Source organism: Phalacrocorax aristotelis, chromosome Z, assembly GCF_949628215.1.
Source record: "Phalacrocorax aristotelis chromosome Z, bGulAri2.1, whole genome shotgun sequence".
Classification (NCBI taxonomy): Eukaryota; Metazoa; Chordata; class Aves; order Suliformes; family Phalacrocoracidae; genus Phalacrocorax; species Phalacrocorax aristotelis.
The window spans coordinates 52197057-52341235 of record NC_134311.1 but is presented as its reverse complement, the minus strand read 5'-3'; the positions used below and the strand labels follow the sequence as shown (position 1 = coordinate 52341235).

Here is a 144179-nt window from a genome sequence, read left to right as displayed (position 1 = left end):
GATATTTTGGTAAAGCTCTAGCTTGGGGGGTGGGGGGACTCATGACTTTTTTTTTTTTTTGATAATCATGCTTTATGAAGAACTGATGTGTAGAGAGGCAGACAGAACAGAATTGTAATTCTACTACTACCGTGAGTCACCCCTCACTGTTTTAGCAGACACTGCAGCTAGTCAGTCTACCTTCAGCCCTGTTATGCTTTTTGAGTACCCTAATATTATGAACAGGACACTAATAATTATTACAGTATTAATAAACACCATTAGCAGTATTTTCCACATTGTCAACATAGCTTGAGAGGTCAGTGGAGGTTAACAAAAAAGTCTGCCTGGATCCTTTGAAACAAGTCCCCATGTAATTTCTCAGTGCATTTCCCTACAGATAGCTGAGCATGTTATTTCAAGTATCCAAAATGTTAAAGTAGTTTGAGCCACACTTTCTAGCACAAGGGCAGAATTACTGAGTGAAGTTCTAGGGTCATTGTTCAAGTAGGTCAGAATAGATGAACTTACAGGCCTTTTATGACCTTAAAAAAACTACAAATCTACGAACAGTTCCTCTAGTGAGGTAGGAATTAATCCACTGAGGCCTTACAGAGCCACATAAATTCTTTAAGATAATTTTAATTAAAAAGTTCTCTTTTTTTATTAACCAAGACAAAGCAATCATACTCTACTCTGAAGCTGATTTGCTCAGTGAAAAAACATTGCAGTTATACAGTCCCCTATCCTGGGAAAAGTCAGCACTACTTAAGATGAAGACTTGCAAGACTCTTTCATCTTCTCATGACCTTCTTCCATTTTAATTATAGTTTTCTTTTGTGAAAATTCTGTTCTAAAGAAGCAGGTAATCAGAACACTGTCTGGTTGATTGGACAGCATTCTCCACTGTTACTGACTGCCAGGTTTTAACATTTCTTCTTGTACCCACAGAATCATAGAATCATAGATCTCAGGTTGGAAGGGACCCATAAGGATCATCGAGTCCAACTCCTTGCTTCTCACTGGACTACCTAAAATTAAACCATATGACTAAGAACATCATCTAATTAAACCATATGACTAAGAGCAGACGTTCCTTGAACTCTGACAGGCTTGGTGCTGTGACCACTTCCCTCAGAAGCCTGTTCCAGTGACTGACTACCCTCTCAGTGAAGACTTTTCCTAATGCCCAATCTGAACTTCCCCTGACACAGCTTCATTCCATTTCCTCATGTCCTGTCGCTGGTCACCAGAGAGAGAAGAGCAGCACCTCCCCCTCCATTGTCCCCCCTTGAGGAAGTTGTAGACTGTGATGAGGTCACCCCTCAGTCTTCTCCAAGCTGAGCAGATCAAGTGACCTCAGCCATTCCTTGTAAGTCTTGCCCTTGAGCCAAGACTTCCACCATCTCAGTCACACTCCTCTGGACCCACATTAATAGTTTGATGTCTTTCTTATATTGAGGTGTCCAGAACTGCACATACTGCTTGAGGTGGGGACACAGCAGTGCAGTGTAGGGTGGGACAACCACCTCCCTCGACCAGCTGTCTATGCTGTGCTTGATGCACCCCAAGGCACAGTTGACGCTTTTGGCTGCCAGGGCACATTGTTGACTCATATTCAACTTGTCAACAACCCAAACCCACAGATGGCTTTCCATGGGGCTGCTCTCCAGCCTCTCATCCCCCAGTTTGTACATATAACCAGGATTACCCCATCCCAGGTGGAGAATCTGGCACTTGCTTTTGTTAAATTTCATATGGTTGGTGATTGCCCAGCTCTCTTGTCTATTCGGATCTCTCTGTAAGACCACTCTACCCTGGAGGGAGTCCACCACTCCTCGTAGTTTACTCTTATTGGCAAACACCCTTCATGTACATTTGATTCCTGCATCAGATCATTTATAAAAACATTGAAGAGCACTGGCCCTGAAATCAAGTCCTGGGGAACCCCACTAGTGACTGGCCACCAGCCTAGCTGTAACCCCATTTACTATACCTCTTTGAGCCCAACCCATCAGCCAATTGCTCACCCACAGTATTATGGACTTGTCTAGCTGTGTGCTTGATATTATGTCCATTTTACCAGTGATGAGTGGTGTCCCCCAGGGGTCTGTACTGGGACCAGTGCTGTTTAGCATTTTCATCAATGACTTAGACAGCAGGACCGTGTCCATCCTTAGCAAGTTTGCAGATGACACCAAGCTGAATGGTGCAGTTGACACACCAGAGGGATGGGGTGTTATCCGAAGAGACCTGGACAAACTGGAGAGGTGGGCCTGTGAGAACCTCATGAGGTTCAACAAGGCCAAGTGTAAGGTCCTGCACCAGGGGTGGGACAACCCCTGATATCAATACAGGCTAGAAGGGATTGAGAACAGCACTGCAGAGAAGGACTTGGGGGTACTGGTGGATGAAAAGCTGGACATGAGCCAACAATGTGCGCTCACAGCCCAGAAGGCCAACCATATCCTGGGCTGCATAAAAAGAAGCGTGGCCAGCAGGTCGACAGAGGTGATTCTGCCCCTCTACTCTGCTCTGGTGAGATCCCACTTGCAGTGCTGCGTCCAGCTCTGGGGCCCTCAGCACAAGAAGGACATGGAACTGTTGGAGTGGGTCCAGAGGAGGGCCACAAAAATGCTCTGAGGGCTGGCACACCTCTCCTATGAGGAAAGGCTGAGAGAGTTGGGGTTGTTCAACCTGGAGAAGAGAAGGCTGTGGGGGAGCCCTTATTGCAGCATTTCAGTACTTAAAGGGGGACTATAGGAAGGATGGGGGCAATCTCTTCGGCAGGCCCTGTTGTGACAGGACAAGGGGTGATGGTTTTAAACTAAAGGAGGGTAGGTTTATACTGGATATAAGGAAAAAAATTTTTACAGTGAGGGTGGTGAAGCACTGGAACAGGTTGCCCAGAGAGGTTGTTGAGGGCCCACCCCTAGAGACATTCAAGGTCAGAATGGATGGGGCTCTGAGAAACCTGACCTAGTTAAGGATGTCCTTGCCCATGGCAGGGAGTTTGTACCAGATAATCTCTAAAGGTCTCTTCCAACCCAAACCATTCTATGACTCTGTGATTCTATGAATCTAAGGATATTGTGAGAGATAGTATCAAAAGCTTTGCTAAAATAATAAAAAAACCCATATCTAATGTCTTCCCTTGGTCAACTAGATGAGTGGCCTTGTCATAAAAAGGAAATTAAGCTGGTTAAACAGGACTTTACCCTTGTAAACCTGTGCTGGCTATGACCAATGGCTGCATTGTTTCTCAAGTGTTTTTCAATAACTCTTAGAATAACCTTGTCCATAATTTTACCAGGCACTGAAGTGAGACCAACAGGCCTGTAATTACCAGGGTCATCCTTCTTACCTTTCTTAAAAATTGGGACAACATTTGCCAGCTTCCTGTCAACAGGAACCTCTCCAGACTCCCAAGACTCTTGAGTCCCATGATGACGTCTACCAGCTCTTTCAGTACCCTGGGATGAATCCCATTGGGCCCCATAGACTTAGGTGCATCCAGTTGGAGCAGCAAGTCTTGAAGAAGTTCAGAGTTGGCTGGGAGTTTATCATTCCCCCAGTCATAGTCTTCCAACAGAGGACTCCAGGGGCCCCGGGGCCCATCATCAGTGTTGAAGACAGAGGTGAAGAAGGCATTAAACTTCTCTGCTTTGTCTATGTTCCTATTTGTGAGGTGACCAACTTCATCAAGTGATGGTCCAACGTTATACCTGATCCTCCTTGTGATGTTAACATATTTTAAAAAGCCCTTTTTGTTGTCCTTCACAGTGCTGGCCAGCTTGAATTCTAACAGAGCTTTGGCTACATTAATTTTCTCCCTACAGTGGTGATCATTATCTCTGCAGTCCTCCCGTGTCACCTGTTCTTGCTTCCAGTATCTGTACACTCTCCTTTTATGCCTAAATTCTAGAATAAGATCCCTGCTCAGCAAGCCAGCCTTCTGCCCCACTTGCTTGACTTCTGACACTTGGAATTGCCTGCTCCTGCACTCTTAAGAGATGGCTCTTAAAAAGTGACCAGCATTCATGGAGCCCAATACCTTCAAAAGAAGGTTGCCTGGGAACCTTACTAACTAGCTCCTTCAGCAGCTTAGAGTCTGCACTTCCCCAAACAAGATGTTATGCAATTCTTATTAATGACACTTCTGAAGAAAAGCAGCACATCAAATAAGGTAGCTAAGGAAAAAAAATTAGGGGAAAAAGGTATTTTCTGGTCACTTCATTTTCTTATCTATCTAGGCTGAGTCTAGCAGCTCAGAACGAATTCTCACCCCAAAGTACAGAACATAAATAAAGCTATTTTTTTTAACCATTTTGTTAGTTAAAGGCAAGTTTGAGCAGTGTACCAGGCACCTGAGAGCTATGTTCCCAAGAATATCTAGGTCAAAGCATTTAGTCTGAGCAGAAATGAAGCTAGTGATCTTTCATGCTTTGCTTAGTAGTGACGTCCAAGATCTTAGTCCAGGTACATGCGAGTCATTAATTTTACCCTATAGAAGCACCTGCTACCGCAGTATGGTATGACAAAGGATCTCTCGAGTAGTAAGCAATAAGCCTCACTGGATCGTTCTCAGAAATGAGACCAGGAAGCCTGACAAAAACCAAAGTCAACGGCTACAGTAGAGACTGACAAGAGGAATATGGTTATAGCCTAGTCTGAATCTTGATTAAGGAAAAGTCAAGAATTTTCAGTAATAAAATGATGGCATTGAAGGCTACTTTTTTTCCTATGTCTGAATTAGTTTGCTTAGGAGAAAGAAACAGCCTTGAAATTGGACATCAATTTGCATTAAGGTTGCTAACAAAGGATTCATCATAACATGGTTTAATGTTCAAAGCAAACTGCAAAGCAGATTGGTATCTGTAATAAGGCATGAATAATCACTCTTAATAGGGGTCTTGTCTTTTTTGCATCAAGAAAGAGAATGGGCAGTGGAGACAAATTCATGAAGCAAAACACTTTCAAGTGCAGCTAAATATGAATTGCCAATAATCCAGGCCTTAAACAGTGTGACCTGAATAAACCTTCAGTTTCAGTTAGTTCAGAAACTATTCAGTGGGATGCACCCAGCAGGATGCAGCCTGGGAACGAAAGTACTGCAAAATGCTCAGCTATGATGTCTTCCTGTTTTTCAAGAGATAGTAAGTATAAAAGCTACAACTGGGGTTGGGGAAAAGGGGAAAAAGAAGAGGTTATTCTCTCAGCAACAGCAACCGCTTCACATGGGACACCACCAAAACAACAGTGTTGGGGTTTGCAAGTGCAAGACCATCAGAATAATGACACAAGAACAGGAGCTAGAGGACAACAAAGAAAAATACTGCTTCAGGGGCTGTAGGATACCCTGTCCCAGCAGCTGGTGTGAAAGGGTAGAGAGCTGTGAGTGGAAGGCAGGCTACAGGACTGCAGATGAAGGCCTTCCAGACCAGCGAGGGTGTTGCCAAAGCTAGCAGTTTTCTAGTGCTTTGTCCCTTCCTGCACCAGCCTGGGTACAGGTGGAATAATGAGCTGGTGTTAAGCTGTAACTCAGGGACTAAGAGCATGCCAAAGGAGCCATCCCTCAGTTGTGTGTATCCTCTGCTTTACAGGAGCTCTAGCTCAGCTGAAGGGCTCCCTGTGACAATGGGAAGTAACCTGGCTTTCAGTATGCTCATTTTTACTGGAGATGCTTGCACCAGCTCAACCAGAGCTGAGGATGAAACCTCCATCAAAACAAAGAGAAAGCATCTCTTCTGTCCTGCTAGGTACACAGTGCAGCCTTATGCTGTTAAATATTCTCTGCAAGAGAAACAAGAGGGACTTTATTCTGTTTCTCAGCAGCTCATGAAGAGTTTGAAGTGGTGTGCTGGAAACCCCTGTGCACCCCGACCTTCACTTCCACTGTGTCCAGAGTAGCATGAGACCTGCATTTCCAGAGCACAACCAAAGCTTCAGACACAGACTGTGACTTTCCTTAGCCCTTAACCAGATGGAGGTATTCTAACTACAAATAATAAGGGACGACTTTTATTTGCTTACATTTGGAAAACATTTTAAGAGCTACTGTAGTGAATTCCTACCCATTATCTGCATATCAATTATTCATTGTTTTCATTAAGGAAAACCAAGACATGTTATACTCATGTAGATGAAAGAAATTTGTAACGTTCTTTCTCTCTCCCGCCCCCCTCCTCCCTCTGCCCCTCATACATTTTCATTTTGAGATTATTCTTAATCCATATATACTTGAATTAGGAAAATGTATGTTTTGTATTAGCAGTAAAACTTTAGGGTTTTTTTCCCCTACTGATTTTTCATAGATTTATGGATCCATAATCATTCACGTCACAGCCTGAGGGAGATGAGGCTGGAACAGGATAATAGCCCTTAAATCCCCTTCTCTAAGCGCTCAGATCTTTCCTGTCAGCAAGATAAAAACGGTCAACAGCAGTCTTCATATGCCTATATCCCACACGGAGCTTTCACAACAACTGAAGTGGTGGCTGGCAGAGAGAAAAATGCAGAAACTTTGCTGTGTGTGATACTACCGGGGTAAAGAGAGAAGAAAACAGGATTGTCAGCCTTTGTAGTGTCGGAAAGGACTGGTGTTAATTCCTTGATCAGGTGAATGCAAAGGGAGAAGACTAAGGAAAAATAGTATGTTGCAGTTTAACATGCAGCAACAGTTTCCTTTCCTAAAACAAAAAGCCAGAGAGAGGGGAGCACCAAATGTCCTCCCGCAGACTGAAAAGAGGAAGGATACTGAAGGCATCCATGTAGACAAGCAGAGTGGCTTTTCTGCTACCACTCCATTGAACTCCCAGCCCCTACTGTTCCTGGGACCTGAGGGGAACTACAACTACTATGTGGACGATGAAGATGAAGAAGAGGAAGAGAAAGAACTAGGAAAATGGCAAAGTGGAGACACGTTTGAGGGAGAAAAAAAGCTGTTGTCGTCCATTCCTTGCTCCCCTGCCCTTTCCTCTGGAGTCCCAGCCACAGCTTCCACTTCGTCTGTGCTGAACATCAATGTTGGTGGCCAAAGCTACCGCCTCACCTACCAGGCAGTGGCCATCTATCCCAAGACCCGCCTGGGCCGCCTGGCTACCTCCACTGACCGTCGCTGCCAGCTGGGCCTGTGCGATGACTATGCTGCCCAGGTAGATGAGTATTTCTTTGACCGGGACCCAGCTGTCTTCCAGCTGGTGTACAACTTCTATGCCTCAGGGGTGCTACGTGTGCGGGACGAGCTGTGCCCCCGTAGCTTCCTCGAGGAGCTGAGCTACTGGGGCGTGCGGCTCAAATATACACCTCGCTGTTGCCGCATCTGCTTCGAGGAGCGCCGTGATGAGCTCAGTGAGCAGCTGAAAGTCCAGCGTGAGCTGCGCTCCCAGGCAGAGGCTCAGGAGAACGAGCAGCTCTTTCACCACATGCGATACTATGGTCCCCAGCGCTGGCGCCTCTGGAACCTCATGGAGAAGCCCTTCTCTTCTGTCACTGCCAAGGTGATGGCAGTGGCCTCCAGCTTCTTTGTGCTCATCTCAGTGGTGGCCCTGGCACTCAACACAGTGGAAGAGATGCAGCAGGTAGACCGGAAAAGTGGGGAGAGCCGGCCTGTCTTGGAGCACATAGAGACCCTGTGCATCGCGTTCTTCACACTGGAGTACCTGCTGCGCTTGGTCTCTACCCCAGACTTGCGCCGCTTTGCCAGCAGCGCCCTCAATGCAGTAGACCTCATCGCCATCCTGCCCCTCTACCTGCAGCTGCTGCTCGAATGCTTTGCGGATGATGACCAGCCCCGAGGCCGCGGCTCTCAGCATGAGCATGATATCGAGAAGGTGGGACGGGTGGGCAAGGTGGGACAAGTGCTTCGCATCATGCGCCTCATGCGCATCTTCCGCATCCTCAAGCTGGCCCGCCACTCCACAGGGCTGCGTGCCTTCGGCTTTACCTTGCGCCAGTGCTACCAGCAGGTGGGCTGCCTTTTGCTCTTCATTGCCATGGGCATCTTCGCCTTCTCTGCCATGGTCTACACAGTGGAGCACGATGTCTCCAGTACCAACTTCACCAGCATCCCCCATGCTTGGTGGTGGGCTGCCGTAAGTAAACACATCTCATCCTGCTGGGTGGCCAGAGACCCTTCCTCCCTTCCCCTCCCTTTCCTTGCTAGAGTCACTGACAGTCTTGAAAACAGCAGGCTCGGATCAGTGAACATCTGCTCTGAATTCTAAGCTTACAGGACATATGCAGTCACTCACGCACACGTACACATGCAGTCATTCACCTCTGTTGTAGGCTTGAATCAAGGTTTACTCAGGCAGTATCTGTTGAAATTCCTGTCTGACCAAACATAGACAGTACATGCACTTCCAAAGAAGAAGTGGGCAAAGAGACAGGAAAGAAAAGCATTTCCCCCATTTAGCCCCATTATCAGTGTTGCCAAAAAAGAAAAGGGGGGGGGGGGGAAGCTTGCATCACGCTAGCTGGTTGCAGGTGATTTTCATTCGCAGGATTTTCATTCTTTTTCTTTTTGAAGAGTTACTGTGACCTGTCATACAACTGCAAGTTCATAACACATAGTTTATTAGCTATAGTCTGGTCACTCAAACTTGCAAAGTCAAAGCTGTCCCAGAGCTCTGATCATTAAAAATGCATTAGGACCAACAGTTGTTTTACACAAGAGATTGTGTTGTTTGTTAGGTAGCACATCTAAGGGGCATGCCTGCACACACACAAAACATTGGCAGTTATGTATACCATGCCAGACTTGCAGAGGAATAAACACAAACCAAGCAGAATGGCTCAAGGGGTTGATAATGGGATAAACTGCCTTACACATCCAGGTCACTGGTTTGAAACCCACACCAGTCAGCACTGAGAGCTGGTTAATGTCACCTTGAATCTTCTTTTCAACCTCTGCCAGAAAGTGTGATTTTAGTCCCATCCTAAGCATTTGGAATGAGGGTAACTGGCTGAGTGTCAGGTGACAAGCCTCAGAAATGGAGACAGAATGACCATATTTCTAGACACGGCCACTGTATTAGTGCAGTGGATAGGCATTTGGGCACATGTCCTTGAGAGGTCTGAACTCTCACTGACCTGTACTATACTGTATTATGTAGAAGGGTGTTTCTGAGGCAACATTTTCCAGGCTGTTGGGTTCACATCTTCCAGGGGCATGAAGGTTTAGCCAGGAACGCACAGCTGTGAGGGTTTAAAGTCCTTCACCTTGCTTAAATGCCTCCTGGCTCTGGCAAAGTCCTGGCAGAACTGTTCCAGCATCCCAAACTCAGAATTCACTTCTAAAGGATTCACAAAGCAGTTCAACTCCAGACTGGGATTGCATTAACACCCAAGGACATATATACCTTCACTTATAGAAGGCTAACCAATACTTCTCAAACTATTGTGAGGTCAAAATGATAGTTACATCCTTCAAAGTCAGCTATGAAGACAAAAGAAACACTTCAGATTTATCAAGACTAGCAGACAATGGAGAGGGAGCTGCAGGCTGTAAATATGTGTTTAACAGATAATCATGCGCAAGTATGGCAGTGACACAATTACAATTTTTAAAGCAATGTTTTAGCAGGGAGTGGGGTGGTTTTATCGAGGGCACTGGGGAGAAGGGGAAGTTGATCCCTGCCTGTGCTGCTGCCTGCAGCATTTCAGAGCTGGAGAACAAGAGCTCTGTTATGCTCCAGAAGATGTGCGTATCTACAGCAGCCTGGATCAAATCAGAGGGTAGTTAGACCTTGCAGGTGCTGAGAGAAGGCAAAGGGCCCATATCTTCTGTGTCCATAACTCTAAGGCTTGTTCTAGTCTGTCATCACGTACATTTTGTTTTGCAGCAGCTGATGCTGGCCTCCATAGTCCGTGTTTAAGGCAGGGCCCCGGGAGCACTTCTGACCCCTGGGCCTCACTATGGGGCTGGCTATGTCTCAGTCTCCTCCCTGGGGAAGGAAGTCCAGGCAAATGGACTGGAAAAGAGTCAGAAGATCTTCTCATGGTGGTTGTTCAGTATAGGCACTGGGTACCCTAGCTGCTTATGGGGCCCGCAGGATAGCAACCCCAGCCCGTCCAAGGTCACTTCTCCTTGCCAGCAGCCCAGGCAGCCCATGGCTTGCAATTCTGGTTCAGTGATGGCTGATGAGATGGGGTGGTTTGCCCTACATATGTTTGTAGTGATTCAGCACATGGCAGAAAAACTGGCCCCACAGGCACACATAGGCATTTATATACGTACATGCATATGTACATGTGCTGAACACCCTTTAAGCTGGGGTGTGGGAAGGAGGGAAAAAAATCCATGAATAAAGGGTGCCTTAGTGTGACATTCAGAGGTGATCTTTAAGTGATACACAGAGGTTATGAAAAAATTTGTGCTTCATACATTACTAGAATAAGGACATTAGCCTTATATTTTATTTTATGAACATGCTGAATATATGCAAACTCTATAGGACTAATTTCTGCAAGCCGGTGACACCATAATCATTTAAATACTCCTAAGAAACCTGTATGACTATGACCGTGAAAAAGATCAATTTAGCTGAGCAAGTGTCTCCAAAAGAGGAGCTGTAGCATGCACTTTGCAATTCCAAGGCATAAAACTCTTTTTAAAGCCTATCTATTCCTTAGGAGTGAAAATTAAGATATTCAGTCACTTAAATTTCATTAAAATCCAGTACTGTTCACAGTCTCACACACACAGGAGGAGAAGTATCCCCCCCAAACTGTCACAGGCAATGTAGAAGACTGTGCCAGTGGAACAGAACCTTATCACAGGATAATGGTTTTGTCCTGGCTGGTAGAGATAAACATCTTGCCATCATCTCAGTATTTATTTTTGGAGATATTTATCCTGTATTATCATTCAAATCCAGTGACTTAATTTCCATTAAACCAAGTGACTAATCCTTTTTATTCCACAGGAAGCACCAGGTGTATCCTACAAATGTGCTTACCCACTGCTGTCTCATGTACCCTAATGCTTTCTTCATCTGAAATAACATTTTATTTAGCATGTTAGAGGATGGCAGGCTGCACACCATGACCTTCCAAAGACTTAATTTCAGTGCTAAACCCACAAGGGCATTATAGCGAAAGACCTAGTGCTTGTGGCATATTTCTGCCAAAGTTTTAGGTTACTGATTCACAAATAAATACAGTGTGTTGAGATACTGTGAAAAAAAAAAAAGAAATAAAGTTAATTGGCTGAAAAAAATCCTTTCACAGACTAGGATGTACCAGATGGCAAAAGCCTGCAAGATTTACCCGCCAGAGAAAAATAAGTTATGGTTACTAAATGTAAAAATTATGAACAATCAAGATGTGTGCAGTGGAAGTATATAAATCACATGTAGCTTCCCCATAAAAAAACATCCATGAATTTCTGAAACTAAGTTTTACAATCAAAATATTGCAATACTTGGTATAGTATCCGGTCCATATAAAACACAGTTCCTTCATATATCCACAGGATAAAAAGAGAAAATATTGATGATTGAGAACAAAAGAAGTCTGTGAAACCAGACAGACAATGTGTTGGCAAAATGTACATATTTGTATAAAATGAATAGACTAAATGCCACCATTCCCACAAAACAAACAAACAAAACAAACCAAAAAACACCCCACCTTTTAAACAACCCCAAACCCTTCCTCAAAGGGGAATTCAGCAAAAAATCCACACCTGTGCTCCTTTCAGCTAAAACAAACAAGAATATTCCCTACTGAAGACACACATACACCTTCCTTTTGTAACCTCTGATACACAACTGAGCAGGAAGATAAAAACATTTAGCACTATAAATATATATGTTGCAAGCATACACTGTGAGCAAAAACTTGCAGACAACAGAGAAAGATCTTTATTTTTTCCACAGCTCCTTGTAGATATGTAGCCATTAAAGAGGATTTTATCTAGAAACTTCTAAGTCCTGGGTCACTTCTTCCTATAGCACAAACATTATAAAAATATATTTCACAATTAGCTGAAGCTTTTAATGTGTTTTTCATTAGTTCCTAAAACATATATGACAAATGAAGGTAATACTCAAAATACAACCCACAGAATAAGTCCCAGAACACCAGGTTCTATAAGCACACTGGATTTAGAGACAGGGCATCTGTTCCAAGGGGCCCAAGGAGGGAGCAGGGCTGCAGTTATCACTGGATTTGTGCAGTCAGGGAGCAATCTCTATCCTCTCACCGCAAACAAACAAACCCGCCTTCTGGACAGGCTGGTGTGGAAATTGCTTGGAAATTCCCTCTGCAGGACAAAGCTTTTAGAAATCCTCCTGAATGGTGTCAAACTGTGCTGTTGCTTTTCTTTACTGCATGAGAGGAATTTTTTTAAATTAGGGATTTTTGCATAAGATGGACAGTACAGAAGAAAAGGCAGCGGAGAGTACTTCAGATTTATGATGCAAAGTGCAAAAACACTACCTTTAAAATTGCTCCTGATCCCTGAACATATATTTGCATGTTTCCTCTCAGCTAATAAGCTGAATGTTGGTTTGCCTGTAGGTCAGCATCTCTACGGTGGGATATGGAGACATGTGTCCAGAAACTCACCTTGGCCGCCTGTTTGCTTTCCTCTGCATTGCATTTGGAATAATCCTGAACGGCATGCCCATCTCCATTCTCTACAACAAATTCTCAGACTATTACAGCAAGCTGAAGGCCTACGAGTACACGGCTCTCAAGAAAGAAAGGGGGAAGGTGGACTTCACGCGGAGAGCCATGAAGAAAATATCTGAATGCTGTGGAGAAGGTGCAACCCACTCCTTGTCACAGCAGTGATACAGTTTCTGCTTTGATTATTGGGAGGGAACTGAGAAACTGAAGGAGAAAGAAGAAAAACAGATCAGCCAAGCTAACTGAAGATAAACTGAAAAGGCCAAAAGTAGAGGGTGAAATTTGTTTTGAAGAGGATTGCTTTCAAAAGAAAAAAGGCTTGGATTACAACAACAGAGTTTTTTTGTTGGGTTTTTTTTTTTTTTTCTTTGCTAGGCTGTGAGCAGCACTTAAGGGCTCATCAACTATCTGGAATAACGTTCTTTAGATTAACCACCCAGAAACTCTGAATTAGACCCACATGAAGGTGTAAACACCTGCTGCTGATTAGACCCACAATAAAGACCCACCATAATCAAACCAAAGGAAAACAAATTGCTTGCGTTAAGTGTGAGCCACCTCACTGCTGTCAGGGCAGTCTCAAAAATTAAACAAACAGAATACCCAATATACTGACTGCATTGCTGAAATTGGTTTTGTACCAGCTTTCAAAATCATGAAAACAGCCTAGAGCGTTTAACTGAATATTAGCAGCATCTATACTCCTTAAGCTTTCAGCTTCTCTTTCAACTGTCAGCTATATTTCACTGTTCCAGTTTTATTTTTCAAACGCAGCCCTGCAAATGATTCCCATTTCATACCTAGGCAAGCAACACACTGCTTTTAGTATTCTGCCCCCTGCCCCCCTCCATAATCATCTTTCATTATGCCAAGAACTAGTGAAGAAGTCTGGAGTCTGAATTGGTAAATGTCATAGATCAATTTTGAAAACATTTCCAAAACAAAATCTTCCTTAGGTATAGGATTAAGTGATCAACCACATTTATTTTAGAGCATTTAATGCATCTACTGATTGAATTGTTAGAATAATAATAGGCCTGTCAAGGGACATAAGTGTTAAAGCAGCATTTAAAAAAAAATAGTTAAATGAAACATGTAATGGATAATATCTCATAAAAACGTCTCATACAAAAGATCTTACCAGCACTTATCTGTAACCAATTTTAAGTATAATTTGAAGTCAAGGTACTTTGTCTTGTATATATGGCCATGAAGGATGCAATTCTGACACCTTAGGTCTCCCCAAGTAGTACCTTACTTCCTATGATTACTGGGCCTTCTACCCAGCTGGATGCAATTGCTTATATGTTAGAAACTCACCTCAAAATCTATGCAACAAATAACAATAATGAATAAATGGAATTAGTTTCATGTATTAGTTCGCAGCATATCAGGACTATTCTTTTTACGTAAAAGCAGTCATACCAGTTTAGAAATAGTAACCCGAATAACAGATCTGAAAGAATAGTTATTTTATTGATACTCAGATACAAATACCTTAAAAAAAAGGGGGGTAACAAAAAGAAGTGACAGTCACAGATATGACCCACAGCTTTTTCTCAGCAGCACTTGCTGCAAAACAGCCTGATGGCAGAGACGCGTTTTAAAATTCTTAAACTCCCACGTTGCTTCTGCGCTGCCCTGCTGAATGCAAATAGCTGCATTCAAATCTCAGAGCCACACTGGAGACAATCGTGTGAAGCTCACTCCTGGAACAGCTGAGGGTGAAAAAGTTCATTAACTTTGCCACATCCATGGAAATTGTGTCAGGCATAGGGACATTTCTCCTTTCAATGGTGAGAAGGTAATTAGTAACCAAGTTGCTCTTCTCATTCTTTACCTCCAGACAAACGTATCATAAACCCATCTGTCATTTTGTTCTTTAGGAATGACAGTCAGCACACTGTGTACTATCAGCTCTGTTAAAAGCTAAACCATGTCTTCAAGGCACAGCTGAGCCCTGGGAGTTGAATGTGATAGATGTTTGCTGTTCTGGACAGCACACAATGCAGCAGGCACAATCCTGGCACTCACTGAGAAGAATAGCTCCTTTACTTTGGCTCTAGGGATGGTATGAATTTGCATGGCCATTCTGCATGGCAACAACAGGACAAGGAGCTTCCTGAAACCACAAGTCTCTTAGACCCCACTGCAGTTCAGTGAGGCAGCAGGTTACAAGCATGCAAACACAAAACTGTGTTTTATTTTCAACATGCAGCTTGGGTTAGATCCATTAAAAGGACTTAAATGTTGTTGATTACCCAACTTTCCAAGACATGGGACACCCTAAATCAATTTCCTTCTCTGAAGGAATCAGTACTTGCATGTACCATGCAGATGGGATGTAAGTGCTCAGCCTTGCATGGCAAGATCAGCAGCTTCTTGCCACCTAGAGAAATCTAGAGCCTGAGGACTTACTCTGCCTAGGCTGGACTTCCTCATAGCCTCAGACTTGACACAAGTCACCAGCCTCATTTTCCACCCCACTTCCCTCACATGCAGGACCCATTCAAGTAGATGTTATTCAAGACATGTACAGGAACAGGCTTTCCACACAAAACATGAGCAGGAGAAAAAGGACTGTTCTCTCTTTTAATGAGGAGTCAGAATTCTTTGTTCCTGACAAGTGCTTTCTTATCTGTCCAACAAGATTTTAATGCACAAGTCCTATAGTACTGCTCTAACCTTTCAAATACGGCTTGGAATGGGTCTCCCTCACCCCTCTAGCTGAAGCTGTTCCACTTTTCACCAAGTAAATGATGACCCACCAGGTGACAGTAGGCGAAAGACTGTACAGCTTGGTGTTTGCAGTACTCTGCTTCATGGAAAACTGTGATTCATAGTCCATGCTCCAACAGAAAGCTATGAAAGTACCCTGACCAAGCAGCAAAATCCTTCCAGACACTCACTCCTCTCTGGCCCAAGCGATCTTTTGTTGAAGCATTTAGTCTGGAAGGACTCCATGGTCAGTTGCCACACACTGCAGCCACATGAAGGCAAAACTCTTAGAGTACCGTACATGCTAATGGCTATGGGCCAAAACCCTTCCCAACACAGAGAAGAGCAATTTTTGTCCCCTCAGGAGAAGACATTGTAACCAGTGCCACCAGGTCCCATCTGGGTCCTCTGAACACCAGGGCTATCACACCTCTGGCAGCTCAGCTTACTTAGCAGCTGCCTCACTCTCTTCTTTCTCAATGCTCTTTGCCCCCTCAACCCTACACCACCAAGTCCCACCACCTCACTGGTGGCAGCTTTGGTACCTTTTTGATTCGCCTATGCACTGACTCAACACACAAGTTGTTGGAGCAGGGTTAGGTTCTTGATTGGTTCATTACCTAGCTCAATTTAGAGAGCTCTGATGAATGCTAGAGCAAGACACATGGTAGAAGCATGCAGTCTGGAGGACAGATGTCTGGCAACTGCCACCTGAAATATTAAGCAGAAGACTACACAAAGTTGTTGGTTTTCTTTTTTGTAATACCTGGCTCACTTGCCCTGGTACATTCAGTAGGTGAATGGGTCCTTAGCAGAGTAAGGTGTTTTCCAGCAAACTAGAAGTTAGTGTTTGGGGATTTTTCAATTAAAGACTCATAATTTTCCTCTCTGGATTACCTTATGCTGCTTTCTGCCTTGTGGCTTAACTAATCTTATTGTAGGGGTGGCAAGCATAAATCTGTGCCTTTCAATAGGCAAGAGTATGCCTGAAGTTGAGGTACTGCAGTACCCAGCAAGGAGTTGCCCTAAATGCCCAAAGCTCTGTCAGTACCAGCCTTTTCTGTGGATGGCTACTACTGAAGTCCTCCCACAAGGTCCTCTCCCCATGAGAGCCTGTCCGAGGCTTGTACCATACAAAGAGGACATCCAGCCAGCTCAGAGGAAGGAATGAGTTCATATTCCCACACAACAAACTTCTGACAACCTGAAGAAGGCTGTGCATACCTGTATCAGCTCATTTTGAAACAGGAGGCAGAGTTTTTGTTGACACAATGGCTCCATCTGAGAAGGACTCTCAGTTAACTTATTCTGCCACTAAGACTTTCAGTGGCATCTTCACTGTCCCTAGACTACTCAAGTGAAACATTCAAATGGTACACATGATGACACCCAAAAACAATGCTTGTCTTTATTGTCTTGGTTACTTGAATGCCACGGTGCGTCGACAATCAAAAAATTTCAAGATAACCACATCAAGGGGAAATATGTTTAAACACAACAAGGATGGGCAATACTATTAAAGCTAGAGTAGATAGGGTTTGTTTTATTAGATGTTAATTTGGCATAGCTAAGGTTTTGGGGAAATGGGGTGCAGGATTCTCAAACCATTGAGAAATTAGAAACCTCTCTGAATGCAGCCATGCTAAAGTCTTCTATTTTAACTAATTGCCCATATTAGTGAGCCCTAGAAAGGGATGGAATTAGATAGAATTGGATGGCCTGGCTTCATTTTAGGACAACTAAGTGTTTTTCCTTCTTCTCATTTTAGACCTGGGGATTATTGAAAAAAATGAAAAAGAAAAAAAAAAAAGAGGAAAAGAAAAAAAAGTAGGGGTGAGGGTGGTAGAAATCTAAAAAGTCTGTCTCTACATGAGACAGTGGAAAAGAATTCCAATTAGAATATGCTTTTGCACAAATCCTTGTCTTAGAACAACATCGCTTTTTCAATGCAGTTCAGCAGCTGTTTGCTTTTCTCATTCAGAAAGATAGCACTTAAAGGGGTACCTACAGTAAGCCTCAGATTAATAGTCATCTGGTGCTATTCCCAGGCTTCTACGGCAAATAGCAATGTTCAGTCTTTAAATATGTATAATTTAAAAGATTATAAACTAGGAATACTTCAAAGTTTTTGGAGCAAAATAGAGACTATCAATACGCCTAGGAAGGAAAAGTTGTCTCCTTGATTAAAAAATAGCTTCAACTATTTCGAATGTTCTGGTTTTATGTTATGTAAAATATTTGATTCATGCTTATCTGTTATTGACAAAACCTTTATTAACTTCTTTATTCAGTAGTAATGAAATTACATGGCATTTGACTCTAATCCAGCTCTTTATCTTGGATTGAAAAAGGGAAAGGTCAGAGGTACTAGCTTTTTATGTACTTAGGTAATTTAATGGAAATATGCTGAGAAAAATTGAAGCATTCTACAGGTAGCTCCTGAGATAGTTACCAAGGTTCTTGAATAAAACTTGTCAGAGTCTAATTCTACTCTATAAAATGACTCTGTATTGTCATTCAAAATTCTGAAGTAGATTTGTTCCATTTATAAGCAAAAGCATTTCCCCCTTATTAGTAACCAGGTAAACAAGTACTATACTTAAAAGTCAGTCTTTTGCTACCACTAATAACTGTTCCTCAGGCCACAACATACCCATGCAACCCTTTGCCAGTTCTGGCAGAGGAAACCGCCTGAGGAGCACTTCTACTACCAGCTGACAAAAAGAAGGCAGAACCTGCTTTGGCTGCAGAGCTAACATAGGTCTACATGGCTAAAACCAACTAGCACTGCCACTGAAAATGTCTGTCTGCAGAGGAACTTTTCAATACCCATAAAAGAACAGCCTTGCTCAGCAGGACACTTACACATCTTTTTTTTCTTACCAAAAATTACATATGGATATGAAGGTATGGACTGCAGATTAATGCAACAGCCCACATATAACAGAAAGGATGGGGTCTGAGGTGAAGTCTTTGTGATTAACCCCTGGCATAAGCCAGATCCACACTTCCATCAAAGGGATTCTGTGCTCCTCAAGTCTTCTCCAGCCAAACCTTGAGGGCCAGGCTGGTCCGACTTCTCAATATCTTAATGTCCAAATATTTCATTTGGGTAAACAAGCAGGAAAAAAACCAAACCAAACCTCAACAAGTTCTAGAAATTCAGGAAAATTGATGAAATCGCACACAGGTTGTGACAGCACATCCCACTGATGGGGGTTGCAACGCCCTTTAAGAAAGGGCAAGGTAGCTGGGATCTCCTCGTGGAAAGTACAGTCCCTCGCATGGAAAATTGTTCACTGCTGCCGCCCAGAGGTTACAGGCTGCCAGATTCTGCTCTCCCTTAAAAATACCTAGTGCCTGCTGTTACCTTAGCTAGCTCTGCAGCATCTTCTTCAGGTACAGAGTGTACCAAACGCCTGCAGTCCTGCCAGGAAGAACGTTTACAATGACATGAAATTTAATCTGTACTGCAAAATCTGTATTATCAACACTATGGACTAAATGGATCTTCAATCTAATGTTGCATTAATTATACTGGAGATTAATTTCCACATTCCTTTTGTTTCTAAAAGACAGCTCCAATGCCTAAAAAGTTCCCCAAAAGTCACTGGAAAAAAAGAGAAGTGATTCTCGGCAGATGGGGATGATGTCAGGATATATTTAATACCTGGTTTACATATTTCTAGAACAGTTTAAGCAAACAAAAATATCTCTTAACACCACAAAATTAGTCAGGGAACATGAAAGTTCAAGATAAAGTTACCTTAACTGTAGGTTGAGTGGATTGATTTAGATGAACAGGGAGTATTGTCCAGGCTTCTATTGACAGGATTTAATATAAGCAATGAAACACAGATCTCCACCGTCATTCCACTTTGAAGCATGACAGGTTTAAAATAATGCTGATTTTCTGGTTGTGTTTTTCCATGCAGTACAATGTATGTTCCTCCAAATCTCCATACACTGAAGAAAGAACAGTGCCATTTCATAAACAAATTTGAAACACAGGTTTGGTCATGCAGCTCAGACAACTTAAAAGATCAGTTTGATCCCCTACAACGCGGAGGTCTGCTCCTCAGCAGACTGAGCTGCTCAGAGGTCCTCAGCTCCTCTGACATCATCTGGCTGATGTCAGACTTCTCACTGCCTTACCATGCAAAGCTGCTGCTTAGCTTGGCTCTGGTATTCAGACGGGTTCCCTTTTGTTCAGCAAATCTTACCAGCTCACTAATAGAAATTAATTCAACACAGCCACACAAGAATCTCTAACTGGTTTGTGAACAGAATCAGCTTAGTGAATAGCCTGAAAATGCCAGAGCCACTGTAAGGAGGGATGCATCATCCTTTGTTCAGAGGCAGAAGGAAAACCACTACTCACTCATGTTGCAGCAGGCAAACTACTGGATTCAAAATCACATTTATTAGATCAACTCAGGGACTGGAAGAGAAGACAGACACACACGGCTTTAAGCACACTATCCTGCTTTACCTCTTTCAACAGGCCTACGCTACTCTTACAGTGCTGTAATACCGCTATTACACTTGCATCATCCCACTGCAATTCACTTTCGCATTGCTTTTCAAAGGTATCTTCCTTCTGCAACAAGTTTTTTTTCCTTCAATCCCTCCCATGAATACCTGCTTGCTTACAGCTTTGGTTTATTGGTATGGCACAGGAGACAACTTCCTGACAAGCCTGCCTTCTCCCTGCATTTCTCTCTGCACAGACTGTCACCTCCACTCTTTATTCAAAGTCTACCACAAAATTCACCTCTGACCAAGTCAGGTCCACTCTCTGTGAGAAAACTCACAGATGCAAATTTACTACATTAGTGTGTTGTCCTAAGGCACTTTGCATACCTGCCTGAAAACAAATTTTCATGGATTTCTCTTCATGGGTTTCTCTCCATGGTCAATCATGTAGAATCCCAAGTAAAACAGTGGTCAGTCCAGTGCTAGCAGAACACTTTCCCTTTGCGAAGATAAAATGGTTCGGGCTTCGTTCATTATTATACCTCTATTATCATCAAGAAAATATTCTAAAAGTAAGCTTGGTTTCATGAAACTCACATTGCTTATGTAATTTAATTTTAATGAAAAAAACTTCATATGGGAAACCATTTAAAACAAGTGCAACAAACAAAAGTTTCCTAGGTATTGTGACCCAGTGCAATACACTTGTCCGAAAGCATGAGCAACAGCAGACAGTCAAAGTGCACCTGAAGGAGGAGAAAACAGGCCATTTGAGATGCACTGTTATGGTACTTATTCCATTCGCTCTGTCAGTAACTGTTCATCTCAAGGGCTGTTCCAACGTGCGCTTCGTAACACCCAAGCGGCAATCTAAAGAGGCAAATGCTTAGAGAGTGCAAAGCTGAATCATCATCTGTGAAAGCAAAGGTCCTCCAACTTGGGCACGATGCTGTGTAGAATAGGAAATATTATGTTTGGCATCTGTCATTGATGAAGACGTTTTAAAGGGAAATCACTGGAGCTGCTTGGAGACTGGTGAGCAGCAGTGATTCTGGAAGGCAAGCCCCATTAGATAGTAAGGTAATAAAATACAATGAAATTCCACATGTAAAACTGCAAGATCAACCTTTTAGATTCTTTTGAAGATAAATCATTCCCCCATTTCTCAAACATGTCTTTTAATTGGTCCTGCCTGTTCCTTTCACTGCCCACTGTTGAAAGACTTGGAATTTGAAACGGGCTCTAAGCATTTTATTTCCTCAGATAAACAGAGAAAAAAACAGAAAAAAAATGTTGAAGTGGAAAAACTGGTGGCACCAATTTGTAAAACAGCCTTGAAAGCACTTGAACCGTAAGAATTTTTTTGACTGCCATCAAAACTGGTGCTATCACCATGCTGCGAAGACGACTTAAAGCAGGTGTTGTGGCACCCGATCTTCATCTGACCACTCACTGCGAGCAGAAACTAACCAATACAACATATTGAACCAATTCTCGTATTCCCTTATTACCTTTTTCCATTAAAAAAATATTTTATTAGGAACACTTATAAATCAGTACATCTTTAAAATGAAAAGCCCTGGTATTTTTTTGCCCCACAAGTATCTTGTTTGCATCTGTTTTACAAAACCTTCTGGAGACTTGTTAGATCAATGCTTCCATCACCTGTATACCCAGAGCTCCTATTGGCTACCTCCCATATGCATTTTATGACTGTCCCACTCTTCTAATAAAAGATATAATCCATGTAGACATACTCTAGTTAGCACAGACTGACAAGCTACAGCAATGACAGGCAGCTGTGGGGAAGACAGGGCAAATCAGAGAATCTGTAAGATTTTTGTATTTTGTATAGCAGAAGTGTACTTGTAAGACACATTCTGACCGAAAGAGCATAAAAATCCAACAATTAAAACCACCTTCCATGACAGCAGATGCCAAGATGACTAACCCCACTTCAACTAGTATAGCCCCCACGAAAACTTCAAATACATGACTACTGCAAGAGTAAATCACAGATACATGTAACATTAATTTGGGCATATGTAAGGAATTACTGCTGATATCTGAGTTTATCTGGTATATTTTCCACTTTTCCAGCCACAAGTGGCTTCCCCTTCCCTCAGTCCCTTCCCCTAGTACAACTTCTAAACAGATATTCTACTTGCTACTTCAGATGCTATAGCATAGCGGGTTAGGGCCTTTGCATAAACTTAAAAAAATCATGTCAACGAAAGCTTGCACTGCTGAGATCTGCAGTTGCAGGGATTGGAGAAAAGGTGGAGAACACAGTACTATAGTTTCTTAGGTAGCAATCTTTCCCAGTAATGCCTGTTTCTCTTTGCTGGATGATTAGTACAATAGCATCTACCATTAGCAGATCTTGGAAAAGGTTATGTATCCTAAAAGTAGGGTCTCAAAGCAAGACACAAAACAAAACAAGGGCTTTAAACAACCACAAAAAAACCTGTTAACAGTGAAAGAAAGTGCCACTTACAGAATGAAGCAGGTAAGGGAGCAACCTGATAGAAGAGCTTTAAACCCCAAGCAGAAAACAGGGGGAAAGTGCTGGAAGAATAATACGGTAATGAACTAAAAGTAAATGAACTCTTGCATTTTCACAAAGCAGCTGAGGAATGCTGTGCACACTAGTAAAGCAAAATTGATGGGTTTTGTCAATGATCTTGAACTTGATAATGCAAACTGCCTAACGGACACTACAGATTTCTTCCAAGTCAGAAGGAAATATGCCTTGATTAATGCACATGAATTACATGAATCTGTTCTAAAGATGTAAGAAAAAAACCCCTACTTTTAATAATTGACTTGCACCTATTTTTTTTTTTAAATACCACAGGAACAGTGAGAACACTTATGTAGAAACTCTCAAGTACCAAGTGCTATGCATATGGGGATATGTCCTTGTGTCCATTCTGTCTACAAATCTACAACCCAATGAAACAAGAGATGGATAGGACTAAGAAAATCTTACAGCTTATGGGTCACGGTCTGCCTGCAATGAGTATATTGTCCCAAAACATTATCTTTTTTTTTCTAGCTACTTCAATTATTCTATGTTTTCTGCTGACCCCACTTTGTCCTCCGTTCTGCACTCATAAACAAATTCAGTCAACTGTGTATATTTTCTACTTTTGAAGAAAAGTTGGTGGGGAGTCAGTGGAGAAGCAAAACACTGCTTGTTCTTGGTAGCTCTGCTGTAAGCAGCAAACTACCTTTTGTACCTTAAATGCAAGCGATATTAAGTTGTACTAGTACCTATCTATATACCCCTATTTCCAAGGTAATAGGAAATACACTATTACATACTAACATACACTTTTACCAAGGTAATGGGCCCTCTGTCTTCTAAGAATGAGAAATAAAATAATCATCACCACCTTGTCTGTCCTAGACTGTCCTAGAATTCACAACGATTAAACATTGGCTGTTTACCCTCCAACTTCTGCTACATAAAGCAAAAGAGAGGCGTTGGCTCTGGATCGCCAAGGGCACAGTCACCTCACCTCTGGACAACAACTTTAAAGCAACACCCCATAATTTCTGGAACGGCCTGTCTTCTGCGCGAGTAGCATAGACAAAGACACTTACTTGCTGCACATGCACGTCCACTGTCTTCTTAGCAATAAAAAAAAATATACTGCTAGCTATATTAAGATGCTGGCAATAATGTGAGCAGTTCAGATAATCAAAAGCAGGCAGAAGTCCCTGCCAAATACATTTCAAACAAAAGAAAAAGGACACACTGAAAAAATACTTTTGCTTCAGAGTCTTTCAAGCAATTTCTCCCTCAGCTTTCACGGTCAAAGAGAGATCCACTGCAGACTGGGACAGAAATGGCACTAAATCCAACTAACTTTTTCAGCAGGAAAAATAAGTCCACTCTGTGCAGTACCTTATGCCACTGAAACAGCCTTTAGTACCACCCATAACCTCCTTTTCCTCTCCTTCCATTAGGCTATTTCAGAATTTGGTTTCAACTGGCATTAAAGATGTACCTTGACAGTAAAATTTATGTTCTGTCCCTGTAAGGAAAATAGAGTAATCTTTAGCATAACTTTAACTGATGTGTACTTAATCAAGAGTGGCATTTTTCAAATTGTGGTAAAGAAAATTAGTAGTCAAGTCACTCCAAATTACTACACATAATTTAAAATAAATCATATACACAGTTTCAAAAATGCACATAAACTGCCTGGTAGACAATTCCAGTTGAAGCAACTGGAATTAAAGCACATAATCAAAGCATCAAATCAGATTCACATAAGCAGACATTCTTACACAGCTTTTTGCTATTCAGTTTATTAATATCTATTTTTAGCTATGACTTACTTTCACTGCCCCCTTTAATTCTCCTGATTGGAAATATGTCTGTGCCAGATTCTAAGCATTAGTTTATTCCCTGCAATAACCTGAAAATTGAGACGGGCGGTATCAGATTTTTTTCCCCACTGTTTTACTCTACCACTAATTATCCAAGTCACAAGTCTGTTGCATATTTTGTTGAGGTTGGGTTTTTTGGCAGTAACTGAGACTTCTTTAGAAAGAGTTCACTAGAGTTTAAATTCATTATCTGTTGCTAATTAAAATGATCCATTTTATTGTCACAAAAGAAAATCCTGTTACAGAAACTAATGAGCTGCAACCTTCAGTAACTGACAGGATGTGTTTACAAGCATAAACACTTAATGCCAGTCCCAGTCAGGTCTAATTGGGATTAACCTTTAAGTATTTACTACTACTCATAAGCCTAGGTGAAATTAGAGGGAAGCACAGTCAGCGAAGTATCAGTAAATCAACAAACAGAAACAATGTTAGAAACACTTCTCCCAACTATAATGATTGTGTAGTGCTTAAATTAATCTAGTAAACAGTTACAACTGAGTTTATGATTTTTTAAAAAAATTTGCCTATTCAGGTATCTTGCCATTTTTTTATAAAAAAAAAAATTCCCCAAGACAGGACCAGTGAGAAGCAAGAGATTACTTATTAAGATAAAATATATTTCACTGCTTTGGATAACCTATTTATACCTATTTATATTTACACATGCACATCTAGAAAATGTACTTAACAATTCCAGCACCTGTATACACACATGCTAAGCACGCAAGTCTGAGTCTCAGGCTGGGTAATCTGATTTTCATGGGTGCTGAGCACTGCTCTTCCTGACAGGCTGTAGGAGTAGCTGTGGATCATCAAGACCTCTGATAATAAACTCAGTAATTTAGGAGACTGATTTCAAGTATGTAAAATACAGAAACTTAGGCCAGTTTACTTAACCACTGGCAACTTCCAGTTAGTTGCATTGTACTTTATTTTGAGGAAGCTGTATCTTAGAAGAAATAATGGCTAACTATCTGCTATTACAAATGGAGCCACATCCTATCTACAACAAAATATGGTACAGTAGAAATCAATAGGACGCTTGATATCATGGAAAAGTAAATTCATCCCTCCCCTGTGACAAGGAACACACCAAAAAAACCCCAAATGCCTCTGGCTTATCAGGGCTTAAAAGTCTGCACTTTTCTGAAGAGTTAAAAAAGCCCCCACCAAAATCAAACTGTGGTCCATTAAAATAGCCTTTCTTTCAGGACCTTCTTTGAAAAAAGTCAGAAAGACTATTTTCAATCTATTTCTGTTAGTTCCTGAAGGACGAGAGCCTCCATCATTCTTTCACAGGGTAAGAATGAGACTTGAGTTGTATTTCTGCCTTTTTTTTTTTTTTTGAGGAAACCAGGAGGGAAGGGAATTAAGAATAAGTGTATTTGTCCAGTACACAAGAATATCTCCAGAACAGATGTTTCTGTTTCTACAGTAACTATGACAACACACACAAATATTAACAAGACTCAAAATATTTTTGTGCAAGTTATCAGGAAAGATTTAACTTCTTGATTACATGTTCAGAAATTTCCACTAGTTCTTAACACTTGAGATTTCAACCTCTGAGAACGACCGTTTACTGCACACAACAGAATGAGTACAACAGACTTGTTTCAGAAATTATTTAATTTACAGGTGCATACACTGCTTCTTAAAACAACCATAGTATAAAACCTTACCAACCCTGGGTTGCATTGATGTAAAGTGTCTTTTTAGATTAATTTACACTAAGAAGTCAATTTCTCCAGTAAGGCTTCTATCCCTTTGACATTTTTATTCAGCTTCAGCTTTGGGACAAGCTTTTTCAGTCCTTTTTTGACTGTATTTGCCACTTTTTCATCAGTGCTCCGGAGAAGGCTACAAGAAACAGGAAAAAAACCAAGGATGTCAAAGGTCAGCATGTAGGTCATAGGAAAAGAAGCTGTCCGTGTAGGAAAACAATAACTACTTAGCAATAATATAGTTCAGGGCAGATTCTATCACCTCCTATTAGAAAAAGATGTAAAACTTTCCAGAAAGCTTGAAACATCAGGTGAGAACACAACCAACACAGGATAAGTCAGACTGGAAGGCACTGCAGATCCCTGCTCAAAGCAGGTTCAGACATTGGGTCAAATCAGGCTGCTCAGGGCTTCACCCAGTCCAGGCTTGAAATCCTGCAAATGCAGGAGACAGGCCAACCTCCCTGGGCCCCATCCCTACCAAGAGGCTGTCCTCATGGGGAAAAGCTTCTCCTTATCTCCAGTCTGAGCCTCTCATGTTGTGCTGCTGCCTCTCGCCCTCCAGTCATGCATGCACTGCTGTGAAGAGCAGAGCTCTCCTCCATGCCCTCGGGTGCTTGTGCTGGGCATACTGTTGAGTGCCCACAAAGCTGTCCCTTCTTCCAGCTGAACCAGCCCCTGTCCCACAGCCTCTCCTCCCAGGCCAAGGGATCCAGCCCATGACTATGTTGGTCACCCTCCATTAAACCAGTTGTTACCTTTCTTGTAATGGGGCTTCTAAAACTGCATGCAGTAAAGTACATCTAACACACATAAAGCACTTTCACTATTGTACATCCGTGCTTCATTTAGCACAGGACTACAGAGCCTTACCAGTCTGTTCTTTTTTATATATTATTTTGGAAAACAAACTAGATTTCCCAGATAACTTTTCTTCCCCAGAAACAAGGGAATTCATTGTAAGCTACAAAATACTATCAGTAAAGAAAAAGCTTCTGCTCTATCTAGATCAACCTGGGCAGTGATTGTCCTTTCCCTTCCTTTGGGAACAGTGAAACGTTATTGGATACAAAATCAGTAGAAGTAACGGCACACCTAATTTGCTACTTTGAAATGATGAGTGAACACTGCCTAAAAAACTTAATGTTTTCTATGGTTATTGTGGGCAATCTAGAACAGAATTACAAGTTGCACTGGCATACAAATAAACTAAGACTGGAAACAAACTGTAACAGCCACATACTGGTACCAAGCAGGCTGCATGATGCTACAAGTCTTTACAATCCCTACGATCCTTCCAAAAGGCTCCCAGATTTGCAGCTACCTAAAAAGCTTGTTTCTCGCCTACTTTTTAAACAAGGATTAGACATAGCAAGCTGACCTGAGTAAGGCAGAAAACGAATTAATGTAGATTAGGTGAGATTTAAATTTGGTCTCCTTAGGACTCCAAATCCTGTGCAGGATGGCAACATTATAGGCAGTAAGGTTGGGATGCCCATCTGACAACAACACTGTTTTCAGCTACTTTATTCCAGATTTATTTGTATGACTAACAACTTCTAGCAGCAACTTCTGTTAGATTTTTAGCTATGACAGTACCATTTAATCAAGAGGCCTTCTTTAACACTCACCTGTGTTGAATTCAGTTTTATACTTTTTCAGCTTTTCTGTGAGTCATGTACCCCTGATAACAGCAAGAAAGTCAAGAGCACTGACACAAGATGTCCTGAGCACATTGGTACTTAACATGGAGAGATTCACATGGTTCATCTTCAGGGACAAAGAGCATATACAAAGAAGCAAGGCACTCTGGACTGCATTTTATATATTTCTAAAAATGAATTTCGTTTGCCAACAGCTATACATGTAAAGCTGCTTTCAAACTCCTGATACCCACAGATATTTCAAAACATTGTATTTTTAATATATCATCTACATGTCTGATAATACAGCCAAAAGACCAACACAGTTTGGGTTTGTTTTTTTTTAATTATTATTCTGAGAGTTCTAAGAACTGGTAAGCAGGCACCTATGCAGTTTGTGGATCTAAAATACAACTTTTACAGTTACAGAAATGACATATGGAAACCAATCAGTCATTTCATTAAGTATATCTTTATCCATTTTCTACCCTGATGTCACATCACTGACAAATCAAAAAGTACTGAGGTCAGACACAGTTCCACTAAGCTGGACTGTAATGTCTGAAGTGCCTTCTCATTACCTTAGGACTCGTTACGCTTGTACTAGGTCACAACCAGGCCCCAGATTCTCTTTTATAAAAAGTCAAATTAGAAGCAAGTAGGACCATGAAAGCAGAGGGTCTAGAGGGTACCAGGTAACTAACCAATTAAGCACATGCCATGAAGTGCTCATAATTGGTGAATAAGCTTAAATGACTAGAGCGCCAAAAAACTTCAAATGGACTGACTGGGCAATTCAGACTTTCAGACCTGTGCATAAGTGGCAGATGGCTTCTGAAACCCAACAACAAAACAAAAATCAATCATAGCTTCAGGGAGAACTGCTACCGTCTGAAAGTTACCTTTGTCTGACGGACCCGAGCTCCTTTACAGCACAAAAGTGTCTGAATATTTTTTTAAGTGAGAATGTTTTCTAGAACTCAACAATTATTTGATATGAAAAATGTTGCTGTTATTATCTATACCAGACTAAATTAAATGTATCATTGCTATATGATTCAGGTAACCTCTCAACATCAGTGCATGCAGTTAAACAAAGATGAGATTGATTACTAGGTGTTAGTGAGGTAAGTAGGTGTCACATGAAATGGAACAAAAGCAGCTAGTTATGTTCATGTGTTCTCAGCTGCCTACACAAACGGGCATCATGCCTAAAGAGTCATTAAGAGAAGTTCAAACTACAAAGGATTCAGATTTAATCAAACTTAAAAAATAAAAAAACCAACCCCAAATTCCTGCAAACACACGTACACACTCCTTCCCCATATTTTTATCTTTCTTTCCTGTTAGGTGAGTTTCAATATTGGTGGAAAATGTTTGATTGGCAGTCTGGGAGATAAGCTCCCCCGCTCGGTGACAAAGAACATTTGTCGAAGCCCCACCCTGTCATGCTACGAGTAATAGCAGAGAAGGAAAGACTGACATCCCTCACAGGCTTTTCCATAAAATATACCAGTCCTGTACTGGTTTTTACTAATAAGCAATTACTAGTTTCCTGGTTTTTCTATAAATCTTCAAAACCTATTAAGAGACTGTTGTCACAGTGACAGCCAAACAGTTATTGAAGTGTTATACATGGAAAAAATTCCACTAATTTACTGTGCAACTTACTTGGACAATCAAAATAGCTTAGTACATAAACCAGCAACACCACATTAAATGAATCTCCTCAGCTTTGGGTTAGGGGAAAAAGTCCAATCTTAAATACACTGTCAGCTAACCAGCCATTATAACAAATCTCTAGTGAACATCTGTGCACAGGGTCATATAACTTAAAGGCATTAGATGCATTTATTGCATTCGAAAGGCCTGTTATGAGCAGCAAAGAAAGTGTTATCATTTTAGCAGCTGAACAATCTTAACAGCCAGATCCATATGACTATTATGATGTCGTGTAACTGATTTCATATCCGGATTGCAACTATCCTTCCACTACCAATTCTTCCAACTAGTCCTCTGAATGATAATGACTAAAACAACGCTAGAATTAAACTCAGATTAACTAACAGAAATCCTATTAGTGAAAACAGCTTTTGATTCACCTTGCAAAAGAGCATAAAAGTCAAAGTAGTCTCACTCTAAAGTCATAAAGAGCAGAGATGGAAAGCACACAGCAAGGAGTCTGAAGACACTTTAGGAGAAGTGGGGCAAAAAAAAAAAGGGGAGAAATAGTTTTTGTTTTCCAAAACACTGTTGTTTGAATTGTTTGCTGATTTTGCCTCAGTGCAAGTCTTTATGAGGAGCCAGCAGTGCAACACTGACCCAGCAGTTCCAGAACACAGACCACACACACATTGGGCTAAACACAAAACCTTGGGTTTCTATGACCTGACACTGACAGGTAGTTGCAAAGTGAAAACAGCAATAATTAATATAGCTGTTTGTATTTGATAATGTTAGTCCGATTCCTGTGAGGTCTTTTTGATCTCACTGGTTGCACAGTTCACTGCTTCGAAGCGGTGAGCCAGCTAGCTTACCATAAGTCTTTGCATGGTCTATTTTTTTGTATAGTCTATTCCAAACTTGTTTCTACTTCAGTATGACACATCCTTAGGCCCCATAATTAAGGCATCAACACAAAGCAATAAGCTACACAAAGAAAAAAAAAATCTGGATTCTTGTATGCTGATGCCATTCACAGGTATTTCAGAGTTAATTAATGTATTTGTGGAGTGCTCTTTTAAGACTTTTGTGCTTGCAAAACAAGACATGATATGAAATTTTTTTTTTTTAATTTTATTTTTCATCCTAAGATTTTCCAATATCGAGCTACTTCCTGGTCCTACAAAACCCTGAGCTCAAGGAACAACCTATGGCAACTCTGGTTTGAATTTTTCCAGTACCCTGTTCAATTGCAGGCTTCCCACTGGCATGAAAGACAGTACACATTGAGCAAAAAATAAAAAAATGGCATTTTGCTGGTAGAAATTTCAACTGATATTCTCTCAGCTGTTCAAGAAATTAACACCAGAACCTAATCAGAAATAGCCATATGCCTTACATACCAACAAAGAATAATGGCACCTCTATTTACTTCTGCCCAGGTCTTCATATTCTCAATACCAACACGTTCTACCAATGTTCTTCCAAAGCAAACTGTAAAATGTGGAAAAGGGGTAGGGAGAAGAAAAAAGTTAGACAATATCTTCACACGAAGAAGCCTGTTAAAAGTTCTCTGCAGTTGTGATTTAATCAAATACTTTTTAGCCACCAAGTATTCACAAATTTTTGCTCTCAAAATAATTGACTGTTCAATGCAATGAGTATCTTTATAGAAGTCTGACTACTTCCAAGTGTTGCTTAAACTTAGTTAGACAATAGCAGCACTGTGTGACAGTTTACCAGTATAAAGCAGGCAAACTTCCTGTTTCTTTTCTAAAAGGGTGTCAAAGGCTATTCACATCTTAAAGAAGGCATTCACTCCAAAGAACTTTGTAAGAACGACACCAACAGAAGAGATAACTAATGCAATATACTAATACATACATCTCTAATGAAAAATGCCATGTTTTTAAGCATCTGACTACAACTGAAGGAACCGACTTTGCACACATCAAGTTACTTAGAACTCTAGAGCTAATCCTTTATCGATGCATGGAAAACATTAGGAACCTAGGATCCTTGTTTCTTTCAGCTGTACAGATGCTACAGGGGTCTATTTCTTCAGTAGCTTTCAAAGCTTAAGTTGACTTGCAGATTCATTACACCAATAGCATATGCAAAAGAAAGAACCAAGGCTGACCTCCAGTCCTCAGCTGAACTTGAAGAACTTAACTACAGGAAAACTGCTCTTACAACTTGTATGCTGAGCAAACTTACCAGCAAGCAAGCCAAAAGACCCCACCCAACCCCAACAAACCCCAGCCTCCAAACAAACACTGAAGATATTTTTCAATGTCACTTTGGATCAGAATTCCATCTGAAGAACAGGTCAGTTCTTATTCAACTTGTTCTCTACATGATAACAATTCGATTGTTTTTTAACGCCAGTTCTACAAACTCAGAGCAACAATTCTGAATGGCACACTCTTTGGAGGAAAACAAAGAAACCAAAGAGAACAGCTTGTGTTTAAAATAGGAATTGCACAATTTTAGCAGCAACAAATCCAGATAACTATCATGATCTCAGTTAGGCTAGTCTCTGAAAGACAGTCATATAAAGCTTCCCCTTTGCACATTTTCAATCATCGACTTGACAAGTAGCAAAGCAGCCTCCTTTCAGAAACATTTAATAAAGCCCAATTAACTCTTATTTTTAAAGGAAACAGCAGATACCTGAACGTATCAAGAAGAAAAAAAACCAAACCAAAAAATGTTTAACAAGGTCTGATAACTCTACAAAGAAAAAAAAGCCCCCTACACACTGAGAAGTTCCCTCCAGATTATACTACACCACCCCATTTCCCTTCATTTTTTGAGGTTTTGTATGAGAAAAAGTAATCTCTTTTGGGATATAGTGATTCACCCAATAAGATTTTCCAGTTATGTAATAAAATAAGTTTAAAAGCTAAATTAAGATGAGAACATCTGTGCCCAATCTCTGCCTTCTGGGATATAAAATAGCAAAGATGTCCTATTTTTGTCCATGAGTTATTGTAATAAAAGTTAAAGCACTAACCAGCAGCACTAATGAACACAGTAAAGAAATCAGTTTGGCTCACAAGCACTAATGAAACAAGTCCTCCTGTTAGAAATACTTTACTTTTTCTATTATTATTCCTTAAATTGCTGTGTAATTTAGCAAAGCTTTCAAGACATTTTACAGACAGAAATGAACCCTGTCCCAAAAAACAGAGTAAACCCCTGAGAAAAGAGACAGACCAGTACTTCCTTGGCAGAAAAAGCAAACATATCCTTGACATTCTGTTCATACAACAGCTCACAACAGCAAAAAGGTAGAAGCACTGATCTTAGAGGATATATTAAATTTTCCATATATTAGTATATTCAAAGAAATAAATGCAGCAATCTTATTTTAGGTCAGATAACTGATTACTCTTAAGTCATAATCTGATCCAATAAAGCTGAATTTCCGACATACCTTCTTTTCCACTCTCTCTCATTTTTTCATCTTGCTCTATTAACCATTTCAAAACTAGATGGCCTGCTGGATGCTCTGCAATGTGAAGCTTTAACAGGAAAAACAAACCAAACCAAAACAAAATTATTTAATGATGATGTTTCAAAATGAAGTTACGTGTCTGTCTATAAATACTCCTGCTTGATTTATCCACTCAGCCCTTGGACACCACATCACACTGATCCATTTAGTCAGTACCTATGCAAATATCAACAAGTGTGATTCAAGCATCTGAATCCTTATTTAACTGACCAGTTTATTTTTGATCACCTTCCCTATAGTATCTGACTTTCAGCAATATAAGCCATACCAACCCATGTTTCATCCACCCCTCCAAGGACTTCACGCTTCCTGAGCAAAATCTCTTGGTCTAGCTGCCTCTACAATAACTTCCAGACTTTCTACTTTTTCAGAGACCTGAAAATTCACTACTGTATGGTTCACAGAAAAATCACAGAATGCATGAGTCATTCATGCAAAAATCTGTAAAATGTGCATCTAAGGGGAAAGACAAAGCATATTCAGCACAACTATGAAAATCTGGAGCGCGTCTATCTTAAATACAGTGTACCCAGCATTTTTTGTTTTCTAGTCTACAGACACATATCTGAGCTTAACTCAAGAAAATAGGGAAGGGGCACACTTTGAAGAGAAGGCCATACTGTAAAGACAAACAGCTATTATCTAAGATCTTTCCTTGCATGGAGATATGCATACTTGAAAGCTAAGAGACCCTATCATTCTTAGTGTAAACCATCAAATGAATTATAAAAGTTTACTGCTTGATTGCATAGTGATAACATTAAAAGAGAGACCATGCAATATGTTTGCCAGCTACCTTCCCACAAAGTATTTAAAGCAGTTCTGGAGATTCAAGATCACGAAGTACCTTGCTCTACAACTGAGGTGAAACACTGGCTCAAGCCTTCATCACTCCAGATGCAATAATAACAGACTATGAAAGGAAAATGTCAGAAAACAGAGACCACATCTAATATAAGAGTGCTATCAGGGCAGTATGTTAACATCTTATGTAAAGGAAAAAGTGAGCAGACTTCATTGTAGGAATACAACATAAGCAATCGCTCTGCAAGATCTCAGCACCTTGTCCTCTGTTACATTACCTGCCCATCACGGCCACCAGGAACCAGCTCTTCTGCTGCTAAATTAGCAATTGCATCTAGTGCAGGCTGGATGTCACCAAGAGCTGTTCTTAAGATGTCAGCAACCAAGACAAAGGCAGCTTTGTCTATCACTACTTCTTCAGTATGTTCTTGCAAATATTCTAGCAAAGGTGGGGAAATGGCTTCCAGGAGTTCACGGCGGCGGAGTTCAGTACTCTTCTTACTAATGAAAGAGACAGCACATTACCGTAGAACACTTGCTCTGTATGCACATCACGCATCAGCAAATTCAGAACATAGATGCTATCTGAGACAGCTATAAGTTACTGGAAGATCAAAATAAAGCATTATTCTTCCTTATGTTTGACATACAATTAAACACACGTTGCACATACATTTTTAAGAACACATGGAACAAGAAAGTGTATAGTGTTTAAAGCTGACTGCCAGTAAACCCCAGAGTTTGTTAACAATAATTTAACCTTTGTTTATTTTCTATTCATTCTGTTATTTCTTAATGTATTTCTTAAACAGCTCACTAGTCATCTAAAATTGCTCCTTCTTCAAAAGCTAGTATCTATGTCAATAGCAGAGACAATTCAAATTAATAATTTCCATTTTTATAGCTCGACTTTGATGTCTACTTTTATGCTACTCAAAACACCAATAATGCATATTAAAAATTTTCTGTGACGCCAAATTTGATATATAAGTTTAAGCAACGAACACTTCACAATTTTTGTCCTTTACAAAGGGAGTAAACTGCCTATCACCAACACATTGCTGGTCAAAAACCATCATATATGAAGTTTAAACAAAAATGCAAAAATACGGTCGACGGGTAAATAATATAAGGTTTATTACATATATTCATCTATATTTACATTCCTTAGATATATCATGAAGAAAAGCTGAAATTATGTTGATCATGGCAAAGTTACTTGAACTCTTCTGTTCATTTTCATGACTCTAGGGAAAACAACTTAACCTTCATATCTGAATTACCTATAGGCATTTCCATCTCCCTGTTGCAGAAGCATGATGATTTCTGGAACAAAATGTGCAGGGTCTCTAGGACTTAGCAAATACAACAAGACCTTCTTTCCATATTTGTTGTTTATTATGTTAGGCAAAGAAGCATTTATTTCCTGGAAAAGTAAACAAACAGCAACAAAATATTGATGAAATAACAGTTTCAAGCCATCAGTATTTACTGATTACCTTTCAAAAGCAAAGCTTAGGAAAGGAAAACTATATACTATGAATAAGATTCATATCTGCTTGTGAAATTAAATACTCCGATCAGAATGAAAGTTTGGAGAAGCGAGAGAAATAAAAGAAATGTTAAGATTTAAAATGTGTTTGTCAGATGCATCAACATAACTGATTCCAGAGTACTACAAAAGGACAGATTTGTTTTCACTGATACATACCAGTACAAAGAACAACGCATATTCTGGTATGTCATACTCTGTACAAACATAACCTCAGCAGACCAAACATACAAAGGATCACGTATCACATCACCCAAGAGTAATCACCGATACCATGCTGACGTTCAACGGAGTGTACGTAAGTACCTACTCAGCAGTGACAGTCCATGGGAGGGAAAAAGTCTATTTTAAACTGATCACAGCACATTCACCAAGAAAAATTAACTTTCAGTAACACAATAAAGCTGACTTCTGCTGGAAGTATTATTTTCCGTTTATTTGAGCATTAACAGAAAACACTGGGCATTCCCCAGAGGTTCGTCATTGGCTAGGAGTAACCACTTTGTAAACCACAGAATGGGCACCTCGTATACTCATGCACTAACACAGCTCAGAAAGAAATGCATTAATATGCAGGGGAGTTTTCTGGCTTGTACAAGCATGCTGCTATATTCAGATAGAGGTGCCTATATATCTAAATATCATAGTAACTTCAGCTTCTCAACAAATGCCCTTTCATACAGCAATTTTATACAAGTTCTAAGTACCACTGGAGAATCCTGAATACCATCCAGACACTCTTGACCATTATGATAATCCATTCCTGGCAACTTTTAATATTCAAAGAAAATTTATGATTATCAAAGCAAAGGAGGGCTGTACAGAGCTCTGAACACTTTCAGCATATTTTGCAGGACATAGTCCTTAAAAACCCTTTCTTCCACCATGAAAATCCTTCTAGCAACAGCTAAAAAAAGATAAATAGAACAATTTAAACCTATGTCACCCTGTATTAGCATGGAGCCTGGCTGGTTGTCTTTGAGGGGAAAAGAAACACAGAAAGGTGGTTGGAAGCTGGCAGGAAATGGTAAGACAACATTCTTATTTCAAAAACATTGCTTAAATCTAGGTGAAAACGTTTTTTTGTTAAATGGAGATGAACATATGGGGGCAGGGGATTATTTTCTGACAAAAAAATGAAACCAAAACCATGTTCTGTCTTCTTAGCATGTATATTCAGATTCAGATGTATGTGAAGTTCATTTACCAATTAAATGGATAACAAAGGTGCTGCAATATTTGAAAACTTAAAACAGGCAAAGAACATACTCAGTTTAGTACAAATAAACACAAAATCATCTGCACTTTGAAATCAGCCTATAACACAGCCATTTTGCCTAAAAGATAAGACACATTTTTCTTTAAACCCTCCAAAAGTGTATTTCCCCCACCAATTACATGATTCCAATGAATTACAGAATTTTGTTACTTTCAGTACCAAAGTGGTGAGAAAGTACCAGAAGAAACTCTAAATGACACAGGCATGCTGTCTCTTGTTCATGATGTCTCCCTAGTACTGCCTGCTAGCCCTCATGAAAGAGAGGGATTTCATGCTAAAATCTGCGTGAATCCTGACATGTGCCAAACTCACAATGTACAGTTCCATCACATATGTCTGTTTAAAGCACCATACATATTCTTTGGTCCTGGATTAAGACTCTGTGGAGCTGACAGATAAGAAAAAAAGACTTTCCTTGAAGGATTTAAAGACCTTAAAATCTTCCCTTCCCTACAATTTCACAGCCTTTCTGCCAATCCACATAACTGATCAGTTCTATAATAATCCTAAAAAAACCCAAAAAAACAAACAAAAACCCAAACAAAGAAAAAACCCCAAAACCTAAACAAACAAAAAAACCCTCGCCCAAGCACTGCTTCTTCTCCCCTAGACAATCTTTATTATTTTCTTTACATTCCTTAAGCCACATTTCAGTATAGACAGAATGATAATCGATATAAGGGGTTTTAGAAGTCTAACTGCTCTTTAAGATTATTTTAAGGGTTAGATTCCTTTATAAAGTATGCTTCAATGGTTGATGCCTAGATGCTTCCACCTCATCTTCTGCTACTAGTTTTCATTCACCATCTGAAGAACTGTTTTTGATCTTATCTGATCTTTTTGTTCCCTCTTCCCTGACATCATTTCCCTGTTCCTGTCCTCAGATGAACCCAGGTGGGTCAATCCTGTATGTGTGAAGGCCATTCCTCCTTATTCTCCTTTCCTACTGTGTACAGATCGATGTGGTAAGATGAACAAACAGTAAATACTCCTTTATCTTTCATCTCTGATGGTGGAAAAATACAGATGATTCAGGAATTAAGTGACACCTTGGAAGCTCAGTTAAAGCCAAACACAGTATCTGAATTAATAAACCCTCCAGAAAGCAGAGTGCTCGTAACATAGTACACGCATGCCTCAATGATCACATACCAAGACAGCTCTGATCTGTCAGGGCTTATTTGCTTGGAACTTGCCTAGAAGTTGTTACATTGCAGACTGGACTCTGGAAACAAAACCAAGCTGTGATTACAGGTAATATACCCAACAAACAAAAGCCATCTCCACACTGAGATGCTTTCATCTCTCCAAATCCATCAGAGAGGCACAGACTTTGGGCCAAATCTCTATGCTTGGGTACAAAAAACCAATTCCTTCCCAATACGAAGTTGCTCAATGGAAGAACTGCTCGTATTTTTTAAAGCAAATGTCATCATAACCACCTTCTCATATTCCTTATCCACATCCAGAGTATTTGCCTCATCTTTACCTCCCTGCCACTGCCTCTCAACCTGTCAGTCCTAAAAGCTATATTGCCTGAGTACTACTATAAGCACTTTACAACCTATACATCAATGCTTGCATGAAAATTAATTGTTTACTATGAAGTCATTTATCAGTGTGAAAACATAACTTCAGAGTAATTTACATATTAAACATCTTAGAAGTTATAAAATTTGCATGTACACATAATCTTAAGTATAAACACTTTAAGAAACCCTGTTAAATAATTCTTAGAAGGAAGGCGGGGAAACCAGGGATTCCAAGAGGAAGCAGATGCAGACTAGATCATACTATCCTTACTCTTCATTCTGTAATTCCATGTAGGCAAAGCAAGACAGCTGGAGTGCTCTCATGTTTCAGGTATCTATCTGTATCCACTTTGGAAGCAAGATAAAAATACTACACTGATTTTATCTAGAAAGGTAGTTATCATTTAGTTATCAGCATATTAAGTAAAAATGTCAAGTTTTCAGAATTATGCAAATTAATAGTTTCAGTATCCAAAAGCTTCCAAGTACTTTTTCTTGTTTGAAGTCATGGTATACTATATGCAGGCCTGTTGCCATGTTCCTCAAAGTTTATTATAGTTTATCTTGAATTATCACTTTCCAAGATGCTATTTCTGCAAAAGAAAAGAGCTAAAATTGCTAAACAATCTTTTTTACAATAGTAAGATTGCACAATAAGGACATTCAAGGGATGCATATTCTTGATATTTTAGGTTTGCCTGTAAAATGTATAAGGTGACATCCTCAGTCTAAAGTTCTCCAACAGTTTAGTCTCTTGAAATAATAGCAGACCTCAGACTTCTGTGACAAAGATACTGAATTCCAGTCATCCATCAGCCAGAATGAATGAGTACAAAAAGGGTAATTTTCAGCAAGCACAGAATCTAGCTTGAAAAATAATTCAAATAAAAAAATAAAGAGAACATATGAAAACACTTGGGTCACCTGTGAAAAGAAAAAAATAATCATGATACACAAATCTAATGTAATAGAAAGGTGGAAAGGAATTGAATCGTTTGAAAAAAGCCAATGGATTCCTACTCTCATTCTCCTATACACTGATAAACACACTGACACTATACAGTACACTATTTTAGGAAAAATTCTATTACTTACAGATATAATTAACTGTTTTACAAGTTTAGTGTCATCGATGCAATCAAACGCTGCCAGCAGGACCAGATGAGAAAATTCACCCTGCAAAGATGAGGCATCAGAGAACACATGGAGTCAAGTTCTACGAATATACTACTTGACTTAGAATCAACATGGATGAGCGTTTTTCTCAAACATGACACAACATGAACCACAAGCAAATTCTGTCTACTGTCATACAATGACAGAAGCCCAACATTTAGGCTCTCCCTGAAAGCAAGGCTTGTTAGGGAAAGCACGTTCTTAAAACAAAGGTAGATTAAGTTCATCTGCCATTGTAAATCGATACACTTACCGCTTTATCACATCGAAGCTGTTAACCTAATCCTATTGTTTAATCAACATTCGAAATAATAGATTTGCCTTGCAGGAACATTACATACAGATCTTATTTCTATGGTGGATTTGCTTAAAACTGAGATAAATCACATATTGTATTTTTGGAGATCATGTCTCTGCGATAAGCCATACAGTCTCTACTACACTCCTGGAGAGCAAGTCTCCAGCATACTCAAAAGGGCACAACCCAATTCAATTGCTTATCAGCGAGACTCTGTATCAAAGTGAAACCAGACCTTCAGTGCTCCAGTGTTGTTTAAGCTATTTACCCACTGTCTCATATATTTTATAAAATATATACTACCCAGAAATAACTCATTTATTCTGGTATTAGAAAATTATGGAGAATCATTACATAGACCAGTGGCCTCCAAAGTGGGATGCACAAGACAATTCATTGTGGTGCAGGAAGAAAGTATTTTCTTATACCGTGAATAAATATATAAAAATAAACACTGGTTCTCTTTATCTCATCCTTTTAAAATTTCTATTTATGTTTTATAATGTATACGAGTACAGTAGTACACATACATAATTTATACATAAACATACATATACTGGGGATGCATGCTCAGAGTTGAGTGATCAAGAAAGTTTGGAAATCACTGACTGAGACCACATCAACTATTAGTAAACAGAACAATACAGCCACCAGGAGGGCAAGAATTTTAAAAAGCTTTTCTTCACAGTTGCAGTTTTGCCCAGCACTATGACATCTGGTAGCAACTGTTACTCTATTGGTGCTGCAGTCTCCAAACATATGTTCCTCAGACAAAAATTAAATACAGTCTTCTTCCACCGTGTGCCACTTCAGCATTAATACACTTTGAAGCTTCCTGACTTATATCTGAATTTTTATTTCCCTTCTGTATACAGGTTATTTTATTCCCAGCCAAGGAGAATTAATCAACAAGCCATATGAAGATGCAATATGAAGTTGGGCTCAGAAAAAAAACCTGTAGAATTTAGGACTTATCATTAACTCAGTTACTTTAAAACGGACAGCACTACATGTAGTGCCAACAATCAAGCTTCTCAATATGTCTCTAAATATTCCATAAAGTTCAATATATTTCATGTTATCTAGTACATCACCACTATTTTAAACCTACTTTTATTAATATCTAAGTTATTTCCAGTACCAACCACATTCAAATCAGCTATCAAATCACTTGTTTTTCAGAGACTATGAAATAAATGGTTAATGAACACTCACCGTTGCTATTTTATTGATGTACGTCTTCATAGTTTTCACAATGACTTTTCTGTCCTATCCAAAAGGAAACAAGAAATTCAAATGAGCCTATAATGGCAGTGATTCTGAATAACTAGACTGTTATTATACCTTCAAAAAGATAACCTTCAATTTGCTTACTAAAGCAAAGGCTATTTACCAAAGTCTATCTGTACTATTAGTCAACACCTAGATACAGTGTGAAGGGTTAAACCTGAACTGTGAAAGACTCACTCCCCAGGAGGTTCTGTGATACATTTACATGTCTAGCCCACCAATGGGAGATGCCAGAAAGGACAACCTGGAAAAAAAAAAAACAGAGAAAACCCCAAACAAAAAAAACCCACCACAGATGTTCACCTATATCCTGTTCATTACTTTCAGAGAAAGAATGCACTTCAACTCTTCATTTTGAAAGAAATGTATTCAACAGGACATGAAACTTTAAAGTAGCAAGGACACTAGGCTGTTGCAAAACCACTTTACTAGCAATATTTTATTGGCAGTTTCCCCAGTGCTTGTACTTCTGACTCCTGCAATCACTGCTCAGTCTTCTCTAGATCCATTACTACCCCCAGATCCTAGTAACTTCGTATTTTTTCTGTACTCTAACAAGCAGACTATTTTCGTTGTCTTTTTTTTTAAATCACAAAAAAACAGGGGGCATTACAATATTTCCAAGGGATCATGGCATACGTTACACAAAGTATTTCAGGATACTGCATCAGCAGAAGAAACTAAAACACAATTCCTATAATATTTTCTAAGTCTTGGCATTCCAAAGCCAAACACCATTCCACATTATGACTTCTTTACTGTCCTCTCCCTTACTGCCAATTGCACCTGCATTAAGAAATCTATGGGATGAATGAATGGCCAATAATCTTGAAACGGAAAAGCTTTGTGTCATCTCCAAAAACTCTGCTAAAAAGAAAAGAATATGCTTCCACAATAAAAGTTCTAATGAAAGCATTTGATTTGATGTATTTGCCAAAAGGTAAGGTCGGGTCACTTTTTAACCTTGCTCTAAAATACTTAACTTCACCAAAACATGCACTGGCAGAAGGCCCCATGTGAGCAATCATACTCAAAACTCAGACTAGACTGTTATTAAAGAGGACTGGCTAGGCAGAAACCAAACAATACCTTGGGAGTACCGTGCCATAAGCAGTGCATCGCTACTCGGGCTCCATCATGAGTGTGTGCCAGGTAGATGACAGCCTCTCTGATAGCTTCTATCATTTCCTGAGAAAACATGATAAAGGAAAAACAGGTGAAAAAAGGCCTGAGAAATCTCAAGGCTGGTGGGTGAGGGCATGAAAGGATTTTTTGTTTGCCCACAACACTGTAGAGCATCGCTGCCTCAATATAACCACTCTCAGTGCCTTGAAAACAGTCCAAACCAGACTCAAAAGGAGCCCAAAAGACTAAATGACGTAGGCTCTCCCTTCAAAACCACACTGTTAGTCATATTCATCCTATGGAATCAGAACTGTATCGAAGCTTGCCAGTTGTCCTACTACAGACAATTCAAGGAAGGGTGCTCAGAACTGAGACTAAAATTAGAGGAGGCAAAGACAACCATTCATTTAGGACAAAAATCTTAGAAAGTTATGCAATATATTTATACATATAGGGTATTAGCCAGAAAGCAAGAAAAACTAAGAGGTCATTTAAGCAGCAGGTGATGTTATAAATCGGGTATGACAAAAATTAGCCTTCATGTCAAAGGAATGGGGTTCTGAAGCCATCTGACAAATAACACACCTGCCAAAAAAGGAAAACCAAACCAAAAAACTCCCTCTCAGGTTCCTAGATACTACTTCTGTTATTGTCTGATACATTTCTCTGACACGAAGCTCCCACCTCTCTCCCTTTCTACCCCTAGCTGCTTCTCACCCCCTAGTCAAAGGTTTCAAGCATTTTACCATTTATTTAGAAACTGCTCAGTCACATGACTGGTGTCACTAGCTACATGCACAGGCAAGAACAGATCTACAAAAAGGGTTTCCAAACCTCTGAGAGAATATCCCTATGCTACAACATCTGCCCAAAAAGCCAAGCAAGGAGGAAGAGATATGCCCTTACTCCCCTGCTTCACACAAGGCTATGAATCCAGACACATTCTCTGGCAAAGCATTACAAAAAACCATGCACAGGAACCTTTAATTAGGTAAGACCTGGACTCAGAATAAGCCACAAATAGTCCACCTCACTACCTTAGCTTTTGGTTTGTTAACAGTAACGAAGAGTTCAGGAGTCCAGACCAGCAGAAGTTGGTATGAGACAGCAAGTCTAGAAGACTCCACCTGTCCTGGAGTGAGATGGCGCTGAACTGCAGAACCAGGGCAAGCCTGATGGATGCAGTTTGAAGACAGGTGAAGTCAAGCAGGATACCAGCTTATACAATGTCACATCATGCAGATGGATTCAGGCCTAGTTTTTGCAAGCATGGCTGGGGTAAGTTTAAAACTGGAATTTAATACAGATATAGTGATACCAGCCATATGCTTGGTTCAGGAGGCAGAAGACAAAGTTTTGGCTGCCAACAAAAGGGCCCAATTTGATTGTATTTTGTTCAAGAGTTTTTTGGACAATGACTAGAAGTGGTTACGAAACTGCACCCTGGAAATCTGAACTACTGGAAGCAATGTCCCTAGCATTAATTATTCTCCAGCTATTGAAAAGGACCATTTAGCATGGAGACAAAAAACATCAAAGTCCCTCCATTAGAATTTTTATTCTAATTCAAATATCACAAACTATTTCTTTAGTGTGAAAGTTCACTGTGATGGTGAATCTCCATACAACTCTATCCCCCAGTCATCTATCTGGAATTGACAGATGTGTAAAACTCTACAAATGTAAGACGTATATTTTGTCTAGTCTTACAACACTTCCATGACAAGACTAAAAACATTCCACCGAAAGGCAAAAGACCACAAAAACCAAAACAAAACATACTTACAGATCTGTGTTTCGGAAGAGCATAAGTGAAAAAGTCCAAAAATACTTTATGTACCAACGAGTGCTTTATCACAGCCTCTCTGTATTTGGGAAGAGGAAAATAAGCAAAAAGTCCCCCACAATGAATGGTTTTAACAGAACCTAGCAATAAATCATTTGTATTAAAAAAAAAAAAGCAAGGCAGTGTGGTGTGCAGAAAACACATAGTTGTTCTGGATTAGACATTTAGCATTTACAATATGTGGAGAATTCTACCAGAACTTACAAATTCTAGAACCTAGCAAAATATTTTCTCCTAAACACCACTGGAGAAGCTTATTCAAAAATGCATTATGGAAGCACACCACTCTGGTATTTCTACTGACTGTTTCACTGGGGCACAGACCACTTTAGTTTATAGAAGTGGAGTTCAAAGATAAGTTGCTCATTATGACACTTCAGACAAAACCATAGTTACTTACTATACAACACAGCAATGTTACAGCTTGAAAGACTATTAGCAACACTGTCACATGAGCTTAAAAGAGTATCAGTATCACTGACTGTCAAAACCAAACCAGTTCATGCTAGATTGACACACCTTAGATCAATTTCTGTCCTTACTTTTGTGCCATTGGTGTAAGAATCTGTTTCATTTCATCCAAGATGGCCTCTCTCTTTTCAGGCTGAGCTTCTAGCACTTTATCCAGCGTTGGGACCACTGGTGTCTGAAACAAATGCACAATTATTCCCGCTAAGTACCCGAGTTCATAGAAAATTATAATCTTTCATCCCTTTTCAATCAAAATTCATGAACAATATCATAAACAAATTAATTTTTCTGCAAAACGAAGTTTTTTCAATCTTAAAATTAAAAAGCTTATCTACTTGGAGTATTTCAGAAGCTGTATACTTAAGTTTCCACATATTGAATATCCGTCATTAGCAAATAAAAGCTACTTCTATGGTCTGAACTGTTTTTTGCCAATTATGGTCAGCTCTTCATGAGACTGTCAGATACATGGTAAAATACACAACATTGGCATTGTGTTAAGGGACTCCTGAGCTAAGCGGAAATCCTGCATGACAGTACACACATATCAAGGTGCAACAGAGCAACAAGTCAATGAGCTGAGAAGTTAACCAAGGCCCAGCAAATTCTAGTTCAAGAACAGCACAGAGAAGGAATATACACAATATGCCTTAAATGCAGAACTACTTCCTCATCTGCATGCTACCTCATCTACACAATTACACTAGTATCTCTCGTAAAAGAATCTGTTGCTAGAAGAAGAGTCTGACTAAACAGAAAATTAGAAGAAATGTATTTCTAACCGGCCCTGCTGGGGGTCAAGTGGGAGTGGAGAGTTGGAGGCAGGAGGGGGAAAAGTGAACCACACATTTCAAAACTCCAAGGAATTCGAGGTCTTGTTAAGGACTACACCGTAATTTCTTATAAACCCACATTCCCTGGAGCCTTGGGTTTGTACCGCAATGTAAGACTACTTGAAGGACTCTTGCCAAGGATGTTAAAATGATGGAAGCTAACACTGCACTTAAGAAGCTGATTTACTCCCAGTACAAAGTGCAGTCCACAAACACGGCAAACATGCCTTTCTATTACAGTGTTGCAGAATGCTTTAGTAAAACTTGGAATAACCTGCAAAGAAAAATAGCAATACAGTTCAGGAATGAGCTCTTAGTTTCTTACACAATTTTAACAGAAATCTTGGGGAACAGCATGCTGTGCGGTACACCGAGGTGCAAAAGTTACTCCAGTCTGGTTAATAATTGCATAAACCAGTTTTGTACTTTGTAGCAAATAAAACTATTTGTGCCTCTAATGGAAACAAACCAACTTTCCAAGTCAGCAAGAAAAAAAGGCAAAACAGAAGTCAAAAGAAAGGAAGTTGTACTTTTTAAAAAGGTTCCCACTGCCTGGTGAGGATCTACATCTAAACGGTTTCAAGACAGCTTGGATGCAAGTCCTGCAGTCTCCATGGGAAAAGAAAACCAAACCAAAAATGAAGCCTAAATGGCATACAGTATATACACACAGGCACGTTCTGCCCACACTCAGTTCTCACAAGACACAAGGCAGGTTCTGACACAATAGCCATCTACAGCATTCATGGGGAATTAAGCCTAAATCTTATCTCGGCAAGGATGACAACTTGAGGCTAGGCACTATGACGCTATGATAACTGCAGCTATATGATAATAGAACGTCTTTGATGACCAGAGCAAGCTCATACATGAACATAATATATTCTAGTGTAGTTCAAACTGGAAACACACAACAATTTAATCTATAATGGAAATGTGCAAGTAATCATAACATTTAAACATGCTAAACTAGACTACATGTGGGCAGCTACCAGGAAGAAATTTAATCAAAAGAAATAGTAAGTAAGATAGGTAAGCTATTACTAACACAACACCTTAGATGCTAAAACACCTTAGACTAGAATGTATTGAAACATCACCTTGTAAACCTGGAAAGTGTTCCCATATAGTTCTTCTGTCAGCATATTCCTCTGTTCCAGAATGGCTTTGTCATTATACGCATATTCCACTACAGCAGATGCTTCGGCATGACGGAGCATTTTTTTCACATGGCCTTTAAAACTTTTTATTATTTCTGCAACTTGTGCTTTTGTCCTGTTTCACAGGGAAGGATAGATAGCAAAAGCTGTAACTTCAGGGATAAGCTGACCTATCAATAGTTTTATTTTTGGAAGCACATTTAGTTGGTAAGCTTTAGCACAGAAACCAGGACATATATGCATCTGGATCAGCCTTATGGCATTTATGACTATATGGCAAGAAAGCCAGGAATCTGAAGAAATCATAAGGCATTTTGACAGAAAGAAAAGAATCGAGTACGTATGTTCTACAGAATAAAGGATGCCTTGTGAAACGCTAAGCAGAGAAAGTTTTTAAAACCCAGGATTTTTGTATAAGGCAAAGATCAGCTTTGAGCATATATTTGTGCTTTTCTTCTGCACAGGTTTCCCTCAATGTGCAGTTTTAGCTTTATTTTTTCGCAAAAGAAAAACTGCTGTTAGCAATACCAGACCCTCTCCTGCCTCATCACTATTAATAAAGATGTTTCCAGAGACATATTTTTTATTCATGATCGACACAATATAGATTAAGAGCAGCATTCACACTGGAAAAGAAACAATGCAGCACAGCTAAGCAAATTCACTTCGTACTCACCCATACATAAGAAACTTCTTCACAATATTTCTGGAATATTTTGACTTGCTCAACTCTACTAGGCTATCTAGAAGAAGGGAAAAAACATTCAGCTGGTTTGATTTCTCACTACATTAACTCTACAAAACAAAATACCATTATTTAAATAATTTCTAAGAGTTCACTAGGAATATGCATCATTTCAGCAGGAAGTTAAAAACATTCAAGAGAAAATAATATATGCTTCTGCATTTTTAGGATCCATTAAAAAAGCCATAGGTAAAATGTAAATGGGACAAAAGTACCTTTCAATTCTTCAAATGTCTCTTGCCTTTGCTTCTCATTACCATACTGAATGAAGCACTGGATCACTCGAGTTGAATCATGTGCAAACGCCAGCTACAGGACAGAGATATTTCATTATCCTGGGCTGTTCAAATGGCATTATGGACCAAATGTATTTTAATGCACTTGCCCTCAGATATAGCTTTATACCACACATAGCATGTAATTCCAATTACAAAAGTAGTTACCTGTTCTTAACAAATTAAGTTTTAAGGTTTTTTACTGCTTTATAAGTACTCTATCAAACAAATTAGAGACAATACTTGCAGTTGCTGACAATTAAGGGCATGCATCAAGGTTTTAATACTGAAAGAAAAGCATTAAATGGTATCTCATTTTCTCTAATGTTCTTTGTAATTTCAGAGCATGTGATGATGTAGTTCCACTTTGGCATGGAATACTAAGAATCACTTTAAAATCTAATGTGTATTTCATTGCAAACGGATACATTTCCAAGTATTAAGTGGAAAGACTGTTTAGTGTAGTATCAGGACATTAACTTCTCTGGAAGGAAGCTGCAAAGCAACCATTGTAATTCATCAAAATTCTGACTGGCTGTTTCTGAACTTCAGTTAACACAGAATTTCACTGAACTAAAGCTGCTTGGCAACAGACAGCTTGTAATAGTCAACTGATAGACAAAGCATCCCAGGACTACTGTTCTGACATCCAGGTGCCAAGTGCAGCCTTTCAAACCTGTTTTTTCCTTTTTTTTAACTCACAGTTTAAAACATTCTCCATAGGATACAGAAGAACAGGTTAGTACTATATTATTAAAAGTTCATTTATATTTCACCATTCTTTAAAGAGGCTTTTGTGAATTTGTGCATTATGGCAATAGTTTTTCTTACACTTTTAATTTTTCCATGAAGAAGCTTCTGCAGTTCATTCATTAGCTTTTCTCGCTTCTCCTTATCACATTTCTTCCTACAAGAAAAAAAGTAAAAGAATCTTAATTCAGGAAGCAGCTTTTTTCATTTATAGATATAAACGAAGAAGCAAGACAGTCCTAAATACAATTAAGTCAGCTCCTGTTAATCCAAATTTACACTGTCATTCATTAAACTTGTAGATAGATGTAACTAAGCAGTTTCAGTTCCTAGAAACCAATCCACATTTCCACACTTCAAAATTATTATTTTCTGACTAACAGTATTATTAAAACAAACATAAGCTCAAATTTGCAGCCAGAGCTGTTTACAGATCCAAAGATCTGTAAGCATGGTACAGCCAAAACTGCAAAGCACAGACACACAGAGCAAGTAAAATTAACTCCTTCTGATGTGGGGCCCCAGTTTAGAATTACACCTGCCCAAAGAGAATATACAAACCTCCACAAAAAACTATGCAGTGATGCCAGTGCAAGATCAGGCTGAATCAGTACCTGCTCTGTGCTTCAGGATTCAAAAAATAAGACAACTCTTTATGCATTTACTCACAAATTCTACCCTAAAATACAGGTGAGTTCAATCCAGACATTTCTAGCACCATGAGTCACCACACTCTGCTTCAACCATCTACAGAATCGCATGTAATGTTATCATTCACACATTGAGTTTCACTGTGGAAGTACAGTTTCGTATAATTACAAGAGAAGAAAGAGTCTTCTTGCAACTTATGACTAAAAGCCAACTGAATGAAAGAAAAAAATTATTATTACCTTCTCACACTTTCCCATATTTGCTTTGATTTTACAATTATGTCATAATTACTTTTATCATTAAGTTGCCTGGTTTGCTTTAAGTCCTTCCTTTTCTTTTTGAAGTCATTCCACTTCGGCTTCTTACAATCCGACCCTGAAGACAAAAATAAACAGCATTTTCTATAGTCAATGAAAGAGGAGCAATGGCATCCTTTATCAGTATGAGCTGTGGCAGCTCTGTAACTTGAATTGCTAACAGTTCAGGAGCTTTGCCTGCAGTTACCCAGCTAGCTAATATGAAAGTGTAAATATTTAATAAGTATGCTAAGCTAATTTCCACTTCTAGAATACTGGAAGAGCAAGGCAAAAAAATATTTTTCCTCAAAGCTCTGTGTACTGGTTTTGTCTGGGGCAGAGTTAATTTTAAAGGATGCATCACAAACCTCTTAATAGCTTGAAAAACCACTCAGAATGCACCTAGCAGCCTACGACTGCCCCAGGTAATTCCCCTCATTAGTTCATCTTGTACTCACCTATACCTTTTGCCTCTCTCAAAAGAACAACCCTAACTCAAACATATGTACCTGAAATCTCAGAGAACGGAGAAAAATTAAAGCCTTTTTACATGCGTCATCTTTTTGTTCAGTCAAATTCCTTAAGCATGGGATTTTACTACACAACAGCTATACTCTGCCACACAACAGACTCAGTTAAGATAACTTTCTATAAAGTGCCACAAATGCGTTATGGAAAAACTTAAAAGTATTTGATTTTCGTTTTGTTCATACCTTGACAAAAACCCAACATCTTATATCACATGGTTTCACAGAAGCAAGTCATGCTATTACCTCCATATGGAATATTAAAGACCCAGCTTTGACTTTGTAGACTTTAAAGCACTGCTTGTTGGTACTTAGCGGCATGCACTTACCTGTCTTACCCACCCAAAACCCATGCTCTCTTTTTACAAAGCGTATTACTGATTTTTTTCTATCACTCCTCTAAAGTAACAGTGACAAGCAAACCCAGTAACACTTTGCTTTGAGAGCAGCACCACTGTGCAGTACACAGCAGCTTTCAGTTATTCTTGTAAACAACATTCAAAGGTTGTGATTGTGGTTTTTTTTAAAGCAACTTAATACGAATATTCTGTTGCTACTACATTTCCAAACATCTAGTGCACATTCCATGGGAAACCATTTTGCAAACACGCAACAACAGCAACAATAAAACACCCAACACCTATTGCCCATCAAACAATTAACATTCTTCTGCAAAACTTCAGAATCCCTAACGTAAGATTCCACTTCTCATTTTGCAGTACTGTTCTAATCATCACAGTAGTGTTTGGCATTATAGCACAGGAAGGAGCGACGTGAAGTTCTCATGTACCAGAAACAAAGTTAAAAAAGAAATCCATTTAAACCGTGATAAAACCAGACATTTATTTAGGCTCTCTGTATAAACACAAAAATAAGCTGTAAAATGTAAAAAGCAGGGATAACACTGATGATGTCTGTTTTTTTTAAAAGTGTCTAGATAGTTTGGATCACAGGAAAAATAATATAAGGGGTAATCGATTTTGTTTCATGAATTTTTGTGTTCCAAATTTTATAGCGAGTACTTTTAGAACAGAGGACTAAAATTCTAAAATGGTCCATGAAAAATTCTGTATTTTCCAAACTTGTGTGAAAACAGGCAGTTTCAAGCTAGCCACTTAATACTGTCCTTAAATTAATCACAGCTTTATGAAGACATACCAGTTATTTAAGTTTGCTACTGCATCTTTACTTCTGCCTTTCAAGAAAATTCATAACTCTTGATTCTCACGACTTTGGCCTCAAGCTTAGTCAAGTAAAGCAAATTTTTCCACAGCACAGATTAAACACGAAGTAAACCTGGGAGTCATTCAGGCAATTCTGAAAGGTGATAACAAGGCAGGAGGAAAGAGCAAGACCTAGATGAACAATGTGTTTCCCAAAACCTAGTTTCCACTGATATTCGGGCTTAAAAGTCTGCTCACCTCCCTGTTCACCATCCTGGAGCTTCCTTTTCTTCGCAGGCTTTTCTGATTGCTGTTTATTCTTGAATTGTTTGACACTAGCTCTTCCAGGTGTTAACTGTCCTTTCACGAGTTTCTTGGAAATGGATCTAGGCTTTCCCTCCTCATCTCCTTTGTTAAGAAGTTTCTTTGGTGGATCAGAATCTGTTCACCAACAAAACAGAAACGAAAATGTTATCCTAGAACTAATGCTCCTTCGAAATAACAAATTGTTACTGTAACAAGAACTAAACTGCTTTGTAATAACAATTACATACGTCATAATAATTCTTACGCGCTTCTCAAAGCTAGTGTTTTCATTGCAGTCCCTGGGCGTCCCAGTTTTCCCTAGGTAAGTTTTGCCTGGGCATTATTTTCCAGGCAGCACTACAATAGCCCAGGCATAAAAAGGATTATTTAAATCAAGAATTTCACCACCCCCGATATTGAAGCCATCAATCCCCAAATCATCTCTTCACAGTTTATGGTCAGAGCTGTTATGACATCATCTGTTTTAAGCAAAAGAGAGCAAACGCTAAAAGGTATCTTCTCAATCCTAACCCACAGCAGTAGCCCACACACCCTAGCGTCAACTCCCAAATAAACTTGTTCTTAATGAGGTGAAGCAAAGTCTAGAATCAAAATGTTATCAACTTCAAAATTTTAATTAGAAGAGTATTTCAGGTCAATCAAATAGAGCTGAAGAGTTTGCAATGTAATCTATTTAAAGCATTTCAGCTTTACTTTTTCCAGGTTATTCAAGACTTAGTATAGTCTTGAATGCAAGATAGAACCATAAAATGACTGAGGTTGGAAGAGACCTCTGAAGAGCATCTGGCCCCACTTTCCTGCTGATGCAGGGCCATCCAAACTTGGTTGCCCAGGACCACGTTTGGGCAGCTTTTGATTATCTCCAGGGTGGGAGACTCCCTGGACAACCTGTGCCAGTGCTTGATCACCCTCACAGTAAAGAAGTCTTTCTTTATGTTCAGAGGGAACCTCCTGTGTTGCATTTTGTGCCAGTTGCCTCTGGTCCCGTCACTGGCACCACTGGAAACAGCCTGGCTCTGTCTTTGCACCCTTCCTTCGGGTATTTGTGTACATTGCAAGATCCCCCTGAGCCTTCTCTTCTCCAGGCTGAACAGGCCCAGCCCTCTCAGCCTTTCCTCACAGGACAGGTGCTCCAGTCCCTTCAACACCTTAGTGGCCCTTCACTGGACTCTCTCCAGTGTGTCCCTGTCTCTCCTGTACTGGGGAGCCCAGAACTGGACACAGCACTCCAGGTGGGGCCTCACCAGTGCTGAGGAAAGGACAGGCATCACCTCCCTCAACTCTTCCTAATGCAGCCCAGGACCCATTAGCCACCTTTGCCACAAGGGCACACTGCTGGCTGATGCTCAACTGTTCTGCTCAACAGTCATTCAGAATACCGAGTCCTAATTTCAGCTTTTCGTGGCATCGAGACCCTTTGCCTTCTTACCGTTACCTTTTTTAAATTTTCTTTTCCCCTGTGGCACTTTTCCACGAGCTGCTTTTCCACTCTTCCCCACGAACTTCTTTTTACCCTTGGATTCCATCGTGGAAACACTGCAAAGGGAGCAAGAGGAAGCATTACTGGACAAGCGCGGCTCCCTTCCTAACGACGTGAGGAAAGGACAGCCCACGCTTCCCTCAGCGCAGGTTAACACACTTGACAGAGTTAAACCCTCCTGAGTGGCGACCACCCGTCCCGAAGTGGGCGGCCAGGGACCGGAAGAGGTCGCCCACAGGCCAGTCAGCACTGAGGCCCAGCTAAGCAAGACGGCGAATCACCGGGCCTGGGCGGCGGAGGCCCCGGCCCCAGGCCCGCTCCCGCTCCCCTATGATCCCCAGTGACAGCGCCCGGGAGCACGGCAGCACACCGCCGGCCCGCAACTGGGCGCGGAGGGACCCGAGATAGCGCTGCTCCGCGGGAACACCCCCCCTTCCCCGCCGCCGCGCACCACCGGTCCTGCCGCTCGCCCCGCACGTGCCGCCCCGACCGCAATTTACGGCCCCCTCCGGCTGCTCATTGGCTCGCCTGGCCGCTGCCGCGCGACAGTGCCGAAGCAGCGCGCCGTAAAGCGCCGTGCGGAAGGGGAGGGACGTCACACTTTCCCTTCTACGTCCCATCGGCCGGCGGTGCTGCGGCGGAGCCGCCGGCGGCCACCTCGGGATCCTCCGTAGCGGCTCGCCAGAACCCTGGGAAGGCCGGGTCGCCGTGAGGAAAGGCGCCGTCCCCTTCCCCGTGCTTTGCCTCTGCCGTCCCGCCGTCATCTTCTCGGCCCCAGCCCGCCCAGCGCCCGCGAGATCCTGGCTTAAAAGTAAGGTAACGTACCACAGTACGGATTCAGTAGCGATGAAGCAGGAGAACACCAGGTGGAGCTGTTACTTCGGAACGGCGCAGGTGTGACTAGTCTCGCGTGAAACGTCGGTGCCAAGTTCCTGTTAGGGTGTTCAACGAAGTCGTCCCTTCCGAACGAGAAGGTGATCCGTATTAATAAATGTGGTAATTATTACACTTGTATGAGTGCAGTAGCTATGAGAGGAAGTCAGAGCGTAGTAAATACTTCGGTAGTACCACCCGTAGTATATTTGACTAAAAAAGTGATGTAGAGAGAAATTATTTGGTGGAGTAAAGCTTTTTCTTTGGTACAGTTAGGGATAGTACCGATTTTTTTTTTTTTTTTTTTGGTCTCCTGGTAAGCACTTGGCAGTGGCCTGCAAAATAGAACAGGCATAGGCAGGATTAGGGTATTTAGTTTTCCTGCTCGTTGAAATGTTAAAATCATGCCTGTGAAAATTGTATGCTTTAAATGGGGTGGGGGAAAAAAGTGTGTTTTGAAGCTTGGGTTAAGTCAGGGGGCATAATATCACAAGTCTGCATAAGCCAATGAAATATTTTAATGTCAGTCAGGGATTTCAAGTCAACCAGCTTATAGGTTCAAGCATCTACCCTTCCTAAAACAGTAATCTAGTTCCTGAAAGCTCTTCACCTACCTTCAACCAGGCTATAATTACAGAAGATATTTCTTGTCCTAACCACCCCTTCAGGATATTCCCAAGTGTGTTCAGAGTCACGTATCAGCACAGATGCTTTAATGTCCATTTTTTATGTATGTTTTTTCTCTCCTCTGGATGCTTTTTTGATTCCAAATTTGATTTGATTTAAAAGAGAAGGTAAGGGAGGCAGCTTTCCTAGAACACATGCCCCCCGCACCCCCGAGTGACTGTTCTTCCTTGCAGTTCACGCACTCGTGCGTGTAGGGTCGAGGTAGGCTTGCCATCCCACCTCATCATGTCCTCTCCATGGTCACGCAGGTAGAACCATAGGGTGGCCCGTGGTGTGTAGCCCGTCCTTTGAGCCAAAGGACGCTTACTCCTAACACCTGAGACACTACTCTGTCGAGGTGGGGAGTAGGACGTATCTCCTTTGAGTTGCTGGACCTCCTGGGACAGCTTCTTCACAGCGGAGATGAGGGAGGAAGAGGCACATGCTTTGTAATTGCGGAGTCTGTCAATCACATCCCCACCGTTGGTGCCTTGTCCGTCTTTCCAGGCCAGTACCGCCAATGAGTTTACGTGGGACAATGCTGCGCTCCGTACAAACTTCCGCCGTGTGGGTTGTGTGCACTGGGCTTGATCTCGATCTTTGGGTGACTGTTGATCGTCCAGGTCACCATAAATCTCCTCGGGCACAGCTAGTTCCCTCAGGTACTGGCTGCCTTCCTGCATGATAGTACATTTTCCTGAGCGATATATAACATCTTCCTTGAAAGGGTACCTTTCTTTCACACTGGACAGGAGTCGCCTCCAGAGGCTGAGGGCTTGTGCCCCTTTTCCAATTGCTTTGTCAATACCCCATTCCCCAGAAAGGGGTCCCAGTTGTTTGGCTTCCTTCCCCTCTAATTCCAGGCTGCTGGCCTCGTTATCCCAGCATCAGAGCAGCCAGGTGACAATGTGCTCACCTAGGCGACGGCCCAAATCTTTTTGAATATCTCGCAGCTCACTCCAGGACCGGGATCGGGTTGTGTCCGTTTTGTTTATGAGCTCTTCCTCTTCCTCCCCTCATGATGACCCTGCTCTTCCATCATCTCTTTCTAAACGAGTTGGCTTTCGCTTCCAAGGTTTCTTCTGGTGTATAGGGGCAACTGATAGGACAAGAGGAAATGGCCTTAAGCTGCGCCAGGGGAAGTTTAGGTTGGACATTAGAAAAGACTTCTTTGCCAAAAGGGTTGTCAAACATTGGACAGGCTGCCCAGGGAAGTGGTTGAGTCTCCATCCCTGGAGGTATTTAAAAGAAGGGTAGAGGTGGTGCTTGAGGACATGGTTAGTGGTGGACTTGGCAGTGGTAGGTTAGCGGCTGGACTCGATGATCTTAAGGGCCTTTTCCAACCTTAACGATTCTGTGATTCTATGATACCGGCACGGGCTGGTTCTCTGGTTCAGCTGCAGTGCCTGTCGTGGGGGTTTGAGTAGCCGCAGTGGTTGTCCTGGAGGGTTGAGTGGCTGCAGTGCTTGTTGCTGGGGTTGGTATAGCCGCAGTGCCTGTCGTTTTGTCTTCAGATGCAGAGGCCTTCTCTTCCCCTTGCGGGCACTGAACAGTGTTGAGCAGGGCTCGGTAGGCGCGGGCCAAGCCCCGGCACGCTTTAGTGATTTGTTTTTCTCTGGAGTTGCTGGGATTAGCACGTACTTTCCCCAAATACTCTACGAGTTTTTCAGGACTGTGCACTTGTTCAGGGGTGAAGTTCCAAAACACTGGAGGTGCCCTCTGCCCCAGGCATTTGCCCATACTATGCCACATACCCCTGCCACTCATCACTATCGAGCCTTGGGGCAGATCTCTGGGTGATGTTCTTAAACTGCTTGCTAACCTTAGACAAAAGTGAAATGGTATTCCTGAGAAATACCAGTGAAGTATATGAAGTACCCAAGGATGTTCAACATACCGAGAAGTTGTTGTAAGGGAGGAGGAGACATCATAGAAGAAGGTAGCAAAGGTGCCATCCTGTGTTTCCTTCGTAGGAAACCTCTCAGAGGAAGAGGTATAATTGCTAATTGTCTCCATGAGGTGGTACCCGAAGTACAGTAAGGGCTTGCATAGAAAACCCACATACCTGGTAAAGCTGAACGCCAGTGTTTGAATAACAGATCTCCTATGCAGAACATCACTAATCACTGCAGGGCACAGCAAGCTACACAACCCAACAGCAGTCTTTAACATATCCTGCAGAAATAAGAGCACAGTGAGGATCGGACGATATTCTCAACTAATACTGAGAACAGATGAGTCAATGCTGTGACCATCAGCTGTTGTTATCTGAAGCCCTTCGAGCCCCACGTTGGGCACCAAAAGAGACTGTGGTGGTTTAGCCCCAGCCAGCAACTCAGCCCCACACAGCTGCTCGCTCACTCCACCACCAGCAGGGTGGGGGAGAGAATCAGGAGGGTAAAAGTGAGAAAGCTCGTGGGTTGCGATAAGAACAGTTTAATAATTAAAATAAAACAATAATAATAGCAACAACAATAATAATATAACGAAAAGGAAAATAACGAGAGATTGATAGGCGACAGCCAGGGCGGGGACGGTGCGGGGGGGGAGGCGGCTGGGCGGGGAAGGGGGAATAAACCACCAAAACAAAGAACAAGTGCCGTAGCTGTTCGCCACCCGCCGACGCGGCAGCGCTAGCTCTTGGTTGTATCCGAGCTCAGCTGTGGAGACCATCTATAGTCGCTGCAGTTATAAGAGAAGGTGAGGGAGGCACCCTGCCCACTGAAATGTGAAAGATAATTTGGGATAATGCAACTAAATTTGAGAAAGAATTCCAGTGCTGGTGGTATCCAGTTAGCACTATTCTCACACTAAACCCAAAACCACAGCACTGTACCAGCTACAGTGAAGAAAACTAACTCTGTCCCAGCCAAAACCAGGACAGTATCCACCCCTTGTTCCGTACCGCTTACGTCACGCTCAGGTCCCACTCTATCCAGGAAAACCTTGTGAACCATCTCCCCCACCTCCCATCCGTTGATCTAATACACCGATGTAATTCCCTTAGTCTACAGACCACCAGCATAAAAATGTCCATGAAATGTTCACAAATGTCTGCAAACTGTCCACAGAGTTCTTGTAGTCCGTGACTTTGGGCTTCATCTATCGTAACAGCCTTTCGGGGCAGGAGAGGTGCTGTGTGTGGTGTTGGATTGTTGCATGCTGAAGTCAGTCTGTGTTCCACCACCGCTGCACTTTGCTTGGTTTCATCAAAGTTCATTCTCTGTGGATTGGAAGATTTCTACTGTGATACGATTGATCTGGCGTATAGCCACCACAGAAGAGGTGACATACACTATCATATAGCAGTTAGCATCTTGCCATTCAGTTCGTTGCCTGTTTTCACCCAAAATCAAATCCCCTTGGGGTATACCTCATCACCCTGTCGTGGTTTAGCCGGCAGCTCAGCCCCACACAGTCGCTCGCTCACTTCCCCACCAGTAGATGGGGGAGAGAATCAGAAGGGTAACGCTCGTGGGTTGGGATAAGAACAGTTTAATAATTAAAATTACAAGAAACAACAACAGAAATGCAACGTAAAGGAGAACAACGAGAGGCGCAAAGCCCCGGGGGAGGGGGAAGGGAGGGGAGAAGGGGAACGAACCACCGAAACAAACCACACACGACGCAGCCGCTCACCACCCGACGCCGCGCCGCTCCCGAGCCGCAACTGCCCCCCGTTAATATACTGGTCATGGTGTCACATGGTATGGAATGAACATGCCACTGGCCAGTCGGGCTCAGCCGCCCCCACCATGGCCCCGCCCCTCCCACCCCCCCCCCGCCACGCGGCACAGCGCGGGAAGCTGGAAAGGTCGCCGACCCCCACAGTGAGGAGAATTAACCCCTTTCTCAGCCAAAACCAGCACATTCTCCACCCCTTATTCCATACCATTTACACCATGCCCGTGTCCCATACGATGCAATACAACCGTACCAACCACCACCCCTCCCCTTCCCGTCCTTTAACATAATACACAGACATCATTCCCTTAGTTCATGGACCTTCCCTGTAAAATGTCCATTAAAACGTCTATTGAGTTCACCCAGTCCATGACTCTGGGCTCCATGCGCCGTATCAGTCTTTCAGGGTGAGAGAGGTGGTGAGTGTGGCGTTGGGTTGCTGCATGTCGAGTCAGTCATCGTTCCATCACTGCTGCACGGCTTGTTTCAGAGTTTATCTTCCATGGGTTGGGAGGCTCGTACTCTGATATCATTGATACAACACAGAGCTGACACACAATATTATATAGCAGTTTGCATTGTGCCGTTCAGTTCATTGACTGTTTTCGCCCAAAATCAAATCTCCTTGAGGCACACATCTGATTTCTCCATCCTCCCGCATCGCCCACCAAGTGCACCCAAGTCCTCGAGCAAAAGCAATCCCACAGATGGGTTTGCCTTTGCCGGAGGCAGGAAGAACCCAGACTGTTTTGCCCAGCATACTTTTTGCGTGCGCTACAGGGACTCTGTCCCCTTCCACAGTATGTAGGATTTCTGACTGGGCAGGGCCAGCTCGATTGGCAGGTCCCCTCGTGTTGACTAACCAGGTGGCTTTTGCTAAACGTGTATCCCAGTGCTTGAATGTCCCACCCCCCGTTGCTCTCAGTGTAGTTTTTAACAGTCCATTGTACCGTTCAATTTTCCCAGAGGCTGGTGCGTGATAGGGGATGTGATACACCCACTCAATGCCGTGCTCTTTGGCCCAGGTGTCTAAGAGGTTATTTTGGAAGTGAGTCCCATTGTCTGACTCAATTCTCTCTGGGGTGCCGTGTTGCCACAGGACTTGTTTTTTGAGACCCAGGATAGTGTTCCGGGCAGTGGCGTGGGGGACAGGATATGTTTCCAGCCAGCCAGTCGTTGTTTCTACCACTGTAAGCACATGGCGCTTGCCTTGGCGGGTCTGTGGGAGTGTGCTATAGTCAATCTGCCAGGCCTCCCCATACTTATACTTCAGCCATCGTGCCCCATACCACAGAGGCTTTACCCGCTTTGCTGGCTTGATTGCAGCGCGTGTTTCACATTCGTGGATAACCTGCGCAATAGCATCCATGGTCAAGTCCCCCCTTCGATCACGAGCCCACTTGTATGTTGCATCTCTCCCTTGATGGCCTGAGGTGTCATGGGCCCACCAAGCTGGAATTAATTCACTCTTATGCTGCCAGTCCAGACCCACCCGAGCCACCTCAGTCTTAGCAGCCTGATCTGCCTGCTGGTTGTTCCGATGTTCATCAGTGGCCCGACTCTCGGGGACGTGAGCATCCACATGACGTACTTTCACAACCAGGTTCTCTACCCGGGCAGCAATATCTTGCCACAGTGCGGCAGCCCCGGTGGGTTTGTGCCTCTGCGCTGCCAGTTGCTCTGCTTCCACTGCTGTAACCCCCCGCACAGGGCACTTGCCACTATCCGTGAGTCAGTATAGAGATAGAGCACTGGCCACTTTTCCCGTTCAGCGATGTCTACGGCCAGCTGGACAGCCTTTAGCTCTGCAAACTGGCTCGATTCACCTTCCCCTTCAGCAGTTTCTGCTACTTGTTGTGTAGGAGTCCACAGAGCAGCCTTCCATCTCCAATGCTTTCCCACAAGGCGACAGGACCCATCAGTGAACAGGGCATACTGCTTTTCATCTTCTGACAGTTTGTTATAGAGTGGGGCTTCTTCAGCACGTGTCACCTCCTCCTCTGGTGATAATCCAAAATCTTTGCCTTCTGGCCAATCCATAATCACATCCAAGATTCCTCTGCGACCGGGGTTTCCTACTCGAGCCCACTGGGTGATCAGTGCAACCCATTTACTCCACGTAGCATCAGTTGCATGGTGTGTAGAGGGGACGTTTCCTTTGGACATCCAGCCCAGCACTGGCAGTCGGGGTGCCAGGAGCAACTGTGCCTCAGTACCAACCGCTTCTGAAGCAGCTCAAACCCCTTCATGTGCTGCCAATATCTCTTTTTCAGTTGGAGTATAGCGGGCTTCGGACCCTCTGTATCCCCGACTCCAAAACCCTAGGGGTCGACCTCAGGTCTCCCCACGTGCTCTCTGCCAGAGGCTCCAGGTCGGGCCATTCTCCCCGGCTGCAGTGTAGAGCACATTTTTTACATCTTGTCCTGCCCGGACTGGCCCAAGAGCTACTGCATGAACTATTTCTCGTTTAATCTGTTCAAAGGCTTGTCGTTGCTCAGGGCCCCATTTGAAATCATTCTTTTTCCGGGTCAATTGATAGAGAGGGCTTACGATCAAACTGTAATTTGGAATATGCATTCTCCAAAGACCCACAACGCCCAAGAAAGCTTGTGTTTCCTTTTTGCTAGTTGGTGGAGACATGTCTGCTATTTTGTTGGATCACATCCATTGGGATCTGACAATGTCCATCTTGCCATTTGATTCCTAAGAACTGGATCTCTTGTTCGGGTCCCTTCACCTTACTTTGTTTTATGGCAAAACCAGCTTTCAGAAGGATTTGGACTATTGTCTTCCCTTTCTCAAAAACTACTTCCGCTGTGTTGCCCCACACGATGATGTCATCAATGTATTGAAGGTGTTCTGGAGCTTCTCCCTGTTGCAGTACAGTCTGAATCAGTCCCTGGCAAATGGTAGGGCTGTGTTTCCACCCCTGGGGCAGTCGATTCCAGGTGTACTGGACGCCCCTCCATGTGAAAGCAAACTGTGGCCTGCACTCTGCTGCCAGAGGGATTGAGAAGAATGCATTAGCAATATCAGTTGTGGCATACCACTTGGCTGCCTTTGACTCCAGTTCATACTGAAGTTCTAGCATGTCTGGCACAGCAGCACTCAACGGTGGAGTGACTTCATTCAGGCCACGATAGTCTACTGTTAGCCTCCACTCTCCATTAGACTTCCGCACTGGCCATATGGGACTGTTACAGGGTGAGTGGGTCTTAGTGATGACTCCTTGGCTCCTCAGTTGGTGAATGAGTTCATGGATGGGGATCAGAGAGTCTCTGTTGGTGCGATATTGCCGCCGGTGCACTGTTGTGGTGGCGATTGGCACCTGTTGTTGTTTGACCTTCAGCAACCCCACAACAGAAGGGTCCTTCGAGAGGCCAGGCAAGGTAGACAGCTGTTTGATTTCCTCCGTCTCCAAGGCAGCTACACCAAAAGCCCACCTGTACCCTTTTGGGTCCTTGAAATACCCTCTCCTGAGATAGTCTACGCCAAGGATGCACGGAGCCTCTGGGCCAGTCGTGATGGGGTGCTTTTGCCACTCATTCCCAGTTAGGCTCGCTTCGGCCTCCAATACAGTTAGCTCTTGGGATCCCCCTGTGGCTCCAGCAACGCTGATGGGTTCTGCCCCTATGTAGTTTGATGGCATTAAGGTGCACTGTGCGCCGGTGGCCACTAAGCTTTATACTTCTGTGGGGCTGTGCTGCCAGACCATTGGATCCACCCAGTCCAGTAAGCCCAGTTGTCCCTTTCCTCCACCTGGCTGGAGGCAGGGCCCCTCTAGTCCTGATCATGGCAGTCAGAACTCACTTCCTGTAAATGTGAATCAGGAGTTCCTCTGTTACACTTAGAAATAAAATCAGCGCTTTTACTCCTCTGTCTGGGGACTTGCTCACTGGAAATTGGAGCAGCAGCTTTCCTGGAAGAGCCTCCCTGAGTGACTGTTCTTCCTTGCAGTTCACGCACTCATGCGTGTAGGGTCGAGGTAGGCTTGCCATCCCACCTCATCATGTCCTCTCCATGGTCACGCAGGTAGAACCATAGGGTGGCCCGTGGTGTGTAGCCCGTCCTTTGAGCCAAAGGACGCTTACTCCTAACACCTGAGACACTACTCTGTCGAGGTGGGGAGTAGGACGTATCTCCTTTGAGTTGCTGGACCTCCTGGGACAGCTTCTTCACAGCGGAGATGAGGGAGGAAGAGGCACATGCTTTGTAATTGCGGAGTCTGTCAATCACATCCCCACCGTTGGTGCCTTGTCCGTCTTTCCAGGCCAGTACTGCCAATGAGTTTACGTGGGACAATGCTGCGCTCCGTACAAACTTCCGCCGTGTGGGTTGTGTGCACTGGGCTTGATCTGGATCTTTGGGTGACTGTTGATCGTCCAGGTCACCATAAATCTCCTCGGGCACAGCTAGTTCCCTCAGGTACTGGCTGCCTTCCTGCATGATAGTACATTTTCCTGAGCGATATATAACATCTTCCTTGAAAGGGTACCTTTCTTTCACACTGGACAGGAGTCGCCTCCAGAGGCTGAGGGCTTGTGCCCCTTTTCCAATTGCTTTGTCAATACCCCATTCCCCAGAAAGGGGTCCCAGTTGTTTGGCTTCCTTCCCCTCTAATTCCAGGCTGCTGGCCTCGTTATCCCAGCATCAGAGCAGCCAGGTGACAATGTGCTCACCTAGGCGACGGCCCAAATCTTTTTGAATATCTCGCAGCTCACTCCAGGACCGGGATCGGGTTGTGTCCGTTTTGTTTATGAGCTCTTCCTCTTCCTCCCCTCATGATGACCCTGCTCTTCCATCATCTCTTTCTAAACGAGTTGGCTTTCGCTTCCAAGGTTTCTTCTGGTGTATAGGGGCAACTGATAGGACAAGAGGAAATGGCCTTAAGCTGCGCCAGGGGAAGTTTAGGTTGGACATTAGAAAAGACTTCTTTGCCAAAAGGGTTGTCAAACATTGGACAGGCTGCCCAGGGAAGTGGTTGAGTCTCCATCCCTGGAGGTATTTAAAAGAAGGGTAGAGGTGGTGCTTGAGGACATGGTTAGTGGTGGACTTGGCAGTGGTAGGTTAGCGGCTGGACTCGATGATCTTAAGGGCCTTTTCCAACCTTAACGATTCTGTGATTCTATGATACCGGCACGGGCTGGTTCTCTGGTTCAGCTGCAGTGCCTGTCGTGGGGGTTTGAGTAGCCGCAGTGGTTGTCCTGGAGGGTTGAGTGGCTGCAGTGCTTGTTGCTGGGGTTGGTATAGCCGCAGTGCCTGTCGTTTTGTCTTCAGATGCAGAGGCCTTCTCTTCCCCTTGCGGGCACTGAACAGTGTTGAGCAGGGCTCAGTAGGCGCGGGCCAAGCCCCGGCACGCTTTAGTGATTTGTTTTTCTCTGGAGTTGCTGGGATTAGCACGTACTTTCCCCAAATACTCTACGAGTTTTTCAGGACTGTGCACTTGTTCAGGGGTGAAGTTCCAAAACACTGGAGGTGCCCTCTACCCCAGGCATTTGCCCATACTATGCCACATACCCCTGCCACTCATCACTATCGAGCCTTGGGGCAGATCTCTGGGTGATGTTCTTAAACTGCTTGCTAACCTTAGACAAAAGTGAAATGGTATTCCTGAGAAATACCAGTGAAGTATATGAAGTACCCAAGGATGTTCAACATACCGAGAAGTTGTTGTAAGGGAGGAGGAGACATCATAGAAGAAGGTAGCAAAGGTGCCATCCTGTGTTTCCTTCGTAGGAAACCTCTCAGAGGAAGAGGTATAATTGCTAATTGTCTCCATGAGGTGGTACCCGAAGTACAGTAAGGGCTTGCATAGAAAACCCACATACCTGGTAAAGCTGAACGCCAGTGTTTGAATAACAGATCTCCTATGCAGAACATCACTAATCACTGCAGGGCACAGCAAACTACACAACCCAACAGCAATCTTTAACATATCCTGCAGAAATAAGAGCACAGTGAGGATCGGACGATATTCTCAACTAATACTGAGAACAGATGAGTCAATGCTGTGACCATCAGCTGTTGTTATCTGAAGCCCTTCGAGCCCCACGTTGGGCACCAAAAGAGACTGTGGTGGTTTAGCCCCAGCCAGCAACTCAGCCCCACACAGCTGCTCGCTCACTCCACCACCAGCAGGGTGGGGGAGAGAATCAGGAGGGTAAAAGTGAGAAAGCTCGTGGGTTGCGATAAGAACAGTTTAATAATTAAAATAAAACAATAATAATAGCAACAACAATAATAATATAACGAAAAGGAAAATAACGAGAGATTGATAGGCGACAGCCAGGGCGGGGACGGTGCGGGGGGGGAGGCGGCTGGGCGGGGAAGGGGGAATAAACCACCAAAACAAAGAACAAGTGCCGTAGCTGTTCGCCACCCGCCGACGCGGCAGCGCTAGCTCTTGGTTGTATCCGAGCTCAGCTGTGGAGACCATCTATAGTCGCTGCAGTTATAAGAGAAGGTGAGGGAGGCACCCTGCCCACTGAAATGTGAAAGATAATTTGGGATAATGCAACTAAATTTGAGAAAGAATTCCAGTGCTGGTGGTATCCAGTTAGCACTATTCTCACACTAAACCCAAAACCACAGCACTGTACCAGCTACAGTGAAGAAAACTAACTCTGTCCCAGCCAAAACCAGGACAGTATCCACCCCTTGTTCCGTACCGCTTACGTCACGCTCAGGTCCCACTCTATCCAGGAAAACCTCGTGAACCATCTCCCCCACCTCCCATCCGTTGATCTAATACACCGATGTAATTCCCTTAGTCTACAGACCACCAGCATAAAAATGTCCCTGAAATGTTCACAAATGTCTGCAAACTGTCCACTGAGTTCTTGTAGTCCGTGACTTTGGGCTTCATCTATCGTAACAGCCTTTCGGGGCAGGAGAGGTGCTGTGTGTGGTGTTGGATTGTTGCATGCTGAAGTCAGTCTGTGTTCCACCACCGCTGCACTTTGCTTGGTTTCATCAAAGTTCATTCTCTGTGGATTGGAAGATTTCTACTGTGATACGATTGATCTGGCGTATAGCCACCACAGAAGAGGTGACATACACTATCATATAGCAGTTAGCATCTTGCCATTCAGTTCGTTGCCTGTTTTCACCCAAAATCAAATCCCCTTGGGGTATACCTCATCACCCTGTCGTGGTTTAGCCGGCAGCTCAGCCCCACACAGTCGCTCGCTCACTTCCCCACCAGTAGATGGGGGAGAGAATCAGAAGGGTAACGCTCGTGGGTTGGGATAAGAACAGTTTAATAATTAAAATTAAAAGAAACAACAACAGAAATGCAACGTAAAGGAGAACAACGAGAGGCGCAAAGCCCCAGGGGAGGGGGAAGGGAGGGGAGAAGGGGAACGAACCACCGAAACAAACCACACACGACGCAGCCGCTCACCACCCGACGCCGCGCCGCTCCCGAGCCGCAACTGCCCCCCGTTAATATACTGGTCATGGTGTCACATGGTATGGAATGAACATGCCACTGGCCAGTCGGGGTCAGCCTCCCCCACCATGGCCCCGCCCCTCCCAGCCCCCCCGCCACGCGGCACAGCGCGGGAAGCTGGAAAGGTCGCCGACCCCCACAGTGAGGAGAATTAACCCCTTTCTCAGCCAAAACCAGCACATTCTCCACCCCTTATTCCATACCATTTACACCATGCCCGTGTCCCATACGATGCAATACAACCGTACCAACCACCACCCCTCCCCTTCCCGTCCTTTAACATAATACACAGACATCATTCCCTTAGTTCATGGACCTTCCCTGTAAAATGTCCATTAAAACGTCCATTGAGTTCACCCAGTCCATGACTCTGGGCTCCATGCGCCATATCAGTCTTTCAGGGTAAGAGAGGTGGTGAGTGTGGCGTTGGGTTGCTGCATGTCGAGTCAGTCATCGTTCCATCACTGCTGCACGGCTTGTTTCAGAGTTTATCTTCCATGGGTTGGGAGGCTCGTACTCTGATATCATTGATACAACACAGAGCTGACACACAATATTATATAGCAGTTTGCATTGTGCCGTTCAGTTCATTGACTGTTTTCGCCCAAAATCAAATCTCCTTGAGGCACACATCTGATTTCTCCATCCTCCCGCATCACTCACCAAGTGCACCCAAGTCCTCGAGCAAAAGCAATCCCACAGATGGGTTTGCCTTTGCCGGAGGCAGGAAGAACCCAGACTGTTTTGCCCAGCATACTTTTTGCGTGCGCTACAGGGACTCTGTCCCCTTCCACAGTATGTAGGATTTCTGACTGGGCAGGGCCAGCTCGATTGGCAGGTCCCCTCGTGTTGACTAACCAGGTGGCTTTTGCTAAACGTGTATCCCAGTGCTTGAATGTCCCACCCCCCGTTGCTCTCAGTGTAGTTTTTAACAGTCCATTGTACCGTTCAATTTTCCCAGAGGCTGGTGCGTGACAGGGGATGTGATACACCCACTCAATGCCGTGCTCTTTGGCCCAGGTGTCTAAGAGGTTATTTTGGAAGTGAGTCCCATTGTCTGACTCAATTCTCTCTGGGGTGCCGTGTCGCCACAGGACTTGTTTTTTGAGACCCAGGATAGTGTTCCGGGCAGTGGCGTGGGGGACAGGATATGTTTCCAGCCAGCCAGTCGTTGTTTCTACCAGTGTAAGCACATGGCGCTTGCCTTGGCGGGTCTGTGGGAGTGTGCTATAGTCAATCTGCCAGGCCTCCCCATACTTATACTTCAGCCATCGTGCCCCATACCACAGAGGCTTTACCCGCTTTGCTGGCTTGATTGCAGCGCGTGTTTCACATTCGTGGATAACCTGCGCAGTAGCATCCATGGTCAAGTCCCCCCTTCGATCACGAGCCCACTTGTATGTTGCATCTCTCCCTTGATGGCCTGAGGTGTCATGGGCCCACCAAGCTGGAATTAATTCACTCTTATGCTGCCAGTCCAGACCCACCCGAGCCACCTCAGTCTTAGCAGCCTGATCTGCCTGCTGGTTGTTCCGATGTTCATCAGTGGCCCGACTCTCGGGGACGTGAGCATCCACATGACGTACTTTCACAACCAGGTTCTCTACCCGGGCAGCAATATCTTGCCACAGTGCGGCAGCCCCGGTGGGCTTGTGCCTCTGCGCTGCCAGTTGCTCTGCTTCCACTGCTGTAACCCCCCGCACAGGGCACTTGCCACCATCCGTGAGTCAGTATGGAGATAGAGCACTGGCTACTTTTCCCGTTCAGCGATGTCTACGGCCAGCTGGACAGCCTTTAGCTCTGCAAACTGGCTCGATTCACCTTCCCCTTCAGCAGTTTCTGCTACTTGTTGTGTAGGAGTCCACAGAGCAGCCTTCCGTCTCCAATGCTTTCCCACAAGGCGACAGGACCCATCAGTGAACAGGGCATACTGCTTTTCATCTTCTGACAGTTTGTTATAGAGTGGGGCTTCTTCAGCACGTGTCACCTCCTCCTCTGGTGATAATCCAAAATCTTTGCCTTCTGGCCAATCCATAATCACTTCCAAGATTCCTCTGCGACCGGGGTTTCCTACTCGAGCCCACTGGGTGATCAGTGCAACCCATTTACTCCACGTAGCATCAGTTGCATGGTGTGTAGAGGGGACGTTTCCTTTGAACATCCAGCCCAGCTCTGGCAGTCGGGGTGCCAGGAGCAACTGTGCCTCAGTACCAACCGCTTCTGAAGCAGCTCAAACCCCTTCATGTGCTGCCAATATCTCTTTTTCAGTTGGAGTATAGCGGGCTTCGGACCCTCTGTATCCCCGACTCCAAAACCCTAGGGGTCGACCTCAGGTCTCCCCACGTGCTCTCTGCCAGAGGCTCCAGGTCAGGCCATTCTCCCCGGCTGCAGTGTAGAGCACATTTTTTACATCTTGTCCTGCCCGGACTGGCCCAAGAGCTACTGCATGAACTATTTCTCGTTTAATCTGTTCAAAGGCTTGTCGTTGCTCAGGGCCCCATTTGAAATCATTCTTTTTCCGGGTCACTTGATAGAGAGGGCTTACGATCAAACTGTAATTTGGAATATGCATTCTCCAAAGACCCACAACGCCCAAGAAAGCTTGTGTTTCCTTTTTGCTAGTTGGTGGAGACATGTCTGCTATTTTGTTGGATCACATCCATTGGGATCTGACAATGTCCATCTTGCCATTTGATTCCTAAGAACTGGATCTCTTGTTCGGGTCCCTTCACCTTACTTTGTTTTATGGCAAAACCAGCTTTCAGAAGGATTTGGACTATTGTCTTCCCTTTCTCAAAAACTACTTCCGCTGTGTTGCCCCACACGATGATGTCATCAATGTATTGAAGGTGTTCTGGAGCTTCTCCCTGTTGCAGTACAGTCTGAATCAGTCCATGGCAAATGGTAGGGCTGTGTTTCCACCCCTGGGGCAGTCGATTCCAGGTGTACTGGACACCCCTCCATGTGAAAGCAAACTGTGGCCTGCACTCTGCTGCCAGAGGGATTGAGAAGAATGCATTAGCAATATCAGTTGTGGCATACCACTTGGCTGCCTTTGACTCCAGTTCATACTGAAGTTCTAGCATGTCTGGCACAGCAGCACTCAACGGTGGAGTGACTTCATTCAGGCCACGATAGTCTACTGTTAGCCTCCACTCTCCATTAGACTTCCGCACTGGCCATATGGGACTGTTACAGGGTGAGTGGGTCTTAGTGATGACTCCTTGGCTCCTCAGTTGGTGAATGAGTTCATGGATGGGGATCAGAGAGTCTCTGTTGGTGCGATATTGCCGCCGGTGCACTGTTGTGGTGGCGATTGGCACCTGTTGTTGTTTGACCTTCAGCAACCCCACAACAGAAGGGTCCTTCGAGAGGCCAGGCAAGGTAGACAGCTGTTTGATTTCCTCCGTCTCCAAGGCAGCTACACCAAAAGCCCACCTGTACCCTTTTGGGTCCTTGAAATACCCTCTCCTGAGATAGTCTACGCCAAGGATGCACGGAGCCTCTGGGCCAGTCGTAATGGGGTGCTTTTGCCACTCATTCCCAGTTAGGCTCGCTTCGGCCTCCAATACAGTTAGCTCTTGGGATCCCCCTGTGGCTCCAGCAACGCTGATGGGTTCTGCCCCTATGTAGTTTGATGGCATTAAGGTGCACTGTGCGCCGGTGGCCACTAAGCTTTATACTCCTGTGGGTCAGACGTGCCAGGCCATTGGATCCACCCAGTCCAGTAAGCCCAGTTGTCCCTTTCCTCCACCTGGCTGGAGGCAGGGCCCCTCTAGTCCTGATCATGGCAGTCAGAACTCACTTCCTGTAAATGTGAATCAGGAGTTCCTCTATTACACTTAGAAATAAAATCAGCGCTTTTACTCCTCTGTCTGGGGACTTGCTCACTGGAAATTGGAGCAGCAGCTTTCCTGGAAGAGCCTCCCTGAGTGACTGTTCTTCCTTGCAGTTCACGCACTCGTGCGTGTAGGGTCGAGGTAGGCTTGCCATCCCACCTCATCGTGTCCTCTCCATGGTCACGCAGGTAGAACCATAGGGTGGCCCGTGGTGTGTAGCCCGTCCTTTGAGCCAAAGGACGCTTACTCCTAACACCTGAGACACTACTCTGTCGAGGTGGGGAGTAGGACGTATCTCCTTTGAGTTGCTGGACCTCCTGGGACAGCTTCTTCACAGCGGAGATGAGGGAGGAAGAGGCACATGCTTTGTAATTGCGGAGTCTGTCAATCACATCCCCACCGTTGGTGCCTTGTCCGTCTTTCCAGGCCAGTACCGCCAATGAGTTTACGTGGGACAATGCTGCGCTCCGTACAAATTCCGCCGTGTGGGTTGTGTGCACTGGGCTTGATCTGGATCTTTGGGTGACTGTTGATCGTCCAGGTCACCATAAATCTCCTCGGGCACAGCTAGTTCCCTCAGGTACTGGCTGCCTTCCTGCATGATAGTACATTTTCCTGAGCGATATATAACATCTTCCTTGAAAGGGTACCTTTCTTTCACACTGGACAGGAGTCGCCTCCAGAGGCTGAGGGCTTGTGCCCCTTTTCCAATTGCTTTGTCAATACCCCATTCCCCAGAAAGGGGTCCCAGTTGTTTGGCTTCCTTCCCCTCTAATTCCAGGCTGCTGGCCTCGTTATCCCAGCATCAGAGCAGCCAGGTGACAATGTGCTCACCTAGGCGACGGCCCAAATCTTTTTGAATATCTCGCAGCTCACTCCAGGACCGGGATCGGGTTGTGTCCGTTTTGTTTATGAGCTCTTCCTCTTCCTCCCCTCATGATGACTCTGCTCTTCCATCATCTCTTTCTAAACGAGTTGGCTTTCGCTTCCAAGGTTTCTTCTGGTGTATAGGGGCAACTGATAGGACAAGAGGAAATGGCCTTAAGCTGCGCCAGGGGAAGTTTAGGTTGGACATTAGAAAAGACTTCTTTGCCAAAAGGGTTGTCAAACATTGGACAGGCTGCCCAGGGAAGTGGTTGAGTCTCCATCCCTGGAGGTATTTAAAAGAAGGGTAGAGGTGGTGTTTGAGGACATGGTTAGTGGTGGACTTGGCAGTGGTAGGTTAGCGGCTGGACTCGATGATCTTAAGGGCCTTTTCCAACCTTAACGATTCTGTGATTCTATGATACCGGCACGGGCTGGTTCTCTGGTTCAGCTGCAGTGCCTGTCGTGGGGGTTTGAGTAGCCGCAGTGGTTGTCCTGGGGGGTTGAGTGGCTGCAGTGCTTGTTGCTGGGTTGGTATAGCCGCAGTGCCTGTCGTTTTGTCTTCAGATGCAGAGGCCTTCTCTTCCCCTTGCGGGCACTGAACAGTGTTGAGCAGGGCTCGGTAGGCGCGGGCCAAGCCCCGGCACGCTTTAGTGATTTGTTTTTCTCTGGAGTTGCTGGGATTAGCACGTACTTTCCCCAAATACTCTACGAGTTTTTCAGGACTGTGCACTTGTTCAGGGGTGAAGTTCCAAAACACTGGAGGTGCCCTCTACCCCAGGCATTTGCCCATACTATGCCACATACCCCTGCCACTCATCACTATCGAGCCTTGGGGCAGATCTCTGGGTGATGTTCTTAAACTGCTTGCTAACCTTAGACAAAAGTGAAATGGTATTCCTGAGAAATACCAGTGAAGTATATGAAGTACCCAAGGATGTTCAACATACCGAGAAGTTGTTGTAAGGGAGGAGGAGACATCATAGAAGAAGGTAGCAAAGGTGCCATCCTGTGTTTCCTTCGTAGGAAACCTCTCAGAGGAAGAGGTATAATTGCTAATTGTCTCCATGAGGTGGTACCCGAAGTACAATAAGGGCTTGCATAGAAAACCCACATACCTGGTAAAGCTGAACGCCAGTGTTTGAATAACAGATCTCCTATGCCGAACATCACTAATCACTGCAGGGCACAGCAAACTACACAACCCAACAGCAATCTTTAACATATCCTGCAGAAATAAGAGCACAGTGAGGATCGGACGATATTCTCAACTAATACTGAGAACAGATGAGTCAATGCTGTGACCATCAGCTGTTGTTATCTGAAGCCCTTCGAGCCCCACGTTGGGCACCAAAAGAGACTGTGGTGGTTTAGCCCCAGCCAGCAACTCAGCCCCACACAGCTGCTCGCTCACTCCACCACCAGCAGGGTGGGGGAGAGAATCAGGAGGGTAAAAGTGAGAAAGCTCGTGGGTTGCGATAAGAACAGTTTAATAATTAAAATAAAACAATAATAATAGCAACAACAATAATAATATAACGAAAAGGAAAATAACGAGAGATTGATAGGCGACAGCCAGGGCGGGGACGGTGCGGGGGGGGAGGCGGCTGGGCGGGGAAGGGGGAATAAACCACCAAAACAAAGAACAAGTGCCGTAGCTGTTCGCCACCCGCCGACGCGGCAGCGCTAGCTCTTGGTTGTATCCGAGCTCAGCTGTGGAGACCATCTATAGTCGCTGCAGTTATAAGAGAAGGTGAGGGAGGCACCCTGCCCACTGAAATGTGAAAGATAATTTGGGATAATGTAACTAAATTTGAGAAAGAATTCCAGTGCTGGTGGTATCCAGTTAGCACTATTCTCACACTAAACCCAAAACCACAGCACTGTACCAGCTACAGTGAAGAAAACTAACTCTGTCCCAGCCAAAACCAGGACAGTATCCACCCCTTGTTCCGTACCGCTTACGTCACGCTCAGGTCCCACTCTATCCAGGAAAACCTTGTGAACCATCTCCCCCACCTCCCATCCGTTGATCTAATACACCGATGTAATTCCCTTAGTCTACAGACCACCAGCATAAAAATGTCCCTGAAATGTTCACAAATGTCTGCAAACTGTCCACTGAGTTCTTGTAGTCCGTGACTTTGGGCTTCATCTATCGTAACAGCCTTTCGGGGCAGGAGAGGTGCTGTGTGTGGTGTTGGATTGTTGCATGCTGAAGTCAGTCTGTGTTCCACCACCGCTGCACTTTGCTTGGTTTCATCAAAGTTCATTCTCTGTGGATTGGAAGATTTCTACTGTGATACGATTGATCTGGCGTATAGCCACCACAGAAGAGGTGACATACACTATCATATAGCAGTTAGCATCTTGCCATTCAGTTCGTTGCCTGTTTTCACCCAAAATCAAATCCCCTTGGGGTATACCTCATCACCCTGTCGTGGTTTAGCCGGCAGCTCAGCCCCACACAGTCGCTCGCTCACTTCCCCACCAGTAGATGGGGGAGAGAATCAGAAGGGTAACGCTCGTGGGTTGGGATAAGAACAGTTTAATAATTAAAATTAAAAGAAACAACAACAGAAATGCAACGTAAAGGAGAACAACGAGAGGCGCAAAGCCCCAGGGGAGGGGGAAGGGAGGGGAGAAGGGGAACGAACCACCGAAACAAACCACACACGACGCAGCCGCTCACCACCCGACGCCGCGCCGCTCCCGAGCCGCAACTGCCCCCCGTTAATATACTGGTCATGGTGTCACATGGTATGGAATGAACATGCCACTGGCCAGTCGGGGTCAGCCGCCCCCACCATGGCCCCGCCCCTCCCACCCCCCCCCCGCCACGCGGCACAGCGCGGGAAGCTGGAAAGGTCGCCGACCCCCACAGTGAGGAGAATTAACCCCTTTCTCAGCCAAAACCAGCACATTCTCCACCCCTTATTCCATACCATTTACACCATGCCCGTGTCCCATACGATGCAATACAACCGTACCAACCACCACCCCTCCCCTTCCCGTCCTTTAACATAATACACAGACATCATTCCCTTAGTTCATGGACCTTCCCTGTAAAATGTCCATTAAAACGTCCATTGAGTTCACCCAGTCCATGGCTCTGGGCTCCATGCGCCATATCAGTCTTTCAGGGTAAGAGAGGTGGTGAGTGTGGCGTTGGGTTGCTGCATGTCGAGTCAGTCATCGTTCCATCACTGCTGCACGGCTTGTTTCAGAGTTTATCTTCCATGGGTTGGGAGGCTCGTACTCTGATATCATTGATACAACACAGAGCTGACACACAATATTATATAGCAGTTTGCATTGTGCCGTTCAGTTCATTGACTGTTTTCGCCCAAAATCAAATCTCCTTGAGGCACACATCTGATTTCTCCATCCTCCCGCATCACTCACCAAGTGCACCCAAGTCCTCGAGCAAAAGCAATCCCACAGATGGGTTTGCCTTTGCCGGAGGCAGGAAGAACCCAGACTGTTTTGCCCAGCATACTTTTTGCGTGCGCTACAGGGACTCTGTCCCCTTCCACAGTATGTAGGATTTCTGACTGGGCAGGGCCAGCTCGATTGGCAGGTCCCCTCGTGTTGACTAACCAGGTGGCTTTTGCTAAACGTGTATCCCAGTGCTTGAATGTCCCACCCCCCGTTGCTCTCAGTGTAGTTTTTAACAGTCCATTGTACCGTTCAATTTTCCCAGAGGCTGGTGCGTGATAGGGGATGTGATACACCCACTCAATGCCGTGCTCTTTGGCCCAGGTGTCTAAGAGGTTATTTTGGAAGTGAGTCCCATTGTCTGACTCAATTCTCTCTGGGGTGCCGTGTCGCCACAGGACTTGTTTTTTGAGACCCAGGATAGTGTTCCGGGCAGTGGCGTGGGGGACAGGATATGTTTCCAGCCAGCCAGTCGTTGTTTCTACCACTGTAAGCACATGGCGCTTGCCTTGGCGGGTCTGTGGGAGTGTGCTATAGTCAATCTGCCAGGCCTCCCCATACTTATACTTCAGCCATCGTGCCCCATACCACAGAGGCTTTACCCGCTTTGCTGGCTTGATTGCAGCGCGTGTTTCACATTCGTGGATAACCTGCGCAGTAGCATCCATGGTCAAGTCCCCCCTTCGATCACGAGCCCACTTGTATGTTGCATCTCTCCCTTGATGGCCTGAGGTGTCATGGGCCCACCAAGCTGGAATTAATTCACTCTTATGCTGCCAGTCCAGACCCACCCGAGCCACCTCAGTCTTAGCAGCCTGATCTGCCTGCTGGTTGTTCCGATGTTCATCAGTGGCCCGACTCTCGGGGACGTGAGCATCCACATGACGTACTTTCACAACCAGGTTCTCTACCCGGGCAGCAATATCTTGCCACAGTGCGGCAGCCCCGGTGGGCTTGTGCCTCTGCGCTGCCAGTTGCTCTGCTTCCACTGCTGTAACCCCCCGCACAGGGCACTTGCCACCATCCGTGAGTCAGTATGGAGATAGAGCACTGGCTACTTTTCCCGTTCAGCGATGTCTACGGCCAGCTGGACAGCCTTTAGCTCTGCAAACTGGCTCGATTCACCTTCCCCTTCAGCAGTTTCTGCTACTTGTTGTGTAGGAGTCCACAGAGCAGCCTTCCGTCTCCAATGCTTTCCCACAAGGCGACAGGACCCATCAGTGAACAGGGCATACTGCTTTTCATCTTCTGACAGTTTGTTATAGAGTGGGGCTTCTTCAGCACGTGTCACCTCCTCCTCTGGTGATAATCCAAAATCTTTGCCTTCTGGCCAATCCATAATCACTTCCAAGATTCCTCTGCGACCGGGGTTTCCTACTCGAGCCCACTGGGTGATCAGTGCAACCCATTTACTCCACGTAGCATCAGTTGCATGGTGTGTAGAGGGGACGTTTCCTTTGAACATCCAGCCCAGCTCTGGCAGTCGGGGTGCCAGGAGCAACTGTGCCTCAGTACCAACCGCTTCTGAAGCAGCTCAAACCCCTTCATGTGCTGCCAATATCTCTTTTTCAGTTGGAGTATAGCGGGCTTCGGACCCTCTGTATCCCCGACTCCAAAACCCTAGGGGTCGACCTCAGGTCTCCCCACGTGCTCTCTGCCAGAGGCTCCAGGTCAGGCCATTCTCCCCGGCTGCAGTGTAGAGCACATTTTTTACATCTTGTCCTGCCCGGACTGGCCCAAGAGCTACTGCATGAACTATTTCTCGTTTAATCTGTTCAAAGGCTTGTCGTTGCTCAGGGCCCCATTTGAAATCATTCTTTTTCCGGGTCACTTGATAGAGAGGGCTTACGATCAAACTGTAATTTGGAATATGCATTCTCCAAAGACCCACAACGCCCAAGAAAGCTTGTGTTTCCTTTTTGCTAGTTGGTGGAGACATGTCTGCTATTTTGTTGGATCACATCCATTGGGATCTGACAATGTCCATCTTGCCATTTGATTCCTAAGAACTGGATCTCTTGTTCGGGTCCCTTCACCTTACTTTGTTTTATGGCAAAACCAGCTTTCAGAAGGATTTGGACTATTGTCTTCCCTTTCTCAAAAACTACTTCCGCTGTGTTGCCCCACACGATGATGTCATCAATGTATTGAAGGTGTTCTGGAGCTTCTCCCTGTTGCAGTACAGTCTGAATCAGTCCATGGCAAATGGTAGGGCTGTGTTTCCACCCCTGGGGCAGTCGATTCCAGGTGTACTGGACACCCCTCCATGTGAAAGCAAACTGTGGCCTGCACTCTGCTGCCAGAGGGATTGAGAAGAATGCATTAGCAATATCAGTTGTGGCATACCACTTGGCTGCCTTTGACTCCAGTTCATACTGAAGTTCTAGCATGTCTGGCACAGCAGCGCTCAACGGTGGAGTGACTTCATTCAGGCCACGATAGTCTACTGTTAGCCTCCACTCTCCATTAGACTTCCGCACTGGCCATATGGGACTGTTACAGGGTGAGTGGGTCTTAGTGATGACTCCTTGGCTCCTCAGTTGGTGAATGAGTTCATGGATGGGGATCAGAGAGTCTCTGTTGGTGCGATATTGCCGCCGGTGCACTGTTGTGGTGGCGATTGGCACCTGTTGTTGTTTGACCTTCAGCAACCCCACAACAGAAGGGTCCTTCGAGAGGCCAGGCAAGGTAGACAGCTGTTTGATTTCCTCCGTCTCCAAGGCAGCTACACCAAAAGCCCACCTGTACCCTTTTGGGTCCTTGAAATACCCTCTCCTGAGATAGTCTACGCCAAGGATGCACGGAGCCTCTGGGCCAGTCGTGATGGGGTGCTTTTGCCACTCATTCCCAGTTAGGCTCGCTTCGGCCTCCAATACAGTTAGCTCTTGGGATCCCCCTGTGGCTCCAGCAACGCTGATGGGTTCTGCCCCTATGTAGTTTGATGGCATTAAGGTGCACTGTGCGCCGGTGGCCACTAAGCTTTATACTTCTGTGGGGCTGTGCTGCCAGACCATTGGATCCACCCAGTCCAGTAAGCCCAGTTGTCCCTTTCCTCCACCTGGCTGGAGGCAGGGCCCCTCTAGTCCTGATCATGGCAGTCAGAACTCACTTCCTGTAAATGTGAATCAGGAGTTCCTCTATTACACTTAGAAATAAAATCAGCGCTTTTACTCCTCTGTCTGGGGACTTGCTCACTGGAAATTGGAGCAGCAGCTTTCCTGGAAGAGCCTCCCTGAGTGACTGTTCTTCCTTGCAGTTCACGCACTCGTGCGTGTAGGGTCGAGGTAGGCTTGCCATCCCACCTCATCGTGTCCTCTCCATGGTCACGCAGGTAGAACCATAGGGTGGCCCGTGGTGTGTAGCCCGTCCTTTGAGCCAAAGGACGCTTACTCCTAACACCTGAGACACTACTCTGTCGAGGTGGGGAGTAGGACGTATCTCCTTTGAGTTGCTGGACCTCCTGGGACAGCTTCTTCACAGCGGAGATGAGGGAGGAAGAGGCACATGCTTTGTAATTGCGGAGTCTGTCAATCACATCCCCACCGTTGGTGCCTTGTCCGTCTTTCCAGGCCAGTACCGCCAATGAGTTTACGTGGGACAATGCTGCGCTCCGTACAAACTTCCGCCGTGTGGGTTGTGTGCACTGGGCTTGATCTGGATCTTTGGGTGACTGTTGATCGTCCAGGTCACCATAAATCTCCTCGGGCACAGCTAGTTCCCTCAGGTACTGGCTGCCTTCCTGCATGATAGTACATTTTCCTGAGCGATATATAACATCTTCCTTGAAAGGGTACCTTTCTTTCACACTGGACAGGAGTCGCCTCCAGAGGCTGAGGGCTTGTGCCCCTTTTCCAATTGCTTTGTCAATACCCCATTCCCCAGAAAGGGGTCCCAGTTGTTTGGCTTCCTTCCCCTCTAATTCCAGGCTGCTGGCCTCGTTATCCCAGCATCAGAGCAGCCAGGTGACAATGTGCTCACCTAGGCGACGGCCCAAATCTTTTTGAATATCTCGCAGCTCACTCCAGGACCGGGATCGGGTTGTGTCCGTTTTGTTTATGAGCTCTTCCTCTTCCTCCCCTCATGATGACCCTGCTCTTCCATCATCTCTTTCTAAACGAGTTGGCTTTCGCTTCCAAGGTTTCTTCTGGTGTATAGGGGCAACTGATAGGACAAGAGGAAATGGCCTTAAGCTGCGCCAGGGGAAGTTTAGGTTGGACATTAGAAAAGACTTCTTTGCCAAAAGGGTTGTCAAACATTGGACAGGCTGCCCAGGGAAGTGGTTGAGTCTCCATCCCTGGAGGTATTTAAAAGAAGGGTAGAGGTGGTGTTTGAGGACATGGTTAGTGGTGGACTTGGCAGTGGTAGGTTAGCGGCTGGACTCGATGATCTTAAGGGCCTTTTCCAACCTTAACGATTCTGTGATTCTATGATACCGGCACGGGCTGGTTCTCTGGTTCAGCTGCAGTGCCTGTCGTGGGGGTTTGAGTAGCCGCAGTGGTTGTCCTGGGGGGTTGAGTGGCTGCAGTGCTTGTTGCTGGGTTGGTATAGCCGCAGTGCCTGTCGTTTTGTCTTCAGATGCAGAGGCCTTCTCTTCCCCTTGCGGGCACTGAACAGTGTTGAGCAGGGCTCGGTAGGCGCGGGCCAAGCCCCGGCACGCTTTAGTGATTTGTTTTTCTCTGGAGTTGCTGGGATTAGCACGTACTTTCCCCAAATACTCTACGAGTTTTTCAGGACTGTGCACTTGTTCAGGGGTGAAGTTCCAAAACACTGGAGGTGCCCTCTACCCCAGGCATTTGCCCATACTATGCCACATACCCCTGCCACTCATCACTATCGAGCCTTGGGGCAGATCTCTGGGTGATGTTCTTAAACTGCTTGCTAACCTTAGACAAAAGTGAAATGGTATTCCTGAGAAATACCAGTGAAGTATATGAAGTACCCAAGGATGTTCAACATACCGAGAAGTTGTTGTAAGGGAGGAGGAGACATCATAGAAGAAGGTAGCAAAGGTGCCATCCTGTGTTTCCTTCGTAGGAAACCTCTCAGAGGAAGAGGTATAATTGCTAATTGTCTCCATGAGGTGGTACCCGAAGTACAGTAAGGGCTTGCATAGAAAACCCACATACCTGGTAAAGCTGAACGCCAGTGTTTGAATAACAGATCTCCTATGCAGAACATCACTAATCACTGCAGGGCACAGCAAGCTACACAACCCAACAGCAGTCTTTAACATATCCTGCAGAAATAAGAGCACAGTGAGGATCGGACGATATTCTCAACTAATACTGAGAACAGATGAGTCAATGCTGTGACCATCAGCTGTTGTTATCTGAAGCCCTTCGAGCCCCACGTTGGGCACCAAAAGAGACTGTGGTGGTTTAGCCCCAGCCAGCAACTCAGCCCCACACAGCTGCTCGCTCACTCCACCACCAGCAGGGTGGGGGAGAGAATCAGGAGGGTAAAAGTGAGAAAGCTCGTGGGTTGCGATAAGAACAGTTTAATAATTAAAATAAAACAATAATAATAGCAACAACAATAATAATATAACGAAAAGGAAAATAACGAGAGATTGATAGGCGACAGCCAGGGCGGGGACGGTGCGGGGGGGGAGGCGGCTGGGCGGGGAAGGGGGAATAAACCACCAAAACAAAGAACAAGTGCCGTAGCTGTTCGCCACCCGCCGACGCGGCAGCGCTAGCTCTTGGTTGTATCCGAGCTCAGCTGTGGAGACCATCTATAGTCGCTGCAGTTATAAGAGAAGGTGAGGGAGGCACCCTGCCCACTGAAATGTGAAAGATAATTTGGGATAATGCAACTAAATTTGAGAAAGAATTCCAGTGCTGGTGGTATCCAGTTAGCACTATTCTCACACTAAACCCAAAACCACAGCACTGTACCAGCTACAGTGAAGAAAACTAACTCTGTCCCAGCCAAAACCAGGACAGTATCCACCCCTTGTTCCGTACCGCTTACGTCACGCTCAGGTCCCACTCTACCCAGGAAAACCTCGTGAACCATCTCCCCCACCTCCCATCCGTTGATCTAATACACCGATGTAATTCCCTTAGTCTACAGACCACCAGCATAAAAATGTCCCTGAAATGTTCACAAATGTCTGCAAACTGTCCACTGAGTTCTTGTAGTCCGTGACTTTGGGCTTCATCTATCGTAACAGCCTTTCGGGGCAGGAGAGGTGCTGTGTGTGGTGTTGGATTGTTGCATGCTGAAGTCAGTCTGTGTTCCACCACCGCTGCACTTTGCTTGGTTTCATCAAAGTTCATTCTCTGTGGATTGGAAGATTTCTACTGTGATACGATTGATCTGGCGTATAGCCACCACAGAAGAGGTGACATACACTATCATATAGCAGTTAGCATCTTGCCATTCAGTTCGTTGCCTGTTTTCACCCAAAATCAAATCCCCTTGGGGTATACCTCATCACCCTGTCGTGGTTTAGCCGGCAGCTCAGCCCCACACAGTCGCTCGCTCACTTCCCCACCAGTAGATGGGGGAGAGAATCAGAAGGGTAACGCTCGTGGGTTGGGATAAGAACAGTTTAATAATTAAAATTAAAAGAAACAACAACAGAAATGCAACGTAAAGGAGAACAACGAGAGGCGCAAAGCCCCAGGGGAGGGGGAAGGGAGGGGAGAAGGGGAACGAACCACCGAAACAAACCACACACGACGCAGCCGCTCACCACCCGACGCCGCGCCGCTCCCGAGCCGCAACTGCCCCCCGTTAATATACTGGTCATGGTGTCACATGGTATGGAATGAACATGCCACTGGCCAGTCGGGGTCAGCCGCCCCCACCATGGCCCCGCCCCTCCCAGCCCCCCCGCCACGCGGCACAGCGCGGGAAGCTGGAAAGGTCGCCGACCCCCACAGTGAGGAGAATTAACCCCTTTCTCAGCCAAAACCAGCACATTCTCCACCCCTTATTCCATACCATTTACACCATGCCCGTGTCCCATACGATGCAATACAACCGTACCAACCACCACCCCTCCCCTTCCCGTCCTTTAACATAATACACAGACATCATTCCCTTAGTTCATGGACCTTCCCTGTAAAATGTCCATTAAAACGTCCATTGAGTTCACCCAGTCCATGACTCTGGGCTCCATGCGCCATATCAGTCTTTCAGGGTAAGAGAGGTGGTGAGTGTGGCGTTGGGTTGCTGCATGTCGAGTCAGTCATCGTTCCATCACTGCTGCACGGCTTGTTTCAGAGTTTATCTTCCATGGGTTGGGAGGCTCGTACTCTGATATCATTGATACAACACAGAGCTGACACACAATATTATATAGCAGTTTGCATTGTGCCGTTCAGTTCATTGACTGTTTTCGCCCAAAATCAAATCTCCTTGAGGCACACATCTGATTTCTCCATCCTCCCGCATCACCCACCAAGTGCACCCAAGTCCTCGAGCAAAAGCAATCCCACAGATGGGTTTGCCTTTGCCGGAGGCAGGAAGAACCCAGACTGTTTTGCCCAGCATACTTTTTGCGTGCGCTACAGGGACTCTGTCCCCTTCCACAGTATGTAGGATTTCTGACTGGGCAGGGCCAGCTCGATTGGCAGGTCCCCTCGTGTTGACTAACCAGGTGGCTTTTGCTAAACGTGTATCCCAGTGCTTGAATGTCCCACCCCCCGTTGCTCTCAGTGTAGTTTTTAACAGTCCATTGTACCGTTCAATTTTCCCAGAGGCTGGTGCGTGATAGGGGATGTGATACACCCACTCAATGCCGTGCTCTTTGGCCCAGGTGTCTAAGAGGTTATTTTGGAAGTGAGTCCCATTGTCTGACTCAATTCTCTCTGGGGTGCCGTGTCGCCACAGGACTTGTTTTTTGAGACCCAGGATAGTATTCCGGGCAGTGGCGTGGGGGACAGGATATGTTTCCAGCCAGCCAGTCGTTGTTTCTACCACTGTAAGCACATGGCGCTTGCCTTGGCGGGTCTGTGGGAGTGTGCTATAGTCAATCTGCCAGGCCTCCCCATACTTATACTTCAGCCATCGTGCCCCATACCACAGAGGCTTTACCCGCTTTGCTGGCTTGATTGCAGCGCGTGTTTCACATTCGTGGATAACCTGCGCAGTAGCATCCATGGTCAAGTCCCCCCTTCGATCACGAGCCCACTTGTATGTTGCATCTCTCCCTTGATGGCCTGAGGTGTCATGGGCCCACCAAGCTGGAATTAATTCACTCTTATGCTGCCAGTCCAGACCCACCCGAGCCACCTCAGTCTTAGCAGCCTGATCTGCCTGCTGGTTGTTCCGATGTTCATCAGTGGCCCGACTCTCGGGGACGTGAGCATCCACATGACGTACTTTCACAACCAGGTTCTCTACCCGGGCAGCAATATCTTGCCACAGTGCGGCAGCCCCGGTGGGTTTGTGCCTCTGCGCTGCCAGTTGCTCTGCTTCCACTGCTGTAACCCCCCGCACAGGGCACTTGCCACTATCCGTGAGTCAGTATAGAGATAGAGCACTGGCCACTTTTCCCGTTCAGCGATGTCTACGGCCAGCTGGACAGCCTTTAGCTCTGCAAACTGGCTCGATTCACCTTCCCCTTCAGCAGTTTCTGCTACTTGTTGTGTAGGAGTCCACAGAGCAGCCTTCCATCTCCAATGCTTTCCCACAAGGCGACAGGACCCATCAGTGAACAGGGCATACTGCTTTTCATCTTCTGACAGTTTGTTATAGAGTGGGGCTTCTTCAGCACGTGTCACCTCCTCCTCTGGTGATAATCCAAAATCTTTGCCTTCTGGCCAATCCATAATCACATCCAAGATTCCTCTGCGACCGGGGTTTCCTACTCGAGCCCACTGGGTGATCAGTGCAACCCATTTACTCCACGTAGCATCAGTTGCATGGTGTGTAGAGGGGACGTTTCCTTTGGACATCCAGCCCAGCACTGGCAGTCGGGGTGCCAGGAGCAACTGTGCCTCAGTACCAACCGCTTCTGAAGCAGCTCAAACCCCTTCATGTGCTGCCAATATCTCTTTTTCAGTTGGAGTATAGCGGGCTTCGGACCCTCTGTATCCCCGACTCCAAAACCCTAGGGGTCGACCTCAGGTCTCCCCACGTGCTCTCTGCCAGAGGCTCCAGGTCGGGCCATTCTCCCCGGCTGCAGTGTAGAGCACATTTTTTACATCTTGTCCTGCCCGGACTGGCCCAAGAGCTACTGCATGAACTATTTCTCGTTTAATCTGTTCAAAGGCTTGTCGTTGCTCAGGGCCCCATTTGAAATCATTCTTTTTCCGGGTCAATTGATAGAGAGGGCTTACGATCAAACTGTAATTTGGAATATGCATTCTCCAAAGACCCACAACGCCCAAGAAAGCTTGTGTTTCCTTTTTGCTAGTTGGTGGAGACATGTCTGCTATTTTGTTGGATCACATCCATTGGGATCTGACAATGTCCATCTTGCCATTTGATTCCTAAGAACTGGATCTCTTGTTCGGGTCCCTTCACCTTACTTTGTTTTATGGCAAAACCAGCTTTCAGAAGGATTTGGACTATTGTCTTCCCTTTCTCAAAAACTACTTCCGCTGTGTTGCCCCACACGATGATGTCATCAATGTATTGAAGGTGTTCTGGAGCTTCTCCCTGTTGCAGTACAGTCTGAATCAGTCCCTGGCAAATGGTAGGGCTGTGTTTCCACCCCTGGGGCAGTCGATTCCAGGTGTACTGGACGCCCCTCCATGTGAAAGCAAACTGTGGCCTGCACTCTGCTGCCAGAGGGATTGAGAAGAATGCATTAGCAATATCAGTTGTGGCATACCACTTGGCTGCCTTTGACTCCAGTTCATACTGAAGTTCTAGCATGTCTGGCACAGCAGCACTCAACGGTGGAGTGACTTCATTCAGGCCACGATAGTCTACTGTTAGCCTCCACTCTCCATTAGACTTCCGCACTGGCCATATGGGACTGTTACAGGGTGAGTGGGTCTTAGTGATGACTCCTTGGCTCCTCAGTTGGTGAATGAGTTCATGGATGGGGATCAGAGAGTCTCTGTTGGTGCGATATTGCCGCCGGTGCACTGTTGTGGTGGCGATTGGCACCTGTTGTTGTTTGACCTTCAGCAACCCCACAACAGAAGGGTCCTTCGAGAGGCCAGGCAAGGTAGACAGCTGTTTGATTTCCTCCGTCTCCAAGGCAGCTACACCAAAAGCCCACCTGTACCCTTTTGGGTCCTTGAAATACCCTCTCCTGAGATAGTCTACGCCAAGGATGCACGGAGCCTCTGGGCCAGTCGTGATGGGGTGCTTTTGCCACTCATTCCCAGTTAGGCTCGCTTCGGCCTCCAATACAGTTAGCTCTTGGGATCCCCCTGTGGCTCCAGCAACGCTGATGGGTTCTGCCCCTATGTAGTTTGATGGCATTAAGGTGCACTGTGCGCCGGTGGCCACTAAGCTTTATACTTCTGTGGGGCTGTGCTGCCAGACCATTGGATCCACCCAGTCCAGTAAGCCCAGTTGTCCCTTTCCTCCACCTGGCTGGAGGCAGGGCCCCTCTAGTCCTGATCATGGCAGTCAGAACTCACTTCCTGTAAATGTGAATCAGGAGTTCCTCTATTACACTTAGAAATAAAATCAGCGCTTTTACTCCTCTGTCTGGGGACTTGCTCACTGGAAATTGGAGCAGCAGCTTTCCTGGAAGAGCCTCCCTGAGTGACTGTTCTTCCTTGCAGTTCACGCACTCATGCGTGTAGGGTCGAGGTAGGCTTGCCATCCCACCTCATCATGTCCTCTCCATGGTCACGCAGGTAGAACCATAGGGTGGCCCGTGGTGTGTAGCCCGTCCTTTGAGCCAAAGGACGCTTACTCCTAACACCTGAGACACTACTCTGTCGAGGTGGGGAGTAGGACGTATCTCCTTTGAGTTGCTGGACCTCCTGGGACAGCTTCTTCACAGCGGAGATGAGGGAGGAAGAGGCACATGCTTTGTAATTGCGGAGTCTGTCAATCACATCCCCACCGTTGGTGCCTTGTCCGTCTTTCCAGGCCAGTACTGCCAATGAGTTTACGTGGGACAATGCTGCGCTCCGTACAAACTTCCGCCGTGTGGGTTGTGTGCACTGGGCTTGATCTGGATCTTTGGGTGACTGTTGATCGTCCAGGTCACCATAAATCTCCTCGGGCACAGCTAGTTCCCTCAGGTACTGGCTGCCTTCCTGCATGATAGTACATTTTCCTGAGCGATATATAACATCTTCCTTGAAAGGGTACCTTTCTTTCACACTGGACAGGAGTCGCCTCCAGAGGCTGAGGGCTTGTGCCCCTTTTCCAATTGCTTTGTCAATACCCCATTCCCCAGAAAGGGGTCCCAGTTGTTTGGCTTCCTTCCCCTCTAATTCCAGGCTGCTGGCCTCGTTATCCCAGCATCAGAGCAGCCAGGTGACAATGTGCTCACCTAGGCGACGGCCCAAATCTTTTTGAATATCTCGCAGCTCACTCCAGGACCGGGATCGGGTTGTGTCCGTTTTGTTTATGAGCTCTTCCTCTTCCTCCCCTCATGATGACCCTGCTCTTCCATCATCTCTTTCTAAACGAGTTGGCTTTCGCTTCCAAGGTTTCTTCTGGTGTATAGGGGCAACTGATAGGACAAGAGGAAATGGCCTTAAGCTGCGCCAGGGGAAGTTTAGGTTGGACATTAGAAAAGACTTCTTTGCCAAAAGGGTTGTCAAACATTGGACAGGCTGCCCAGGGAAGTGGTTGAGTCTCCATCCCTGGAGGTATTTAAAAGAAGGGTAGAGGTGGTGCTTGAGGACATGGTTAGTGGTGGACTTGGCAGTGGTAGGTTAGCGGCTGGACTCGATGATCTTAAGGGCCTTTTCCAACCTTAACGATTCTGTGATTCTATGATACCGGCACGGGCTGGTTCTCTGGTTCAGCTGCAGTGCCTGTCGTGGGGGTTTGAGTAGCCGCAGTGGTTGTCCTGGAGGGTTGAGTGGCTGCAGTGCTTGTTGCTGGGGTTGGTATAGCCGCAGTGCCTGTCGTTTTGTCTTCAGATGCAGAGGCCTTCTCTTCCCCTTGCGGGCACTGAACAGTGTTGAGCAGGGCTCAGTAGGCGCGGGCCAAGCCCCGGCACGCTTTAGTGATTTGTTTTTCTCTGGAGTTGCTGGGATTAGCACGTACTTTCCCCAAATACTCTACGAGTTTTTCAGGACTGTGCACTTGTTCAGGGGTGAAGTTCCAAAACACTGGAGGTGCCCTCTACCCCAGGCATTTGCCCATACTATGCCACATACCCCTGCCACTCATCACTATCGAGCCTTGGGGCAGATCTCTGGGTGATGTTCTTAAACTGCTTGCTAACCTTAGACAAAAGTGAAATGGTATTCCTGAGAAATACCAGTGAAGTATATGAAGTACCCAAGGATGTTCAACATACCGAGAAGTTGTTGTAAGGGAGGAGGAGACATCATAGAAGAAGGTAGCAAAGGTGCCATCCTGTGTTTCCTTCGTAGGAAACCTCTCAGAGGAAGAGGTATAATTGCTAATTGTCTCCATGAGGTGGTACCCGAAGTACAGTAAGGGCTTGCATAGAAAACCCACATACCTGGTAAAGCTGAACGCCAGTGTTTGAATAACAGATCTCCTATGCCGAACATCACTAATCACTGCAGGGCACAGCAAACTACACAACCCAACAGCAATCTTTAACATATCCTGCAGAAATAAGAGCACAGTGAGGATCGGACGATATTCTCAACTAATACTGAGAACAGATGAGTCAATGCTGTGACCATCAGCTGTTGTTATCTGAAGCCCTTCGAGCCCCACGTTGGGCACCAAAAGAGACTGTGGTGGTTTAGCCCCAGCCAGCAACTCAGCCCCACACAGCTGCTCGCTCACTCCACCACCAGCAGGGTGGGGGAGAGAATCAGGAGGGTAAAAGTGAGAAAGCTCGTGGGTTGCGATAAGAACAGTTTAATAATTAAAATAAAACAATAATAATAGCAACAACAATAATAATATAACGAAAAGGAAAATAACGAGAGATTGATAGGCGACAGCCAGGGCGGGGACGGTGCGGGGGGGGAGGCGGCTGGGCGGGGAAGGGGGAATAAACCACCAAAACAAAGAACAAGTGCCGTAGCTGTTCGCCACCCGCCGACGCGGCAGCGCTAGCTCTTGGTTGTATCCGAGCTCAGCTGTGGAGACCATCTATAGTCGCTGCAGTTATAAGAGAAGGTGAGGGAGGCACCCTGCCCACTGAAATGTGAAAGATAATTTGGGATAATGTAACTAAATTTGAGAAAGAATTCCAGTGCTGGTGGTATCCAGTTAGCACTATTCTCACACTAAACCCAAAACCACAGCACTGTACCAGCTACAGTGAAGAAAACTAACTCTGTCCCAGCCAAAACCAGGACAGTATCCACCCCTTGTTCCGTACCGCTTACGTCACGCTCAGGTCCCACTCTATCCAGGAAAACCTTGTGAACCATCTCCCCCACCTCCCATCCGTTGATCTAATACACCGATGTAATTCCCTTAGTCTACAGACCACCAGCATAAAAATGTCCCTGAAATGTTCACAAATGTCTGCAAACTGTCCACTGAGTTCTTGTAGTCCGTGACTTTGGGCTTCATCTATCGTAACAGCCTTTCGGGGCAGGAGAGGTGCTGTGTGTGGTGTTGGATTGTTGCATGCTGAAGTCAGTCTGTGTTCCACCACCGCTGCACTTTGCTTGGTTTCATCAAAGTTCATTCTCTGTGGATTGGAAGATTTCTACTGTGATACGATTGATCTGGCGTATAGCCACCACAGAAGAGGTGACATACACTATCATATAGCAGTTAGCATCTTGCCATTCAGTTCGTTGCCTGTTTTCACCCAAAATCAAATCCCCTTGGGGTATACCTCATCACCCTGTCGTGGTTTAGCCGGCAGCTCAGCCCCACACAGTCGCTCGCTCACTTCCCCACCAGTAGATGGGGGAGAGAATCAGAAGGGTAACGCTCGTGGGTTGGGATAAGAACAGTTTAATAATTAAAATTACAAGAAACAACAACAGAAATGCAATGTAAAGGAGAACAACGAGAGGCGCAAAGCCCCAGGGGAGGGGGAAGGGAGGGGAGAAGGGGAACGAACCACCAAAACAAACCACACACGACGCAGCCGCTCACCACCCGACGCCGCGCCGCTCCCGAGCCGCAACTGCCCCCCGTTAATATACTGGTCATGGTGTCACATGGTATGGAATGAACATGCCACTGGCCAGTCGGGGTCAGCCGCCCCCACCATGGCCCCGCCCCTCCCAGCCCCCCCCGCCACGCGGCACAGCGCGGGAAGCTGGAAAGGTCGCCGACCCCCACAGTGAGGAGAATTAACCCCTTTCTCAGCCAAAACCAGCACATTCTCCACCCCTTATTCCATACCATTTACACCATGCCTGTGTCCCATACGATGCAATACAACCGTACCAACCACCACCCCTCCCCTTCCCGTCCTTTAACATAATACACAGACATCATTCCCTTAGTTCATGGACCTTCCCTGTAAAATGTCCATTAAAACGTCCATTGAGTTCACCCAGTCCATGGCTCTGGGCTCCATGCGCCGTATCAGTCTTTCAGGGTGAGAGAGGTGGTGAGTGTGGCGTTGGGTTGCTGCATGCCGAGTCAGTCATCGTTCCATCACTGCTGCACGGCTTGTTTCAGAGTTTATCTTCCATGGGTTGGGAGGCTCGTACTCTGATATCATTGATACAACACAGAGCTGACACACAATATTATATAGCAGTTTGCATTGTGCCGTTCAGTTCATTGACTGTTTTCGCCCAAAATCAAATCTCCTTGAGGCACACATCTGATTTCTCCATCCTCCCGCATCACCCACCAAGTGCACCCAAGTCCTCGAGCAAAAGCAATCCCACAGATGGGTTTGCCTTTGCCGGAGGCAGGAAGAACCCAGACTGTTTTGCCCAGCATACTTTTTGCGTGCGCTACAGGGACTCTGTCCCCTTCCACAGTATGTAGGATTTCTGACTGGGCAGGGCCAGCTCGATTGGCAGGTCCCCTCGTGTTGACTAACCAGGTGGCTTTTGCTAAACGTGTATCCCAGTGCTTGAATGTCCCACCCCCCGTTGCTCTCAGTGTAGTTTTTAACAGTCCATTGTACCGTTCAATTTTCCCAGAGGCTGGTGCGTGATAGGGGATGTGATACACCCACTCAATGCCGTGCTCTTTGGCCCAGGTGTCTAAGAGGTTATTTTGGAAGTGAGTCCCATTGTCTGACTCAATTCTCTCTGGGGTGCCGTGTTGCCACAGGACTTGTTTTTTGAGACCCAGGATAGTGTTCCGGGCAGTGGCGTGGGGGACAGGATATGTTTCCAGCCAGCCAGTCGTTGTTTCTACCAGTGTAAGCACATGGCGCTTGCCTTGGCGGGTCTGTGGGAGTGTGCTATAGTCAATCTGCCAGGCCTCCCCATACTTATATTTCAGCCATCGTGCCCCATACCACAGAGGCTTTACCCACTTTGCTGGCTTGATTGCAGCGCGTGTTTCACATTCGTGGATAACCTGCGCAATAGCATCCATGGTCAAGTCCCCCCTTCGATCACGAGCCCACTTGTATGTTGCATCTCTCCCTTGATGGCCTGAGGTGTCATGGGCCCACCAAGCTGGAATTAATTCACTCTTATGCTGCCAGTCCAGACCCACCCGAGCCACCTCAGTCTTAGCAGCCTGATCTGCCTGCTGGTTGTTCCGATGTTCATCAGTGGCCCGACTCTTGGGGACGTGAGCATCCACATGACGTACTTTCACAACCAGGTTCTCTACCCGGGCAGCAATATCTTGCCACAGTGCGGCAGCCCCGGTGGGTTTGTGCCTCTGCGCTGCCAGTTGCTCTGCTTCCACTGCTGTAACCCCCCGCACAGGGCACTTGCCACCATCCGTGAGTCAGTATGGAGATAGAGCACTGGCCACTTTTCCCGTTCAGCGATGTCTACGGCCAGCTGGACAGCCTTTAGCTCTGCAAACTGGCTCGATTCACCTTCCCCTTCAGCAGTTTCTGCTACTTGTTGTGTAGGAGTCCACAGAGCAGCCTTCCATCTCCAATGCTTTCCCACAAGGCGACAGGACCCATCAGTGAACAGGGCATACTGCTTTTCATCTTCTGACAGTTTGTTATAGAGTGGGGCTTCTTCAGCACGTGTCACCTCCTCCTCTGGTGATAATCCAAAATCTTTGCCTTCTGGCCAATCCATAATCACTTCCAAGATTCCTCTGCGACCGGGGTTTCCTACTCGAGCCCACTGGGTGATCAGTGCAACCCATTTACTCCACGTAGCATCAGTTGCATGGTGTGTAGAGGGGACGTTTCCTTTGAACATCCAGCCCAGCACTGGCAGTCGGGGTGCCAGGAGCAACTGTGCCTCAGTACCAACCGCTTCTGAAGCAGCTCAAACCCCTTCATGTGCTGCCAATATCTCTTTTTCAGTTGGAGTATAGCGGGCTTCGGACCCTCTGTATCCCCGACTCCAAAACCCTAGGGGTCGACCTCAGGTCTCCCCACGTGCTCTCTGCCAGAGGCTCCAGGTCGGGCCATTCTCCCCGGCTGCAGTGTAGAGCACATTTTTTACATCTTGTCCTGCCCGGACTGGCCCAAGAGCTACTGCATGAACTATTTCTCGTTTAATCTGTTCAAAGGCTTGTCGTTGCTCAGGGCCCCATTTGAAATCATTCTTTTTCCGGGTCACTTGATAGAGAGGGCTTACGATCAAACTGTAATTTGGAATATGCATTCTCCAAAGACCCACAACGCCCAAGAAAGCTTGTGTTTCCTTTTTGCTAGTTGGTGGAGACATGTCTGCTATTTTGTTGGATCACATCCATTGGGATCTGACAATGTCCATCTTGCCATTTGATTCCTAAGAACTGGATCTCTTGTTCGGGTCCCTTCACCTTACTTTGTTTTATGGCAAAACCAGCTTTCAGAAGGATTTGGACTATTGTCTTCCCTTTCTCAAAAACTACTTCCGCTGTGTTGCCCCACACGATGATGTCATCAATGTATTGAAGGTGTTCTGGAGCTTCTCCCTGTTGCAGTACAGTCTGAATCAGTCCATGGCAAATGGTAGGGCTGTGTTTCCACCCCTGGGGCAGTCGATTCCAGGTGTACTGGACACCCCTCCATGTGAAAGCAAACTGTGGCCTGCACTCTGCTGCCAGAGGGATTGAGAAGAATGCATTAGCAATATCAGTTGTGGCATACCACTTGGCTGCCTTTGACTCCAGTTCATACTGAAGTTCTAGCATGTCTGGCACAGCAGCAAACGGTGGAGTGACTTCATTCAGGCCACGATAGTCTACTGTTAGCCTCCACTCTCCATTAGACTTCCGCACTGGCCATATGGGACTGTTACAGGGTGAGTGGGTCTTAGTGATGACTCCTTGGCTCCTCAGTTGGTGAATGAGTTCATGGATGGGGATCAGAGAGTCTCTGTTGGTGCGATATTGCCGCCGGTGCACTGTTGTGGTGGCGATTGGCACCTGTTGTTGTTTGACCTTCAGCAACCCCACAACAGAAGGGTCCTTCGAGAGGCCAGGCAAGGTAGACAGCTGTTTGATTTCCTCCGTCTCCAAGGCAGCTACACCAAAAGCCCACCTGTACCCTTTTGGGTCCTTGAAATACCCTCTCCTGAGATAGTCTACGCCAAGGATGCACGGAGCCTCTGGGCCAGTCGTGATGGGGTGCTTTTGCCACTCATTCCCAGTTAGGCTCGCTTCGGCCTCCAATACAGTTAGCTCTTGGGATCCCCCTGTGGCTCCAGCAACGCTGATGGGTTCTGCCCCTATGTAGTTTGATGGCATTAAGGTGCACTGTGCGCTGGTGGCCACTAAGCTTTATACTTCTGTGGGGCTGTGCTGCCAGACCATTGGATCCACCCAGTCCAGTAAGCCCAGTTGTCCCTTTCCTCCACCTGGCTGGAGGCAGGGCCCCTCTAGTCCTGATCATGGCAGTCAGAACTCACTTCCTGTAAATGTGAATCAGGAGTTCCTCTATTACACTTAGAAATAAAATCAGCGCTTTTACTCCTCTGTCTGGGGACTTGCTCACTGGAAATTGGAGCAGCAGCTTTCCTGGAAGAGCCTCCCTGAGTGACTGTTCTTCCTTGCAGTTCACGCACTCGTGCGTGTAGGGTCGAGGTAGGCTTGCCATCCCACCTCATCGTGTCCTCTCCATGGTCACGCAGGTAGAACCATAGGGTGGCCCGTGGTGTGTAGCCCGTCCTTTGAGCCAAAGGACGCTTACTCCTAACACCTGAGACACTACTCTGTCGAGGTGGGGAGTAGGACGTATCTCCTTTGAGTTGCTGGACCTCCTGGGACAGCTTCTTCACAGCGGAGATGAGGGAGGAAGAGGCACATGCTTTGTAATTGCGGAGTCTGTCAATCACATCCCCACCGTTGGTGCCTTGTCCGTCTTTCCAGGCCAGTACCGCCAATGAGTTTACGTGGGACAATGCTGCGCTCCGTACAAACTTCCGCCGTGTGGGTTGTGTGCACTGGGCTTGATCTGGATCTTTGGGTGACTGTTGATCGTCCAGGTCACCATAAATCTCCTCGGGCACAGCTAGTTCCCTCAGGTACTGGCTACCTTCCTGCATGATAGTACATTTTCCTGAGCGATATATAACATCTTCCTTGAAAGGGTACCTTTCTTTCACACTGGACAGGAGTCGCCTCCAGAGGCTGAGGGCTTGTGCCCCTTTTCCAATTGCTTTGTCAATACCCCATTCCCCAGAAAGGGGTCCCAGTTGTTTGGCTTCCTTCCCCTCTAATTCCAGGCTGCTGGCCTCGTTATCCCAGCATCAGAGCAGCCAGGTGACAATGTGCTCACCTAGGCGACGGCCCAAATCTTTTTGAATATCTCGCAGCTCACTCCAGGACCGGGATCGGGTTGTGTCCGTTTTGTTTATGAGCTCTTCCTCTTCCTCCCCTCATGATGACCCTGCTCTTCCATCATCTCTTTCTAAACGAGTTGGCTTTCGCTTCCAAGGTTTCTTCTGGTGTATAGGGGCAACTGATAGGACAAGAGGAAATGGCCTTAAGCTGCGCCAGGGGAAGTTTAGGTTGGACATTAGAAAAGACTTCTTTGCCAAAAGGGTTGTCAAACATTGGACAGGCTGCCCAGGGAAGTGGTTGAGTCTCCATCCCTGGAGGTATTTAAAAGAAGGGTAGAGGTGGTGCTTGAGGACATGGTTAGTGGTGGACTTGGCAGTGGTAGGTTAGCGGCTGGACTCGATGATCTTAAGGGCCTTTTCCAACCTTAACGATTCTGTGATGCTATGATACCGGCACGGGCTGGTTCTCTGGTTCAGCTGCAGTGCCTGTCGTGGGGGTTTGAGTAGCCGCAGTGGTTGTCCTGGAGGGTTGAGTGGCTGCAGTGCTTGTTGCTGGGGTTGGTATAGCCGCAGTGCCTGTCGTTTTGTCTTCAGATGCAGAGGCCTTCTCTTCCCCTTGCGGGCACTGAACAGTGTTGAGCAGGGCTCGGTAGGCGCGGGCCAAGCCCCGGCACGCTTTAGGGATTTGTTTTTCTCTGGAGTTGCTGGGATTAGCACGTACTTTCCCCAAATACTCTACGAGTTTTTCAGGACTGTGCACTTGTTCAGGGGTGAAGTTCCAAAACACTGGAGGTGCCCTCTACCCCAGGCATTTGCCCATACTATGCCACATACCCCTGCCACTCATCACTATCGAGCCTTGGGGCAGATCTCTGGGTGATGTTCTTAAACTGCTTGCTAACCTTAGACAAAAGTGAAATGGTATTCCTGAGAAATACCAGTGAAGTATATGAAGTACCCAAGGATGTTCAACATACCGAGAAGTTGTTGTAAGGGAGGAGGAGACATCATAGAAGAAGGTAGCAAAGGTGCCATCCTGTGTTTCCTTCGTAGGAAACCTCTCAGAGGAAGAGGTATAATTGCTAATTGTCTCCATGAGGTGGTACCCGAAGTACAGTAAGGGCTTGCATAGAAAACCCACATACCTGGTAAAGCTGAACGCCAGTGTTTGAATAACAGATCTCCTATGCAGAACATCACTAATCACTGCAGGGCACAGCAAGCTACACAACCCAACAGCAGTCTTTAACATATCCTGCAGAAATAAGAGCACAGTGAGGATCGGACGATATTCTCAACTAATACTGAGAACAGATGAGTCAATGCTGTGACCATCAGCTGTTGTTATCTGAAGCCCTTCGAGCCCCACGTTGGGCACCAAAAGAGACTGTGGTGGTTTAGCCCCAGCCAGCAACTCAGCCCCACACAGCTGCTCGCTCACTCCACCACCAGCAGGGTGGGGGAGAGAATCAGGAGGGTAAAAGTGAGAAAGCTCGTGGGTTGCGATAAGAACAGTTTAATAATTAAAATAAAACAATAATAATAGCAACAACAATAATAATATAACGAAAAGGAAAATAACGAGAGATTGATAGGCGACAGCCAGGGCGGGGACGGTGCGGGGGGGGAGGCGGCTGGGCGGGGAAGGGGGAATAAACCACCAAAACAAAGAACAAGTGCCGTAGCTGTTTGCCACCCGCCGACGCGGCAGCGCTAGCTCTTGGTTGTATCCGAGCTCAGCTGTGGAGACCATCTATAGTCGCTGCAGTTATAAGAGAAGGTGAGGGAGGCACCCTGCCCACTGAAATGTGAAAGATAATTTGGGATAATGCAACTAAATTTGAGAAAGAATTCCAGTGCTGGTGGTATCCAGTTAGCACTATTCTCACACTAAACCCAAAACCACAGCACTGTACCAGCTACAGTGAAGAAAACTAACTCTGTCCCAGCCAAAACCAGGACAGTATCCACCCCTTGTTCCGTACCGCTTACGTCACGCTCAGGTCCCACTCTACCCAGGAAAACCTCGTGAACCATCTCCCCCACCTCCCATCCGTTGATCTAATACACCGATGTAATTCCCTTAGTCTACAGACCACCAGCATAAAAATGTCCCTGAAATGTTCACAAATGTCTGCAAACTGTCCACTGAGTTCTTGTAGTCCGTGACTTTGGGCTTCATCTATCGTAACAGCCTTTCGGGGCAGGAGAGGTGCTGTGTGTGGTGTTGGATTGTTGCATGCTGAAGTCAGTCTGTGTTCCACCACCGCTGCACTTTGCTTGGTTTCATCAAAGTTCATTCTCTGTGGATTGGAAGATTTCTACTGTGATACGATTGATCTGGCGTATAGCCACCACAGAAGAGGTGACATACACTATCATATAGCAGTTAGCATCTTGCCATTCAGTTCGTTGCCTGTTTTCACCCAAAATCAAATCCCCTTGGGGTATACCTCATCACCCTGTCGTGGTTTAGCCGGCAGCTCAGCCCCACACAGTCGCTCGCTCACTTCCCCACCAGTAGATGGGGGAGAGAATCAGAAGGGTAACGCTCGTGGGTTGGGATAAGAACAGTTTAATAATTAAAATTAAAAGAAACAACAACAGAAATGCAACGTAAAGGAGAACAACGAGAGGCACAAAGCCCCAGGGGAGGGGGAAGGGAGGGGAGAAGGGGAACGAACCACCGAAACAAACCACACACGACGCAGCCGCTCACCACCCGACGCCGCGCCGCTCCCGAGCCGCAACTGCCCCCCGTTAATATACTGGTCATGGTGTCACATGGTATGGAATGAACATGCCACTGGCCAGTCGGGGTCAGCCGCCCCCACCATGGCCCCGCCCCTCCCAGCCCCCCCCGCCACGCGGCACAGCGCGGGAAGCTGGAAAGGTCGCCGACCCCCACAGTGAGGAGAATTAACCCCTTTCTCAGCCAAAACCAGCACATTCTCCACCCCTTATTCCATACCATTTACACCATGCCCGTGTCCCATACGATGCAATACAACCGTACCAACCACCACCCCTCCCCTTCCCGTCCTTTAACATAATACACAGACATCATTCCCTTAGTTCATGGACCTTCCCTGTAAAATGTCCATTAAAACGTCCATTGAGTTCACCCAGTCCATGGCTCTGGGCTCCATGCACCGTATCAGTCTTTCAGGGTGAGAGAGGTGGTGAGTGTGGCGTTGGGTTGCTGCATGCCGAGTCAGTCATCGTTCCATCACTGCTGCATGGCTTGTTTCAGAGTTTATCTTCCATGGGTTGGGAGGCTCGTACTCTGATATCATTGATACAACACAGAGCTGACACACAATATTATATAGCAGTTTGCATTGTGCCGTTCAGTTCATTGACTGTTTTCGCCCAAAATCAAATCTCCTTGAGGCACACATCTGATTTCTCCATCCTCCCGCATCACCCACCAAGTGCACCCAAGTCCTCGAGCAAAAGCAATCCCACAGATGGGTTTGCCTTTGCCGGAGGCAGGAAGAACCCAGACTGTTTTGCCCAGCATACTTTTTGCGTGCGCTACAGGGACTCTGTCCCCTTCCACAGTATGTAGGATTTCTGACTGGGCAGGGCCAGCTCGATTGGCAGGTCCCCTCGTGTTGACTAACCAGGTGGCTTTTGCTAAACGTGTATCCCAGTGCTTGAATGTCCCACCCCCCGTTGCTCTCAGTGTAGTTTTTAACAGTCCATTGTACCGTTCAATTTTCCCAGAGGCTGGTGCGTGATAGGGGATGTGATACACCCACTCAATGCCGTGCTCTTTGGCCCAGGTGTCTAAGAGGTTATTTTGGAAGTGAGTCCCATTGTCTGACTCAATTCTCTCTGGGGTGCCGTGTCGCCACAGGACTTGTTTTTTGAGACCCAGGATAGTGTTCCGGGCAGTGGCGTGGGGGACAGGATATGTTTCCAGCCAGCCAGTTGTTGTTTCTACCACTGTAAGCACATGGCGCTTGCCTTGGCGGGTCTGTGGGAGTGTGCTATAGTCAATCTGCCAGGCCTCCCCATACTTATACTTCAGCCATCGTGCCCCATACCACAGAGGCTTTACCCGCTTTGCTGGCTTGATTGCAGCGCGTGTTTCACATTCGTGGATAACCTGCGCAGTAGCATCCATGGTCAAGTCCCCCCTTCGATCACGAGCCCACTTGTATGTTGCATCTCTCCCTTGATGGCCTGAGGTGTCATGGGCCCACCAAGCTGGAATTAATTCACTCTTATGCTGCCAGTCCAGACCCACCCGAGCCACCTCAGTCTTAGCAGCCTGATCTGCCTGCTGGTTGTTCCGATGTTCATCAGTGGCCCGACTCTCGGGGACGTGAGCATCCACATGACGTACTTTCACAACCAGGTTCTCTACCCGGGCAGCAATATCTTGCCACAGTGCGGCAGCCCCGGTGGGCTTGTGCCTCTGCGCTGCCAGTTGCTCTGCTTCCACTGCTGTAACCCCCTGCACAGGGCACTTGCCACCATCCGTGAGTCAGTATGGAGATAGAGCACTGGCTACTTTTCCCGTTCAGCGATGTCTACGGCCAGCTGGACAGCCTTTAGCTCTGCAAACTGGCTCGATTCACCTTCCCCTTCAGCAGTTTCTGCTACTTGTTGTGTAGGAGTCCACAGAGCAGCCTTCCGTCTCCAATGCTTTCCCACAAGGCGACAGGACCCATCAGTGAACAGGGCATACTGCTTTTCATCTTCTGACAGTTTGTTATAGAGTGGGGCTTCTTCAGCACGTGTCACCTCCTCCTCTGGTGATAATCCAAAATCTTTGCCTTCTGGCCAATCCATAATCACTTCCAAGATTCCTCTGCGACCGGGGTTTCCTACTCGAGCCCACTGGGTGATCAGTGCAACCCATTTACTCCACGTAGCATCAGTTGCATGGTGTGTAGAGGGGACGTTTCCTTTGAACATCCAGCCCAGCACTGGCAGTCGGGGTGCCAGGAGCAACTGTGCCTCAGTACCAACCGCTTCTGAAGCAGCTCAAACCCCTTCATGTGCTGCCAATATCTCTTTTTCAGTTGGAGTATAGCGGGCTTCGGACCCTCTGTATCCCCGACTCCAAAACCCTAGGGGTCGACCTCAGGTCTCCCCACGTGCTCTCTGCCAGAGGCTCCAGGTCGGGCCATTCTCCCCGGCTGCAGTGTAGAGCACATTTTTTACATCTTGTCCTGCCCGGACTGGCCCAAGAGCTACTGCATGAACTATTTCTCGTTTAATCTGTTCAAAGGCTTGTCGTTGCTCAGGGCCCCATTTGAAATCATTCTTTTTCCGGGTCACTTGATAGAGAGGGCTTACGATCAAACTGTAATTTGGAATATGCATTCTCCAAAGACCCACAACGCCCAAGAAAGCTTGTGTTTCCTTTTTGCTAGTTGGTGGAGACATGTCTGCTATTTTGTTGGATCACATCCATTGGGATCTGACAATGTCCATCTTGCCATTTGATTCCTAAGAACTGGATCTCTTGTTCGGGTCCCTTCACCTTACTTTGTTTTATGGCAAAACCAGCTTTCAGAAGGATTTGGACTATTGTCTTCCCTTTCTCAAAAACTACTTCCGCTGTGTTGCCCCACACGATGATGTCATCAATGTATTGAAGGTGTTCTGGAGCTTCTCCCTGTTGCAGTACAGTCTGAATCAGTCCATGGCAAATGGTAGGGCTGTGTTTCCACCCCTGGGGCAGTCGATTCCAGGTGTACTGGACACCCCTCCATGTGAAAGCAAACTGTGGCCTGCACTCTGCTGCCAGAGGGATTGAGAAGAATGCATTAGCAATATCAGTTGTGGCATACCACTTGGCTGCCTTTGACTCCAGTTCATACTGAAGTTCTAGCATGTCTGGCACAGCAGCACTCAACGGTGGAGTGACTTCATTCAGGCCACGATAGTCTACTGTTAGCCTCCACTCTCCATTAGACTTCCGCACTGGCCATATGGGACTGTTACAGGGTGAGTGGGTCTTAGTGATGACTCCTTGGCTCCTCAGTTGGTGAATGAGTTCATGGATGGGGATCAGAGAGTCTCTGTTGGTGCGATATTGCCGCCGGTGCACTGTTGTGGTGGCGATTGGCACCTGTTGTTGTTTGACCTTCAGCAACCCCACAACAGAAGGGTCCTTCGAGAGGCCAGGCAAGGTAGACAGCTGTTTGATTTCCTCCGTCTCCAAGGCAGCTACACCAAAAGCCCACCTGTACCCTTTTGGGTCCTTGAAATACCCTCTCCTGAGATAGTCTACGCCAAGGATGCACGGAGCCTCTGGGCCAGTCGTGATGGGGTGCTTTTGCCACTCATTCCCAGTTAGGCTCGCTTCGGCCTCCAATACAGTTAGCTCTTGGGATCCCCCTGTGGCTCCAGCAACGCTGATGGGTTCTGCCCCTATGTAGTTTGATGGCATTAAGGTGCACTGTGCGCCGGTGGCCACTAAGCTTTATACTTCTGTGGGGCTGTGCTGCCAGACCATTGGATCCACCCAGTCCAGTAAGCCCAGTTGTCCCTTTCCTCCACCTGGCTGGAGGCAGGGCCCCTCTAGTCCTGATCATGGCAGTCAGAACTCACTTCCTGTAAATGTGAATCAGGAGTTCCTCTATTACACTTAGAAATAAAATCAGCGCTTTTACTCCTCTGTCTGGGGACTTGCTCACTGGAAATTGGAGCAGCAGCTTTCCTGGAAGAGCCTCCCTGAGTGACTGTTCTTCCTTGCAGTTCACGCACTCGTGCGTGTAGGGTCGAGGTAGGCTTGCCATCCCACCTCATCGTGTCCTCTCCATGGTCACGCAGGTAGAACCATAGGGTGGCCCGTGGTGTGTAGCCCGTCCTTTGAGCCAAAGGACGCTTACTCCTAACACCTGAGACACTACTCTGTCGAGGTGGGGAGTAGGACGTATCTCCTTTGAGTTGCTGGACCTCCTGGGACAGCTTCTTCACAGCGGAGATGAGGGAGGAAGAGGCACATGCTTTGTAATTGCGGAGTCTGTCAATCACATCCCCACCGTTGGTGCCTTGTCCGTCTTTCCAGGCCAGTACCGCCAATGAGTTTACGTGGGACAATGCTGCGCTCCGTACAAACTTCCGCCGTGTGGGTTGTGTGCACTGGGCTTGATCTGGATCTTTGGGTGACTGTTGATCGTCCAGGTCACCATAAATCTCCTCGGGCACAGCTAGTTCCCTCAGGTACTGGCTGCCTTCCTGCATGATAGTACATTTTCCTGAGCGATATATAACATCTTCCTTGAAAGGGTACCTTTCTTTCACACTGGACAGGAGTCGCCTCCAGAGGCTGAGGGCTTGTGCCCCTTTTCCAATTGCTTTGTCAATACCCCATTCCCCAGAAAGGGGTCCCAGTTGTTTGGCTTCCTTCCCCTCTAATTCCAGGCTGCTGGCCTCGTTATCCCAGCATCAGAGCAGCCAGGTGACAATGTGCTCACCTAGGCGACGGCCCAAATCTTTTTGAATATCTCGCAGCTCACTCCAGGACCGGGATCGGGTTGTGTCCGTTTTGTTTATGAGCTCTTCCTCTTCCTCCCCTCATGATGACCCTGCTCTTCCATCATCTCTTTCTAAACGAGTTGGCTTTCGCTTCCAAGGTTTCTTCTGGTGTATAGGGGCAACTGATAGGACAAGAGGAAATGGCCTTAAGCTGCGCCAGGGGAAGTTTAGGTTGGACATTAGAAAAGACTTCTTTGCCAAAAGGGTTGTCAAACATTGGACAGGCTGCCCAGGGAAGTGGTTGAGTCTCCATCCCTGGAGGTATTTAAAAGAAGGGTAGAGGTGGTGCTTGAGGACATGGTTAGTGGTGGACTTGGCAGTGGTAGGTTAGCGGCTGGACTCGATGATCTTAAGGGCCTTTTCCAACCTTAACGATTCTGTGATGCTATGATACCGGCACGGGCTGGTTCTCTGGTTCAGCTGCAGTGCCTGTCGTGGGGGTTTGAGTAGCCGCAGTGGTTGTCCTGGAGGGTTGAGTGGCTGCAGTGCTTGTTGCTGGGGTTGGTATAGCCGCAGTGCCTGTCGTTTTGTCTTCAGATGCAGAGGCCTTCTCTTCCCCTTGCGGGCACTGAACAGTGTTGAGCAGGGCTCGGTAGGCGCGGGCCAAGCCCCGGCACGCTTTAGGGATTTGTTTTTCTCTGGAGTTGCTGGGATTAGCACGTACTTTCCCCAAATACTCTACGAGTTTTTCAGGACTGTGCACTTGTTCAGGGGTGAAGTTCCAAAACACTGGAGGTGCCCTCTACCCCAGGCATTTGCCCATACTATGCCACATACCCCTGCCACTCATCACTATCGAGCCTTGGGGCAGATCTCTGGGTGATGTTCTTAAACTGCTTGCTAACCTTAGACAAAAGTGAAATGGTATTCCTGAGAAATACCAGTGAAGTATATGAAGTACCCAAGGATGTTCAACATACCGAGAAGTTGTTGTAAGGGAGGAGGAGACATCATAGAAGAAGGTAGCAAAGGTGCCATCCTGTGTTTCCTTCGTAGGAAACCTCTCAGAGGAAGAGGTATAATTGCTAATTGTCTCCATGAGGTGGTACCCGAAGTACAGTAAGGGCTTGCATAGAAAACCCACATACCTGGTAAAGCTGAACGCCAGTGTTTGAATAACAGATCTCCTATGCAGAACATCACTAATCACTGCAGGGCACAGCAAGCTACACAACCCAACAGCAGTCTTTAACATATCCTGCAGAAATAAGAGCACAGTGAGGATCGGACGATATTCTCAACTAATACTGAGAACAGATGAGTCAATGCTGTGACCATCAGCTGTTGTTATCTGAAGCCCTTCGAGCCCCACGTTGGGCACCAAAAGAGACTGTGGTGGTTTAGCCCCAGCCAGCAACTCAGCCCCACACAGCTGCTCGCTCACTCCACCACCAGCAGGGTGGGGGAGAGAATCAGGAGGGTAAAAGTGAGAAAGCTCGTGGGTTGCGATAAGAACAGTTTAATAATTAAAATAAAACAATAATAATAGCAACAACAATAATAATATAACGAAAAGGAAAATAACGAGAGATTGATAGGCGACAGCCAGGGCGGGGACGGTGCGGGGGGGGAGGCGGCTGGGCGGGGAAGGGGGAATAAACCACCAAAACAAAGAACAAGTGCCGTAGCTGTTCGCCACCCGCCGACGCGGCAGCGCTAGCTCTTGGTTGTATCCGAGCTCAGCTGTGGAGACCATCTATAGTCGCTGCAGTTATAAGAGAAGGTGAGGGAGGCACCCTGCCCACTGAAATGTGAAAGATAATTTGGGATAATGCAACTAAATTTGAGAAAGAATTCCAGTGCTGGTGGTATCCAGTTAGCACTATTCTCACACTAAACCCAAAACCACAGCACTGTACCAGCTACAGTGAAGAAAACTAACTCTGTCCCAGCCAAAACCAGGACAGTATCCACCCCTTGTTCCGTACCACTTACGTCACGCTCAGGTCCCACTCTACCCAGGAAAACCTCGTGAACCATCTCCCCCACCTCCCATCCGTTGATCTAATACACCGATGTAATTCCCTTAGTCTACAGACCACCAGCATAAAAATGTCCCTGAAATGTTCACAAATGTCTGCAAACTGTCCACTGAGTTCTTGTAGTCCGTGACTTTGGGCTTCATCTATCGTAACAGCCTTTCGGGGCAGGAGAGGTGCTGTGTGTGGTGTTGGATTGTTGCATGCTGAAGTCAGTCTGTGTTCCACCACCGCTGCACTTTGCTTGGTTTCATCAAAGTTCATTCTCTGTGGATTGGAAGATTTCTACTGTGATACGATTGATCTGGCGTATAGCCACCACAGAAGAGGTGACATACACTATCATATAGCAGTTAGCATCTTGCCATTCAGTTCGTTGCCTGTTTTCACCCAAAATCAAATCCCCTTGGGGTATACCTCATCACCCTGTCGTGGTTTAGCCGGCAGCTCAGCCCCACACAGTCGCTCGCTCACTTCCCCACCAGTAGATGGGGGAGAGAATCAGAAGGGTAACGCTCGTGGGTTGGGATAAGAACAGTTTAATAATTAAAATTAAAAGAAACAACAACAGAAATGCAACGTAAAGGAGAACAACGAGAGGCGCAAAGCCCCAGGGGAGGGGGAAGGGAGGGGAGAAGGGGAACGAACCACCGAAACAAACCACACACGACGCAGCCGCTCACCACCCGACGCCGCGCCGCTCCCGAGCCGCAACTGCCCCCCGTTAATATACTGGTCATGGTGTCACATGGTATGGAATGAACATGCCACTGGCCAGTCGGGGTCAGCCGCCCCCACCATGGCCCCGCCCCTCCCAGCCCCCCCGCCACGCGGCACAGCGCGGGAAGCTGGAAAGGTCGCCGACCCCCACAGTGAGGAGAATTAACCCCTTTCTCAGCCAAAACCAGCACATTCTCCACCCCTTATTCCATACCATTTACACCATGCCCGTGTCCCATACGATGCAATACAACCGTACCAACCACCACCCCTCCCCTTCCCGTCCTTTAACATAATACACAGACATCATTCCCTTAGTTCATGGACCTTCCCTGTAAAATGTCCATTAAAACGTCCATTGAGTTCACCCAGTCCATGACTCTGGGCTCCATGCGCCATATCAGTCTTTCAGGGTAAGAGAGGTGGTGAGTGTGGCGTTGGGTTGCTGCATGCCGAGTCAGTCATCGTTCCATCACTGCTGCACGGCTTGTTTCAGAGTTTATCTTCCATGGGTTGGGAGGCTCGTACTCTGATATCATTGATACAACACAGAGCTGACACACAATATTATATAGCAGTTTGCATTGTGCCGTTCAGTTCATTGACTGTTTTCGCCCAAAATCAAATCTCCTTGAGGCACACATCTGATTTCTCCATCCTCCCGCATCACCCACCAAGTGCACCCAAGTCCTTGAGCAAAAGCAATCCCACAGATGGGTTTGCCTTTGCCGGAGGCAGGAAGAACCCAGACTGTTCTGCCCAGCATACTTTTTGCGTGCGCTACAGGGACTCTGTCCCCTTCCACAGTATGTAGGATTTCTGACTGGGCAGGGCCAGCTCGATTGGCAGGTCCCCTCGTGTTGACTAACCAGGTGGCTTTTGCTAAATGTGTATCCCAGTGCTTGAATGTCCCACCCCCCATTGCTCTCAGTGTAGTTTTTAACAGTCCATTGTACCGTTCAATTTTCCCAGAGGCTGGTGCGTGATAGGGGATGTGATACACCCACTCAATGCTGTGCTCTTTGGCCCAGGTGTCTAAGAGCTTATTTCGGAAGTGAGTCCCATTGTCTGACTCAATTCTCTCTGGGGTGCCGTGTCGCCACAGGACTTGTTTTTTGAGACCCAGGATAGTGTTCCGGGCAGTGGCGTGGGGGACAGGATATGTTTCCAGCCAGCCAGTCGTTGTTTCTACCAGTGTAAGCACATGGCGCTTGCCTTGGCGGGTCTGTGGGAGTGTGCTATAGTCAATCTGCCAGGCCTCCCCATACTTATATTTCAGCCATCGTGCCCCATACCACAGAGGCTTTACCCGCTTTGCTGGCTTGATTGCAGCGCGTGTTTCACATTCGTGGATAACCTGCGCAGTAGCATCCATGGTCAAGTCCCCCCTTCGATCACGAGCCCACTTGTATGTTGCATCTCTCCCTTGATGGCCTGAGGTGTCATGGGCCCACCAAGCTGGAATTAATTCACTCTTATGCTGCCAGTCCAGACCCACCCGAGCCACCTCAGTCTTAGCAGCCTGATCTGCCTGCTGGTTGTTCCGATGTTCATCAGTGGCCCGACTCTCAGGGACGTGAGCATCCACATGACGTACTTTCACAACCAGGTTCTCTACCCGGGCAGCAATATCTTGCCACAGTGCGGCAGCCCCGGTGGGTTTGTGCCTCTGCGCTGCCAGTTGCTCTGCTTCCACTGCTGTAACCCCCCGCACAGGGCACTTGCCACCATCCGTGAGTCAGTATAGAGATAGAGCACTGGCCACTTTTCCCGTTCAGCGATGTCTACGGCCAGCTGGACAGCCTTTAGCTCTGCAAACTGGCTCGATTCACCTTCCCCTTCAGCAGTTTCTGCTACTTGTTGTGTAGGAGTCCACAGAGCAGCCTTCCATCTCCAATGCTTTCCCACAAGGCGACAGGACCCATCAGTGAACAGGGCATACTGCTTTTCATCTTCTGACAGTTTGTTATAGAGTGGGGCTTCTTCAGCACGTGTCACCTCCTCCTCTGGTGATAATCCAAAATCTTTGCCTTCTGGCCAATCCATAATCACTTCCAAGATTCCTCTGCGACCGGGGTTTCCTACTCGAGCCCACTGGGTGATCAGTGCAACCCATTTACTCCACGTAGCATCAGTTGCATGGTGTGTAGAGGGGACGTTTCCTTTGAACATCCAGCCCAGCACTGGCAGTCGGGGTGCCAGGAGCAACTGTGCCTCAGTACCAACCGCTTCTGAAGCAGCTCAAACCCCTTCATGTGCTGCCAATATCTCTTTTTCAGTTGGAGTATAGCGGGCTTCGGACCCTCTGTATCCCCGACTCCAAAACCCTAGGGGTCGACCTCAGGTCTCCCCACGTGGTCTCTGCCAGAGGCTCCAGGTCGGGCCATTCTCCCCGGCTGCAGTGTAGAGCACATTTTTTACATCTTGTCCTGCCCGGACTGGCCCAAGAGCTACTGCATGAACTATTTCTCGTTTAATCTGTTCAAAGGCTTGTCGTTGCTCAGGGCCCCATTTGAAATCATTCTTTTTCCGGGTCACTTGATAGAGAGGGCTTACGATCAAACTGTGATTTGGAATATGCATTCTCCAAAGACCCACAACGCCCAAGAAAGCTTGTGTTTCCTTTTTGCTAGTTGGTGGAGACATGTCTGCTATTTTGTTGGATCACATCCATTGGGATCTGACAATGTCCATCTTGCCATTTGATTCCTAAGAACTGGATCTCTTGTTCGGGTCCCTTCACCTTACTTTGTTTTATGGCAAAACCAGCTTTCAGAAGGATTTGGACTATTGTCTTCCCTTTCTCAAAAACTACTTCCGCTGTGTTGCCCCACACGATGATGTCATCAATGTATTGAAGGTGTTCTGGAGCTTCTCCCTGTTGCAGTACAGTCTGAATCAGTCCATGGCAAATGGTAGGGCTGTGTTTCCACCCCTGGGGCAGTCGATTCCAGGTGTACTGGACACCCCTCCATGTGAAAGCAAACTGTGGCCTGCACTCTGCTGCCAGAGGGATTGAGAAGAATGCATTAGCAATATCAGTTGTGGCATACCACTTGGCTGCCTTTGACTCCAGTTCATACTGAAGTTCTAGCATGTCTGGCACAGCAGCACTCAACGGTGGAGTGACTTCATTCAGGCCACGATAGTCTACTGTTAGCCTCCACTCTCCATTAGACTTCTGCACTGGCCATATGGGACTGTTAAAGGGTGAGTGGGTCTTAGTGATGACTCCTTGGCTCCTCAGTTGGTGAATGAGTTCATGGATGGGGATCAGAGAGTCTCTGTTGGTGCGATATTGCCGCCGGTGCACTGTTGTGGTGGCGATTGGCACCTGTTGTTGTTTGACCTTCAGCAACCCCACAACAGAAGGGTCCTTCGAGAGGCCAGGCAAGGTAGACAGCTGTTTGATTTCCTCCGTCTCCAAGGCAGCTACCCCAAAAGCCCACCTGTACCCTTTTGGGTCCTTGAAATACCCTCTCCTGAGATAGTCTACGCCAAGGATGCACGGAGCCTCTGGGCCAGTCGTGATGGGGTGCTTTTGCCACTCATTCCCAGTTAGGCTCGCTTCGGCCTCCAATACAGTTAGCTCTTGGGATCCCCCTGTGGCTCCAGCAACGCTGATGGGTTCTGCCCCTATGTAGTTTGATGGCATTAAGGTGCACTGTGCGCCGGTGGCCACTAAGCTTTATACTTCTGTGGGGCTGTGCTGCCAGACCATTGGATCCACCCAGTCCAGTAAGCCCAGTTGTCCCTTTCCTCCACCTGGCTGGAGGCAGGGCCCCTCTAGTCCTGATCATGGCAGTCAGAACTCACTTCCTGTAAATGTGAATCAGGAGTTCCTCTATTACACTTAGAAATAAAATCAGCGCTTTTACTCCTCTGTCTGGGGACTTGCTCACTGGAAATTGGAGCAGCAGCTTTCCTGGAAGAGCCTCCCTGAGTGACTGTTCTTCCTTGCAGTTCACGCACTCGTGCGTGTAGGGTCGAGGTAGGCTTGCCATCCCACCTCATCATGTCCTCTCCATGGTCACGCAGGTAGAACCATAGGGTGGCCCGTGGTGTGTAGCCCGTCCTTTGAGCCAAAGGACGCTTACTCCTAACACCTGAGACACTACTCTGTCGAGGTGGGGAGTAGGACGTATCTCCTTTGAGTTGCTGGACCTCCTGGGACAGCTTCTTCACAGCGGAGATGAGGGAGGAAGAGGCACATGCTTTGTAATTGCGGAGTCTGTCAATCACATCCCCACCGTTGGTGCCTTGTCCATCTTTCCAGGCCAGTACCGCCAATGAGTTTACGTGGGACAATGCTGCGCTCCGTACAAACTTCCGCCGTGTGGGTTGTGTGCACTGGGCTTGATCTGGATCTTTGGGTGACTGTTGATCGTCCAGGTCACCATAAATCTCCTCGGGCACAGCTAGTTCCCTCAGGTACTGGCTGCCTTCCTGCATGATAGTACATTTTCCTGAGCGATATATAACATCTTCCTTGAAAGGGTACCTTTCTTTCACACTGGACAGGAGTCGCCTCCAGAGGCTGAGGGCTTGTGCCCCTTTTCCAATTGCTTTGTCAATACCCCATTCCCCAGAAAGGGGTCCCAGTTGTTTGGCTTCCTTCCCCTCTAATTCCAGGCTGCTGGCCTCGTTATCCCAGCATCAGAGCAGCCAGGTGACAATGTGCTCACCTAGGCGACGGCCCAAATCTTTTTGAATATCTCGCAGCTCACTCCAGGACCGGGATCGGGTTGTGTCCGTTTTGTTTATGAGCTCTTCCTCTTCCTCCCCTCATGATGACCCTGCTCTTCCATCATCTCTTTCTAAACGAGTTGGCTTTCGCTTCCAAGGTTTCTTCTGGTGTATAGGGGCAACTGATAGGACAAGAGGAAATGGCCTTAAGCTGCGCCAGGGGAAGTTTAGGTTGGACATTAGAAAAGACTTCTTTGCCAAAAGGGTTGTCAAACATTGGACAGGCTGCCCAGGGAAGTGGTTGAGTCTCCATCCCTGGAGGTATTTAAAAGAAGGGTAGAGGTGGTGTTTGAGGACATGGTTAGTGGTGGACTTGGCAGTGGTAGGTTAGCGGCTGGACTCGATGATCTTAAGGGCCTTTTCCAACCTTAACGATTCTGTGATTCTATGATACCGGCACGGGCTGGTTCTCTGGTTCAGCTGCAGTGCCTGTCGTGGGGGTTTGAGTAGCCGCAGTGGTTGTCCTGGGGGGTTGAGTGGCTGCAGTGCTTGTTGCTGGGTTGGTATAGCCGCAGTGCCTGTCGTTTTGTCTTCAGATGCAGAGGCCTTCTCTTCCCCTTGCGGGCACTGAACAGTGTTGAGCAGGGCTCGGTAGGCGCGGGCCAAGCCCCGGCACGCTTTAGGGATTTGTTTTTCTCTGGAGTTGCTGGGATTAGCACGTACTTTCCCCAAATACTCTACGAGTTTTTCAGGACTGTGCACTTGTTCAGGGGTGAAGTTCCAAAACACTGGAGGTGCCCTCTACCCCAGGCATTTGCCCATACTATGCCACATACCCCTGCCACTCATCACTATCGAGCCTTGGGGCAGATCTCTGGGTGATGTTCTTAAACTGCTTGCTAACCTTAGACAAAAGTGAAATGGTATTCCTGAGAAATACCAGTGAAGTATATGAAGTACCCAAGGATGTTCAACATACCGAGAAGTTGTTGTAAGGGAGGAGGAGACATCATAGAAGAAGGTAGCAAAGGTGCCATCCTGTGTTTCCTTCGTAGGAAACCTCTCAGAGGAAGAGGTATAATTGCTAATTGTCTCCATGAGGTGGTACCCGAAGTACAGTAAGGGCTTGCATAGAAAACCCACATACCTGGTAAAGCTGAACGCCAGTGTTTGAATAACAGATCTCCTATGCAGAACATCACTAATCACTGCAGGGCACAGCAAGCTACACAACCCAACAGCAGTCTTTAACATATCCTGCAGAAATAAGAGCACAGTGAGGATCGGACGATATTCTCAACTAATACTGAGAACAGATGAGTCAATGCTGTGACCATCAGCTGTTGTTATCTGAAGCCCTTCGAGCCCCACGTTGGGCACCAAAAGAGACTGTGGTGGTTTAGCCCCAGCCAGCAACTCAGCCCCACACAGCTGCTCGCTCACTCCACCACCAGCAGGGTGGGGGAGAGAATCAGGAGGGTAAAAGTGAGAAAGCTCGTGGGTTGCGATAAGAACAGTTTAATAATTAAAATAAAACAATAATAATAGCAACAACAATAATAATATAACGAAAAGGAAAATAACGAGAGATTGATAGGCGACAGCCAGGGCGGGGACGGTGCGGGGGGGGAGGCGGCTGGGCGGGGAAGGGGGAATAAACCACCAAAACAAAGAACAAGTGCCGTAGCTGTTCGCCACCCGCCGACGCGGCAGCGCTAGCTCTTGGTTGTATCCGAGCTCAGCTGTGGAGACCATCTATAGTCGCTGCAGTTATAAGAGAAGGTGAGGGAGGCACCCTGCCCACTGAAATGTGAAAGATAATTTGGGATAATGCAACTAAATTTGAGAAAGAATTCCAGTGCTGGTGGTATCCAGTTAGCACTATTCTCACACTAAACCCAAAACCACAGCACTGTACCAGCTACAGTGAAGAAAACTAACTCTGTCCCAGCCAAAACCAGGACAGTATCCACCCCTTGTTCCGTACCACTTACGTCACGCTCAGGTCCCACTCTACCCAGGAAAACCTCGTGAACCATCTCCCCCACCTCCCATCCGTTGATCTAATACACCGATGTAATTCCCTTAGTCTACAGACCACCAGCATAAAAATGTCCCTGAAATGTTCACAAATGTCTGCAAACTGTCCACTGAGTTCTTGTAGTCCGTGACTTTGGGCTTCATCTATCGTAACAGCCTTTCGGGGCAGGAGAGGTGCTGTGTGTGGTGTTGGATTGTTGCATGCTGAAGTCAGTCTGTGTTCCACCACCGCTGCACTTTGCTTGGTTTCATCAAAGTTCATTCTCTGTGGATTGGAAGATTTCTACTGTGATACGATTGATCTGGCGTATAGCCACCACAGAAGAGGTGACATACACTATCATATAGCAGTTAGCATCTTGCCATTCAGTTCGTTGCCTGTTTTCACCCAAAATCAAATCCCCTTGGGGTATACCTCATCACCCTGTCGTGGTTTAGCCGGCAGCTCAGCCCCACACAGTCGCTCGCTCACTTCCCCACCAGTAGATGGGGGAGAGAATCAGAAGGGTAACGCTCGTGGGTTGGGATAAGAACAGTTTAATAATTAAAATTAAAAGAAACAACAACAGAAATGCAACGTAAAGGAGAACAACGAGAGGCGCAAAGCCCCAGGGGAGGGGGAAGGGAGGGGAGAAGGGGAACGAACCACCGAAACAAACCACACACGACGCAGCCGCTCACCACCCGACGCCGCGCCGCTCCCGAGCCGCAACTGCCCCCCGTTAATATACTGGTCATGGTGTCACATGGTATGGAATGAACATGCCACTGGCCAGTCGGGGTCAGCCGCCCCCACCATGGCCCCGCCCCTCCCAGCCCCCCCGCCACGCGGCACAGCGCGGGAAGCTGGAAAGGTCGCCGACCCCCACAGTGAGGAGAATTAACCCCTTTCTCAGCCAAAACCAGCACATTCTCCACCCCTTATTCCATACCATTTACACCATGCCCGTGTCCCATACGATGCAATACAACCGTACCAACCACCACCCCTCCCCTTCCCGTCCTTTAACATAATACACAGACATCATTCCCTTAGTTCATGGACCTTCCCTGTAAAATGTCCATTAAAACGTCCATTGAGTTCACCCAGTCCATGACTCTGGGCTCCATGCGCCATATCAGTCTTTCAGGGTAAGAGAGGTGGTGAGTGTGGCGTTGGGTTGCTGCATGCCGAGTCAGTCATCGTTCCATCACTGCTGCACGGCTTGTTTCAGAGTTTATCTTCCATGGGTTGGGAGGCTCGTACTCTGATATCATTGATACAACACAGAGCTGACACACAATATTATATAGCAGTTTGCATTGTGCCGTTCAGTTCATTGACTGTTTTCGCCCAAAATCAAATCTCCTTGAGGCACACATCTGATTTCTCCATCCTCCCGCATCACCCACCAAGTGCACCCAAGTCCTTGAGCAAAAGCAATCCCACAGATGGGTTTGCCTTTGCCGGAGGCAGGAAGAACCCAGACTGTTCTGCCCAGCATACTTTTTGCGTGCGCTACAGGGACTCTGTCCCCTTCCACAGTATGTAGGATTTCTGACTGGGCAGGGCCAGCTCGATTGGCAGGTCCCCTCGTGTTGACTAACCAGGTGGCTTTTGCTAAATGTGTATCCCAGTGCTTGAATGTCCCACCCCCCATTGCTCTCAGTGTAGTTTTTAACAGTCCATTGTACCGTTCAATTTTCCCAGAGGCTGGTGCGTGATAGGGGATGTGATACACCCACTCAATGCTGTGCTCTTTGGCCCAGGTGTCTAAGAGCTTATTTCGGAAGTGAGTCCCATTGTCTGACTCAATTCTCTCTGGGGTGCCGTGTCGCCACAGGACTTGTTTTTTGAGACCCAGGATAGTGTTCCGGGCAGTGGCGTGGGGGACAGGATATGTTTCCAGCCAGCCAGTCGTTGTTTCTACCAGTGTAAGCACATGGCGCTTGCCTTGGCGGGTCTGTGGGAGTGTGCTATAGTCAATCTGCCAGGCCTCCCCATACTTATATTTCAGCCATCGTGCCCCATACCACAGAGGCTTTACCCGCTTTGCTGGCTTGATTGCAGCGCGTGTTTCACATTCGTGGATAACCTGCGCAGTAGCATCCATGGTCAAGTCCCCCCTTCGATCACGAGCCCACTTGTATGTTGCATCTCTCCCTTGATGGCCTGAGGTGTCATGGGCCCACCAAGCTGGAATTAATTCACTCTTATGCTGCCAGTCCAGACCCACCCGAGCCACCTCAGTCTTAGCAGCCTGATCTGCCTGCTGGTTGTTCCGATGTTCATCAGTGGCCCGACTCTCAGGGACGTGAGCATCCACATGACGTACTTTCACAACCAGGTTCTCTACCCGGGCAGCAATATCTTGCCACAGTGCGGCAGCCCCGGTGGGTTTGTGCCTCTGCGCTGCCAGTTGCTCTGCTTCCACTGCTGTAACCCCCCGCACAGGGCACTTGCCACCATCCGTGAGTCAGTATGGAGATAGAGCACTGGCCACTTTTCCCGTTCAGCGATGTCTACGGCCAGCTGGACAGCCTTTAGCTCTGCAAACTGGCTCGATTCACCTTCCCCTTCAGCAGTTTCTGCTACTTGTTGTGTAGGAGTCCACAGAGCAGCCTTCCATCTCCAATGCTTTCCCACAAGGCGACAGGACCCATCAGTGAACAGGGCATACTGCTTTTCATCTTCTGACAGTTTGTTATAGAGTGGGGCTTCTTCAGCACGTGTCACCTCCTCCTCTGGTGATAATCCAAAATCTTTGCCTTCTGGCCAATCCATAATCACTTCCAAGATTCCTCTGCGACCGGGGTTTCCTACTCGAGCCCACTGGGTGATCAGTGCAACCCATTTACTCCACGTAGCATCAGTTGCATGGTGTGTAGAGGGGACGTTTCCTTTGAACATCCAGCCCAGCACTGGCAGTCGGGGTGCCAGGAGCAACTGTGCCTCAGTACCAACCGCTTCTGAAGCAGCTCAAACCCCTTCATGTGCTGCCAATATCTCTTTTTCAGTTGGAGTATAGCGGGCTTCGGACCCTCTGTATCCCCGACTCCAAAACCCTAGGGGTCGACCTCAGGTCTCCCCACGTGGTCTCTGCCAGAGGCTCCAGGTCGGGCCATTCTCCCCGGCTGCAGTGTAGAGCACATTTTTTACATCTTGTCCTGCCCGGACTGGCCCAAGAGCTACTGCATGAACTATTTCTCGTTTAATCTGTTCAAAGGCTTGTCGTTGCTCAGGGCCCCATTTGAAATCATTCTTTTTCCGGGTCACTTGATAGAGAGGGCTTACGATCAAACTGTAATTTGGAATATGCATTCTCCAAAGACCCACAACGCCCAAGAAAGCTTGTGTTTCCTTTTTGCTAGTTGGTGGAGACATGTCTGCTATTTTGTTGGATCACATCCATTGGGATCTGACAATGTCCATCTTGCCATTTGATTCCTAAGAACTGGATCTCTTGTTCGGGTCCCTTCACCTTACTTTGTTTTATGGCAAAACCAGCTTTCAGAAGGATTTGGACTATTGTCTTCCCTTTCTCAAAAACTACTTCCGCTGTGTTGCCCCACACGATGATGTCATCAATGTATTGAAGGTGTTCTGGAGCTTCTCCCTGTTGCAGTACAGTCTGAATCAGTCCATGGCAAATGGTAGGGCTGTGTTTCCACCCCTGGGGCAGTCGATTCCAGGTGTACTGGACACCCCTCCATGTGAAAGCAAACTGTGGCCTGCACTCTGCTGCCAGAGGGATTGAGAAGAATGCATTAGCAATATCAGTTGTGGCATACCACTTGGCTGCCTTTGACTCCAGTTCATACTGAAGTTCTAGCATGTCTGGCACAGCAGCACTCAACGGTGGAGTGACTTCATTCAGGCCACGATAGTCTACTGTTAGCCTCCACTCTCCATTAGACTTCTGCACTGGCCATATGGGACTGTTAAAGGGTGAGTGGGTCTTAGTGATGACTCCTTGGCTCCTCAGTTGGTGAATGAGTTCATGGATGGGGATCAGAGAGTCTCTGTTGGTGCGATATTGCCGCCGGTGCACTGTTGTGGTGGCGATTGGCACCTGTTGTTGTTTGACCTTCAGCAACCCCACAACAGAAGGGTCCTTCGAGAGGCCAGGCAAGGTAGACAGCTGTTTGATTTCCTCCGTCTCCAAGGCAGCTACCCCAAAAGCCCACCTGTACCCTTTTGGGTCCTTGAAATACCCTCTCCTGAGATAGTCTACGCCAAGGATGCACGGAGCCTCTGGGCCAGTCGTGATGGGGTGCTTTTGCCACTCATTCCCAGTTAGGCTCGCTTCGGCCTCCAATACAGTTAGCTCTTGGGATCCCCCTGTGGCTCCAGCAACGCTGATGGGTTCTGCCCCTATGTAGTTTGATGGCATTAAGGTGCACTGTGCGCCGGTGGCCACTAAGCTTTATACTTCTGTGGGGCTGTGCTGCCAGACCATTGGATCCACCCAGTCCAGTAAGCCCAGTTGTCCCTTTCCTCCACCTGGCTGGAGGCAGGGCCCCTCTAGTCCTGATCATGGCAGTCAGAACTCACTTCCTGTAAATGTGAATCAGGAGTTCCTCTATTACACTTAGAAATAAAATCAGCGCTTTTACTCCTCTGTCTGGGGACTTGCTCACTGGAAATTGGAGCAGCAGCTTTCCTGGAAGAGCCTCCCTGAGTGACTGTTCTTCCTTGCAGTTCACGCACTCGTGCGTGTAGGGTCGAGGTAGGCTTGCCATCCCACCTCATCATGTCCTCTCCATGGTCACGCAGGTAGAACCATAGGGTGGCCCGTGGTGTGTAGCCCGTCCTTTGAGCCAAAGGACGCTTACTCCTAACACCTGAGACACTACTCTGTCGAGGTGGGGAGTAGGACGTATCTCCTTTGAGTTGCTGGACCTCCTGGGACAGCTTCTTCACAGCGGAGATGAGGGAGGAAGAGGCACATGCTTTGTAATTGCGGAGTCTGTCAATCACATCCCCACCGTTGGTGCCTTGTCCGTCTTTCCAGGCCAGTACCGCCAATGAGTTTACGTGGGACAATGCTGCGCTCCGTACAAACTTCCGCCGTGTGGGTTGTGTGCACTGGGCTTGATCTGGATCTTTGGGTGACTGTTGATCGTCCAGGTCACCATAAATCTCCTCGGGCACAGCTAGTTCCCTCAGGTACTGGCTACCTTCCTGCATGATAGTACATTTTCCTGAGCGATATATAACATCTTCCTTGAAAGGGTACCTTTCTTTCACACTGGACAGGAATCGCCTCCAGAGGCTGAGGGCTTGTGCCCCTTTTCCAATTGCTTTGTCAATACCCCATTCCCCAGAAAGGGGTCCCAGTTGTTTGGCTTCCTTCCCCTCTAATTCCAGGCTGCTGGCCTCGTTATCCCAGCATCAGAGCAGCCAGGTGACAATGTGCTCACCTAGGCGACGGCCCAAATCTTTTTGAATATCTCGCAGCTCACTCCAGGACCGGGATCGGGTTGTGTCCGTTTTGTTTATGAGCTCTTCCTCTTCCTCCCCTCATGATGACCCTGCTCTTCCATCATCTCTTTCTAAACGAGTTGGCTTTCGCTTCCAAGGTTTCTTCTGGTGTATAGGGGCAACTGATAGGACAAGAGGAAATGGCCTTAAGCTGCGCCAGGGGAAGTTTAGGTTGGACATTAGAAAAGACTTCTTTGCCAAAAGGGTTGTCAAACATTGGACAGGCTGCCCAGGGAAGTGGTTGAGTCTCCATCCCTGGAGGTATTTAAAAGAAGGGTAGAGGTGGTGCTTGAGGACATGGTTAGTGGTGGACTTGGCAGTGGTAGGTTAGCGGCTGGACTCGATGATCTTAAGGGCCTTTTCCAACCTTAACGATTCTGTGATGCTATGATACCGGCACGGGCTGGTTCTCTGGTTCAGCTGCAGTGCCTGTCGTGGGGGTTTGAGTAGCCGCAGTGGTTGTCCTGGAGGGTTGAGTGGCTGCAGTGCTTGTTGCTGGGGTTGGTATAGCCGCAGTGCCTGTCGTTTTGTCTTCAGATGCAGAGGCCTTCTCTTCCCCTTGCGGGCACTGAACAGTGTTGAGCAGGGCTCGGTAGGCGCGGGCCAAGCCCCGGCACGCTTTAGGGATTTGTTTTTCTCTGGAGTTGCTGGGATTAGCACGTACTTTCCCCAAATACTCTACGAGTTTTTCAGGACTGTGCACTTGTTCAGGGGTGAAGTTCCAAAACACTGGAGGTGCCCTCTACCCCAGGCATTTGCCCATACTATGCCACATACCCCTGCCACTCATCACTATCGAGCCTTGGGGCAGATCTCTGGGTGATGTTCTTAAACTGCTTGCTAACCTTAGACAAAAGTGAAATGGTATTCCTGAGAAATACCAGTGAAGTATATGAAGTACCCAAGGATGTTCAACATACCGAGAAGTTGTTGTAAGGGAGGAGGAGACATCATAGAAGAAGGTAGCAAAGGTGCCATCCTGTGTTTCCTTCGTAGGAAACCTCTCAGAGGAAGAGGTATAATTGCTAATTGTCTCCATGAGGTGGTACCCGAAGTACAGTAAGGGCTTGCATAGAAAACCCACATACCTGGTAAAGCTGAACGCCAGTGTTTGAATAACAGATCTCCTATGCAGAACATCACTAATCACTGCAGGGCACAGCAAGCTACACAACCCAACAGCAGTCTTTAACATATCCTGCAGAAATAAGAGCACAGTGAGGATCGGACGATATTCTCAACTAATACTGAGAACAGATGAGTCAATGCTGTGACCATCAGCTGTTGTTATCTGAAGCCCTTCGAGCCCCACGTTGGGCACCAAAAGAGACTGTGGTGGTTTAGCCCCAGCCAGCAACTCAGCCCCACACAGCTGCTCGCTCACTCCACCACCAGCAGGGTGGGGGAGAGAATCAGGAGGGTAAAAGTGAGAAAGCTCGTGGGTTGCGATAAGAACAGTTTAATAATTAAAATAAAACAATAATAATAGCAACAACAATAATAATATAACGAAAAGGAAAATAACGAGAGATTGATAGGCGACAGCCAGGGCGGGGACGGTGCGGGGGGGGAGGCGGCTGGGCGGGGAAGGGGGAATAAACCACCAAAACAAAGAACAAGTGCCGTAGCTGTTTGCCACCCGCCGACACGGCAGCGCTAGCTCTTGGTTGTATCCGAGCTCAGCTGTGGAGACCATCTATAGTCGCTGCAGTTATAAGAGAAGGTGAGGGAGGCACCCTGCCCACTGAAATGTGAAAGATAATTTGGGATAATGCAACTAAATTTGAGAAAGAATTCCAGTGCTGGTGGTATCCAGTTAGCACTATTCTCACACTAAACCCAAAACCACAGCACTGTACCAGCTACAGTGAAGAAAACTAACTCTGTCCCAGCCAAAACCAGGACAGTATCCACCCCTTGTTCCGTACCACTTACGTCACGCTCAGGTCCCACTCTACCCAGGAAAACCTCGTGAACCATCTCCCCCACCTCCCATCCGTTGATCTAATACACCGATGTAATTCCCTTAGTCTACAGACCACCAGCATAAAAATGTCCCTGAAATGTTCACAAATGTCTGCAAACTGTCCACTGAGTTCTTGTAGTCCGTGACTTTGGGCTTCATCTATCGTAACAGCCTTTCGGGGCAGGAGAGGTGCTGTGTGTGGTGTTGGATTGTTGCATGCTGAAGTCAGTCTGTGTTCCACCACCGCTGCACTTTGCTTGGTTTCATCAAAGTTCATTCTCTGTGGATTGGAAGATTTCTACTGTGATACGATTGATCTGGCGTATAGCCACCACAGAAGAGGTGACATACACTATCATATAGCAGTTAGCATCTTGCCATTCAGTTCGTTGCCTGTTTTCACCCAAAATCAAATCCCCTTGGGGTATACCTCATCACCCTGTCGTGGTTTAGCCGGCAGCTCAGCCCCACACAGTCGCTCGCTCACTTCCCCACCAGTAGATGGGGGAGAGAATCAGAAGGGTAACGCTCGTGGGTTGGGATAAGAACAGTTTAATAATTAAAATTAAAAGAAACAACAACAGAAATGCAACGTAAAGGAGAACAACGAGAGGCACAAAGCCCCAGGGGAGGGGGAAGGGAGGGGAGAAGGGGAACGAACCACCAAAACAAACCACACACGACGCAGCCGCTCACCACCCGACGCCGCGCCGCTCCCGAGCCGCAACTGCCCCCCGTTAATATACTGGTCATGGTGTCACATGGTATGGAATGAACATGCCACTGGCCAGTCGGGGTCAGCCTCCCCCACCATGGCCCCGCCCCTCCCAGCCCCCCCGCCACGCGGCACAGCGCGGGAAGCTGGAAAGGTCGCCGACCCCCACAGTGAGGAGAATTAACCCCTTTCTCAGCCAAAACCAGCACATTCTCCACCCCTTATTCCATACCATTTACACCATGCCCGTGTCCCATACGATGCAATACAACCGTACCAACCACCACCCCTCCCCTTCCCGTCCTTTAACATAATACACAGACATCATTCCCTTAGTTCATGGACCTTCCCTGTAAAATGTCCATTAAAACGTCCATTGAGTTCACCCAGTCCATGACTCTGGGCTCCATGCGCCATATCAGTCTTTCAGGGTAAGAGAGGTGGTGAGTGTGGCGTTGGGTTGCTGCATGTCGAGTCAGTCATCGTTCCATCACTGCTGCACGGCTTGTTTCAGAGTTTATCTTCCATGGGTTGGGAGGCTCGTACTCTGATATCATTGATACAACACAGAGCTGACACACAATATTATATAGCAGTTTGCATTGTGCCGTTCAGTTCATTGACTGTTTTCGCCCAAAATCAAATCTCCTTGAGGCACACATCTGATTTCTCCATCCTCCCGCATCACCCACCAAGTGCACCCAAGTCCTTGAGCAAAAGCAATCCCACAGATGGGTTTGCCTTTGCCGGAGGCAGGAAGAACCCAGACTGTTCTGCCCAGCATACTTTTTGCGTGCGCTACAGGGACTCTGTCCCCTTCCACAGTATGTAGGATTTCTGACTGGGCAGGGCCAGCTCGATTGGCAGGTCCCCTCGTGTTGACTAACCAGGTGGCTTTTGCTAAATGTGTATCCCAGTGCTTGAATGTCCCACCCCCCATTGCTCTCAGTGTAGTTTTTAACAGTCCATTGTACCGTTCAATTTTCCCAGAGGCTGGTGCGTGATAGGGGATGTGATACACCCACTCAATGCTGTGCTCTTTGGCCCAGGTGTCTAAGAGCTTATTTCGGAAGTGAGTCCCATTGTCTGACTCAATTCTCTCTGGGGTGCCGTGTCGCCACAGGACTTGTTTTTTGAGACCCAGGATAGTGTTCCGGGCAGTGGCGTGGGGGACAGGATATGTTTCCAGCCAGCCAGTCCTTGTTTCTACCAGTGTAAGCACATGGCGCTTGCCTTGGCGGGTCTGTGGGAGTGTGCTATAGTCAATCTGCCAGGCCTCCCCATACTTATATTTCAGCCATCGTGCCCCATACCACAGAGGCTTTACCCGCTTTGCTGGCTTGATTGCAGCGCGTGTTTCACATTCGTGGATAACCTGCGCAGTAGCATCCATGGTCAAGTCCCCCCTTCGATCACGAGCCCACTTGTATGTTGCATCTCTCCCTTGATGGCCTGAGGTGTCATGGGCCCACCAAGCTGGAATTAATTCACTCTTATGCTGCCAGTCCAGACCCACCCGAGCCACCTCAGTCTTAGCAGCCTGATCTGCCTGCTGGTTGTTCCGATGTTCATCAGTGGCCCGACTCTCAGGGACGTGAGCATCCACATGACGTACTTTCACAACCAGGTTCTCTACCCGGGCAGCAATATCTTGCCACAGTGCGGCAGCCCCGGTGGGTTTGTGCCTCTGCGCTGCCAGTTGCTCTGCTTCCACTGCTGTAACCCCCCGCACAGGGCACTTGCCACCATCCGTGAGTCAGTATAGAGATAGAGCACTGGCCACTTTTCCCGTTCAGCGATGTCTACGGCCAGCTGGACAGCCTTTAGCTCTGCAAACTGGCTCGATTCACCTTCCCCTTCAGCAGTTTCTGCTACTTGTTGTGTAGGAGTCCACAGAGCAGCCTTCCATCTCCAATGCTTTCCCACAAGGCGACAGGACCCATCAGTGAACAGGGCATACTGCTTTTCATCTTCTGACAGTTTGTTATAGAGTGGGGCTTCTTCAGCACGTGTCACCTCCTCCTCTGGTGATAATCCAAAATCTTTGCCTTCTGGCCAATCCATAATCACTTCCAAGATTCCTCTGCGACCGGGGTTTCCTACTCGAGCCCACTGGGTGATCAGTGCAACCCATTTACTCCACGTAGCATCAGTTGCATGGTGTGTAGAGGGGACGTTTCCTTTGAACATCCAGCCCAGCACTGGCAGTCGGGGTGCCAGGAGCAACTGTGCCTCAGTACCAACCGCTTCTGAAGCAGCTCAAACCCCTTCATGTGCTGCCAATATCTCTTTTTCAGTTGGAGTATAGCGGGCTTCGGACCCTCTGTATCCCCGACTCCAAAACCCTAGGGGTCGACCTCAGGTCTCCCCACGTGGTCTCTGCCAGAGGCTCCAGGTCGGGCCATTCTCCCCGGCTGCAGTGTAGAGCACATTTTTTACATCTTGTCCTGCCCGGACTGGCCCAAGAGCTACTGCATGAACTATTTCTCGTTTAATCTGTTCAAAGGCTTGTCGTTGCTCAGGGCCCCATTTGAAATCATTCTTTTTCCGGGTCACTTGATAGAGAGGGCTTACGATCAAACTGTAATTTGGAATATGCATTCTCCAAAGACCCACAACGCCCAAGAAAGCTTGTGTTTCCTTTTTGCTAGTTGGTGGAGACATGTCTGCTATTTTGTTGGATCACATCCATTGGGATCTGACAATGTCCATCTTGCCATTTGATTCCTAAGAACTGGATCTCTTGTTCGGGTCCCTTCACCTTACTTTGTTTTATGGCAAAACCAGCTTTCAGAAGGATTTGGACTATTGTCTTCCCTTTCTCAAAAACTACTTCCGCTGTGTTGCCCCACACGATGATGTCATCAATGTATTGAAGGTGTTCTGGAGCTTCTCCCTGTTGCAGTACAGTCTGAATCAGTCCATGGCAAATGGTAGGGCTGTGTTTCCACCCCTGGGGCAGTCGATTCCAGGTGTACTGGACACCCCTCCATGTGAAAGCAAACTGTGGCCTGCACTCTGCTGCCAGAGGGATTGAGAAGAATGCATTAGCAATATCAGTTGTGGCATACCACTTGGCTGCCTTTGACTCCAGTTCATACTGAAGTTCTAGCATGTCTGGCACAGCAGCACTCAACGGTGGAGTGACTTCATTCAGGCCACGATAGTCTACTGTTAGCCTCCACTCTCCATTAGACTTCTGCACTGGCCATATGGGACTGTTAAAGGGTGAGTGGGTCTTAGTGATGACTCCTTGGCTCCTCAGTTGGTGAATGAGTTCATGGATGGGGATCAGAGAGTCTCTGTTGGTGCGATATTGCCGCCGGTGCACTGTTGTGGTGGCGATTGGCACCTGTTGTTGTTTGACCTTCAGCAACCCCACAACAGAAGGGTCCTTCGAGAGGCCAGGCAAGGTAGACAGCTGTTTGATTTCCTCCGTCTCCAAGGCAGCTACCCCAAAAGCCCACCTGTACCCTTTTGGGTCCTTGAAATACCCTCTCCTGAGATAGTCTACGCCAAGGATGCACGGAGCCTCTGGGCCAGTCGTGATGGGGTGCTTTTGCCACTCATTCCCAGTTAGGCTCGCTTCGGCCTCCAATACAGTTAGCTCTTGGGATCCCCCTGTGGCTCCAGCAACGCTGATGGGTTCTGCCCCTATGTAGTTTGATGGCATTAAGGTGCACTGTGCGCCGGTGGCCACTAAGCTTTATACTTCTGTGGGGCTGTGCTGCCAGACCATTGGATCCACCCAGTCCAGTAAGCCCAGTTGTCCCTTTCCTCCACCTGGCTGGAGGCAGGGCCCCTCTAGTCCTGATCATGGCAGTCAGAACTCACTTCCTGTAAATGTGAATCAGGAGTTCCTCTATTACACTTAGAAATAAAATCAGCGCTTTTACTCCTCTGTCTGGGGACTTGCTCACTGGAAATTGGAGCAGCAGCTTTCCTGGAAGAGCCTCCCTGAGTGACTGTTCTTCCTTGCAGTTCACGCACTCGTGCGTGTAGGGTCGAGGTAGGCTTGCCATCCCACCTCATCATGTCCTCTCCATGGTCACGCAGGTAGAACCATAGGGTGGCCCGTGGTGTGTAGCCCGTCCTTTGAGCCAAAGGACGCTTACTCCTAACACCTGAGACACTACTCTGTCGAGGTGGGGAGTAGGACGTATCTCCTTTGAGTTGCTGGACCTCCTGGGACAGCTTCTTCACAGCGGAGATGAGGGAGGAAGAGGCACATGCTTTGTAATTGCGGAGTCTGTCAATCACATCCCCACCGTTGGTGCCTTGTCCGTCTTTCCAGGCCAGTACCGCCAATGAGTTTACGTGGGACAATGCTGCGCTCCGTACAAACTTCCGCCGTGTGGGTTGTGTGCACTGGGCTTGATCTGGATCTTTGGGTGACTGTTGATCGTCCAGGTCACCATAAATCTCCTCGGGCACAGCTAGTTCCCTCAGGTACTGGCTACCTTCCTGCATGATAGTACATTTTCCTGAGCGATATATAACATCTTCCTTGAAAGGGTACCTTTCTTTCACACTGGACAGGAATCGCCTCCAGAGGCTGAGGGCTTGTGCCCCTTTTCCAATTGCTTTGTCAATACCCCATTCCCCAGAAAGGGGTCCCAGTTGTTTGGCTTCCTTCCCCTCTAATTCCAGGCTGCTGGCCTCGTTATCCCAGCATCAGAGCAGCCAGGTGACAATGTGCTCACCTAGGCGACGGCCCAAATCTTTTTGAATATCTCGCAGCTCACTCCAGGACCGGGATCGGGTTGTGTCCGTTTTGTTTATGAGCTCTTCCTCTTCCTCCCCTCATGATGACCCTGCTCTTCCATCATCTCTTTCTAAACGAGTTGGCTTTCGCTTCCAAGGTTTCTTCTGGTGTATAGGGGCAACTGATAGGACAAGAGGAAATGGCCTTAAGCTGCGCCAGGGGAAGTTTAGGTTGGACATTAGAAAAGACTTCTTTGCCAAAAGGGTTGTCAAACATTGGACAGGCTGCCCAGGGAAGTGGTTGAGTCTCCATCCCTGGAGGTATTTAAAAGAAGGGTAGAGGTGGTGCTTGAGGACATGGTTAGTGGTGGACTTGGCAGTGGTAGGTTAGCGGCTGGACTCGATGATCTTAAGGGCCTTTTCCAACCTTAACGATTCTGTGATGCTATGATACCGGCACGGGCTGGTTCTCTGGTTCAGCTGCAGTGCCTGTCGTGGGGGTTTGAGTAGCCGCAGTGGTTGTCCTGGAGGGTTGAGTGGCTGCAGTGCTTGTTGCTGGGGTTGGTATAGCCGCAGTGCCTGTCGTTTTGTCTTCAGATGCAGAGGCCTTCTCTTCCCCTTGCGGGCACTGAACAGTGTTGAGCAGGGCTCGGTAGGCGCGGGCCAAGCCCCGGCACGCTTTAGGGATTTGTTTTTCTCTGGAGTTGCTGGGATTAGCACGTACTTTCCCCAAATACTCTACGAGTTTTTCAGGACTGTGCACTTGTTCAGGGGTGAAGTTCCAAAACACTGGAGGTGCCCTCTACCCCAGGCATTTGCCCATACTATGCCACATACCCCTGCCACTCATCACTATCGAGCCTTGGGGCAGATCTCTGGGTGATGTTCTTAAACTGCTTGCTAACCTTAGACAAAAGTGAAATGGTATTCCTGAGAAATACCAGTGAAGTATATGAAGTACCCAAGGATGTTCAACATACCGAGAAGTTGTTGTAAGGGAGGAGGAGACATCATAGAAGAAGGTAGCAAAGGTGCCATCCTGTGTTTCCTTCGTAGGAAACCTCTCAGAGGAAGAGGTATAATTGCTAATTGTCTCCATGAGGTGGTACCCGAAGTACAGTAAGGGCTTGCATAGAAAACCCACATACCTGGTAAAGCTGAACGCCAGTGTTTGAATAACAGATCTCCTATGCAGAACATCACTAATCACTGCAGGGCACAGCAAGCTACACAACCCAACAGCAGTCTTTAACATATCCTGCAGAAATAAGAGCACAGTGAGGATCGGACGATATTCTCAACTAATACTGAGAACAGATGAGTCAATGCTGTGACCATCAGCTGTTGTTATCTGAAGCCCTTCGAGCCCCACGTTGGGCACCAAAAGAGACTGTGGTGGTTTAGCCCCAGCCAGCAACTCAGCCCCACACAGCTGCTCGCTCACTCCACCACCAGCAGGGTGGGGGAGAGAATCAGGAGGGTAAAAGTGAGAAAGCTCGTGGGTTGCGATAAGAACAGTTTAATAATTAAAATAAAACAATAATAATAGCAACAACAATAATAATATAACGAAAAGGAAAATAACGAGAGATTGATAGGCGACAGCCAGGGCGGGGACGGTGCGGGGGGGGAGGCGGCTGGGCGGGGAAGGGGGAATAAACCACCAAAACAAAGAACAAGTGCCGTAGCTGTTTGCCACCCGCCGACGCGGCAGCGCTAGCTCTTGGTTGTATCCGAGCTCAGCTGTGGAGACCATCTATAGTCGCTGCAGTTATAAGAGAAGGTGAGGGAGGCACCCTGCCCACTGAAATGTGAAAGATAATTTGGGATAATGCAACTAAATTTGAGAAAGAATTCCAGTGCTGGTGGTATCCAGTTAGCACTATTCTCACACTAAACCCAAAACCACAGCACTGTACCAGCTACAGTGAAGAAAACTAACTCTGTCCCAGCCAAAACCAGGACAGTATCCACCCCTTGTTCCGTACCACTTACGTCACGCTCAGGTCCCACTCTACCCAGGAAAACCTCGTGAACCATCTCCCCCACCTCCCATCCGTTGATCTAATACACCGATGTAATTCCCTTAGTCTACAGACCACCAGCATAAAAATGTCCCTGAAATGTTCACAAATGTCTGCAAACTGTCCACTGAGTTCTTGTAGTCCGTGACTTTGGGCTTCATCTATCGTAACAGCCTTTCGGGGCAGGAGAGGTGCTGTGTGTGGTGTTGGATTGTTGCATGCTGAAGTCAGTCTGTGTTCCACCACCGCTGCACTTTGCTTGGTTTCATCAAAGTTCATTCTCTGTGGATTGGAAGATTTCTACTGTGATACGATTGATCTGGCGTATAGCCACCACAGAAGAGGTGACATACACTATCATATAGCAGTTAGCGTCTTGCCATTCAGTTCGTTGCCTGTTTTCACCCAAAATCAAATCCCCTTGGGGTATACCTCATCACCCTGTCGTGGTTTAGCCGGCAGCTCAGCCCCACACAGTCGCTCGCTCACTTCCCCACCAGTAGATGGGGGAGAGAATCAGAAGGGTAACGCTCGTGGGTTGGGATAAGAACAGTTTAATAATTAAAATTACAAGAAACAACAACAGAAATGCAACGTAAAGGAGAACAACGAGAGGCGCAAAGCCCCAGGGGAGGGGGAAGGGAGGGGAGAAGGGGAACGAACCACCGAAACAAACCACACACGACGCAGCCGCTCACCACCCGACGCCGCGCCGCTCCCGAGCCGCAACTGCCCCCCGTTAATATACTGGTCATGGTGTCACATGGTATGGAATGAACATGCCACTGGCCAGTCGGGGTCAGCCTCCCCCACCATGGCCCCGCCCCTCCCAGCCCCCCCGCCACGCAGCACAGCGCGGGAAGCTGGAAAGGTCGCCGACCCCCACAGTGAGGAGAATTAACCCCTTTCTCAGCCAAAACCAGCACATTCTCCACCCCTTATTCCATACCATTTACACCATGCCCGTGTCCCATACGATGCAATACAACCGTACCAACCACCACCCCTCCCCTTCCCGTCCTTTAACATAATACACAGACATCATTCCCTTAGTTCATGGACCTTCCCTGTAAAATGTCCATTAAAACGTCTATTGAGTTCACCCAGTCCATGGCTCTGGGCTCCATGCGCCGTATCAGTCTTTCAGGGTGAGAGAGGTGGTGAGTGTGGCGTTGGGTTGCTGCATGCCGAGTCAGTCATCGTTCCATCACTGCTGCACGGCTTGTTTCAGAGTTTATCTTCCATGGGTTGGGAGGCTCGTACTCTGATATCATTGATACAACACAGAGCTGACACACAATATTATATAGCAGTTTGCATTGTGCCGTTCAGTTCATTGACTGTTTTCGCCCAAAATCAAATCTCCTTGAGGCACACATCTGATTTCTCCATCCTCCCGCATCGCCCACCAAGTGCACCCAAGTCCTCGAGCAAAAGCAATCCCACAAATGGGTTTGCCTTTGCCGGAGGCAGGAAGAACCCAGACTGTTTTGCCCAGCATACTTTTTGCGTGCACTACAGGGACTCTGTCCCCTTCCACAGTATGTAGGATTTCTGACTGGGCAGGGCCAGCTCGATTGGCAGGTCCCCTCGTGTTGACTAACCAGGTGGCTTTTGCTAAACGTGTATCCCAGTGCTTGAATGTCCCACCCCCCGTTGCTCTCAGTGTAGTTTTTAACAGTCCATTGTACCGTTCAATTTTCCCAGAGGCTGGTGCGTGATAGGGGATGTGATACACCTACTCAATGCCGTGCTCTTTGGCCCAGGTGTCTAAGAGGTTATTTCGGAAGTGAGTCCCATTGTCTGACTCAATTCTCTCTGGGGTGCCGTGTTGCCACAGGACTTGTTTTTTGAGACCCAGGATAGTGTTCCGGGCAGTGGCGTGGGGGACAGGATATGTTTCCAGCCAGCCAGTCGTTGTTTCTACCAGTGTAAGCACATGGCGCTTGCCTTGGCGGGTCTGTGGGAGTGTGCTATAGTCAATCTGCCAGGCCTCCCCATACTTATATTTCAGCCATCGTGCCCCATACCACAGAGGCTTTACCCACTTTGCTGGCTTGATTGCAGCGCGTGTTTCACATTCGTGGATAACCTGCGCAATAGCATCCATGGTCAAGTCCCCCCTTCGATCACGAGCCCACTTGTATGTTGCATCTCTCCCTTGATGGCCTGAGGTGTCATGGGCCCACCAAGCTGGAATTAATTCACTCTTATGCTGCCAGTCCAGACCCACCCGAGCCACCTCAGTCTTAGCAGCCTGATCTGCCTGCTGGTTGTTCCGATGTTCATCAGTGGCCCGACTCTTGGGGACGTGAGCATCCACATGACGTACTTTCACAACCAGGTTCTCTACCCGGGCAGCAATATCTTGCCACAGTGCGGCAGCCCCAGTGGGTTTGTGCCTCTGCGCTGCCAGTTGCTCTGCTTCCACTGCTGTAACCCCCCGCACAGGGCACTTGCCACCATCCGTGAGTCAGTATGGAGATAGAGCACTGGCCACTTTTCCCGTTCAGCGATGTCTACGGCCAGCTGGACAGCCTTTAGCTCTGCAAACTGGCTCGATTCACCTTCCCCTTCAGCAGTTTCTGCTACTTGTTGTGTAGGAGTCCACAGAGCAGCCTTCCATCTCCAATGCTTTCCCACAAGGCGACAGGACCCATCAGTGAACAGGGCATACTGCTTTTCATCTTCTGACAGTTTGTTATAGAGTGGGGCTTCTTCAGCACGTGTCACCTCCTCCTCTGGTGATAATCCAAAATCTTTGCCTTCTGGCCAATCCATAATCACTTCCAAGATTCCTCTGCGACCGGGGTTTCCTACTCGAGCCCACTGGGTGATCAGTGCAACCCATTTACTCCACGTAGCATCAGTTGCATGGTGTGTAGAGGGGACGTTTCCTTTGAACATCCAGCCCAGCACTGGCAGTCGGGGTGCCAGGAGCAACTGTGCCTCAGTACCAACCGCTTCTGAAGCAGCTCAAACCCCTTCATGTGCTGCCAATATCTCTTTTTCAGTTGGAGTATAGCGGGCTTCGGACCCTCTGTATCCCCGACTCCAAAACCCTAGGGGTCGACCTCAGGTCTCCCCACGTGGTCTCTGCCAGAGGCTCCAGGTCGGGCCATTCTCCCCGGCTGCAGTGTAGAGCACATTTTTTACATCTTGTCCTGCCCGGACTGGCCCAAGAGCTACTGCATGAACTATTTCTCGTTTAATCTGTTCAAAGGCTTGTCGTTGCTCAGGGCCCCATTTGAAATCATTCTTTTTCCGGGTCACTTGATAGAGAGGGCTTACGATCAAACTGTAATTTGGAATATGCATTCTCCAAAGACCCACAACGCCCAAGAAAGCTTGTGTTTCCTTTTTGCTAGTTGGTGGAGACATGTCTGCTATTTTGTTGGATCACATCCATTGGGATCTGACAATGTCCATCTTGCCATTTGATTCCTAAGAACTGGATCTCTTGTTCGGGTCCCTTCACCTTACTTTGTTTTATGGCAAAACCAGCTTTCAGAAGGATTTGGACTATTGTCTTCCCTTTCTCAAAAACTACTTCCGCTGTGTTGCCCCACACGATGATGTCATCAATGTATTGAAGGTGTTCTGGAGCTTCTCCCTGTTGCAGTACAGTCTGAATCAGTCCATGGCAAATGGTAGGGCTGTGTTTCCACCCCTGGGGCAGTCGATTCCAGGTGTACTGGACACCCCTCCATGTGAAAGCAAACTGTGGCCTGCACTCTGCTGCCAGAGGGATTGAGAAGAATGCATTAGCAATATCAGTTGTGGCATACCACTTGGCTGCCTTTGACTCCAGTTCATACTGAAGTTCTAGCATGTCTGGCACAGCAGCACTCAACGGTGGAGTGACTTCATTCAGGCCACGATAGTCTACTGTTAGCCTCCACTCTCCATTAGACTTCCGCACTGGCCATATGGGACTGTTACAGGGTGAGTGGGTCTTAGTGATGACTCCTTGGCTCCTCAGTTGGTGAATGAGTTCATGGATGGGGATCAGAGAGTCTCTGTTGGTGCGATATTGCCGCCGGTGCACTGTTGTGGTGGCGATTGGCACCTGTTGTTGTTTGACCTTCAGCAACCCCACAACAGAAGGGTCCTTCGAGAGGCCAGGCAAGGTAGACAGCTGTTTGATTTCCTCCGTCTCCAAGGCAGCTACACCAAAAGCCCACCTGTACCCTTTTGGGTCCTTGAAATACCCTCTCCTGAGATAGTCTACGCCAAGGATGCACGGAGCCTCTGGGCCAGTCGTGATGGGGTGCTTTTGCCACTCATTCCCAGTTAGGCTCGCTTCGGCCTCCAATACAGTTAGCTCTTGGGATCCCCCTGTGGCTCCAGCAACGCTGATGGGTTCTGCCCCTATGTAGTTTGATGGCATTAAGGTGCACTGTGCGCTGGTGGCCACTAAGCTTTATACTTCTGTGGGGCTGTGCTGCCAGACCATTGGATCCACCCAGTCCAGTAAGCCCAGTTGTCCCTTTCCTCCACCTGGCTGGAGGCAGGGCCCCTCTAGTCCTGATCATGGCAGTCAGAACTCACTTCCTGTAAATGTGAATCAGGAGTTCCTCTATTACACTTAGAAATAAAATCAGCGCTTTTACTCCTCTGTCTGGGGACTTGCTCACTGGAAATTGGAGCAGCAGCTTTCCTGGAAGAGCCTCCCTGAGTGACTGTTCTTCCTTGCAGTTCACGCACTCGTGCGTGTAGGGTCGAGGTAGGCTTGCCATCCCACCTCATCGTGTCCTCTCCATGGTCACGCAGGTAGAACCATAGGGTGGCCCGTGGTGTGTAGCCCGTCCTTTGAGCCAAAGGACGCTTACTCCTAACACCTGAGACACTACTCTGTCGAGGTGGGGAGTAGGACGTATCTCCTTTGAGTTGCTGGACCTCCTGGGACAGCTTCTTCACAGCGGAGATGAGGGAGGAAGAGGCACATGCTTTGTAATTGCGGAGTCTGTCAATCACATCCCCACCGTTGGTGCCTTGTCCGTCTTTCCAGGCCAGTACCGCCAATGAGTTTACGTGGGACAATGCTGCGCTCCGTACAAACTTCCGCCGTGTGGGTTGTGTGCACTGGGCTTGATCTGGATCTTTGGGTGACTGTTGATCGTCCAGGTCACCATAAATCTCCTCGGGCACAGCTAGTTCCCTCAGGTACTGGCTACCTTCCTGCATGATAGTACATTTTCCTGAGCGATATATAACATCTTCCTTGAAAGGGTACCTTTCTTTCACACTGGACAGGAGTCGCCTCCAGAGGCTGAGGGCTTGTGCCCCTTTTCCAATTGCTTTGTCAATACCCCATTCCCCAGAAAGGGGTCCCAGTTGTTTGGCTTCCTTCCCCTCTAATTCCAGGCTGCTGGCCTCGTTATCCCAGCATCAGAGCAGCCAGGTGACAATGTGCTCACCTAGGCGACGGCCCAAATCTTTTTGAATATCTCGCAGCTCACTCCAGGACCGGGATCGGGTTGTGTCCGTTTTGTTTATGAGCTCTTCCTCTTCCTCCCCTCATGATGACCCTGCTCTTCCATCATCTCTTTCTAAACGAGTTGGCTTTCGCTTCCAAGGTTTCTTCTGGTGTATAGGGGCAACTGATAGGACAAGAGGAAATGGCCTTAAGCTGCGCCAGGGGAAGTTTAGGTTGGACATTAGAAAAGACTTCTTTGCCAAAAGGGTTGTCAAACATTGGACAGGCTGCCCAGGGAAGTGGTTGAGTCTCCATCCCTGGAGGTATTTAAAAGAAGGGTAGAGGTGGTGCTTGAGGACATGGTTAGTGGTGGACTTGGCAGTGGTAGGTTAGCGGCTGGACTCGATGATCTTAAGGGCCTTTTCCAACCTTAACGATTCTGTGATGCTATGATACCGGCACGGGCTGGTTCTCTGGTTCAGCTGCAGTGCCTGTCGTGGGGGTTTGAGTAGCCGCAGTGGTTGTCCTGGAGGGTTGAGTGGCTGCAGTGCTTGTTGCTGGGGTTGGTATAGCCGCAGTGCCTGTCGTTTTGTCTTCAGATGCAGAGGCCTTCTCTTCCCCTTGCGGGCACTGAACAGTGTTGAGCAGGGCTCGGTAGGCGCGGGCCAAGCCCCGGCACGCTTTAGGGATTTGTTTTTCTCTGGAGTTGCTGGGATTAGCACGTACTTTCCCCAAATACTCTACGAGTTTTTCAGGACTGTGCACTTGTTCAGGGGTGAAGTTCCAAAACACTGGAGGTGCCCTCTGCCCCAGGCATTTGCCCATACTATGCCACATACCCCTGCCACTCATCACTATCGAGCCTTGGGGCAGATCTCTGGGTGATGTTCTTAAACTGCTTGCTAACCTTAGACAAAAGTGAAATGGTATTCCTGAGAAATACCAGTGAAGTATATGAAGTACCCAAGGATGTTCAACATACCGAGAAGTTGTTGTAAGGGAGGAGGAGACATCATAGAAGAAGGTAGCAAAGGTGCCATCCTGTGTTTCCTTCGTAGGAAACCTCTCAGAGGAAGAGGTATAATTGCTAATTGTCTCCATGAGGTGGTACCCGAAGTACAGTAAGGGCTTGCATAGAAAACCCACATACCTGGTAAAGCTGAACGCCAGTGTTTGAATAACAGATCTCCTATGCAGAACATCACTAATCACTGCAGGGCACAGCAAGCTACACAACCCAACAGCAGTCTTTAACATATCCTGCAGAAATAAGAGCACAGTGAGGATCGGACGATATTCTCAACTAATACTGAGAACAGATGAGTCAATGCTGTGACCATCAGCTGTTGTTATCTGAAGCCCTTCGAGCCCCACGTTGGGCACCAAAAGAGACTGTGGTGGTTTAGCCCCAGCCAGCAACTCAGCCCCACACAGCTGCTCGCTCACTCCACCACCAGCAGGGTGGGGGAGAGAATCAGGAGGGTAAAAGTGAGAAAGCTCGTGGGTTGCGATAAGAACAGTTTAATAATTAAAATAAAACAATAATAATAGCAACAACAATAATAATATAACGAAAAGGAAAATAACGAGAGATTGATAGGCGACAGCCAGGGCGGGGACGGTGCGGGGGGGGAGGCGGCTGGGCGGGGAAGGGGGAATAAACCACCAAAACAAAGAACAAGTGCCGTAGCTGTTTGCCACCCGCCGACGCGGCAGCGCTAGCTCTTGGTTGTATCCGAGCTCAGCTGTGGAGACCATCTATAGTCGCTGCAGTTATAAGAGAAGGTGAGGGAGGCACCCTGCCCACTGAAATGTGAAAGATAATTTGGGATAATGCAACTAAATTTGAGAAAGAATTCCAGTGCTGGTGGTATCCAGTTAGCACTATTCTCACACTAAACCCAAAACCACAGCACTGTACCAGCTACAGTGAAGAAAACTAACTCTGTCCCAGCCAAAACCAGGACAGTATCCACCCCTTGTTCCGTACCGCTTACGTCACGCTCAGGTCCCACTCTACCCAGGAAAACCTCGTGAACCATCTCCCCCACCTCCCATCCGTTGATCTAATACACCGATGTAATTCCCTTAGTCTACAGACCACCAGCATAAAAATGTCCCTGAAATGTTCACAAATGTCTGCAAACTGTCCACTGAGTTCTTGTAGTCCGTGACTTTGGGCTTCATCTATCGTAACAGCCTTTCGGGGCAGGAGAGGTGCTGTGTGTGGTGTTGGATTGTTGCATGCTGAAGTCAGTCTGTGTTCCACCACCGCTGCACTTTGCTTGGTTTCATCAAAGTTCATTCTCTGTGGATTGGAAGATTTCTACTGTGATACGATTGATCTGGCGTATAGCCACCACAGAAGAGGTGACATACACTATCATATAGCAGTTAGCATCTTGCCATTCAGTTCGTTGCCTGTTTTCACCCAAAATCAAATCCCCTTGGGGTATACCTCATCACCCTGTCGTGGTTTAGCCGGCAGCTCAGCCCCACACAGTCGCTCGCTCACTTCCCCACCAGTAGATGGGGGAGAGAATCAGAAGGGTAACGCTCGTGGGTTGGGATAAGAACAGTTTAATAATTAAAATTAAAAGAAACAACAACAGAAATGCAACGTAAAGGAGAACAACGAGAGGCACAAAGCCCCAGGGGAGGGGGAAGGGAGGGGAGAAGGGGAACGAACCACCGAAACAAACCACACACGACGCAGCCGCTCACCACCCGACGCCGCGCCGCTCCCGAGCCGCAACTGCCCCCCGTTAATATACTGGTCATGGTGTCACATGGTATGGAATGAACATGCCACTGGCCAGTCGGGGTCAGCCGCCCCCACCATGGCCCCGCCCCTCCCAGCCCCCCCCGCCACGCGGCACAGCGCGGGAAGCTGGAAAGGTCGCCGACCCCCACAGTGAGGAGAATTAACCCCTTTCTCAGCCAAAACCAGCACATTCTCCACCCCTTATTCCATACCATTTACACCATGCCCGTGTCCCATACGATGCAATACAACCGTACCAACCACCACCCCTCCCCTTCCCGTCCTTTAACATAATACACAGACATCATTCCCTTAGTTCATGGACCTTCCCTGTAAAATGTCCATTAAAACGTCCATTGAGTTCACCCAGTCCATGACTCTGGGCTCCATGCACCGTATCAGTCTTTCAGGGTGAGAGAGGTGGTGAGTGTGGCGTTGGGTTGCTGCATGCCGAGTCAGTCATCGTTCCATCACTGCTGCATGGCTTGTTTCAGAGTTTATCTTCCATGGGTTGGGAGGCTCGTACTCTGATATCATTGATACAACACAGAGCTGACACACAATATTATATAGCAGTTTGCATTGTGCCGTTCAGTTCATTGACTGTTTTCGCCCAAAATCAAATCTCCTTGAGGCACACATCTGATTTCTCCATCCTCCCGCATCACCCACCAAGTGCACCCAAGTCCTCGAGCAAAAGCAATCCCACAGATGGGTTTGCCTTTGCCGGAGGCAGGAAGAACCCAGACTGTTTTGCCCAGCATACTTTTTGCGTGCGCTACAGGGACTCTGTCCCCTTCCACAGTATGTAGGATTTCTGACTGGGCAGGGCCAGCTCGATTGGCAGGTCCCCTCGTGTTGACTAACCAGGTGGCTTTTGCTAAACGTGTATCCCAGTGCTTGAATGTCCCACCCCCCGTTGCTCTCAGTGTAGTTTTTAACAGTCCATTGTACCGTTCAATTTTCCCAGAGGCTGGTGCGTGATAGGGGATGTGATACACCCACTCAATGCCGTGCTCTTTGGCCCAGGTGTCTAAGAGGTTATTTTGGAAGTGAGTCCCATTGTCTGACTCAATTCTCTCTGGGGTGCCGTGTCGCCACAGGACTTGTTTTTTGAGACCCAGGATAGTGTTCCGGGCAGTGGCGTGGGGGACAGGATATGTTTCCAGCCAGCCAGTCGTTGTTTCTACCACTGTAAGCACATGGCGCTTGCCTTGGCGGGTCTGTGGGAGTGTGCTATAGTCAATCTGCCAGGCCTCCCCATACTTATACTTCAGCCATCGTGCCCCATACCACAGAGGCTTTACCCGCTTTGCTGGCTTGATTGCAGCGCGTGTTTCACATTCGTGGATAACCTGCGCAGTAGCATCCATGGTCAAGTCCCCCCTTCGATCACGAGCCCACTTGTATGTTGCATCTCTCCCTTGATGGCCTGAGGTGTCATGGGCCCACCAAGCTGGAATTAATTCACTCTTATGCTGCCAGTCCAGACCCACCCGAGCCACCTCAGTCTTAGCAGCCTGATCTGCCTGCTGGTTGTTCCGATGTTCATCAGTGGCCCGACTCTCGGGGACGTGAGCATCCACATGACGTACTTTCACAACCAGGTTCTCTACCCGGGCAGCAATATCTTGCCACAGTGCGGCAGCCCCGGTGGGCTTGTGCCTCTGCGCTGCCAGTTGCTCTGCTTCCACTGCTGTAACCCCCCGCACAGGGCACTTGCCACCATCCGTGAGTCAGTATGGAGATAGAGCACTGGCTACTTTTCCCGTTCAGCGATGTCTACGGCCAGCTGGACAGCCTTTAGCTCTGCAAACTGGCTCGATTCACCTTCCCCTTCAGCAGTTTCTGCTACTTGTTGTGTAGGACTCCATACAGCAGCCTTCCATCTCCAATGCTTTCCCACAAGGCGACAGGACCCATCAGTGAACAGGGCATACTGCTTTTCATCTTCTGACAGTTTGTTATAGAGTGGGGCTTCTTCAGCACGTGTCACCTCCTCCTCTGGTGATAATCCAAAATCTTTGCCTTCTGGCCAATCCATAATCACTTCCAAGATTCCTCTGCGACCGGGGTTTCCTACTCGAGCCCACTGGGTGATCAGTGCAACCCATTTACTCCACGTAGCATCAGTTGCATGGTGTGTAGAGGGGACGTTTCCTTTGAACATCCAGCCCAGCACTGGCAGTCGGGGTGCCAGGAGCAACTGTGCCTCAGTACCAACCGCTTCTGAAGCAGCTCAAACCCCTTCATGTGCTGCCAATATCTCTTTTTCAGTTGGAGTATAGCGGGCTTCGGACCCTCTGTATCCCCGACTCCAAAACCCTAGGGGTCGACCTCAGGTCTCCCCACGTGCTCTCTGCCAGAGGCTCCAGGTCAGGCCATTCTCCCCGGCTGCAGTGTAGAGCACATTTTTTACATCTTGTCCTGCCCGGACTGGCCCAAGAGCTACTGCATGAACTATTTCTCATTTAATCTGTTCAAAGGCTTGTACAGCGAAGAAAACTAACTTTATCCCAGCCAAAACCAGGTCAGCATCCACCCCTTTTTCCGTACCATTTACATCACGCTCAGGTCCCACTCAACCAAAGAAAACCTCATCAACCACCACCTCCCTTCCCACCCTTTGATATCATGTCATACACAGATATATAATTTCCTTAGTCTATGGACCACCCCTGTAAAAAGTCTTTAAAATATCCACTGAGTTCATTCAGCCCGTGACTTTGCGCTCCGTCCACCCGTTGTGGTGGCCACTCAGAGCAGGAGACGTGGTGTGTTGCATTGAGTTACTGGGCACCAACGACAGCTGAGGCTGGGTCAATGCTGCACTTGCACTGCTTCTTGTAAGGCTTGTCCTCCACTAGTCAGGTTGTTCCTGCTTTAGTAATTCCCATAACATGCAATTGAAATCCCAGGTGTGGCCTAATCTCTGGAGGTGACTTAGGAATTAGACTTACGTTTTTAGAAAAGGTACAGCATGGAAGAAGCGTTCAGGGCAGAGTGCAGCTGACAGGTGAGAAATCCATTCCGTGGAAGTTCCCTAAGGCTCGTAACCTTAGATGTCAGCAGTGCCAGATGAACTTGTGTACTGAATCTAAGTGGATTTGTCCGGAGGGTGGAGCGGTGTGGAGACACCGTGGCCAGGCTCTGGGACCATGGAGCCAGTACACGGCACACTTGGCCAGACCCTGTAATAAATGGGAACTCGAGGTACCATGGAGCTGGTACACGGCGCATTTGCTACCCTGAGCCAACAGCCTGTCATGCTTTTGACAAAGTGCTGTCCTTTCTATCATTAGAATACCAAAACACACCTCCACCCAAAAAGCTACCTGCCTCTAAGGTGCAACCACCCCTCACTGGACAAAGCAAGGACATTTTACACCAGTCATAATAAAGGTGTGGAATTACTGAAGTTGAAAAACAGTATAAAATAGGTTAAGAGAAAAAGGATGTTAGGAAAGATACCATCACGTAGCACTCTGACTTCTGGGACCAGGCGATGGGCTGAGCCTCTCTTCCCCCACATTAGGACGCCTTTGGATAAGATTTGAGCACTTGGCTATACCAAGTGTTTCCCTGGGAAAACTTAGAAACCTCTCTATAGCTTCACTTCAAATCTCCAGTGCATTAGAGTCGCTTCATATTTGCTTAACGCACTTGTAGCCTAGCAGCGTTACTCATTTTCCTAGTGTTTGTGTGTGTCTTGTAACCAGCAGTTCTGTCACCGGTAATCCCAAGAGCCTGTGTAACTGTTGCTTTAATAAATTGTACTACAGATTATTCCAGCCGCGATCGTTCTCACTGAACGCGACCGGCCTGGGCAGCTGCCAAATGAGTCACTGACCACAAATACTCTGATGAGTGGTTACATCTACAATCCTTAGAAAATAAACCGTTGACCAAGTCTGAGACTAAGGCTGGACTTAGCTGCACCTAGACTCCTGTCTGAGAAGGAGTTTAGCAAGCAAGGGGGTCCTGTCTGAACCTCGTGACTCAACGGTAGGGTCTCTCCCTGGCCACTCCTCAGACTCCTACCATTAACGCAACAGAGAATTGGCACAGTCGGCAGGATTACCGTGGGTAAATTGCTGCAGAAACACAAATGTGCCCCTTCCCAGGCTGGGAAGGAGTGGGCTCAAAAATGTTGGAGGGATGAAGAGAAAGTCGCGGAACGCATTGAGCAGTGTCAGGCTGCGCAAAGGCTGGGAGCAAACAGTAAGAGCGTAATTTGTGTGGTGCTAGGAGCCCGTTGGTCTTGCGCTCAGCAAGAAGCGAAGGAATCCCCCGCCCCCCAACAAATTTCAAATGCAGAATAGGCAGCTTTAAAATCAGAAAATGAAGTATTAACATCATCATTGGCCTTGGAGAGGGAGACAGGCAAAAAACTAGGGACCCGAGCTGATGAACTTGTGAGTGAAAATAATCACCTTTTGAGGAAAAATAATTATCTTAAACAACAGCAGAAAAGGTTGAATGGGCTGATAGGTAAAGTGCTACCTTCCTCCCCAGTTAAGCAGCCTCGCAGATTAATGCCCTGTACAGACCCTGAGACCTGGGACGGGGATATTGGGCTAGATAGCGACGATGAGGTTGCAGAAACCCCTGATCCCGAACCAGAACCAGTTCCTTTAAGACCTTTGATTAAACCGAGACCGCTGTCGGTGTCGATGACGGAACCCGCATCACCGTGCGAACAATGCCACGGTCACCAGCGGAGTTACTGAAAGTACAGGAGAAGTTCTCGAGGCGGCCAGGAGAATCAAAAGTCGAGTATGTGTGGCGAGTTTCTCTTCAAGGGGGAGGCCAAATTACGTTAAGCGAGGAAGAAGCTGGAATCTACTGGGGGCCAGGAGTATTCTTAACCTCCAGCCGGAAGGTGGTAGCTATTCCTTAACTGCACGGGTTGCATACTGGGCAGGTGGTGTAGACCCTCAGGAGAGAGAAGAACCGCTGGAGATTGACGGTACTGGCTTCTCCGATCTGGCTGCGTCAGTACAGGAAGCAGCCTGCATCCAGGCAATGTACGAAAGAGGCAAGTTAGGGAAATCCCTGATGCTAGCTCCTGTTGACCCGGCACGATTAACCCCTCTTATGTGCGGTCTTCCTGATAAACTTAGAAACCTCTCTATAGCTTCACTTTAAATCTCCAGTGCATTAGAGTCGCTTCATATTTGCTTAACGCACTTGTAGCCTAGCAGCGTTACTCATTTTCCTAGTGTTTGTGTGTGTCTTGTAACCAGCAGTTCTGTCACCGGTAATCCCAAGAGCCTGTGTAACTGTTGCTTTAATAAATTGTACTACAGATTATTCCAGCCGCGATCGTTCTCACTGAACGCGACCGGCCTGGGCAGCTGCCAAATGAGTCACTGAGCACAAATACTCTGATGAGTGGTTACATCTACAATCCTTAGAAAATAAACCGTTGACCAAGTCTGAGACTAAGGCTGGACTTAGCTGCACCTAGACTCCTGTCTGAGAAGGAGTTTAGCAAGCAAGGGGGTCCTGTCTGAACCTCGTGACTCAACGGTAGGGTCTCTCCCTGGCCACTCCTCAGACTCCTACCATTAACGCAACAGAGAATTGGCACAGTCGGCAGGATTACCGTGGGTAAATTGCTGCAGAAACACAAATGTGCCCCTTCCCAGGCTGGGAAGGAGTGGGCTCAAAAATGTTGGAGGGATGAAGAGAAAGTCGCGGAACGCATTGAGCAGTGTCAGGCTGCGCAAAGGCTGGGAGCAAACAGTAAGAGCGTAATTTGTGTGGTGCTAGGAGCCCGTTGGTCTTGCGCTCAGCAAGAAGCGAAGGAATCCCCCGCCCCCCAACAAATTTCAAATGCAGAATAGGCAGCTTTAAAATCAGAAAATGAAGTATTAACATCATCATTGGCCTTGGAGAGGGAGACAGGCAAAAAACTAGGGACCCGAGCTGATGAACTTGTGAGTGAAAATAATCACCTTTTGAGGAAAAATAATTATCTTAAACAACAGCAGAAAAGGTTGAATGGGCTGATAGGTAAAGTGCTACCTTCCTCCCCAGTTAAGCAGCCTCGCAGATTAATGCCCTGTACAGACCCTGAGACCTGGGACGGGGATATTGGGCTAGATAGCGACGATGAGGTTGCAGAAACCCCTGATCCCGAACCAGAACCAGTTCCTTTAAGACCTTTGATTAAACCGAGACCGCTGTCGGTGTCGATGACGGAACCCGCATCACCGTGCGAACAATGCCACGGTCACCAGCGGAGTTACTGAAAGTACAGGAGAAGTTCTCGAGGCGGCCAGGAGAATCAAAAGTCGAGTATGTGTGGCGAGTTTCTCTTCAAGGGGGAGGCCAAATTACGTTAAGCGAGGAAGAAGCTGGAATCTGCTGGGGGCCCGGAGTATTCTTAACCTCCAGCCGGAAGGTGGTAGCTATTCCTTAACTGCACGGGTTGCATACTGGGCAGGTGGTGTAGACCCTCAGGAGAGAGAAGAACCGCTGGAGATTGACGGTACTGGCTTCTCCGATCTGGCTGCGTCAGTACAGGAAGCAGCCTGCATCCAGGCAATGTACGAAAGAGGCAAGTTAGGGAAATCCCTGATGCTAGCTCCTGTCGACCCGGCACGATTAACCCCTCTTATGTGCGGTCTTCCTGATAGTCTCAAACTATTGGCAGCAAACACCCAAGATCGCATATGACCTGGCCAGCGCAGGGTTAGATTCACTGGAATTGATGGTGTGGAAAAGGAGTGCGCTATGGGGAAGGCTTCACTCTGGCTGCCAGGAGAGCAAAGACGCACCAAGGCGAGATACTAGTTGGTGCAGCACTGACTGACGTTCTGGGATTTAACATACTGCATGGACGGGTGTGGAAGCCCCCAGGCGGGCAGTGTGGATGGAGCTTTGCAGGAAATGAAATAGGGTCAGACTTAGTGAGACTGAGTTTCCTAGAAACACCTGTACCCTTACCCACCTCTCGTACCACTGATGATTGCAATACGCGTTACCAGCAGCAGCAAATACAGGGGCTGGCGGGGTGGTAACAGAATTGGCGGGGAGAGGCATCATCAAAAGGACTGATTCACCTTATAACTCACCAGTGTGGCCAGTAAAGAAGCCAACTGGGCGATGGCTTTTCACAGTGGATTACCGACAGTTGAATGCTAAAACTGCACCTTTAACTGCCGCAGCTCCAAACGTTGCTGAGATTGTGACGCTGACACAGGGAGCTGCCCAGCCTTGGAGACAGCTGCCCCAAAATGAAAACCTCTTGTGTATCTGCTAATACCATTGCCCCGAAGGTTCCTACTGAGCCGAGAGGATATCCTACGGGATTTTACACTGGGAAACAAGGCAATAATAACCCTGTCGGTTGTACACTCAGCCGAGCGTGCTTCCTTTCTTTTTATATTTACAGGAATCACCGCTGGTTATGGCATAACCTGTCTGGGAAGGGCTCCACCAGGACCAGTTTCCTTCTAACCAAAATTAGTACATTCCTTCTGGTCCTGAGACACGGTCTTTGGAACCGTGCACTTCTCACCAAATTTTGTCCCTGCAGGCCACACCAGGAGAAGAAATACAGGTGGGGTGTTGAACAGGCAATGACTGTACCCACGGCAAACCCTCTGAAATTTGCATTCTGTCTCTGGGGCAAATGTGGTGTAAGAATTATTATTTGACTTTATGATTACTGAGCGTAATGTGTGGAATCCGGGTGTGACGGGGCGGCCATGGGTTGAAGCACACGTGCTTTTCTTTAGCTTGGGCTTTCGATTCAGAATTGGCCATATCCACACGCCCGACCTCCTGCTGAATTGTCTCCTCACCTCAGTAACATTGGTCCCGATGTAATTAAAAGCATAGGGCAACAGCGAGTACTCTTTAATCCGTCATACTCCCTCAGACGGGTGGAATTAGCAACGCAGACTGACTTCTCTGCAGTTAAACCTACCCGTTCACCATTCCTGGGTACATCTTACGCAGGATGGTCAGCATGGTTGCACGGACGGACCCTCGCCTCTCAAAAATGACCAGAGAGAGACGTGCCTGGTGCCTTAGGGACGGGACTGGGAGTGCCCTTTACAATCTTCTCTTCCAGCTCTGGGAAACAACCAATGGCGTTTATCGGATCTGTTGCCTCAGTGGGGAAAGGTAAATGAGAAAGACCACCAGCTGATTACAGATGCACTTGGTGCTGCCCAAAATAATTCTTCTCTAGCTCTTGGTTGTATCCAGGCTCAACTGTGGAGACCATCTGTAGTCGCTGCAGTTATAAGAGAAGGTGAGGGAGGCACCCTGCCCACTGACATGTGAAAGATAATTGGGATAATGCAACTAAATTTGAGAAAGAATTCCAGTGCTGGTGGTATCCAGTTAATTTTACCTAGAACCCTACTGATGGCAATGTCACAGGTTTGGTTTTGATAATATGTAATGTTTTGGTATATACCATATACCCAATCATTGTGCTGTGGTTGAACCACAATGGGGCCGTACTCTATCCATGGGAACATTGAGCATGGGCCCAATGAAGAGAAGACAAATGGGAAACCCTTGATGTTACCGCGTGTGTTGTGCGGTAGCAACAAGGATTTATTTGTGAGAGCAACACCATCAAAGCCCAAGACGTTTGTCTCGGCGCTGAACAGGATGTTTGTCATTTTGAAACACAACCTGATGAAACCTCTAAAACTGTACTTGAGTATAATGGGGAAGGATGCGCTTGTAACAGAACCCTTTGTGATTCTATACTTGTAGACAGCACCATTGTAGATACTCATAAGGATTCTAGGGGGGTTTTTTTGTAACTTTACTAACATACTGGGGTGTGACTTAATTATTCAGCTCCTGTCACGTCCTACTAATTGCTACAATCTCTCTCCATGTCATATCAAGACGTGTTGCCTACCCCCATTGGAATGAATCTCACATTGGTGAGAAAACTCTTGCAACACGATGATCCAAACCAGTTGCTGCAAAGAATTTTGAACAACGGAAAAGGAACTCTAATTACTGTCCATCCCGATGCAGAGGAGATACACCGTGTCTTAGAAAGAGTGAAGAAGGATGAAGAACATGACTGGTGGGACACTTTATTTGGATGGTCACTGACAGCAACAGGAATCTTCAACAAGATGCTTCACCCTGTCGAGGTTTTACTGATGCTTACCGTATCGTGTTGTATTTTAACAATTGCCTTGTATGTTAAACTTTGGATTATGAGGAAACATTTGTCTCACCAAATGTCACAACAAGATATATATGTCCTTGATAATCCTCATCACAATAGTGCATGTGATACACCCAATGCCTTTCAAATCTTGTGAAGCTTGAGTGACTACAGTCACGGGGTGGATTATGTGGAATAATCTCTGGAGGTGACTTAGGAATTAGACATGTTTTTAGAAAAGGTACAGCATGGAAGAAGCGTTCAGGGCAGAGTGCAGCTGACAGGTGAGAAATCCATTCCGTGGAAGTTCCCTAAGGCTCGTAACCTTAGATGTCGGCAGTGCCAGATGAACTTGTGTACTGACTCTTAAGTGGATTTGTCCGGAGGGTGGAGCGGTGTGGAGACACCGTGGCCAGGCTCTGGGACCATGGAGCCGGTACACGGCACACTTGGCCAGGCTCTGGGACCATGGAGCTGGTACACGGCACACTTGGCCAGACCCTGTGATAAATGGGAACTCGAGGTACCATGGAGCTGGTACACGGCGCATTTGCTACCCTGAGCCAACAGTCTGTCATGCTTTTGACAAAGTGCTGACCTTTTTATCATTAGAATACCAAAACACACCTCCACCCAAAAAGCTACCTGCCTCTAAGGTGCAACCACCCCTCACTGGACAAAGCAAGGACATTTTACACCAGTCATAATAAAGGTGTGGAGTCACTCAAGCTCCACCTGAAAGATGAAAAACAGTATAAAATAGGTTAAGAGAAAAGGGGTGTTAGGGAAGATACCATCACGTAGCACTCTGACTTCTGGGACCAGGCGATGGGCTGAGCCTCTCTTCCCCCACATTAGGACGCCTTTGGATAAGATTTGAGCACTTGGCTATACCAAGTGTTTCCCTGGGAAAACTTAGAAACCTCTCTATAGCTTCGCTTCAAATCTCCAGTGCATTAGAGTCGCTTCATATTTGCTTAACGCACTTGTAGCCTAGCAGCGTTACTCATTTTCCTAGTGTTTGTGTGTGTCTTGTAACCAGCAGTTCTGTCACCGGTAATCCCAAGAGCCTGTGTAACTGTTGCTTTAATAAATTGTACTACAGATTATTCCAGCCGCGATCGTTCTCACTGAACGCGACCGGCCTGGGCAGCTGCCAAATGAGTCACTGAGCACAGATACTCTGATGAGTGGTTACATCTACAATCCTTAGAAAATAAACCGTTGACCAAGTCTGAGACTAAGGCTGGACTTAGCTGCACCTAGACTCCTGTCTGAGAAGGAGTTTAGCAAGCAAGGGGGTCCTGTCTGAACCTCGTGACTCAACGGTAGGGTCTCTCCCTGGCCACTCCTCAGACTCCTACCATTAACGCAACAGAGAATTGGCACAGTCGGCAGGATTACCGTGGGTAAATTGCTGCAGAAACACAAATGTGCCCCTTCCCAGGCTGGGAAGGAGTGGGCTCAAAAATGTTGGAGGGATGAAGAGAAAGTCGCGGAACGCATTGAGCAGTGTCAGGCTGCGCAAAGGCTGGGAGCAAACAGTAAGAGCGTAATTTGTGTGGTGCTAGGAGCCCGTTGGTCTTGCGCTCAGCAAGAAGCGAAGGAATCCCCCGCCCCCCAACAAATTTCAAATGCAGAATAGGCAGCTTTAAAATCAGAAAATGAAGTATTAACATCATCATTGGCCTTGGAGAGGGAGACAGGCAAAAAACTAGGGACCCGAGCTGATGAACTTGTGAGTGAAAATAATCACCTTTTGAGGAAAAATAATTATCTTAAACAACAGCAGAAAAGGTTGAATGGGCTGATAGGTAAAGTGCTACCTTCCTCCCCAGTTAAGCAGCCTCGCAGATTAATGCCCTGTACAGACCCTGAGACCTGGGACGGGGATATTGGGCTAGATAGCGACGATGAGGTTGCAGAAACCCCTGATCCCGAACCAGAACCAGTTCCTTTAAGACCTTTGATTAAACCGAGACCGCTGTCGGTGTCGATGACGGAACCCGCATCACCGTGCGAACAATGCCACGGTCACCAGCGGAGTTACTGAAAGTACAGGAGAAGTTCTCGAGGCGGCCAGGAGAATCAAAAGTCGAGTATGTGTGGCGAGTTTCTCTTCAAGGGGGAGGCCAAATTACGTTAAGCGAGGAAGAAGCTGGAATCTACTGGGGGCCCGGAGTATTCTTAACCTCCAGCCGGAAGGTGGTAGCTATTCCTTAACTGCACGGGTTGCATACTGGGCAGGTGGTGTAGACCCTCAGGAGAGAGAAGAACCGCTGGAGATTGACGGTACTGGCTTCTCCGATCTGGCTGCGTCAGTACAGGAAGCAGCCTGCATCCAGGCAATGTACGAAAGAGGCAAGTTAGGGAAATCCCTGATGCTAGCTCCTGTCGACCCGGCACGATTAACCCCTCTTATGTGCGGTCTTCCTGATAGTCTCAAACTATTGGCAGCAAACACCCAAGATCGCATATGACCTGGCCAGCGCAGGGTTAGATTCACTGGAATTGATGGTGTGGAAAAGGAGTGCGCTATGGGGAAGGCTTCACTCTGGCTGCCAGGAGAGCAAAGACGCACCAAGGCGAGATACTAGTTGGTGCAGCACTGACTGACGTTCTGGGATTTAACATACTGCATGGACGGGTGTGGAAGCCCCCAGGCGGGCAGTGTGGATGGAGCTTTGCAGGAAATGAAATAGGGTCAGACTTAGTGAGACTGAGTTTCCTAGAAACACCTGTACCCTTACCCACCTCTCGTACCACTGATGATTGCAATACGCGTTACCAGCAGCAGCAAATACAGGGGCTGGCGGGGTGGTAACAGAATTGGCGGGGAGAGGCATCATCAAAAGGACTGATTCACCTTATAACTCACCAGTGTGGCCAGTAAAGAAGCCAACTGGGCGATGGCTTTTCACAGTGGATTACCGACAGTTGAATGCTAAAACTGCACCTTTAACTGCCGCAGCTCCAAACGTTGCTGAGATTGTGACGCTGACACAGGGAGCTG

The 144179-nt window shown here is 47.0% G+C and overlaps 2 protein-coding genes and 1 long non-coding RNA gene across 5 annotated transcripts; 2 read left to right on the top strand and 1 right to left on the bottom strand.

The window, feature by feature from the left end:
• The first annotated feature begins 6492 nt into the window (after positions 1-6492).
• Positions 6493-17519, top strand: KCNV2 (potassium voltage-gated channel modifier subfamily V member 2). Its single transcript, XM_075079094.1, has 2 exons — positions 6493-8072; positions 12505-17519. The coding sequence occupies exons 1-2, from the start codon at positions 6633-6635 to the stop codon at positions 12778-12780; spliced, it is 1716 nt and encodes a 571-aa protein (XP_074935195.1). The 5' UTR covers positions 6493-6632; the 3' UTR covers positions 12781-17519.
• An 8305-nt stretch (positions 17520-25824) lies between these two features.
• On the bottom strand, positions 25825-52923 carry PUM3 (pumilio RNA binding family member 3). Of its 2 annotated transcripts, none has more exons than XM_075079091.1 (18): positions 52794-52923; positions 52298-52398; positions 50794-50976; positions 48789-48924; positions 47980-48055; positions 47089-47182; positions 46805-46871; positions 46069-46243; positions 44207-44310; positions 43605-43683; positions 41783-41881; positions 40619-40672; positions 39025-39105; positions 34850-34992; positions 33845-34067; positions 32682-32769; positions 30646-30736; positions 25825-26073 (listed from the first exon to the last, which is right to left on the bottom strand). In XM_075079091.1, the coding sequence occupies exons 2-18, from the start codon at positions 52386-52388 to the stop codon at positions 25944-25946; spliced, it is 1914 nt and encodes a 637-aa protein (XP_074935192.1). In that variant the 5' UTR covers positions 52389-52398; positions 52794-52923; the 3' UTR covers positions 25825-25943. The 2 variants fall into 2 exon arrangements, with proteins under 2 accessions (XP_074935192.1, XP_074935193.1); XM_075079092.1 differs by lacking the exon at positions 52794-52923 and adding an exon at positions 52502-52778.
• On the top strand, positions 52808-142282 carry LOC142050444 (uncharacterized). Of its 2 annotated transcripts, none has more exons than XR_012658038.1 (2): positions 52808-53153; positions 139412-142282. It is a non-coding gene; the product is annotated as an uncharacterized LOC142050444 (long non-coding RNA). The 2 variants fall into 2 exon arrangements; XR_012658037.1 differs by having other exon boundaries at positions 52931-53158.
• The last annotated feature ends 1897 nt before the right edge of the window (positions 142283-144179 follow it).

Bases quoted from the DNA above. Each gene is read 5' to 3' on its own strand.
- KCNV2 (XM_075079094.1), top strand. From the start codon at position 6,633: ATGTTGCAGTTTAACATGCAGCAACAGTTTCCTTTCCTAAAACAAAAA. The intron at 8,073-12,504 runs GTAAGTAAACAC...GTTTGCCTGTAG, and splicing joins ATGCTTGGTGGTGGGCTGCC to GTCAGCATCTCTACGGTGGG.
- PUM3 (XM_075079091.1), bottom strand. From the start codon at position 52,388: ATGGAATCCAAGGGTAAAAAGAAGTTCGTGGGGAAGAGTGGAAAAGCA. The intron at 50,977-52,297 runs GTAACGGTAAGA...GTTGGTGAACAG, and splicing joins GAAAAGAAAATTTAAAAAAG to ATTCTGATCCACCAAAGAAA. The intron at 41,882-43,604 runs GTAAGTATGTTT...ATGTTTTCTCAG, and splicing joins CTCTTCCGAAACACAGATCT to GAAATGATAGAAGCTATCAG.